The sequence below is a fragment of the Micrasema longulum genome, unplaced genomic scaffold (assembly GCF_059751315.1).
Source record: "Micrasema longulum isolate JH-2025_06_02 unplaced genomic scaffold, ASM5975131v1 h1tg000879l, whole genome shotgun sequence".
Lineage (NCBI taxonomy): Eukaryota > Metazoa > Arthropoda > Insecta > Trichoptera > Brachycentridae > Micrasema > Micrasema longulum.
Window position 1 is genome coordinate 165252 of NW_028278071.1, and position 144179 is coordinate 309430.

General features: G+C 31.6%; 4 protein-coding genes and 1 long non-coding RNA gene across 5 annotated transcripts; 4 read left to right on the plus strand and 1 right to left on the minus strand.

Moving 5' to 3' along the window:
* The first annotated feature begins 14320 nt into the window (after positions 1–14320).
* On the plus strand, positions 14321–47669 carry LOC148278453 (uncharacterized). Its single transcript, XM_088231385.1, has 7 exons — positions 14321–15475; positions 22699–22856; positions 34998–35106; positions 37402–37616; positions 38703–38817; positions 44464–44616; positions 46799–47669. The coding sequence occupies exons 1-7, from the start codon at positions 14569–14571 to the stop codon at positions 46903–46905; spliced, it is 1764 nt and encodes a 587-aa protein (XP_088087511.1). The 5' UTR covers positions 14321–14568; the 3' UTR covers positions 46906–47669.
* Positions 47670–48126: 457 nt separating this feature from the next.
* LOC148278454 (uncharacterized) lies at positions 48127–51437 on the minus strand. The gene is made up of 3 exons (XR_015823199.1): positions 51390–51437; positions 51165–51301; positions 48127–48358 (listed from the first exon to the last, which is right to left on the minus strand). It is a non-coding gene; the product is annotated as an uncharacterized LOC148278454 (long non-coding RNA).
* Positions 51438–51736: 299 nt separating this feature from the next.
* On the plus strand, positions 51737–57953 carry LOC148278455 (cytochrome P450 6a2-like). The gene is made up of 4 exons (XM_088231386.1): positions 51737–52792; positions 53280–53507; positions 55496–55747; positions 57739–57953. Exons 1-4 carry the CDS (start codon positions 51925–51927, stop codon positions 57924–57926), a joined length of 1536 nt encoding a protein of 511 aa, XP_088087512.1. The 5' UTR covers positions 51737–51924; the 3' UTR covers positions 57927–57953.
* Positions 57954–64732: 6779 nt separating this feature from the next.
* On the plus strand, positions 64733–95096 carry LOC148278456 (uncharacterized). The gene is made up of 9 exons (XM_088231381.1): positions 64733–65689; positions 69764–69991; positions 72570–72821; positions 75956–76133; positions 80106–80169; positions 83825–84713; positions 87302–87532; positions 91643–91894; positions 93187–95096. Exons 1-9 carry the CDS (start codon positions 64822–64824, stop codon positions 93366–93368), a joined length of 3144 nt encoding a protein of 1047 aa, XP_088087507.1. The 5' UTR covers positions 64733–64821; the 3' UTR covers positions 93369–95096.
* Positions 95097–138080: 42984 nt separating this feature from the next.
* LOC148278457 (uncharacterized) lies at positions 138081–139356 on the plus strand. Its single transcript, XM_088231374.1, has 2 exons — positions 138081–138121; positions 138480–139356. The coding sequence occupies exons 1-2, from the start codon at positions 138110–138112 to the stop codon at positions 139113–139115; spliced, it is 648 nt and encodes a 215-aa protein (XP_088087500.1). The 5' UTR covers positions 138081–138109; the 3' UTR covers positions 139116–139356.
* Positions 139357–144179: the final 4823 nt, after the last annotated feature.

The following is a 144179-nucleotide window of genomic DNA, read 5'->3' on the forward strand; positions in this document are numbered from 1 at the left end:
ACAGACCCGGTTTAATCCTCGAATGAGTAATTATAAGGACAAAATACCAGTCTTGAAAATCCCAGCTAAGTATTCACTAAGCTAATCTTCCTCTTACATTCCACTTATAACATTGTTCCATTAAGGTTTGCCTTGAAACAGTAACCGAATAAACATTAATAATTTTTGTTTGTCTGTTAAATATTTCATATTATGTACATTATTACTAAAAAAAATATCTTTCAGCCAACCAAAAACTGACTAAAAAAGACTAGTGTAAGTTCGTGAACGTTTATAGGAACTTAACGTTTTTTGCTTTTTTTTAGTAGGCAAATAGTGCTTGTACGTTTTTCAATTTATTTCATTTGGAAAACTAACAGTTTTACATATTTACTTATTGATTTTACAGGGAAATATCTCATTCCACGAATACCAATAAAAATATATAAAATGGATTTAGAATAATTAATTGTATTTTCAAAATCAGTATGGGTATTGTAGAGAAATGTTTTCATGCATAAATGTAAAAATGAAATTTAATAAAATACGTTCCTAGAAAAACGCAATATGTTTGGCCTTGGCAGTTGTGACGTGAAGATTCGTGACAACGTTCCATACAAATTTGAATGAGAGGAACAAATAAACATGATACGTGACGTATTAGGGGCGTAGCCAATGGAATGACCGTTTTTTTTAGTAATTCAAAATTACAAATTTAAAAATACTTTTTATGCTACTAATAATTTACCGGACAGTATTTCATATACCGTTATTACATCATAAATATGAAAAAAGTGATATTTTCCTACTGTAGTCTGCATTACTTTACGTGTTGTTTAGTTTTAAACGTTTTTTGTTTTTTTTTATAGTTTTAACATGTAAGGAATATTCTTCTTCTTTTTTTATCAGCTTGTTTCTTTCTACTGTTGAATAAAGGCTACAAATTTTCCATATTTTTCTATCCTGGGCACTCTGTTTCTATCCATGCCCTACGAGTTCGACGATATCATTTTTATTCCTTCTTATTTTTTATTATTTTTTCAGGTTCTTCACAGTAATAACATTACAGTATGTAGAAATGTGTTAACATTACTATGTGTGCGACGTTTTGATTCATGTGTGAGTATGTGAATATGTGTGTATGTGCGTTTGGGGGTGAGAGGGTGAGAGGGTGAGGGTGTGTGTGTATGGGGGCGTGAGCAAAATGGTACTAATTTGTAAACATGTATTTGTAACGAAGAGGGTATAGAAATGAGCTTGGTATGAGGTTTGATTTTTTAAATATAATAAATAAAATTTATACCTACTTTCAAAACCTTTAAAAAAATATGTATTTGTTAAGTAATGTTATGATGCTTTGATTATACTTTTAAAACGTATGGTAAATATCAAAACCTTACTCTGAATAAAGTATTTTATTTTTTAGTTTAAAATGTACGAGTTCCACATTATAATACGGTAGATTACTACAAAATGCAGTGCATTCGATTTATTGTCAACAATAAACAAGGTAGGTATGGCAATATGCGTACGTCGGTACAAAATGAACATACACACATGTATTATATGCACCTGCATTTTTTATTTATGAAAATACATGATCAGAAAATATAATAGGAAAAATAATGAAATTCACTAAACCGCGAAACCGGCTTGTCGACAGCTTTTTTTTCCATTACCAAGAAAAAAGCTAAAGAAATTGTATAAAATTAAAAAGTTAAATAAATTTATTTAGAAGTAAAGGATAATCATACGTATTTTTCACACAATGTATTTACAAAAAAAAAATAGTATAACGTTTATATAATCAATAATAAATCAAATAATAAAATTATAATTGAAAGGAGGGTGAGTGCCGGGAACAGGGTGAACGGTGCACTAAAATCTACTTTGGCAAACAAATGTTTATCGCAGGAGGCTAAACTAGCAGTTCACGACGGAGTTCTAGTTCCAACTCTAAAATATGGGAGCGAAGTATGGAATTGGAAAAATGATGATGAAAGTAGGTTGAATGCTGTCGAAATGCGATCCCTCAGGCGAATGTGTGGTAAAACGATGTATGATAGGTGAACAAATGTCGAGATCCGTGAAGTGTGTAAGGCTGAGACATGCATTATTGACAGAATCAAGAAAGGGGTGCTGCGTTGGTTTGGACATGTAGAGCGAATGGACAGCGAAAGGATCTACGATGCAAATGTTGATGGATGCAGAAAACGAGGAAGACCGAGAAAGACATGGCACGATCAATTCCATCAAATACTTGAAGATGGACATGTCAAAAGTAGGAATAATCGGCGTGCGTGCATAAGAAGATGTATGAATGTAGAGGAAGCGAGGTCTGTATGCCAAGATATAGTGTTATGGCGTTCTATCCTCTCTGCCTACCCCTACGGGGAAACGGCGTGATGGTTTGTTGTTGTTATAATCCATATAAAGCCTTGTTATATATTATACATTGAGTCATTTTTTTCTTAAATGTTTTATCCAAATTTTCTTTTAAGATCTACTTAGGAATCATATTGAAAAATTTTCTTGGTTCTTTGGCCATACTTGTTTAAAATCCTCGGTACGAACAAGCCTTCACGTTGCGCTAGCCTTGTATTATGTACATGTGTATACCATTTCTTGTAGGTACTGTCAAACCGATACCTAGAAACAAATTTGAGCCACAGAATAGCATTTACGGACAGGCACCCTTTCTTTTTAAAAGGTTCAGGTACCTTTTCCTTATTAATTCTAGCTGATCTATTGATTAATTTAAGAGCCGACTTTTGTATAAATTGTTTTTTTTTTAATATTGGTTTTATAAGAAAGGCCCCAACTGGTAATACCAGACCTAATAATTGATTCTGTTAATGATTGATAAATAAGTCTTTATGTTTTTATTGGGACAAAATGCATAAATTTATATATATAGTATAGTATATACATATATATAATATATATAAATATATATATATATATACATAAATATACCTATATATATATAGATGTATTTTTTTATAGTAAAGTATTTGTAAATAACTGTTGGTATTTGTTAATTTTTAAATGCAGTACTATATTTTACTAATAACTTAACTTTACTTACGCGCATGCATATTAAAAAAAGACGCATGGTTGCTCGGATTGCAGAGAGGTAATTTTTCTAATTTTTAAAAAAAGCAATCTCTCAATCTGAGGAAAATAGGTGTTATGCAGGTGTTATGTATGATTTTTTTTTTGAAAGCTGCCATTTTCTGTAACATTACAACATAAAATTTTGCAGTTACCATGACAATTCCATCACCCTCTTTTGCTCTCATTTATATAGGAAGCAGCTATTATTAAAAAAGGCAGACAGATATCTGTCACTCCTCATTAATTTTGTATTTAGCTCTTGAGAACTGAAGATCTTTTGTTTTACGTCATTTTAAGCAGAATCTCATAAAACGCTAAGCCTCGACAATTCCAGCCGATTTTACGGAAGATGGCGAACATTTTACGGTCGAAAGGAGATAAGTATTAGGTGAGTCTACAGCTGTGGGGAAGGGTAATTATCGGGACTCGTAATCATTTCCTGGCGACATTTTGAAATAATTGCTCGTATTAAATGTCTTTGAAGCCCTACGCAATAATTTTAATTGGGTTTTTTCCATCCTTCGGAGAAACACAATCTCTAATTAATATGAATGAGAATAATATATGTAAGTTTTTCGAGGTAGGAACAGACATTTTTTATGATGGAATCTTAAAAAGCGTGGTACTAACACTGTGTGCCAAATCTAAATATTAACTAATTCAAAGTGCTCCGTGATATTGTAAAGCAAGTTCTCTAGAACGGGGATCAAAAAATATTTTGTTACAAAAGTGTTTCGTTGTTTTAAAATATTATATTCACCTTTTTTATCATTTATCATTAGATCCTCTATTCAATGAAGGAAAAATATTGTTTTGTTTATTTGTTATATAACTATAATAATGTAAATTTTCTTTGTTTTGATTTACACATTTTATTTGAAATGAAATCTTCAATGTGACAGTTTTCTTAATATAAATTCTTAACATTTTATTACATTGTTTAACATTATATTTCGTATTTCGAAATTAATATATGAGGGTTTAAAAGCAAACTTTGAAATCTCCATTGAAAGAGTTACTAAAATATTTGCCAAAAACTTGAAAAAAAAAAATTGTATGATTTCTAATTATGCATCACCAACTCAATAGAGAATGCTTAGTTAACGGTGTCAAGTGGTATAATTAAAATCTACCTTTGCAAGATTTAGAGACGGTTTTGAATTACACTATTATTTAAGTAGGTAGGCTTTTATGTATTGTTTATTTTGGCATCAATAACTAATTTTCCGTTTCTGGTGGGAATTTCTAAGTTTTCTTCTAATACTTTCATACCTCTTACCTTTCCTAGCGAGTTTTTAATTTCTAATGTTGTAATTTAACAAAAATTATCCCAGCGTTCTGGACGTCTACTTCTGAATTTACAAGGGACAAAAGTTTCAACTGAATAAATGTCAAAAGTCATACATTAAAATACTTGACACGCGTTCTCTTGTTTATTTGACGAATTAGCGCTTTTGCCCTCTAAAACCTGGGTGTTCTGTGCTGTAATTCACCACTGTAATTGGGTTTCCTGGTCTGGAGTTTTCCAATCATCTCGTAAAAATTAAAAAAATACGCACATCCAGTTAAAATATTTCACAAATATAATGAGAGAACATATTCGACAGTAAAGAGAAAAAATGAACGGAGCACTGAGCACAGTAATTGTTAATAAGAATATGTCAATCGAAGCTAAACTGGCAGTGTACAACGGAGTTTTAGTCCCAACACTTGTGTACGGAAGTGAAACATGGAACTGGCAGAGTAAGGATGAAAGCCGAGTGAACGCGGTTGAAATGCGATATTTTAGACGAATGTGTGGGAAATCAATGTATGACAGGGTTACGAATGATAAAATCAGGCGAGAGTTAAAATCTGAGTTGATTATAATTGATAAGATTGATTAACAACGAAACATGTGACTTACCTAGGACTCACAATAGACAAACAATTAAAATGGACAAAACACATAGACGGACTCACTAAAGTAATGGCATCACTACATAGCCTCTTCTACAAAATTAAAGATTTTATACCAAGAAAGGAAAAAATTATGATGTACGAAGCCTATGTCAAAAGTAAATTGAGTTACATGATCCCCTTCTGGGGAACTGGTAACAAGACAGACATAACAAGAATACAAAGACAACAAAATAAAATTCTTAAACTAACATACAACCTACCCTACCTGACCTCTACGACTGAACTGTACAAAAAAACACACCAGTTTGACATAAACTACTTAACTAAAATTGAGCCCTTAAAAATTGTGCACAAAATAACACTGGGAAACATACAAGACGACGACATAATATTAGTCAAAAATGCTGACATACACAAATATAACACCAGACAACAACAACACCATCATATTGAAAAAGCAAAGACAAACACAGGACAGTCAAAAATACTAAATAATGGACTTAAACACTTCAACGACCTACCTTACTACTTGAAAACTTTTACTGGAGACAAATTTAAAATCAATCTGAAAAAGCACATGATGACTGAACTAACTAGACTAGACGAGATATAAAATGACTAGACCGTATTAAATTTCTAATGTAACCCTAACGGGTTTTTTAAATTTGTAAATAAATAAAATAAAAAAAATAAGAAGACAAGAAAGGGTCTCTGAGATGGTTTGATCACGAAGAACGAATGGATAACGAAAGAATGGTAAAACAAGTAAATATGGCAAAAATTAACGGTAACGTGAGACGAAGACGACCAAGGAAGACGTGGCATGATCAGATAAACCAAAACCTTAAATCTGGTCATGTCAAAAGCAGATAAAACCGAAGGGCATGTATGACAAGATGTATGAATGTGGAAGAAGCTAGGAATGTATGCCAGGATAGACGTGTGTGGCAGTCCATTCTTGCTGCCTACCCCTACGGGGAAATGGCGTGATGGTAGTAGTAGTAGTAGTAGTAGAAGAGAAAAAATAATATATTATAATAGAAAAAAAAGGAAGAGTGGGTATTTTGGTAATAGATTTTTAACTCACCTGTAAATAGAAGTAAGTTATACTTACTATTTATATCGGTTTGATTTTTTGTAAATAATGTTTCGGGGGTAACTAATTACATTTATAAACTCTTTAAAAAAATAAATTATTTATGTTTATCTAAATAAGGGTGTACGTACAAAACAAGGTATTATGCATTCAGAAATATTTCGTTTATTATCTCTTTATACTTAGGAAGTGACATATTCCAGATATCGATATGGTCTGCAAATTCTTTGCCGAGATTTTGCATTCGATGTAAAGGAGTATTGTATTCGTATCAATATAAGAACTGAATAGTATCGAGTTATTCTAAGTTAGTTCAAATCCTAGTGATAAGAAAAAACCTCGAAACCGGTCAACGCACTCGTATAATTCAAAGGTGGTTTATTCAAATTTATAAACCAATAGACAAGTCCTGGTGCATTAAAATAATATTAAGGTGATTTGAATGCACTATTATCTATTTGTGGCATTCATGAAAGAGGATACAAAATATGTTTTTTGCTAGGAATAAAAATGCGCTACAGTTATAAAGACGCCGTTTTGCTCTGTTGTATAGAACAAAAGCACTGCAAATTTTTGGTTTGGATTTTGGTTTGACAACAGAAGAGTAACGGACGAGGTAATTCGTGTAAATAGATTCACATTAGAAATTTACTCACACCAGAGAAAATCAGCATGTAATAACACATTCTAACCTGGTGTAGAGTTCTCTTCCTTGTCAGCGATCAGCTCACGCTATCAAGGAAATTGGTGATCAGGAACACTGTAGGCACACAATTTGGTCTGGAGGCAGCGAATGATGATGAACGGCGATGGATGATGATAAATTTGCGGCGTTGTGCGAGTTAAAGCGAAATTATAACAACTTACACGGCGAATAGCGAACAATACTTTTATTCATTCAAAAAGCGTGCGAACACAAAAAGTTGAAAAAGCAAAAAGTAAAGCGCGCGGGCCAAAACAGTGTAGCCAAACCGAAAAATGTCCCGTCAGGCGTAGCAACCTTACATAACCAAAATGAGTCAGTATCTACTTACATATGATTCTTCTGGATAAAAAACATCGAAACAAACTATCAGCTCAACCAGGACGGTTTCGTTGCTGTGCTTGCGATTCTCGATCTGAGTACCTACGGTCCATTATTTTGCTATGAACCATGGTTAACTTTGTGAGTGATAATCCTAGAATTAGTTTTATCCCTATGAGTGGCTCTAGAGCATTATTACTCTGAGATTTTTGGGTTTAACTGAAAAGTACTGATTTTGAAGTGACCTAATTGTAGTTATTTCACCACGACATTACAACAGGGACGGAGATCTATATTCAGGACTGCAATAACAAAATACAGCTGGATTATTTTATTTTTCAAAATTTTAAATCAGTAAAAAACTAAAAATATAATATATTAATAATTCAAGTTTTTTAAATTTGAATTGTTAATACCATTATATTTTTAGTTTTTTACTAGTTTAATTTTTTAAGATCCTCATGACTTTTTAATTTATTTTTACCATGTTTGTTTTATTTTTAAAAAACATGTTTGTTTACTATATACATACTAACTTTTTTTATTACATCTTTTACTTTGTATTTTACTATGTATTTTTTTCTTTTTCTTCTCGGTATTTTGCAATGTTTTTTTAAATATGCTTTTTGCTAAACACACACATTTTTTCACTATGACTTTAAATATGTTTCTTAATATGTATTCTTTTTTTACTTTGCGTTTTACAGGGTTTTTTTTTTTTCTCTCCATATAATACATTTAAAAAATGTTTTTTACTATGTTTTTTCTACATTTTTAACTTTTGTCCACTATCTTTATTATAGTTTCTGTATATTGATTACTGTTTTTATATATTTTTTACTGTCTTAGAACGGGGTAAATAACCCTACAGTCAAAAAATATATATAAAAAAAATAATAAAAATATAATTTATATAACTAGAGTTAGTTAGGCAGTCAAAGCAACTTTGTATAAATTATAACTTTGTGTATGTAATGTAATATGATAATAAAAAAAACAATAAAAATAATACAAATAAGGGAGATATATTAATTCTATGTGGTCATGTGACATCAGAACAGCGCAAGAGTTAAATAAATATGTTAAAATGTGTTCATCATTTCGGTTGTGGAAAAACAATATTCCAAGAAAAACAAGTTCCTGGGTAAATTTTCTGGTTCGCAAGTAGGCTCCTAATCTCCTGTCTTATTACTCCCCTCGCAAATTCTTCCCAACGTGTATCTCACCCCCGCCGCACAGAGCCTACACTTGCTTTCGTTTCCAGTTTATTACCCTGTTATTCTGCCCTTAAACATTTCGAAACAAATGAACAATTCTCCATTTAGGTGGAGTTACGTATACAAGCCAAAATCGGATTACTTTCCCATAGCCGTTTGTCCAGAATTACAACCCGGTTTATGGGTTATTTCGAATGAAGGTGAAATGCGTCATTTTCTTCGATTACTAACCCTCTTTAACCCTCATTAACTAAGATTTTTCACTACTATCATTTAATATGTAATCATCTGTATTGGTGACATATTACTTTTGTTGCCGATGTATTATTAAAGATGTATGGGACTCACCCGGAAATAAATACCTACTATCGCCTGACCTTCTATCGTCTTAAGGACAGTAAATCATCAACGTCAACAACAAACAATCAAAACATCCGAAATACAGTTTACCTAGCACGAATGTCAAATTCCTAACAATATTACCTCAATTCACAATAATAAATCGGTGTAAGCCATAAAACTTTTACTACAAGCAGTCAGTAATAGATCAATATGCACCTTTAAGACGAAAACGACTCAACTCAAAATATAAACTTTTTTGAGAAACTGCAAAAGACGAATGTAAATTGTGACATCTTTGTATTCTATCGTCGGTTGTTTCGTATTTTTTTTTAAATCACCAAATTTTGAGTTAAAAACCGTATCTCGAAGGCAATCAGCTATGAAATAATGAAAACAAGCGTAATAAAAATAAATTATTATAAGTTTAAATAAGACATTTATTTAATTAGTCATTTTTCGATTGAAAAAAAACAAACAAACAAATGTACTTTGATAAATAAGATAATGACGTAATTTTTATAAGGTCAGATTAGGTTACCGAATATATGTTTTTATTTATTCACGAAATGACAAAAAAATAAATAAGTCACTAAGATTATCGGTAAGTCGGAACGAAACAATCACAAAGCTAAATTGGTCATTTTCATATTTAAAAAAAAATAAAAATACGATATAAAATCGACTCAACCGGCTTTCGGTCATTGTTTGTCTACGTTGCGTCCTTCACACAGCAATATAAATACAACAGTAATAGCATTGCTTCCGTACTGACACGGAACTTCCGTACTGAATCACATCGAAACATAACGTCGTTTTTTTCTCTCATTTCCAACTGGAGTAGGAGCTCCTTATGCGTAATAATCTGCACTAATACTAAAACGATAGTACTACTTTAATATCATTCCCTTTTTGCACCTAATTCACACCAATCGCAGAGTATCTTGATCTTTTTTGTTACATAAAGATAATATTATTAGTCTTACGCTTCAGGTACCAGTCCAGGGACTATGAAATATATTAGTGTTAAACACCCTTTTGAATAAATATTTCATATCAACCATGCCGAGAATCGAACCCGAGACCACTTGCTTGGTAGGCAAACGCGCTGACCATTACGACACGAAGCCGACAAAAATACACAGACAAAACATTTTCGAACGAGTTAAGGGTTAATAATGTTTTTTTTTTTAAAAAGCATAATGTTTTATTAGACAGTCTTTGTTTTTCTAAAACATTATTATTTGTGTATGATTTCATGTTGCGTAAGTATAACATTTTTTGTACAGTAAATATTAAACGAATTGGATTTTTGTAATATTTTCCGCAAGGTAAAAAACATAAAAATAAGCTAAATTAATATATATATTCTTGGGACTGTCTATTCTCACTAGATATATTAAATCCCTGTTTTAAGGTAGACAGCATTTTCTCCTTTTTTATATATGTAAAATACAGCATATTTTTTATTAGAGATGTTTAAAGATAATCTTTCAAAATTTATGGAACTAAAAAAATGTAGTTTGATGAGTTATCGACTTTTTTAGGTAGTCAACGTGGTTTTAATACCAACTGCAGTGATCAGTTATAGAGGAAATAGGAAACTGGATTGCTGAAAATAGACTAACACTTAACTCATCCGAAACGGAACAACTGTAGATGGCTTCAGCCAGACGACAGAATTTGATTCAGGATACGGTTTTACCCGATGTAAGGAGGACCTCTTTACTTGCCGTTAAACTACTAGGAGTCATCCTTAATTCCAACCTTTCTTTTGACAATCAAATTAGTAGAACGATAAGTTCATGCTTATACCAGTTGAGACAGATTAATGCTTATTCAAAAAATTGCCAGTTGATGCCGTCTGTCAATTAATAAATGCGTTTGTAGTGTCTAGAGTTGATTATTGTAATGGTATCTACGCAGGTCTACCAATGAATAAAATGACTCGCCAACAGTCTGTATCGAATGCCGCAGCAAGACTTATTTTTGGAATCTCTAAGTTCAGTCATATCACTACACTACTTCGGGAATTACACTGGCTACGTTTTCCACAGAGGGTGGAATACAAACTCTGTTGGCTTATGTATGAGTCACTGCACAACTCTGTTCCAGAATATCTAAGGGAACTTTGCATTCCAGATGAACTAGCAGACAGACGTCTTACGCTTAGATCAGTTACATCTACTCGAAAGGAAAAGTTAGTATACCTCTACGCAAACAGCGCACTAAATTCGACGAACGCGCATTTGCGGTCGCAGGCCCTACGGCATGGAATGCTCTCCTAGCAGAGCGCGGTGGTCCCCCGTAGGTCACAACCCTCCAATATTGATGTCTGAATTATGATGAGTCACTGCAGTTAATTAGTGACTAATAGCCAAATTAACTGAAAGTAAAAAAACTACCTAGGATTCCTAAAGGGTTCATTTGTATTTCGGCATCGAAAGTGAGTTCATCCAAGAAAGTGCTTATTACTGTAATCAGTGCGTTTATTAGTCACCGTGTTAACTGTTCTATATATCTCATAATTAGTAATCGGTGTGTGTTTTTTTGTAATGGAAATTCAAGTTAAAGGTATGTTTGATTATATGTATATGCTTTGAAGCGTAAATGAATAGTTGTTTTTGAAAAGTGTCCCTGCTCATAATGCACAAATTTAGTTTAAATTTTAATTTTTTTTTTTTTAGACCTTCTCTGCCCCCAATTTCATCTACTACATAATGTTCATAAGAACATTTTATTTTTGATATATACATTTTTATCTGCACGACTTTGCTCTGGGGTTAAGTATGAGCCATACACGCTGTACATTGCACACGCATAAAAAAATTAGGGAAAATTACATGCCTGATTTCTTTGTATTTTTTTTTTTAGGGTCTTTTTACAAGTGTTTATTTACGCGGATGCACTTGTTTAACATTCGGCTAGCTAAAAATAGAAGTAATATGGAAAAAAACGGCACACTTTACATGTGTCGGCCGAACAATTACCCGATGTCGAAAATATCGACACAAATAACCTGAAAAATCGTATTTATTACTTTAGTTTAGAAATATCCATGGTACTACTTGCCATCTTTTGTCCACAAAATACTTAGTCATGGTTTTGAGGTGATTGAGCTTGGGTTTTTGTCTATTGTAGAGTTATCTGAGAAAGCATCGGAATCAGACAACAAAAATACTAAACTTTATAGGTGCAATAACAGACGAAAAATGTCACGCACTTTATCTAATACTGATCTCTTACATAGACATCTTCTTATATCAGATCCCTTAATTTCAAACCTTAGAAATTTCCCTCGGAAGAAGAAGTCTTTATTGTCAAAAGAGGTATTAGAATTGTTTTGTGATATTTTTTTTTTTTAAAGTGCCACTAATAGTTTTTAATAAGTTTTTTGAATATATAGATTTTTGTAAATATTATGTGCTGAAATTTTTATTTATGTAAAATGACTACACCCATGCTAGATTTTTAATAAACCGTTACTTTTTTGAACGTTTAGTTTTATACTTGTACTCTTTCACTATGTATTTTGGTATCGTTTTGTGTACCTACTAAATAAACCGATATTAAGTAATTATAAGGTTTTGATATGTTTATACTAAGCATAATTTTTTAAATATTTTTTTCCTATTAAATTTAACTAATAAACTATATATTTAAAAAAAAAAGAGTTTTTTTTCTGAAATTAGTCATTCTTATGAAAAAATATTTTTAAAAATACAGTAGCATATACTTTGAATGTTTATTACAACAGCAAAAGGCTATGACCGCCCCTCTATGGACGGGACCACCGTGCAGAGGTCTGAAACTGTGAGAGTGAAGTGATGTTTCGGAAGAAACTTAAAACCCACTTTTTTTTTTTTTTTTTTTATTATATAAATAAAACACGAGTGATACTTTAATCCACAAATTTGGAATATCCAGTGACCGGTTTTATCGCTTTCGCGACATCTTCGAGACTGGTATCTTTATTAAAAAGTTAAATGTATTTATACAGAACAGAGGTGAGGATACATAATTTAAAGTTATATGTAAGTAAATTAAATAAAGTTATTTTTATCTTAAGGATCATTATCGACAAATTTTCTATGGGTTAACTAATGAATGGATATAATGTTATTTTAATGAGTTTAAGTATTTTATTTTATTGTTGGTGTCCCATCCTTTATTTAATTTACTTACATATAACTTTGAAAATTTGTCGATAATGATCCTTAAGATAAAAATAACTTTATTTAATTTACTTACATATAACTTTGAATTATGTATCCTCACCTCTGTTCTGTATAAATACATTTAACTTTTTAATAAAGATACCAGTCTCGAAGATGTCGCGAAAGCGATGAAACCGGTCACTGGATATTCCAAATTTGTGGATTAAAGTATCACTCGTGTTTTATTTATATAATAAATTACAATGAACTTCCATCAAGAATTTTCACTTACAAACTTAAATGTTTTAAAACCCACTTGTTCTTTAAATTATTTGAATAAATTCTTAGCATGTGGTGACAAAGTACATTATTTTTCTCAAATTAAAAAGTTAAAATTACATTTATATTTTTATATAATCACTTTTTAAAGCGCCCTTGAGGTATAATATTACAAAAATGGCGCTATAATAAGTTATCCATAATAATAATAATAATAATAATAGAGATGCGAAGCACAGCGGATAGTGGGGTTAATTGTGATAGCAAAAACGCGGTCGATACAAGTTTCAGCCTCCTGTGTCACTCTTGGAGGAATATTAATTAATTACATAAATCCATGGTGCATGAAACGATCAGTGTATTCAACTTCATCAGATTTTCCACTTAGAATATTTGTGTTGATATCTTTGGCTAAAAAAATTTGTTTTGAATGTTTGTTTTCTTCTAGAATCTTCTCGAGAGATTGTAAAAAGGGTTCTTTGTTCGCATAGCAAGGTGGACTACATACTGATTGAATAGTTTTTTTCAGAATTTAGGGATATTTGTAAACAATTGGCTTCAACAATATTTACTTCAGTTACAGAGGCATTAAGTGATTTTTTAAGATAAAGAATAATTCCATCATTTCGATTTAAATATTTTGAAGACGTGATAGAGTCGTATCTCTGGATTTTTTTGTTTCTTTTACTTCACTAAAGTCGAAAAATTGAAAAAGTTAGGGAAATGTAGATGTTTGACCATATGCAGAATGGTGAATGTTACACAGTGTGTACAGTGGACACTTAAACCAGCCATTGACAGGTCATAAGCCCTGTAGATGCCTAGACTTTTATATTACCTTCTCTCAAATGTTCTTTGTCTCTGTTGTAATAGGTAAATAACCATGTTTGAAAATGGTAAACAAGTTGTGGTAGGGCGGCATTCGAATCTCTGACCTCCTGCTCCGGAGTCCACGACACTACCCACGGAAATACAACCCGTTTTAAACGTAAATTATAACAACTTAGTGGAATAAACGATGCGTTCTATAGCCATGTACCTATTACCTATGTATGTCTCCATTTAGGTACCTTGGTTCGGATTTATAATGTGACATTAAATAAGATATAATCACGTTTGCCGCATCACCATTTCGACTAGAACATTCCTTCAATGTTCACTCTAGCGTACTACACTTGGAGAAATTGCTATTCCCATTACTCTGCTTGCCACATGAGAATCAGTTTAGGTAATGAATAGATCTATCTTAAGATCAGTCAGCCAAACAGTGAAGACGTCCTTACTTAATCTTAACTTAAAGCATTATCAAATCAAGTGGAAAATTCACGTTAAAAAGATAAAAAATTAAGCTAAAATTTCGGCTGTCAGAAAGTATAATAAAAGTGAGTGCTTTTTCATAAAAATTAATCAGATTTACAAGTATTGATCGCTAATCGTATTTTCTCTCGACAAATTAATATGACAGCGGTACGATTTATAGCGACTTTATCTTTCATATTACTAGTGCCTACTGGACATTCTACCTACGAAATCGACCGGACATATTTGATTGGAAATCACGGATATAATTCACTCGTAGATTACGACACATTAACGTCTAATTTTACGATTCCGTTAAATCACGAAACTCCTCAATCAAACGTTGCTACCCGCCCTAGATTTCAGTCTAATTCGAAAAGAAATAAAGTGAGATTTTACAAAATAAATACTGCTAAGCAATTAGACTCCGGAGGGAATTACTATGCAAACGAGGGCTCTGGGAAAGTAAATCGAGAAGCTTACACAAGGGTGACATTGAAAGAAAAAAAGGACCAGATTAACGGACCGAAGGAGTTTGTCAATACACTACAAGGCGCCGAGACGGAGGAAGCCAAAATTGAAAGAATCGAGAAGAGCGAATCTAATAAAAGTGGAGAGCAAAATAAATTTGCGGAGATGATTCGTTATTTTGAATCTTTAAAAGATCAGCAATCTAAATACTACCCGCTGTTTTACGAAGTACCGGTTATTGAAAGACCTGAAATATCTGTTGTTAAAATAAAGCAAAAGGTTCCAAATTTCAGAAGAAAGTTCAAAACGTCCGACAGTGAACTCGCAAATGATATATTCAAAAACATAACAACTAATAAAACCATTGACAATCGTGAATTGAAAGGCGAGAAGAAAATTATCGAAAGCTCAGTACTGGAACCAGATACATCATCAGGAAGGTTTTTAAGTCTTTTTGAAGTGGTGCAGTTCAATAATGTGGAATGTCTGTCAAGTAGTGGCATAAGAGGGACATGTCTCCACGCTCTGGAATGCTCTGCAGCGTCCGGAAAAGAATCTGGAGAATGCGCAAGTGGATTTGGGATATGTTGCATTTGTAAGTCTACTTGAAATATTTTCCTATTTTAAAAATCGTATTATTGTACTGAGAGTTCCCCAACGGATAACACATTTTCATGTGTATGCAAAGGGATAGTCGGAGAGATGAGAAGTGAAAAAGATTACTTTATCAATTCATTTATTATCTTCAAATTATCAGAATAAATTTTATTTAATTTAACTCTGGTACTCTTTACATTAGTACCAATATACCACCTATGTTTGGTTTAAATTTCTAGAGGTATAATCTGCCGGTCGAAAAGTAATTCAAAGTTAAATATTTTTTTTACTTCAAACTTTACGAATATTTTATAAATCTGAAACACATAAACCTTAAGTAGGCATTTTAAGACTGGTGAAACTTTAACAATATTTTCAAAAAACTCTTTCACACCTTAATTAACTAAACTCATATAGATACAAAATATATTTTTTTTCTGTTTATATCAATAGATTTTTCTCCCTATTGTCAATACTTTTAAACAATACTTTAGACATTATTTAACGTACCTATATTTTTTTACAAACAATGGGACTTGAACCAACGGACAAAATTATTAAAAATATTTTATCATCTACATTATATGTTTATTCAATAAATTTTATTTTATAAATATCATTTATACCTTAGGTACATATTATTTACCTTACATATAATTTGTAAGGAAGACAGGAGTTCGCTCCGAAAAAACAAACCAGCTAGAAGCCAGCTGTCAAAGTTTGAAACGATACTTTTTGAGTAATGCTAATAACAGAAGTATACGAAAAAAATTGAGACATATTTAGAGGTTCCAGAAATAAAAAAATAAATTCTTCGCTTTTGAGTTTCTGGAGGCACGAGAGTAAAAAAATAAAAAAATTCGTGCGTTATTTTTTATTGTTTTATGTATTTTATGTATATTTGAATGAACACCCAGAATGAAAGAGTTAAATATTTTTTTTTGAAAGTTTAAGGAAATAAGTAAGACACCCAGTAGGTATAATCACTTTTGTTGAAATAAGTCGCGTTTTTAAACATTTCGTTCATTTTCCCAAAGTTTTTTTCTATGTAACAGTTTCCATTCTAAGAAATGTGTTGTACGAGATTTACAAGAATTTTCTTTTTAAACCTATTACAAAGCACAAAAACTAGAAAGCCGAATATTACCAAACGCAAGATAGAAGTTTTCGCAGGGTTAAATGTTTTTTGAAACACTTTATAATTTTTAAAAGGTTTAACAAAAAATCTGGCTTTTTTGGGATTCATACTATATATGTATTATTTTTATAATATGTTTTATGCCTGCGTCCGGGAAGATAAGAATACGGTTATTCGTGTGAAACTCGATGGTTACTCACAGATAAAATTCTTGAAATAGAAAATCGAGTAGAGAAAACTCCGCCTAGCAGTGTAATGGTTGGCGCGTTTGCCAGCATGCTTGAAATCTTAAATTCAATTCCTGGGATCTGGAATATTTGTTTGTAAGACGTTTTGTTTTATTTTTGTGTGTTTTTTGTATTTATAATTTTCCAAACTCTTTAATGTTATATAAACATATTATATAATCAAGTCATATTATGTCTCATCTGGTTAGTGTAGCCATTATGTGCTTTTGAATGTTGATTTTAAATTCTCTGTTCATTACTATAATTTAATACTTTTTTTTTTAATCAATGAATAATAAAGTATGCATAATAATAGTAAATATATTATGTTTTCTTTGTGGATATTTTTTTAACCGAGATGAATCTGTTGATAATTCGGAAGTCTAGACATTTACAGAGCTAATAGTCTGTCGACGGCTAGATTAAGTGATGACTTAACACTTCATTTTAATTCGTAATGTCAAATAAAGCAAGCTTTACTTATAAACCTGGTATAAAGTTACATCTAGGTATCGTGGTAGAATAAGGATAGGAATACAATTCTTACTTTACCACAATAAAAGGGTAGTATTTCCATTTTCATTTTACCCCAATGCCTCGGCGTAACTTTATACCAGGTTTATAAGTAAGGCCCTATGTTCAATGTTAAACTTAAAGACAAAGAACTGGATCTTGTAGATACTACCATATTTTTTAACATAAAAAAAGATTCAAAATTTCAGTGGGTTCACATATAGCTGGTTTATCGAACAGACTTAGTTCTGCAGCCTACGCTGATCAAAATATTCCTTCCTGATGTGGAAGCAGCTGGGTTGGTCTATTTTAGTTACTTCCACAGCGTTATGACTTACGGTATACTGCTGTGGGGAAGTGCTGCAGATATTGATTCAGTTTTTGTGCTGCAGAAGAGCAATTTGAGCAATGTACAATATGAATCCCAGAGAATCGCTGAGAGATTAGCTTAAAGAAACCAATATATTGACTATCACTCCCTCTCACTTCTGTTCAATGTACTTCATAGTCCTAACGCTCCTATATACCTGCGTGAAAAATTTCAACGCTTATCAGTTCATAGTTTACCTCTTCGTTCTAATTCTCAAGGCACTCTCTTAATACCCATCCACAATTCCTCTTTTTTCTCTAACTCATATAGTGTCCATGCGGCTCGACTGCGGAATCATCTCCCACCTACCATCAAAGATGTTACTACATTATCTCTATTTAAATCACGTCTGAAAAAACATCTCCCTTCTCTTCCTTAATCTCTCCTCCTTTCCTTTTTCCTCTTTTTTCCTTTTTCCCATTGAGTAATAGTTTTGATTTAAGGTAATTTATAAACAAATACGTTTATTTCTATTTTTATATACTTTTAGCTTTTTAATATTTTTTTTTCTATTGAATATGTTCTGTAACTTGAATTATAAAAATAAAACTTTTATTTTAAAGGTTGGTTGGAAGAAATTGCCATCCGGCAATAAGCCCGCCAATGTACAAATAACATTATGTACAAAAAGTTAAATAAATATACTGACAGTCACATGGCAATATATTGATATACACTTGGTACACAAAAATATCGATAATTTTTAGAGGAAATGAGATTTCTATAGGTTAAACACGAAATAAAGAAATGCTTGTTGTGCCCACTACTAGACTGCAAAATATTGATAATTCTTTTGCTTCAAACTGAATAGGATTCTACAACAAGGTACCTGAATTCAGGCTTTGCCAAAAATTTTTTTTAAAGATTTTGTCGAGCACAGGCTGTTAGAAAAGAGCTACTATAGAGTTAAAGAATATTTGCATGACAAAACAGCTTGACATTAGATTTGTGTTTATTGATTTTAGTTTGTTGATTAAAATTTATTCGTTTGTTAGGTTTCATTTAGAAATAGTTGAATTTATTATATAGTTATAATTTATTGACGTTTATAAATGATTCAATGAATCCATGGTAAAGAATATACTAAACTAAACTCTTCTTCTTACTGGCCCGTACACATTTTAAAATGAAATTGTTAAAAAATGCGACATGTTTGGCCTTGACAATTGTAGCGTCAAGATTGGTGACGGTGTTCTATTTAAATTTTAACAGTCACAAACAAAGTTCAAAATTTAACCAAATCTTGAGGTATTAGGGGTGTTGCCAATGCAATAAGCCGTTTTCGCGGGAATTAAAAAATATTTTTTGTTCTACTAATATGTCCAAGTATTCTTTTTTTACTCGACAGTATTTTATTTGTATACGTTATATCTTTGATCTTCGCAAATTTGACTACATAACCGAGTATCGCACGCAATTACACTGGCTCAGTATCAGGCATAGAAGAAACATTCACATTATATCACTTCTTCACAATATTTTTAATAATCCCACTTCGCCTGTTTACCTGAGTGTGGAATAATCTACCCACTAATGTTAGAGACGCCCCTTTTTTATTTAAATTTAAGTCAAGATTGAATTGTCACTATTTAAATATAAAATAAATTAGACATTAAAACCTCTCTGCTGATATTTAAAAGTATCATCGTTCCCCACATTGATTATTGCTCCAGTATTTTATATTTAAGTAATGAAGGAGATCTAAAGAGACTCCAAATAATACAAAACAAAGCGATGAGGATAATATTAAGATGTGGGAGACGAACAAATGTTCAGAAAATGATTCAAATTCTAGATATTATGACAATTGATCAAAGAATCAAATTCAATGTTGCCAATGAAATAAACAAAATTATTAAAGGAATAGTTCCGAGATATTTTCAAAATAAACTAAAAAATAATGAGTTCTTTCATAACTATGCAACAAGAGGATCTAAAAATATAAGACTAGAAAAGAAATCAAAAGCAATGTCCCAGAACTGCCTTATGTACAAGGGAATAAAACTATTTGAAGAAATGCCAGAAAGCATAAAAAATGAAATTAATGTAAATATATTTAAAATTAAATGTAAAAAGTATATATGTGAAAAATATTAGGTAGTAAATAGTGTAAATAGTGAATATAATTAATGTAAATGTACATATGAAACAGTTAATATTATAAATTAGGATATTAAGTGTATAATAGTGATAAATAATGTTAGAATACGTATAGATGTAAATATTGTGTTGTAAATATATATTAGACTATGTAATACATAGAACTAAATAAATAAATAATAAAAAAATAAAATAAAAAAAAAGTGTTGTCCATTGTCTAACGTTTGTCTTTGCTTTATAACTGTGGTAATGTTGTTTTTTTCTAGTATTATATTTGTGTACGTCAGCATTTTCGGTTAATATTATATCTTGCGTGTTTTCCAGTGCAATTTTGTCTACAATTTTTATTGTCTCAACTCTCGGCAAGTATTTTATATCAAACTGGTATCTTTTTTCGTACAGTTCAGTCAACGAGGTGAGTTTTACCTTCACATCATGCGAAATTAATATAATTAAACTAATCATCGTACCTATAAATATAATTGATAAACAATATACGTGAATATATATCTCAACTACCTATAGGCAGAATGGTGAATGTTACAGTTATAAGGTGTTCACTTGACCCAGCCGATGATATAATCGTATTACAAGCCATGTAAATACCTAGACTTTTATTTTCAATATTCTCAACCGCTTCAACCCCGTCGAAAATAAGTCTAGATTATTTTTTGTTTATTCTAGTTAAAATCTCAATAATTCCATTGTATAACATGACCTTTTACCTTATTAAGGGCTTACGAAATTCAATAAAAAAGATATAAAAATAATCTTTCAAAACGTGTTTCTTTTCTGATCGATTTTTATTCAAAAACAATATTTACAGCTTGTTCAAATTTTCGAAGGCAAGAACTAGATTCAACCACCTTGGGAGTCAATAATAATTATACATTACAACAAAGATGAAGAACATTTTATAGAAGGGAATATAAAGGTCTGGGCATTTCCAGGGCTTAATACCTCGCATTAGCTGATTTACGTGTCCACTTTACACACTGTGTTCACATACTGCCTATGTTTGAACGTCTGTACTCCTTAAACTATTCCATCTGTTAAAATTTGTTAAGTGCCGAAACCTTTATTGATGCGGGTGAGATTCTGACCGATTTGTTTTACATTTCCATACTATGCTATATTTACTTTTATAAAATGTTCTTCGTCTGTAACTTCCAAGAGGGTATAACCCAATTTTTTACTACAAAAATTTGGACAAATTCAATACATTGTTAATGAAATTAGCTGGTCCAATAAGAAGTATTAAAATTTAAAAGTATTATCAGACGTTGCCTTTTATGCAGGGCAAAGAATTCTGTCAGAATCTCACCCGCATCAATAAAGGTTTAAGCTCCACAACTTCAGAAAGATCAACAGATGGATAAATTGAAGGATTATAGATGTTCAAACATGTTACACAGTGTGTAAAAAAGCCACTTAAATCAGGCAGCGACAGCTCATATGCCGTGTAAATGACTAGATTTATATATCCCCTTATATGAAATGTTCTTTATCGCTGTTGGAAGTAATATTTTTTTTATTTAATTGAATAAAAAATTCTCGAAATTGATGTGATCTGAAGCGATGAAATATTTTTACGGTTGGATACTCTCTGCTGAAAGCTAGATGCATTTTGCATTTTCTTAATTGGATAAACGTACGAGTAATAAGCAATACGCCGTGTGTGACAGATTGCGAGATATGTTTACAATGGTAAATATCAAAACGCTTTGGCCCATTTCGCACGTTTCGTCCAAATCTACACGGCACGGCAAAACCATCTGAGAAGCATGTCTGCTATCGAAAGACTGCGATCATGTTGACCAACATTACCAAATAATATCTTTCTCGCGACGAAAAAAACCTATAGAACTCAACTACAAACTAAAAAATATTTCCTTTTCAATGGTTTCGTCAAAAAGGATCTTGGCATTGCTTTAGAAAGTAAACTCTCCTATCGTGAACAAATTAATAATATTGTAAAAAAATCTCACAAATTTCTTACCTCACGCCGCCACCTCCAACAACACATAGCCTAAAATATGTCCGGGTGGCCTAGTTCGGGTTCTATTTTATTTATTTCTATTTATATTTTTTATTGGAAAGTCTACCGATTTATTCATATAATACTGTCTGAATATTTTGTCAATATATTTTTTTAAAGGTATATTGTAAAGTGTCCTTGGCACGCGTGACCCCAGTGAGGTGACATTATTTTTATTATTAAATATAATTTATAATAAGAAAAATATGAATAAATGAATTAATATTAAAAACAAATTCAAATCCAACAGTGTTTTGAGTATGTCCAAATGTTTACAGGCAGGCTGGATTTTCTCCCGAGGGAGTTATTCAGATCTTAATTTGATACATACAAATAATCGTATGGTACAGTATTAATCTTACGCTCCAGGTGCCAGTCCAGTAATAACAACCTTTATTAAATAGAATAGCAGTTTTAACAACTTTCCAAATCAATATTTCACGTACACTCTACCTGTCATTAAACCCAGGACCTCAAGAATAGTAGGCGAATGCGCCAACCACTGCTTTTCGAGACGGACGTATAGCTCCACTGAATTCTCTATTGCACGATTTTTACCCGAAAGATTCCATCAAGTCGAAAATACTGTGTACTTCATTCATCTGATTAATATTTATTTTATTAAATACTACACTGGAATACATTGATAATGACAAATTCATTTAATGGCCTCGTGTCATGAGTTTATTAAATAAAATAAAATTTAAATAAGTCGGAAATCGAACTCCAGACTATTTTTTGCAAACGCGCTGACCACAAAAAGCAGAAATATTATAATAATAATCGAAATGTTTCAAAATGTTATTTTTTGTTGTTTTTTTTACGTTTTTCTTAGTTCAAAGTACCTGTGGTGAGCAGACGTCATCCAATTGCTCCACATTTACTAACCCGGAATTCCCCCGCCCTTCTGACGGTCGGCTGTCCTGCACCCTCACAATTAACAAGATGAACTCTGACGTCACTCAACTCAAACTGGACATCATTCAAATGGAGGTAATTAATTGTTTCTTCCTTAATTTATTTTATTTTTTTGTTAACTTATATATACGCCCAATGGGCATTTTAAGAGACATATGTGTTCATGGAAAATTATTTTAATAGAAAGAAGAAAAACACAATGGTATTATAGCAGACTTGGTGGGAGTAGAAGCGGGAGAGGGGTGTTTATAATTAAATTTGATTCAGTAATTTTATGAAAGAAAACCATTTGTTTTAAAAGAAATCAAGATTGGTATGTTTGTTGGGAGACCTAAGAATTCTGAGCATAGAGGATTTACTTTTTTTTTATTTATGTTTAAATCTAACTTTTTATTTATTTTTTCATAAATAGCATAAATTGCATTTAACATTTAAATTGATCATAGACCTGAAGAAAACAAATATATTTGTACTTATATATACATACATAAATATATGATAAAATAATAAAAATGATAAAATTGCATAACTCTAACAATAGGCTCTGTGGAGCCTAGGGATAGGCGAGTGTATGTGATAGTTGGTCCTAGAACTTGCAGAACAAAAATGAGATCTGTGGCGGGTTTGTCGACCAGGTACACTGAAACACACCAACTCCAGCAAATCTGGACAGAAAGTAATATTAGGTCTGTTAGAATTCTCTATCGGAGAGTTTAATTTTTGTCGGAACGATTTTCCAAACATAACAATTGATTATAACTAAATAAAGCACTTGGAATACATAATTTACAATACGTTTATTTTAGAAATTTCTTTTGGACGCGCTCGAGTGAATCAGAACGTACATTATAATGGGGTGACCAGACTGGAGAAATATGTTCTTAACGACTTCTAGCCAGGGAGCAATAACCAATATTTTACCCGCAGCTTCCCTCGCGTGGAATTAAAGAGAAATTAGTTCATTAATTAGTTTTATCGTTTGAATTTGCCCGATAGAATTAAATATATTTTTGGGATAAAAGTAGCCTGTATCAATTTCCGGCCCTTTAACAATCACTATGCAAAAACAACGATCCGCTTGTCTATTGAGACGTAGCATCGTTATTCTGTTAATTTCTTTTTTCCAAAAAAAATTCCTGAAGGAAAAATATTTTTTCTGGGAATAAAAGTAATTCGAGAAGTATCTCAGTCAGTTTTCCGGCTATCTTTATTCAGAAAATCACATCAATCAGTCAGTCCGTTACGACGTGAAAAAACAATTTATTTTTCCACTAAGAATAAAAGGGATTACCATTTTTTTCGTGATGAAAATTAGCCTATGACACATCTCAGCTCTTCGACTATCCCTATGCAATGAATCACGTATCGGTTGCTTTGTTGCGACATGGACGAAAAACAAGCTAACAGAGAAACACACTTTCGCTTTTATAATATTAGTTAGGATCTATAATTGGAAAATTTGAATTTTTAAAAATAAATTATAAATATTAGTGACATCCGTGGTGTCTGACACATGACTCCCACACGGAAGGTTCTGGGTATGATTCCCGCTCAAAATACAGAATAAAAAAATTATCTCTGTGTTATTTTTTTACATTTAATTATGAAATAACAAAGGTTTGCATTTACAAACGCATTCAACAGTAGTAAAATAAGGGTTATTTTGCCGTGGAATAACATTCAATGAGGAAGTTTAGTACTACGGGAAATCTGATATATTTTTAAAAAATCATCAGCGATACTGAAGTACTAATGGATTTTTTTAACAGAGAAACCTAAAAGCGATTTGTTAATGTTACCTGGGATTTTAATCAAGCGAATATACTGGGCTATACACGCTGGTGTATTATAAAAACTCTCATTATTTAGTGTAAAAATATTAATAATCATTAAAAAAAGAAAAAGAAAAAAAAAGTTTTTGTTTTCAAATAAAAAAATGTCAAACAAAAACGGTATTTGTAATTACAAACAAAACTATAGCACTGTTATGTTGTGTGGCAAACATGGGTGTTGATGGTTGCAACCGGCAACAAATTTCCGGTTTCCGAGGTAGCCATGTTTTTTGACGTTTTATGTATTTTGGAGTTTAGCGGCTACAAATCATAATTGTACTGAGTTTAATATTAAATCTAAGAAAAAAAATTGTCGTTCCTACAAACTTGTCATATCAAACGATGTCTTAAAACGCCTGCATGTCAGCGGTTCGTACAATAAACGTAAGTTGAATCTATGTTTGTGTGCATCTGTGCTTCTTGTCAGTTATGTTTCTTCGTTCAGATGCATATTTTGATCACTCGCCGATCAGAACTCCTGATCGAACAGAACTACACAAACACATTTTCAAGGCACAAAATATTGATTTTTAAAACCTTAATAAAAAAATTAAGTCATATGTGCTATGTATCAAGAAAATGACAAATATTTATTTTATAACGCGTCGCTCTCAAAAAATAAAAATGTACTTGTGTAAAACTAATTCAATGTATTAAATTTTCTTAACCAATTGTATTTTTTTTTCACTAACACAACCCTCTAATCCAACACGGATATTTTTAAAGATACCACATTTGGTTAAAATTTAATAAAAATCTTTTTAAAATCAATATTCTGTAGATTTTAAATGCGGTTGTGTAAGTTTTGCGAAAGCGCCAGCTCCAGTTAATCAACCAATATACTGCTGTCCTAAGGAAAAAGGCTTCTTTTTGACAAAAATCACAAAAAAAAATAAATATGAGGTAATTTTTCATAAAAAAAATTTAACCTTTGATATACAGTAATAAAATTATTTCAGTGCGAAAACCCATATGACGTTTTTATCGTTTTTTTAAGCAATAATATGATACCTAGAGATTCATAAGCGACAACTCAGTATAGATATGACACACACAGGTTTTATGCTTAAAAAATAATTTATATTCTGTGTTTTACTTATGATTAATTACAGTTTTTTTTTTTCATTTGCACAAAGTTGATAATTACTCAAAAGTGTCATAACTCAAAAAATGACTTTGCAAATAACTGCCTTTCTGCTAATGATATGTATCGGTCTTTTTAAAATACCATAAATTTACTGCATAGTAAGTTTAGAAACAAAATAATTTCAAGAAATGGTCCCGTTAATTAGCTTTCATGTTCCTGCAATCTGATTGTTTCCTATGCGGTTAAGTTAAGTCCATAGTCCATTTAAATAAACCAAATTTGCTGAAAAAATGGTATTAAACATCACCGACAGAATTCAATACTTAATTGCTACTCAATATATATCTTATTTACATTTAAAGCAATAATTTTGTGATCATACATAAAAATAATAGTAAGATTGTTTTTTTTTTAATTTAAAACGAGAAATACTTGAGTTTTTATTATTTATTCAAACATTTAAATTTTCTGACGATTTACTAAATGTCGTATATAACTTGTGCTGATAGGAAATCGAGTTGTGGTAGAGTGGGATTTAAGCCTTGGACCCTTGGCCCGTGAGTCCACAATACTACCACGGGACTACAACCCGGTTAATTATATAATGTTAAATAATAATTATGATAAAAAAAATTAATAAAACATCGTTTACATCAAAAATGCTTTTTTTTATGGATCCAAAAACAACAAGTCACCGTTTGAAAAACGTTTGAATACCTTTATTTCGAAAATCGTTGCCTGCGTTGATCATTAATATCATTGAAGTATTAAATAACCTTGGAATTCCATAACAAATATTGGGAATTTGAATTTTACAGCAGGTAAAATCTTAATCCACGGATCGAATTGTTTTTTATTCAATTTTCCTAGCTTGGTTGAAATTTTAACGGTGTATTAACCGAGAATAATTAATTATTCTTGAAGGTTCGGCCATTTGAAAATGGGAAGATTCCGGATTATTCCGCTTCCGTTGATCATTTTTAATAAAGACTTTTTTGGTTGTAAGAAAATAGATTAATTAATAAATATTGGTTGAGCAACATTTACTAAGAAGGTATTTTTTACGGAATAACTCGCTAGGTGAAATTTTAATTTACTGCCTGAATTCGGATGAAAATATAATCTCTACATAGGTATCAATATTTCTCTTCTAAGTCAATCTGGTACTGACCAAATGTAATGTGGCGCGTATACAAGCGTGACCACTGATAAGTGATAAGTTATTTGAGTGATTGTCATTGTAATTTTTTTATTCTTGCACTGCGCAATTGTCTATTTATAAACGCCCATCATGTCGTCACGCGCGACTATTCAAGTCAAGTTCCTTGTTCCACCCAGCATCTGATAGAGCTTGCTTGCGGAGAGAAGTCGGAATAATAAGGTAAAGAACCCCAGTATAAGGTGAGTGCTAGTAATCATTTTGCATTTAAATTCAGAATTAAATAATTAAATTTGCAACAGAATATAACTGCGATCTAGCAACCTGTCAATTTGTGCGCTTACCTTTCAACTGTGGAGACCTCTGACAACACCAGAAATAGAATGTCCACAATCACCAACGTAACAAACTACCAAACGCTAAACAACAAAACGATATATGCGAGATATTCTCCGATTAGCCATGGTAGTAGACGTGAAACGCAACGACGCAATCGGCACTCGACACGTTCGCAAATTCTACTAATGTTACTGCAACGGCTCAATTCGCTCTGTAGCCTCTTTATTTTATATACCACAACCCGGTTCATTTGTTTGCTACTACAAATGATTACCTTTTTCCTGAAAAACATTTTTTTCGAGGACTTTTTCACAGCACACTGTACAGTGCGTTCGAATATTTCATAAGCCTATGTTAAAAACTTACTGCCTGTCGGTAAACTAAGTAAACACGCAAATTTTATTTGCGTAATTAGGCACACTAGACTAATTCACATAATTTATCCGTCTGTATTAATATTCGTTTTTTTCTTAAATAAGGCAAAACCTTGCAGTTTATATTTTTCACGATCTATTTACTTTGCGGGCAATTTTCATCGATCTATTTGCAAAAATAATAGCAATCTTGATGTTAAATTGATTTAATAATTTATCTTCTTGCGCTTATTGCGTTCTATCATACCAAACTACATTACAGTAAATCCAGATTGCTATAGGATAAGGTATGTTAAAACAGCAGTTTTACTCTTTGGGGGGGTGTACGATGTTACCTCACATCATTCAATTCATTTATTTAAATATAACATATACTGATCGCGCCACTTGCCCGTTAGCAGTTGCACGCTCGAAAATTGCTGATTCGCGGGATGCGCTATCCTTTGTTCACTTTGCTACAGAACCCTAAATACAATGATTGCAATGTTTACCTTATTCTGGGTTCTGGCACCTCTATTGCTGGTACTTTTGTCGCAGCAGTCAAGATCAGATCCAACCTTGCTGTCAGGAAGGGGTACTTGACGAATTATACTCACAGTAGATAAAATACGTATTGATAACAAAATATATATTTGCGATCGCGGTGAGAATATGATAAATCACATGTGCGCACGCTCGGTTTAGTTGTTGTTCTGGCGCTGGAACAAAATAGGTACCCACGAACGGAAAAATGCAACATCTTAATCAGGGTCCCGTAGGTAGTAAACAAATCCAAACGCCTCATCCTAGAAAATGTGCTAGATATGTAATATATATCAATGTGTGCACATGTGGCGTAACCATATACATTACAAACATATATTCAATACGTACAAGTTATAAACAAGAAAAAAAATACATGAAAGAGACTCGTGTCAAAGTAGTAGGAGAATAAGTCCTTATTATCACTTATTACTGTTACGATATTAATACAGTTTGTTTGTTTGTCCGTCCGTAAAATTTGGACACTTTATTTTAAACTCTTTTTCTAGATCAACTATTCTAGCCAAATTTTCTGAGGCTTATTTGGGTAAAAAATATTTTTTTTTACTGTAAGACGCAGCACTATGAAATTTATGTAAGAACGAATTGAAGGAATATAGATGTTCAAATATGGGCAGAATGGTGAATGTTACACAGTGTGTAAAGTGGCCATTGAAACCAGCCAGTGACAGGTCATAAGCCCTGTAGATGCCTAGACTTCTATATAGCCTTCATTGAAATATTCTTAATCTCTGATGTAATATATTTGAATATATTTGAACATCTTTATTCCAACAATTCTTTCATCTGTTGATGTTTGTGAAGTTAAAGAGCTAAAACCTTTATTTCTATATTACTTTCTCTTAAATGTTCTTCCTCTCTGTTGTAATATGTTAATATAAACAGCTCCCTAGGGAGTTGAGTCCAGTCCTTGTCTACAAAAATTTGGACAAACTACAAATCAAAATATTGTCGGAATTATATGTCTTTAAGCAGAATACAGGAAAGATGGAATATCAAAATTGAATATCATTAAAATAAGTTATTATGTGCCATTGTTCTTAGACTTTCCAACGTTGGTGATTGGACATAAAGTAATTAAGAGGAAACGCGGTCTGACTTTTCTTCATATAAACGTATTCCCCTATTTTCTCCCAGGGTTATAGCTTTGATTTTTTAACACACTATAGATATTTATCATTAGAGAGTCATAATTGTTTCGTTTTTTAGATAAATAGTTTATATGGGTAATTGGAACTAGGACCATCCAAATAAGCGCATAGTTTTAACGGCGGCTTTGGACATACGGCTTACAAATTTAATAATTTTGAAAAACGCAATAAATACCAACACAAATAAAAACATTTTAATATTTTTTTAAAAATAAAAATCGGTTCCGTTTTGTGGTGCGGAAAGCGGAACAGAGAAACGTCGATTTTCTCGATTTTAGCAACATCAGGGGAGCATTTGCCAAAAAGTGACAGAGAAACAGTGATCAAATACATATTCATCAAAATTATCAGCCTTCACATATCCTTTTAACCAAGATTTATGATCAATTTTCCCATTTTCAATATAATAATTTAGCGAAATTTTTGAGCACCATATCTTCACACATGACATCTAAGGCTACTAACTTAGCAAAACGGAAGGCCTGTTTACCACTGTCAACAGGCCGGCTTCTCCTGAGGAATTTTGAGTAGTTTCCTCCCCACACAAACAAATCGTGAGAAGTTCTTAATTGACCTACTTTAGTATATCCTTCCTGATCCCAACAGTTCAGCTTAATTTAAAGTAAAACAATTGCAGAAAAATACACTTTTTAAAATATATACCTTGTATATTATAAACAAGGTAAATAATAAAGGAACTCCCATATTTAAAAATATTTTTAAAAAGGCTACTTACTACCGGCGTCAAAATAATATTTAAAAAAAATAGCAAACACCAATACGTAGTTGCCCCAAGTATTGAATTTGGACCACTGATGTCTGATGCGATTATGCAAATCATTGTTTTTGAGTGTACACAAATAGGTAGCTAGTATCAACGATTATTCGCTATTTTTTTAAATAGATTTGTCATTCCAGATGTTTTGAGAAATAAATGGAATAGTCATACTTGTTTCGAGCAGAGATTATAACATAAACGTATAAACAGATAAGATATCTCGTATCACGGGATGCTAATTTCAGAGTCAGCCTAACTTGCCAGATATGAGTGGCAACGGCTATAAAGGCAAATCTGCCAAAAGTGGTGGCCAACTAGGAACTAGATCAGAACCGAGGTCTTTTTTTTAGTGTTTAGTGTCCGGGCGATCTACCAATCACCGTACCTCTTTTCGCACCCAAAGGTGCACAGATAACTGCATTGGAATATAAAATGCAATAAATCTCAGTCATATGTTATGTGAAAGTATGGTGATCGGTGATCAGCGCTTCAGGTACCAGTCCAGGAACTATGAAATAATGCGGTGTTAAAACAAATGTTTCCAATCGACCCAGCTAGGATTCGAACGGCGCACCTTAGTCGAAAATACTCGTTTTGTCGACTGGTTCTATTTCGTCGGACCATGGAAAAAAAAGCTGATTTAAATTGATTCTTTTTTTATGTGTGGCATATCTCTTTCTTTAGCCTGTGGCCGTTCACTCTTGAACGTAGGCCTCATTCATTCCTCTCAATGTTAAACAGTATTGGGCTGTTTGCATCCATGCTGTTTTCAAAAGCTTCACAACATCGTCTCTTTAGCGAAACTGAGGTCGTCCGGGGTTTCTTAAAGTAGTCCGAAGACGCCAGCACAGAAGGCGTTTTGACCATCTATCGTCTGAGCTGCGTTCAACATAGCCAGCAGCCAGGCCCCATTTCAACGTAGAAACTCTTTCAATAATATCCAGCTCCCCTGTCTTGATTTTTATGATTTCATTTTGCTCGCTCTTTGGGTCTCTGTGTGAATCAGTTCAAATACACTTTTGTTGGATAGTGTGATGGTCTAAAACCCATATGTGAGTACAGGCTATAGCCTGAATATAATAGAATTAAGCCCTTTTTATGTAGCATATACTCGTTTTACATTTTTTTAAAGAAACATTTTTATGTTTTAACATTAGCATTTTTTTATATATTTTGAGGTCCATCGTATTCTTTTTTTTATTTTAATTTTAATAATTTGGTCTTAAAATAGTACATACATAATACATGAATGTTCTAATATTAACTTATTATTAACATTTCTAAACAATATACGTACACTTAAAAAAAAAAAGTAGCCATAAATGATTTTTTTAATGTATACCCACCCTAATCTACCACATGTAAAATACTTACCGTGAAAATAAATAATCCATTCTTATAATATAAACGCGAAAGTGCATTTATCTGTTTGTTTGTGTTTCTTTCACGTCACAGCGGAGAAACCGATCGACGTGATTTTTTACATAGAGATACCGGAAGAGCTGATAAGTGTCACATGCTACTTTTTACCTAAAAAAACATCTCACTCTCTCGATAAAGATTATACAAAGCCAAGAGGGCCGATTACATGAGGCCCGAAGTGCCGAATTTTTTAACAAGCCACAGTCGGCGACTAGTAATAAATAAACAATAAAAATATTTTGAAATATCAAAAAACTCTTTTAACAATTTAGATTTTACGCAATTACCAGGACTGATGGCCTGTCATTGACTGTCTTAAATTATGTTAAAACTGAGAATACTGAATATCACGGACATGGCATGTAAATTAATGACCTAAACCGACCAATGACAACATGATTATACCCGAAAATTTCATATTTACAATATTTTAGAGATCAATATTTTGATGATAATAATCGCTAATGCCGTATTTATGTAATGGTTTACCAGAAATAACGCTGACTCTATATATATAAATATATAATTATTAAGACTTTCATTATTTTAATCTAATAATCTTGTTAAAATACCTATCTCAAATGTAAATTATACACTGGGTATATTTAAAAGATTACCAAATTTAAACTTTTTCAGAATTTTAAATACTTATTTTTCTGTTTGACATTATTTGAGTCTTTTATTTTCTTTTTCTCATTTATATTTTCTCCTGCTCTTTTCAGTATATGATGTTAACAGAGTTAAAACTTTTTTTTTTCGAAGCAAAAATGTAAGTACTTGTATCAAAAAAAGTGAAACATCTTATTTAACGTGTTTTTTAACTTCTTCTTCTTGCGGTGCCTTATCAGTTCCCCCCGACGTTGGCGATCACTACAGCGAAAACATCTCGGTCCTGCGCTACTCCGAGGCCAGGACAACTACTTATTGCATGTACTCGCCATAGTGATTCCTGGGAAAAGATCACCAGAGTGGTTTCTCGTTGCCTTCTCTGGTGAATTTTTCTGTCGGTGTTACTTTCTCTTATCCTGTTGGTTCTGGTTTGGAGGCGCCAGAAACTCGCCTTTTATCCTCTCGTTATCTGCTGTGATCATACCGTTATGAGTGTGATCCCATTGCCCGGGGTTCGCGACGTGGACGCTAACTAGTTGCACTAGTCAGTAGTGTTGCCGGTGGAATCCAACTGGGCATTTGCAGTTTTTTCCTTTGAATCACATCCTTCAGCAAGATGGGACTCACTGTGACTCTACTGACGGTTCTTACCCCGTGTTTTATAAAAAAAAACCTTTTTTGGAAAAACAATCGTTTTCCTTTATGGACAATTGAATATAACTCTGTTAACTTCCCATTGTAATACGGGCCCAGGTATCGTTCTCGATAACATCTCTCGAAGAATTAGATCTATAAGTTATCTTTCAGAATTTTACTTAATTCGTATATTTTATTATTGAAATAAAAGACAAGTGGTTATTATTATTATTTCCACAAATTTTGAATAACTAGTGGCAGGCTTAATTGTTTTTGAGACATATTCGAGATTCTGCTTTAAAATTTAATCTTTTAATACAAAATTAACAAGGATAATGATTAAATGATTTTTCTAAGAACCATCTTTTTACAAAATGGTACTGGGTAAATAAATTAGTTTGTTTTAACCAGTTTAAATTAGGGCCGTAGCCAGACAATATAATCAAGGCCGGCTATTTTTTTTCAAGGCAGGCTGAAATTTTACACATTTCATGAATATAAGGGGTCATAGTCTATGATCGATGACACACAAACGTCCTGAATCATTTCACCTGAAATATAGAGCAACGATTGATGAAGCATTTTATACTAAATACAATCTAACATTTTCTGCAAGACTAACAGTATTGCCCATAAAACGTCCGTTATCATAATAGCAACATAATTTAGTACATTAACTTCGTTTCTACTAGAAGACTTGAAGAACAAAGAAACGCGTCCTACAAAGAGACCACAGAATTGTTTTTGTATTATCCATTTACATTGACATATAAATACATAGACGCGCCATATTGAGTAAAAATTTTTTTAAAGTACTGACACGAAAACGTACCCATAGTAACTGACTTCGTTTATTTAAATCAGGACTGCATTCAACGATCATGCACATGCTACCAAAATTGAAGGATCCTGATTTTTGTTACATAAAAAAGTTTGTATTTTAACGGTAACAGTAAAAATTACTTTTTATGGATCCCAATCAAATTCTTTCCTTAAATTCCTTATAATTTGTGTAAAGAAATATATATTCACATAAATCCACTGTGTAAATATCCAAGAAGATCTTGATCGTCTAGTTGATTACTGTAATAAAAATCAATTGTACATTAATACCTCAAAATGTCATTCAATGACATTTACTAAAAATAGCGATTAAAGATTCCATATCACGGTGGAATTTCCATATCACGAACACTGTTTGGGTCTCACTTAAATTCTATTGTTGAAAAAGCTTACCAAATGTTGGGCTACATTTTAAGAAATTTCAAACCCTTTAAAAAACCAAGCACATAGAAAACTTTATACAACACTTCTGTACGCACTAACTTGGAGTTTGCATCCATTGTGTGGAACCCACAATACATAACAAACATAGAGGGGATTGAAAATGTTCAACGAAAATTTTTAAATATCTAGATTATAAAAATAAAAAAAACGCTTTGGATTTACAGCCAATCTGCTAAACAAAATGGATTTTTTACCCTTTAAAATAGACGCACTAAATCTGAATAATGCTATTTATATAAATTATTGAATAATAAAGTAGACTTTTAACCTACTCTTAAAAATTAATCTTAACGTCTTCTTTCGCGTGACAAGAAATAAGTATTTATACCATCTGCCAGTCTGTTTTACTAACTATCCACAACACTCCTTCTTCTATCGTTCTTGCTCTAACTATAATGCTTTTTTTTCATCTTTTGATATATTTAACACGCCCCTTAATTTATTTAAAAATAAATTAAGACTGATTCTTTCTGGCTGCGATACGATCCCACTTGCTATTTTCAGATGATCGAACTTACACACACCTGAACACTTACTCCGACATACACACAAACACACCTATACGCTTATTCTCATACAAATACACATAAACACACCCTTGTGTTGTACCATAATTTAATATGTATGATTTTTATTTAGAAACTTCGCTGGTCTGTCCTTAAACCGTATTTTTTAATGTTATTATATCATTGACGACTTTTTGTTTCTGTTAAATAAATAAATAAATAAATAAATAATAAATAAATAATTCCGACCCATTTATTTATTTTTTCTTGATTTTGAATGCCAGTAATAACTCGTATTTATTATATTTTAAAGGCGGATTTAAATATTTCTTTACAGTGTTTGTTCTATAAAAACACGAATAAAACAATGAAATTGCTGTACGCGTTGTGCTCAACCTACTTGTTTACAAGTCACATATTTCATTAAACCAAAACGTCACATAAGGGATACTGGTTTCATTTGATTCTCTGATTTAGTACTGTGACATTTTAGCTCCAGCCTCCAACTAACGGCACATGTGTAGAGGATCAATTTGTCATTACCGGACACAATGTCAACAGCGTTATTCCCATACTGTGTGGCATCAACAACGGGCAACATCGTAAGTTATATGTTTACTTTTATGTATGCAACTATTTGCTTTTAATAAATATACAGTTACATATGTCCAGTGATGTTCTGTAATTAAAATGATCTACCGCTCCTAATTACGCTACCGCTCCTATTCCCATACTGTGTGGCATCAACAACGGGCAACATTGTAGGTTATATGTTTAGTTTTATATATGCAACTATTTGCTATAAATAAATATACAATTACATATATTCAGTAATGTTCTGTAATTTAAATCTACCGCTCCTAATTTAATAAACTGCCCGACGAACTTAAACACGAAAAGTCAAGATTTTTCAAAGTTAATTTTTTTATGATTTATTTATTTATGACAAAATACAAGGTTTATAAACTTTACGTATTACATTACATATTTTATTTGTACGAAATATTCCTAATCAGCAAAATTGCTGGTATGAGGGGATATTATATATAATAACACAATAGTTTAAATAAAAAGTCGATGAAATAACACCACATATAAGTCGTCACACGGGCTGTAAGGACTGTTTTCTTTAGGTATTTTTTATGTACGTATATATTTAGTATCTTTTTTAGGTCATTAGAAAGTGAAATGTAAAAATTTATTGCTGTATTCAAAAAACTGTTCCTTTTTCTCCTGGTCCTAGGTTGTTCGCAAGTTAAATTATTTGATGTTCTTGTATTTATTTTATGTTTGTTGGAGTTAAAATTTAATTTGATATTTGTCCTTATTTTATTCTTTTTCATTTTAAATTTCATTTTTATTTTTTCTGTGTAGATTAATTCCTCTAGATTAAAGTTTTGTTTGAAAATGTCCTAACAAGACGAAACGCGTCACAATGTACCCTTTGTATAATTTATAAAAAATAAAGTAGAATTATAATCCAATAAACTTGTTTTATTTTGGATACATTACCAAATTAAGAATTTTGGTTATTCTGTATAAATCTCTGGTTCTAGTATATTTATTAAAATTAAATGTTACTTTAAGTGCTTTATTCGTTGCTCTTTGTATTGAATCTAGCATTTGTTTACTACATTACGACCATATTATTAATCCATATACAAAGTGTGGAAGTATAAAAGCATTGTATATCATTAGTTTTGTACTTCTGTTCTTCTCATTATTCCAATAATTGGACCCAGTTTTTTTATAACTGCATTGATATGTTTTGTCCACGCTAATTTTTCATCCACTTCCAAACCCAAGTACTTAACATTGGCTGTTCGTTTAATTTGCTCATCTTTAATTATTAGGTTAAGTTTTATGGGGCGTTTGTGTTTTTGTTTAATTAATTATCATATACTTAGTCTTATTTGTATTTATTGTTAATGAGTTATTATCTAACCAGTACATAAACTTATTCAGATCCTCATTGATGTTGTTTTGCAGTTGGGTTTTCACATAAAACTTGGGAGAAAGGGAAAAAATTGGGTTGTGGTCCCGTGGCTAGTGTCACGAACTCGTGGATCAAAGATCCGAGGTTCGCATCCCTGCTATATAACAGCGTGATTCCCATTTTTTAATAGTGAGACAACTCCTTGAAAATGGCCCCTAAAATTTAAATGACGCAAATGTTTATTTTTCCATTAAAAAAATAAAATGTTTGCGTTCTTACGATCTAAGCAAATATTTCATTTTGAAGTCCACAACGAGTTGTAATTAACTCACTATTGGAAAATGGGAATTAAGTTGGGGTAGAGTTGGATTCGAACCACGCACCTTTGAGCCGCGAGTCCGAGACACGAGCCACGAGACCACAACCCGATGAGTTCTTTTATATAGTAACTGTTTTTAGTAAAGTTTTATAATTATTGTGTTTTAATGTTTAAAGTATGTTTTTTTACCAACTTTATTAGATTGTGTTCAAATGATATCGATGCTGGAAAGTAAAAGTTACCAAGCAACATGAAACAACTTTACAGAAAAGCTTATTTAGTTATACATTTTTTTTATTATGATTAAGGAATCTCGTACTTAATTTTTTTATTTAAATTGTGTAGGAATAAGGCTGAAATAATAAGTATGTATGAGATTTTTTAAAAAACAAAAAACTTTTATTGGCTCTTCTGTAAAATTGCAACATGTCGCTTGAAAATGTTTTCCTTTACAGCTTCGATATTATGTAATGTAATAAAAACAATTTCTCTAATGTACCGTATGAGTTTTTTTTAGTCTGAGAGTATAATATCAATAACATTTTATTATATGTTATATTAACAAACAATAAAATGAGAAGGCAAACAAAAATGTACTACATACTTTTATCAAAGTTTTTTTATTGATTTATTACTCAACAGTTTACGTAGAGGTAGGAGATTCTCCCGGCCCGTTTTATATATCGGCTCTGTCAACCCAACCTGCCTCTAGACTGTTACAAGTCAGGATCTGTCAGCTGACGAGGGAAGCCCCTTCAGGATGTCTCCAGTTTATCAGAGGAGGAGAAGGGATGATAGAATCCTTCAACTATAGAGGGAGTGGAACTCTGCCAGGATTCAGAGCCCCAGGATACTTTGTAAGAGCTTGATTATTTCGTTTTCTAAATATATCGTACCTTAATGAAAATAGTGACACTATTTTTGCATCTTTTTTGCATGAGCAAATAAATGTTAAATTAATTAACGTCATTACTAGGCATCACGTCCATTGATTGGATGGATCCAATGCTTCCCCATACATTTTACTTCTATACAATCGATTAAAAATTTTATTTGGTTTTATAAAATCAGCCATAGATAACTAGGTAACTAATATTTTTAGTAACTTCATCAAATATTTTTCAATTAGTTTGTCTTTAATCCTAGCGATCTGAAATGGGTTCGGTGTTCACTCATTAATAACTTTTAAAAAATTACGGCGGGCCTACAAGCAACCTTCGGACTGCGCAGTTATGCGCGATTTGAAGTAAAATACACTTGGGCTTCATTTAATTCTGGAATATGAAACTGCGTTTGTCTTTGGTTCCTTTAAGATGGTCACCCAGTTCTAAATTTACAAGCGCGCATGCGCAAATTGAGATCTTTAGTATCTCTATGGAAGCAATTTCAACTCCACGTCCAATCCACGTTTATTTTTTATGTGTTGTGACGGTTTTACAACAAATGTAGCACTCAAATCGGTTGATACGATGGTTTTATAATACTGAACTATGAAATATGACTCTTTCGATAAAATTTTGGCATAAAATTGCTTTTTAGTTTATTTTAAAGCACTGAACTTGAATTACAAAACTTAAAAACCTCACTACTTGCCCATGCTAGGCTTGATTAACTGTTTTTTTTTTCAAATATATCCTATTTTTGTAAAAAAAAGTAAATTATAGGTAATCGTATTAAAATAAAATGAATTTAAAAACTAAAAAACGTTAGAAAATAAGAAATTAGAAAAAAATCAAAAAAAGTATTTATGTATTATACACATAAAATATAAAAAATAAAAAAGTGAAGGTAAAAACGTTATTATTTACTATGTATGTACCAACTATTTTGCATTTACTTATATACTTATTTCGTCAAGGATATTTTTTTTTATTAGAAAAAAAAATCAATATGATAAATAAATGTCGCCAATAAAAAAAAATATTTGAATTTATTTTTTTCAGAATAACCTAAATTATGCTATTTGCATCGATCGCTTATATGAAGCATGCAGTATCACATACATAAACGCGGATGAGAACGGAGAATTTGAATTTCAACTTTCAAATTATGATTCTGGTAAGCACATCAACATTATACGATAAATGCTAATTTCGTACACAAAATCTCGAATTAAAATGTTTTTAACGGGTGCATTTTTGACATCTCGCTGCTAGACTAGAATGTATCATTAGCGAGATAGTCATTAGCCGTAAGCTACATAAAAACGCTGTAATTATGATTCCAAATAGAATCTCCAAAAACAACCTAATGAGGACGCGCAGTCTGACTTTTATTCACACAAACGTATTTCCTTATTTTCTCCCTGGATTATGCCACAAAGGTTTAATATATAGAGATAACACTCCATACAAATCCGAGCTAAAAAGTCGTCCCCAAGGGAAAGGGAACGATCAGCGGAGGGAGCGAGTGTCGTCACATCATATCACATCGACTTTGGCAAGCAAAACAAGTTGTATAGTAAAAAGTACGGACTGTTTACATCGGTCTACTGTAAGTTATATTCAGTATGTTGCTCTTTTCCGCATACGCGTCACTTTTGTTTGTCGTTTCACTATTCGCCCGATTAATCAGTTAACTGAGTTTTTTTTTTTTAAAATCAGTTCAGTTTTAAGGTGCGGATAACGGGAATGCGAGGTGTTGATTTCGACGATTTTGGCTAGACATAATCAGTCCGACGTGCAGTTGTCTTTTTCGCACAGTATTAGGGAAGGCATCATGTTTATCAAACCGCTCTACCCCACATATACATTATACTTAACATACTCAGGTATAAAGATTACGCAGTAAATTAAAAATGCCAAAAGTCATAAATTATTAATTTGATAGTATTGTTGAAATGTATATTGAATGCTCTAAGTATATCACAAACTTTCTCGTGCTAAGAGCGCAGAGGTTTACAACAATTTTAAAAATAAAATAAAATAAAAACTAAAAATTATATCTAAACCTTTTATAAGTATAAAAATATAAAAAAACTATATAAATAAAACATCTAGTCGTACGTATAACTGTGTATATATTTAACATCTACTTATTAATACATTTCTTTTTCTCTTTTTACAAATTGACTTTTATTTAAACCAAACTATTTATTTAATAGCAAGTTTTAGCTTGGTTTGGCTAGTGTGAAAAATGTCAATACAACTGATCTGTTCCCTAGACTGTGCAATCTTGGAATATGTGAATTAATGGCATAATTATTAGCGGCAATATCTTTATGAAATGGGACATTATGTATAGTAGTCCTCACGGGTTTTTTTATTAGTCAGTTAGAATAATTATAATCTGCAAGTCAGGAGAGAAACATTAAATGACTCTTCCGTCTTCTGGATAACCATTCCAAATCAAGTGCATTCATTTAAATGTCATTTAAAAATTCAATAGGAATAGACAGCTTGTAATTGATAAAGCGCAAAAATTTCCTCTGCACTCTCTCAAGTTTTAACGAATTAACTCCGTAAAATGGGCTCCGGATACATTAATTGTATTTAAGTGCGCTCCTGACAAGTGATACACACAAAGTTTTTTTTTTAAATACTGATTTAAAATTTTTGACCGTTCTCAAAATATATTCAACGCTCATTGCTCTATTCATAATCTCATTAATATGAGGTATAAATGAAAATATTTGATCAAATAGATTCTTGACTTTTCGGATACTCTTTGTAAAACAAGTTGGTTTATAACTCAAATAACAAAAGTGTTTTTTTCTTGCAAAAAGTTATATTTTGACTATTGCTAATATTTAAAACAATTCAACACCATTTAAATAATTAATTTAGGTTTTTTTTTTCATTTGTTCATTTTTCCATACAAATATTTATTTGAATTGCTTTAATTATATATACAGGGTGTTCTTGAAACCCTGTCACATCCGAAACCACGATGATCAGTTTGGATGAGAGGACATACATATTAGCATATTTAAAAAAATATTTAAAACAATTTATTTTTTTTAAAATAAAATATTTTTTTAAAATAATGGTTGCCTACTTCTGCAGGGGAGAAGTGAGGGGAGCGCGGCGCAGTATCAGACTCCCCCCCTCCTCCTCCTCGTTTCTCCTCTGCAGAAGTAATCAACCATTTGCTTTTTTTGGTATTTTATTTTTTTAAATTTTATTCGTTAAAAAATATTTTGATGTGCCAATTCTTGCTCATATTGATCATCGTGGTTTCGGATGTGACAGAGTTTAATGAACACCCTTATAGTGGGCTTAAATCAATTAATTCAGGCTTAGAATTATAAGGTCGATAAACACGTGGGCAATACAATATTGTTGTGTCCCAGAACTCGACCATTGTCCATGTGTAAACAGCAATTTGTAGGAAAAAACATTTTTCCGAGACATTTTCACCGAGATAGATAGGCAGGCTATTTCCGCAGAACAATGATTACCCCCACCGCCACGCGCGGCCGCAGTGTCCCCATATGAACGCGCGTGGACAGGTCCTTATGATGCCCTGTTAGAGGTTAAAAGCACCTCATATATGGCAATTAAATGTCTTTACTCAAAATATTTACGTTTTCAAATTACTATAATATATATGGCGGTGTTTAATTATTATTTTCATTTTTATCCACAATATAAACAATGATTAATAATAAAAATAATGTGACCTCACTGGGGTTATTCGTGCCGAGGACACTTAACAATTGACTTTTTTTATATTTTTACATGTGAGAATATACAAAGAAGACTTAATATACAGAGATTATAACAAAATGTTCAGCCAGTTTTAAACACTACGTATTTATGTTTATTAATCAAAGAATAGAAAATACTCCTAGGAAATTTGTTTTGTAATTGTGTAAGTATTTATGCGCAATTATTGTGTTATGTCATTGATATACATATGTTTATACAATATATACATACCTTAGTGTTTTATATACATATATATAAATATATATATTTTAATCAATTAGAGACAGAAATAAAATTAAGAAACATTTGTTAAACATGGTACATAATATTATAACGAAAATGACCCATATAAAATTTATTCATTTAACTTTTTGTACATAATGTTATTTGTACATTGGTGGCGGGCTTAGCAATTTTTTCCGACCAACCAATAAAATAATACTTTTATTTTTATAATTCAAGTTACCGAACATATTCAATAGAAAATAAAGATTATAAAGCTAAAGATATATAAAAATAGAAATAAACGTATTTGTTTATAAATTACCTGAAATCAAAAATATTACTCAATAGGAAAAAGAAAAAAAGAGGTAAAAAGAAAGGAGAGATTAAGGAAGAGAAAAGAGATGTTTCTTTAGACGTGATTGAAACAGAGATAATGTAGTAACATCTTTGATGGTGGATGGGAGATGATTCCACAGTCGAGCAGCACGGACACTATATGAGTTAGAGAAGAAAGAGGAATTGTGGATGGGTATTAAGAGAGTGCCTTGAGAATAAGAACGAAGAGGTAAATTATTAACTAATAAGCGTTGAAATTTTTCAAGCAGGTATAAAGGAGCGTTAGGACTATGAAGTATGGTAAATGAATTCATATAAGACAAAACAAATAAACTCATCATTTTCTTAATTGAATAAAATACACGTACTTACAAAACAAGGTTGCAATTAAGTTATTATAGATAGAAAATCTCGCAATGTGCAAAACAGACGTAAAACGGAAAAACTGAAACTCGTACAGATCATACAAAACTCGGCTTGCGTTGACTTTGACGTTTGACGTCTGGCGTTTGACCACGTGACCACGATAGACTAATCCTCTTCCACGGTGGTCGGTCAAGTTGGTAATGACTTTTTGCCACGTGATAAACATCTGTGATTGAGCTTCTGAAGTGTAGGACTCATCACTTCTATCATCATCATTCCCTTTCCGCACAATAGTGCATAGAACACTGGTATTGGTACGCCAATCGCAGCGTATTTTGATAATTTTTGTTACATGAAAATGTGATGATCAGTCTTACGCTTCAGGTTCCAGTCCAAGGTCTATGATATTCTAGTATAAAAACACCTTTTAAAATAAATATTTCATGTCAACCATGTCAATAATTAATTCCGAGACCTCTTGCATGGTAGACAAGACGCGCTGTGACCGCTGCACCACGAGGCCGACAAGTTACCATGGCACTGATCACATTACTTTAATTTAACAGATTTACTGTTATTTTAATATTAATATTAATATTGTGTTAAAAGTGTTTCCAATAAATAAATTCTTTCATAGTATTACGAGCTACGGAGTTTAATCGAGAAATGTCTATAAGAACGTTGATATTGTAAAAATACGATTTTTGGAGCAAAACCAATATAATTTTCACATATTTTCATTAAGTCATAAGGCCCCTAAGGAAAACTGAGCTTTTCCAGACTGCCTGTGTAATATTTGGCCTCCATTGTCTTTTTACTGTGCACGTCAGTACTTTGAACGCTTTTATAGTATATTGAATACGTGATTTTGTAGGAATGGAATAATTATTCCCTAAAAACGAAGTTTTTCCCTTTATGAGGTACGTTTAACGCTTCATAATCTTTTAGGGCACGTGTACAAAGGAAACATGTTTCCTGAGTAACGCTGATTAGTATTAAACATCAAATTTCGTCTTGCTTTAGCTTAATATTACTGCGGTAAATATTTTATGGTGTGAATATTAGATTTTTCTAACAGAGATGGAGCCGTTGAGAATATGGAGGTCTAAGTATTTACAGAGCTTTTGATCTGTCATCGACTGGGCTAAGTAATCTCGAGTCTTAAAGATGTCGCTAAAACGATAAGACCGGTCACTGGTAATTACAAATTCGAGCATTAAATAATATCACATGTCTTTGCCGAATCCTCTAGCATTTAAAAATCGGCAACAATAGCCGACTGTTGCCTGCTCGTTGTAGTAATCACCCCACATATATAAGTAAACAGAGAAAAAAGAAACTCTGGATATTACTGTTTTGATATTTTGTGATTTTCAGTCTTCTTACTTATTTATTCATTTATTCGTCAACGGTTCAAAGAACCTTTTTCAAAAAAAAAATTACAGAAATAATCACATCAGTGCACAATAATCATGTAGTACATGTATGAAATAATATAATAATCAAAACTAAAAAAATTAGTGAACACATAATTCAAAAAACAAAAAAGTAAAAAAGAAACATAACATTTATTTCTAAAAGATAACAATAACCATGAGAAAACCTTATGTTCTAAATAAAAATAAAAAGTACAGTAAAGTTGAGTTTAACTAGATAATAATAATAATAAAAATTAATATAACATTAGTACTTAAAAAGTAATAAGTTTTTTGAGCAATATAATAAAAAAATAAAAAATTGACTAAATAATACCTTTATTTGGTAAAATCATCATCATCAGTTGGTTGAAATGAGTTGCCATTTGGCAATAAACCCACCAATGTACAATTTAAATTATGTCTAACATGTCAAAATACAGAAATAAAAAATCACGTATTCCAGGAAACAAAGTTAAATTTAATAATATATTTGAAAATAAATCCATTACTTTTCCAAAAAATAACGAGTGAGAATACGTTTTAATTCATGAACAGAATTTGTATTGAAAATATCAAATATATTATGTATTTTCTATGTGTGTTCACACAGTGAGGACTCATTATTTTTAATATTTTTAATGTTTTATGATGTAAAAATGAAAATATAATCAATCAAATAAATATTGATTTTTTTTTTTTAATAATTTCAGATGGAGTACCTATTCTTCCCCCTAGTCAAGCTGGAGCAGAAATCTTCAACTGCCCAAATGACTTTATCGTACTTAATGGGATTAGACTTTGTGGAGAAAAGCTTAATGATGCCAGCATTACCGAAGATTTTACAAAAAGTGCACCTGTAACCGGTAAATCCGTTAATCAAATAAATATGTTTTATATAAATAAAGATCGCACCTGACTTTTAATTATGACACTAGTCTAAAATTGATATTTTTAATTTTGTAAATTTCTTCAATATATTTTTTTTGCCATAAAAGCAAAAATAATAGTATTGTACTTTAAATATTTACTTAAATTCAAGAAATAATAAATGTTGCTACATATCCCATTGTTATTTTTGAAAACATTTAAAAGTAGATGGCACAAGTCGCTTTAAACTGCTCGAGTTACTAATAGCATGGGTATATGTATGCGTGTAACTCCTCTCCTGATAAAATTAGTTTTTGAATTATGCCATTATTATTTCCGGGATGCGAAACAATGTTCGCTAAAAAACTTGCTTAAAGACAGCCATTTATCAAAATTTCTTTAAAGACGTTTCACTTTTGATAATTATGTACACAAACAGAATGAAAATTGCAATCATCATGTCCTTCTCTGCACCAGCTAGTGCAAAGGACACTACATCGTACACTTTACCGCTGCCAGTCCCTCTGCCTGAAACCAATTGCCTTCACACTTGAGAATCATCGGCAGTCCCAGCCAGTTCAGATCTCAACTTAAATCTCACATCTTTCGTTCATAATACCCTCAATTTTGAAATCAGAAAATGCAAAACAGTTATTTTGAGTTTTATTTTTAACTCCTGGGAGTATAATACGTTATTCATGTATTTTATGTTTTATGTTAAAAAAATAAAAAAAGAATAATGTTAGCTTAGTTAGAATGTATGTTTACATATAAAATTGTACAGCGATCGAGATGCTATGTGGCCATAAAGTTGGCAATGACCGTATCTCAAGTAATCTACCCAGTCTCTGACTTTGCGTAATTCCCAATCAAAGGCCAACTTGGAGAATAAAATTAAGGAATGTCGCCCAGAGGGAGGAACTCTGAATATAAATGTACACGTCCCAGTTCGAGGGCTAGATTTATGGGACATTATGACTTGTTTCTTTAGATCTTCGAGCGGTATACCTGTCTTATCGTGAGTCTGCAGATGTATCACACTTATGACGTCATCGGGTGAGGTGTTTTGTTCCAATCCATGGATGGCAAATGGCAATGCGTGGGAGCCTATGAGTCGCCACCGTTGCTTTAAATCCAGCACTGGATATTTCAGGGTTATTAGCAAGCCTTAAAGCTTCTCCGTGAGAACTTGGGTGAATGACTATTTCCCCACTTTTAATTTGCTTCACTCCTGTTATTTTAATACCTATTTCAGCAGGGTTTAATGAGCTCTTAATTTTTTGAGAGTTTATTTTGATGTTTATGATGTAGATTTATCTTCCGGAAAAACAAATACAGCAGGCCGCGCTGGGAATGCTGGCGCTTTGTTGATTGTTATCGGAGGCATCGCATATTTTTATTTTATTGTAAGTTCGTTGATGTTATACAACTCCAAGTACGTTCAGATAACTTATTTGATATTTGATCTTACTAAATAGATAAATTTTCTGAATATGTTATTATTTCAATGGTTTAATGTAATGATCATTGTGACACTATTATTTCGTGAATTTGAATAAAAAAATGGTTTTAAAACATAACAGTATTTTTACTTTACAGGGCATATAAATGTTTTTTTTATGAATTATACCTCTAATTTTCTCAGTCTTCGAACTTTCTCAATGGTTTAAAAAAATAAGACACTATCAAACCAAGCGTTTTTTTATTTATTTTTTATGCATCGTATTATCATCGTTTTTTTTAAAAGTTTTGTTATTTTGAAATTACTCCGCCCGTGACGTCACTAGTTGTCGTTTGTGAGTTGTCTTGACTAGTGAATTGACTTCCCGGAAACCGGAAATCTATCCAACGCTGTGGTTGATAGGTTAATTATCAAGAACTTATGAAGTAGTTCAAAGCAGTTTTTTTAATACAGTTTCATGAAACTTTGCGTACAATTAAATGCTTTAACTTTTACCGCGTGTAAGGAAAAAAAGAAAATAACATTTTATTATTCTGTTTCCCATAGCGCAGAATTTCCTCATTGTGCTGATATATTCAGGAACATTTCTGCATACATAACTTAAAATCGTCAATTTGGGACTTGTGCCATTATTATTGTCCAGGTGCGCTTTGTATGGTGTTTTATATTGACATCAATTTTACATTACTTATGTACTATCCTATTATATGTTTCAGAATTTGGGGCTGGTCCTATAATATTTATATTCAGGACAAATGGAAATGTCACAGGAAGAGGTTTTCGATTATTCTACAAACAAAACCCTTGCGCAACTAAGAATTGACGTAATCGCGATCAACATTAATTAATTGTATTAAACAATAATTATTAATGACAATATTCAACTATTTATTTTCACATCGAATGGTTTTTAAAAAGAAAAAAACATTTAAACATTAACATTGTGATCAAAGATTTCAACAAATGTAATTAAATACTTGAAATAATCCAGATAAATTACCGCCTTTTCTACGTCTACCGGTTTTATGACGTAACCGTCTTTCTTATCAGTACATTAATTACATTAACATGCTAATCCCACTATACACAATCGAAATAATATTTTAAATAAATTTTTAATGCCTACGAATGGCCGATGTGTTGTCTTTTTATGGTTTTATTTTATAAATATACTTTTTTATAGTTTAAGGTATTTAAACTTGTATTTTGAAAAACAGGAACAATTATATTCATTAAATATCATTTTAAAACTGTAAATTGTAGTAAAGTTATTTCAAAGTACTTTCCATTATGATTACCAGTAATAAATTATATTATCATATGGATTTTTAATATAAGCATGTTAATAAACAAGAAATTGAAATATAACTTATACATATTCGATGATAAGAATTTTACAGATCTTAATAAAACTATAAAATGAATGAAAGCGTCAAAATTTTATTTTAATTCAATAAAAATCTCATGTACAAAACTTTAAAATGAATCATTTATATACATAATTTAATATGTTGTGTTAACTTTGTGAACTTTGTATAGTATTTTTAAAAAAACATTATTTCAATCAATAAAATGTGAATTCAGCCTTAATTTCTAAAATTATTTTTAATTTTGATTATTTCCAGCATACTCTTTCCACTAATATTTATCATATTATTTATTTATTTATACTTTTTTAAGTTAGTTCATAACAACAAACACGAAGGTATTATTTTGATATCTATTTGTACCATTTAGTTGTGTATGTAAATAGCGTGTGGGTTAATAAACTGCCTATGGCAGTGATGGGTAACCTTTTTAGTTTAGCGCGTCACAATTCCAAAGAAACCTGGATTGGCCAGAGCCGCAATTTCAAACGCAATCGTCATCGTTACATACCGAGATATTATACTTAACTTTCCTGCTATATTTATCAGGCGCGTGCGGTGACTTTTATCAGTAAGGATGCTGACAAAAAACCACCATGTTTCTTATTTTAGTAGATTTATTCAGAATTATTTAATACGCTATATAAGTTGTCCATTAGAGTCATAATAATCAATAGTTGACAAGCAATAAATTGACGGAGCACAGGCGCGTCTAGAGGTGAAGCTGTGAATTTTCTTATTTTCTTCTTCTTTTTCCACTCCTAAGTGGAGCATGTGGACATCATCAGACGCCTCCGGGAGACCTTATCATTAGCCAGACCCCTCGCCTCTTCCAACGTCAATTCCGCGTCCCTTAAATTCACTGAACAAAGCTGAAAGAATGCCATCGATGGTCATCCAGGACGGTCCCTGTAGGTGTGATAAGGAAATAAACAACATAAACATCAAAAAACCTAAAACAAGACCCGAGACAATCGTTCTTAAATTTGGGCCAAGTGTAAATAATGCGCTACTTCAAACTTTATGATAAACGTTATTAAAGTCTTTTTTTCTTTGCATTATTCAAGTTCGATGCTTTTTATCTCTCCGAGTCTCAAAAAACAAATCTTAAACCTTATGGACCTAAAGCGCGTGCGCGAAAATTTGGACAATTGCTATGGGAACTAGACGCAACTCGACAAGCAGCATCCCGCGTATACAACAAATACTATCAAGAACAAGATACCTAGATATTCAGTATGTACACGTTGATATAGGAAATACGCATATGTAGCTAGGTTTGCATACTGAAGGTATTGTTTAAATCGCGTGCACCCGAAAATTCTCGGGGAGAATTTTAGGAATACATATTTGAAGGTTTTATTTCGTATTTATAATGTTTTTTTTTTAAAAATTCATATTATTTTTAAATTTTCAAGGGATGCACCGCATCCGCAGTATCTATGGACGGAACGCGCCTAATATATATCTACCTCGGTATACTCTATCGACCTGTCGACAGGTGTTTTTATTACGTCGTCTCATTTTATTCATTTTAAGTTACTTTATATTGTTTTGTGTTTATTATTATGGCTTAACACAGGCACAGTCTGAAAAGACATTATAAGTTGGTGAATATGAATGTTTTTATAATGAATTAATAAATAAAAGTCTTTCTTTAAATATCGATATTCAACAGAAAAATGTATAATTTCTAATAAACTCAAGCGTACAAACTAATCTCTTGTTTACATTTGAGGGCATAATGAAATGTGAATACGTAATGTTTACATTTTAACGTAAATAATAATTCATAAAATAGCATTTTTATCGTGACATTTCATAATTAGTGTGAATTGAGTTTCAAGTGCTTTTACAAGTCGAAACCGACACGGCGCGGCGCGCGGTCGATAAGGAAAGAACAAAGCAGCCAGTCTAGGCATTTAGGTAGCTACTATAATTACAGAGCATATATGTAGGTACCTAATCTACCTACTAATCACAGAGATAAGGACACAATCTCGTTCAATGAATGAGCGAAATGAGATAGAGATCCAAAAGACACGAAGACATGAAAGATCCGAATGGTACATTTAGTTCAGCGCTCTTTTCGTTCGCGAACTAACTGACCGAGATGAAAGAAACATATCTCTAGTTCAATGCTTCCGACCTTTGCAGTATGACAGGGTCATTCGCGAACTACACACCTCTAGTTCTCAGTGAACGATGAAACTAGCCGATTACCTCAGCTTATGTCTCCATACAAAAAAGTACACTTTATTTTACATCTTTAACCCAAGTCAGCTTTTTTAGTACTAAAACAAGTTTGCAGATTACAAATATTATTTGAAGATTCTCTATTTAGAAAATAGTACTTCGAACATTATTTCCTAGGGACTATTTTTCTTTTCTTTGATAAGATACCGTTGTCCTATTATTATGCCCATTTTTGTCATTTTTAATTTTAAGAGCAATCGGCCAGTGCTCAGTGTTGACATTTCAATAATAATGGGAATAAATGCTGATATCATTGTGATATTTTTTAATATATTTTTTACAAGCGTTGCATTAAAATACTGTAGAATAAAGTTACATATATTCCAAAGTTAATAATAATTGTTGTAAGAGTTGGTTTTCACAGAATCACAAAAAAAATATCCATTTATAATTATATTACTAAAATATATTTTGTACGTATATGTAGGTACAAATGAATTTTTTTTTTTTTAGATTACCTGTAAAATAAATTCCTGCTCGCTATTGGTGCTATATTATTTCTTATTCGTATTTTAAATAAGCTTGTGTGATAAAAGCAGGTACTTTTTAACGATTCAAAATTAAAATGAATTACTATTAAAGACAAAAGTCCTCGCTCGAACATGATTTTTATACGACATTTGACAGTTTCTAAGGAGGGGTATGGTTAACTTTCCGTCGTACCTATACATCTACCTACGTATTACAAAGCCGGTTTTATCGATAAGTCGATACGTGCTCTTGGAAAGATTGGAAAAAATGTGGAATTTCTTTACAATAATTATATTTGTCTTTCATACTGGCAATATTTCTACCAAAACTCAAAGGTCATTTGTCTTACCTACATGCTTTAATTATCATATGTTTTCAAACCAAACGACTAGGTGCTTTAATTTCTTAAAATAACAGCATCTAGTCGTTCAGTTTGAAAACTGTACGATAAAATAAATTTGGCTTTAGAAATTTACTTATTTCTTTTTCGTATTTTAAATTGGCCTTTAAGAACAAAATTGGCCATCTCAGAACAATCAAAATTTTAAATCAATAGTAATTGAATAAAAAAATGATCGGCAAAACACAGTTTTTTACACTTTTGCCATTTTTGCGCAGATATGTGTACCGTGTGGTACTCGAACCCTTGATATGTGCTTACTTTAAGCTTGAAGATAAAGGGTGGGTAGTGTATCTTCGTGTGCGTTTGGGAGAGTTTATCTTCAACTTTTTAATATAAAACCGCATTTTTCGATATTATTATTGAAGAACATCCTCATCGCATCAAATGTCCATTTCCGTGCTCCTTTCCTTTATTCAAATATTCCAACTTTGTATTAGATCAAATGATATTAGTTTTTTCATTATAAAGTCCGCTTTTTGTTAGCATCAACTATGACGCTACAATTATAATATGTAACTTTAGTGAGAAGATTTTTGTACCGTGGCGTGGCGTACGCGTCCTTTTGGTACATATCGATGTACCTACCCAAAACTTGAAGATAGAGAGTTGGTAGTGTATCCTCGTAATCGCTTGGGAAAATTTATCTTCTACTTTTCCATCATGGTGAAGATATGACGTCCTAACTTCCGGTGATAATCGCGGCCCAGGGTGGCGTGTCACATCTAGGAATAATAAAAAAATGCATCTCTATGAAATTAATGAGTTGTATTCTCGAACCATAAAGTTATTATGAAAAGAAAAGACAAATACCTGTTTATTTACATTAGTGACTTTTCCTCCTGAATTGCAGCTGTTTAATCTTTAATAATTGAACGTTAGTTTTACTAACACAAGCAAGCATTCAAAATTTTATCAGTCTTCAAATAACTTTATCAGGTTATTTTTATTTTTTGAATATTATTCAACGCCAAGAACCGGGTTTCACAAAATACTTTGAGGGATATACTGTGAGAAAAGCCGTTTGCTAGATTTTTAGTAAATGATGCGTGTTATATAAAATATCTTGGCTTGTCACCTCTGACTCGCGTGTCATAGGTTACTCATCTCTGGCCTACGGCATACCTACTTACTATTCAAACAACAGTCATTTTTATTAGTACCTACTGGGAGTTGACGTTAATAAAGACTGCAGTAAGATAAAATCATCTTGAAACTAAACATGTCTTTCTGTTTATTCAAAGGAATTTTAATATAATAGCAGTGTTAGAATAATGCGATAACCTTAGCAATTTCGCGTACGTACTAAGATTTCAAATATAATTAGTTTGTTTGTTGGTGATTAAAAATGGGTATTTTTGCTTGTGATGTTTTGATATTCGGTGTACTGTTTCTCACTGTATCTCTCTGTGTATTTTACGTGCGTATGAAATATGTTTATTCTTCTTATTGGCAAAAACGCGGAGTCTACAGCCCTCAGGCATGTTTTCCAATCGGGCATCTTGGCAAGGTTGGTATCAAATTTTCTCTCGGAGAAAGACTTATGCATTTATATCAACAAACCAAGCAGTATCCGTACGTAGGATTGGTCCTAGCATTAAAAAAAACTTTGTTGGTGAATGATACAGAAGTTGTAAAGATGATCCTTTCAAAACACTTCGAATACTTTCAAGGCCATGGAACTACTGTAGATGAAAAATCGGACCCTTTATCCGGACATCTTTTCAATCTAGAAGGAGAGGAGTGGAAAAACATGAGAGTGAAATTAACACCTACATTTACATCCAGCAAAATGAAGTATATGTTTGATACTATGCTATCATGTTCTAAAGAAATGCTTTCGTATATTGAAGAAAAAGTGGAATCTGGTCAATTCGTTGATTTAAAAGAAGTTTTAGCCAAGTTTGGAACTGATGTCATAGGATCTTGCGCGTTTGGTATACAAACGAATAGTTTCAAATACCCTGACGCTGAATTTAGGAAGATGGGTAAAAAGATCTTCACTTCGAGTGTCACAAAGATTTTGATTAATATCTGGAGATTATTGTCACCTAACACAGTACCGAAGCAAATATTAAAGTGGCGAGCTCAAAAAATTTCACATTTTTTCAAGAACATCATTCGAGATACTATTGAACAGAGAGAAAGCAGTAATATAACAAGAAATGACTTTTTACAGTTACTTATCAATATGAAAAATTCGGACGTCAATTCGGGTGAGTTAAAGACATTTTTAATTATAGAATGTAACGAAAAATATAATAAAAGAAGAATATGGAAATTCGTCCATTTAGAGGACTTATGACCTGTCTTTGGCTGATTATAACCACTTTACGAAGTATTTTTGAAGTAAATTACTAACAATGGATAATATACTGTAAAATTGGGTAATGAGGATAAACTGCTGGCAAACTAGCCGTGGCAACTATTTAACTGAAATTATGAAAGATGTGTTCTCTTTAAAATAATACAACGCTCATTGAAAAACATTTAGAATGAACAGTTAGCCCACCTTTTATATTTTTATTCTTCGTATCTTATCTTCGAGTTCATTATTTTTTCTCGAAGGCTCTTGCCAGATATGGTCCTGGGAGTCTTCCTCTCTGATACTTTTTATAGAGTAATGTATTTGGTTATAAGAAACATGAAAGGAAATAGTTCGTCTATGGCAATTAAGTCATGATATTTTTAACATATTTTCAGGTAACCACCTCACGTATGAAGAGATTGTGCCTCAGGTGTTTATATTCTTTATCGCTGGTTTCGAGACATCGTCGACGGTCGCTACTTACGCCTTTCTGGAGCTGGCCAGGAACCCTCATCTACAAGAGGAGCTCCACAAACAAATAGATAATGTTATGGAGGAAACTGGCGGTGAACTTACATATGACGCTCTAAATAAGATGACTTACCTCTCACAGATTGTTCAAGGTAAGTGTCGAGATTTTTCTTTGATTTTATGCGTTACAGATCACACAAAAAAAAATATTTTGTATTGTTCAGTATGTTTTACATAGTGCTTCTTTATTAGAAAATCATTAAAACAAAGTTGCTGTATCTTTATAGTTTCAATTTAAAACAAGAATTTATAATTCGATTCATAAGTTAGCATAGGTAACGCAGCTTTAGTTGAGGCGAACACAGTACTCACAGATATAATAAATTAGTCAAATTATCTTACGAATTTCGTTCACGCCCCATAATTTATTTATTTTATTTCTTCTCTATAATTTATATTCTTTTCTCTTTGCTCTTGGCAGATTTAAAATAAATGCCTCTTGTTTTTGGTAGCGAAAAAAACATTTTAAAACAAGAAAAAAAAAAATTATACACAACTAACTTCCATGACCTCTATATCAACAAGAACATGATTTAATCAGTTCTAAAGTATACTACTCATGTAGAATTTTAAATACGAATATAATAAATAAAATAACCTTTCATGAATATGTAAATTCAAAATATTATTAAAATAAACCCGCCCTCTTCTTTATTTTCAATAAGCAAAATAAGATGATCAATTTTATAAAGGGTTAAACTTGAGAATGGAAAGAAAAAGACTTGCAGTCTAACCAATACCATCATGGCCTCGATTGAATGGGAAGTTAACAGACTTCAGTTAATCTTTGACTCTCTATAAAGAAAAATCGATATTTTTGTACGAAAATGAGGATATTTGCAGGAACATTTCAAGTAACTTCATCGGTAACCTATAATTGAACATGTTTAAAAGAAAAAAATATATTCGTATTCTGCCTTCCATACAGAAAACTTAATTTTACTCTGTTAAAAATGATTAAGATAAATTTCAACTTCCTATTGTAATCGAAATCAATGAAACGAATAACCGATTCTGCATAATAATTGAAAGAATTAATTGAATACATGGATAAAATCAGAAATATTTTAGACTTCGGAAGCCAGGCACACAAATCAAATACGCGCCTGTTCGTGTGTGTTCGTTGGCTTCAACTTATGCTGCGTATCTGTGAGTGAAATGAATTTTTTTTTTATCATTTAAAAACTGAAATTGAATCTTTAAAATCTATCTTTTACCTTTTATCTTTATCTTCTTTATCTTGAGAATGTTGAAAGCATAAAATATCTAGGAGTTTGGATTGACTCTAAATTATCTTTTTCAAAAAATGCAGACTATACGAGTAAGAAAATCGCAAAGAAGGTATCCCTGTTAGGAAGGATAAGGAATAAATTAGACATTAAAACCTCTCTGCTGATATTTAAAAGTATTATCGTTTCCCACATTGATTATTGCTCCAGTATTTTATATTTAAGTAATGAAGGAGATCTAAAGAGACTCCAAATAATACAAAACAAAGCGATGAGGATAATATTAAGATGTGGGAGACGAACAAATGTTGAGAAAATGATTCAACTTCTAGATATCATGACAATTGATCAAAGAATCAAATTCAATGTTGCCAATGAAATAAACAAAATTATTAAAGGAATAGTTCCGAGATATTTTCAGAATAAACTAAAAAATAATAAGTTCTTTCATAACTATGCAACAAGAGGATCTAAAAATATAAGACTGGAAAAGAAATCAAAATGTCCCAAAACTGCCTTATGTACAAGGGAATACAACTATTTGAAGAAATGCCAGAAAGCATAAAAAATGAAATTAATGTAAATATATTAAAAATTATATGTAAAAAGTATATATGTGAAAAATATTAGGTAGTAAATAGTGTAAATAGTGAATATAATTAATGAAAATGTACATATGAAACAGTTAATATTATAAATTAGGATATTAAGTGTATAATAGTGATAAATAATGTTAGAATACGTATAGATGTAAATAGTGTGTTGTAAATATATATTAGACTATGTTACATAGAACTAAATAAATAAATAAATAATAAAATGTTTGTAAATTTGATTTTATTTCTTTTCAGAATCAATGAGAATGTATCCGCCTTTACCAATGATTTTCAGAATATGCAACAAAGATTTTAACATTCCCGGCACGGAAACAGTAATAGAAAAAGGCACTCTAGTATTTATACCAGCTCTGGGAATCCACCGAGATCCCGATATATATCCTGATCCACTCAAGTTTGATCCCGACAGGTTTAATCCGGATAAAACGTCAATTATGAATCCGTACGCCAATATTCCATTTGGAGAGGGACCAAGGATTTGTATAGGTAATTTTGACTTATTAAATAGCAATTTCCAGTATATGTATTTATCAAAAAAAATCTAAAATATTTTATTAACAATAAAGTGGGTGGGTACTTAATTTAATAATACTGTAGTACCTAAAGAAATTATAAATGTTGAAATTTTACAATTAATTTTGGATTTATTATATTTGTATACTTTACGTAAGTACAAAAATGGATTTTTTCAATAGAACTTTCGTTCTTAAGAATGAAATAATTGCAATGTCCTACATGGTCGAAAATACATAACTGTTTTTGTTGAAACTGTGAATCATAAAACGGTTGAGCGGTATTCGAATCCTGGACCATTCCGCTTTTCCACCGGTGCGCGAGTCTTTGACATCATATTGTGTTAAAATATTATATTATTGCAATGACGTTTGATTAAATAGACACGTAACAATATAGCTTTCCTTGCGTCTTTTTCTCATGTAAATATTCGCACTTTTTTTTTAAACTTAAAAAAATATTTTTCAAGATAATATCTTAATCCAAGGCTTCTGCAGGTTAGAGTTAATATATATATATATATATATAATTTCGAACAACACTCAGCATCGTTCTGTCCCCATAATCATTTTACAGCCTGGGTACGCTACTGAGCCGAAACTTGCTGAATCACCATTTGCCTCCTGTTTATAACTGTTATCTAGTAAGCGATCAGTCATTATTTTGAACTGACACAGCTTTTTAATGGGCAAGTCATTGATATAATCATTTAAAATTCTGTTATTGTATGTTGCTTCTTCTTTTATGTGTTTCGGTATCGTACATTTTAATTTTCTAATTTGTAAATTCATGACCCTGTCAGTGTACGACTTGAAACTTAAGGCCCATACTCTTAACCCATATAATATTATAGTCGGCTCAATTAGCTCAAAGTAAACCAGCCTCGGCACTGCGTACGGTATGTAGGTACGATTTTAGGTATCACGTATTTAATAGGCATACCGTTAGCCCGTTACAGACCGTCTTAATGTGTTCCTTCCAGTAAAATAAAGAAATGTCAGAGTGCTCGCAAATCTAACGCCCAGATCCTTAACATTCGATGTTCGTATCAGATTCTGGTCATTCATTTTGTGACGAAAAAAAAGAGTTTTTTGGAATGTTTTAGCTAATAAGCCAATATTTTTGATGCTTTCCTCTGATCTCAGCATCATCCTAGCTTTCTACCAGGTGGACATGATCCAGGGTGTCAAACGCTCTTACGTACTCTATAAATATACAATCACGTGTTTTTCGTTATTGTTATGTATTTACTGATTTGCCATATCTTTTTTTCAAATTGTATAGGTCAACGTATTATTTACTATACCCGATATTCATTTAGTAAGAAAATAACGTGTCCATTTATTATTCGTCAATGATACAGTGCTTTTTGCCTATACATATTATGTTTTTGGTAGAATCTTTTTTTTTTATCTTAAGCTGTTTTTCTTTTGCCGTAAACTAAAAACAGTTTTTACAGTTACCAAAAAATAAACAAATTACAACAGGGGGGGAGAATACCTTAAATAAGGGAATGTGGAAGCCTAGGCATTTTCAGGGCTTATGATCTGTCATTGGCTGGTTTAAGTGGCCACTTTATGCACTGTATAAAATTCACCATTCTGCCTATGTTTGAACAACCATATTTATTCAACTCTTCAATTTGTTGAGTTTAGTGAAGTTAAAGAGCTGAAATCTTTATTGTAGTAAAGAGATTCATCTGGCCGAATTATTTCACATACTAGGTAACGCCTGAAAACAATTTTCCAATTTTTAAACTTCTTGGACCAGTTGGTTTCATTACAAATATTGTAACCAAAAATAAGTTTAAAAGACTTTGAAAAATCAAGAGCACAACATGTAATATGGTTACTATCATTCTCAAATCATTGTTGAAAAAAAATTGTTACTTACATAAAGTTATTTTTTTTCTCTTAAATAAATTTACACAAATAACCAAAAATGTTTTTAAATATCTGTTACAGGAAGCCGCTTCGGACTTATGCAAGTCAAATTGGGGCTGTTTATGGTCCTTAGTAGATTCAAAGTTGAGATTTGTGAGAAGACTGCATTGCCTATTGTATTTGACCCCGCAGCCTTTTTACTTCATACGAAAGGAGACATGATGCTTAAACTGAGCCCAAGAAAATCCTTACAAAAATCAACAAACTAAAATATTTTGATATAAAATCTGTATATATACATATTTTTTTTTTAAATTTATTTCTTAAGTTAGCTTATATTAAAACTAATATAAACTATTACGTACATTTACATCATCTATATATATTTACATTTCTTTATATATATAACTTATACATTTATTTTTAAATTCTTTCAGACACTTTTCATTCTTCATACATTCAGGCATCTCATCATACATTTTTAAACCCTTATACATCAAACAATTTTGCGACTCAGCTCTTTTCAATAATGGTAGTCTTATTTTATCATTTTGTATAGTAGCATATTCATTACAATTTTTGTTTAAGACAACTTTATCCTTAAAATATTTTGGTAATTTATCGTGAAAAAATTTATGTATAAATATCAACATATTAAATTTAAGTCTCCTTCTTACAGATAACCATTTTAGTTCATCTCTCATTTTTTTTACATTGCTATATTTATTTTTCTTAAGAACTATTCTCATCGCTTTATTTTGTAAAATTTCTAGTTTATTTAAATTTCCTTCGTTTGCTAAAAAAAATATTGTTGAGCAGTAATCTATATGTGGAAGAATGATAGTTTTGTAAATTAGTTCTGCAGTATCTTTATTTAATTTATTTCTCAATCTACTAAGGAAAAATATTTTTTTTGATATTTTTTTATTAAAGTGTTCAAAATTTGCATTTAGTGTCAATTTTGAATCAAGTATTATCCCCAAATATTTCATTTCATTAACCTTTTCTATGGTTTCATTATCAATGAGTACATTCATCCTTGGGTTTGGCTTTTTCCTTCCTAACTCCATGTATTGATGTAAAAGACGATAAAAATTTTAATGTCTTCTGTAAATTATATCTCTGAGATCTCTCAAATTACATTTCTAATCCTGAGTCCGCATACTACCCACACGAGGAAGTTCAGTGCTACGGAAAATTAGACTTTTAAAATGTTTTCTTACACGCCGTACATTCAGAGCATTTAAATTGTGCGGCAAAGTTTCTCAAAAATGTATTGAAAAAAACTGCTTAAAAACGTCACAGGGTCATGCAAACAATAACGAATCAATTATGTATACTGTTGTTTATGTATTGTGATAGATTCCAGGAAGCCATGGTTATTAACGTTTAGTGTTTTTCGACATGGTCTTCCTTTTGAATGTCAGGAAAACTCACCGGCTTGAATTCGTGACGTCATAGGTAGAGAAATTTCAAAAACACAAAACATAAAAAAAATCAAAACGATGATAATACGACAAACAAAAAAAATTTTGTCGGCATCTTTGATGGTATATTAACAAATAAAAAAATTAAAACAACTGAACTTCCTCATTTTACGGATTCGTCATCGACGTGTTATTGACACAAGAGTAATAATAAAATGCATTTTAAATTTAGAAAAATAAGGGTAATAAATCGTGCAAAATATTTTAAACTAAAAACTAGTCTAATAAAAAAACTTGTTAACAAAAACATTTTTAATACCCACTGTATTAACTCTCAACACTATTTATACCTATCCATATTCGTCCCACTTCCCATTTCCTAGCGCACCTACGCGTGAGTGCTGGAAAAACCATTAAATTTTCAGTACCAAACGAACATCCAACAAGTAAAGTGCCCTCACCAAATTGTTAACAACGAGCTGTGCCAACCTAGACCGCCATCCCCGCACAAGCTATGCCAGTCGCGAAACCGCCAGCTTCTTCGCCAGGTTCTAGCATCGCAGCACGTCACATCATCAGCAGGTTAGTGGAGTGGCGCAACCTCCATTCCCCAACAATACAGTCCTCTCTAAATTTTTCTCCTCGGGGCGAGGTATTTCTTCACACCTCGTTCACTTTTCAACACCCTCCCTTCCAAACAAACAAATTATAATATTTCACACATTTGTTTTATTATTTTATTTATTGAACATTTTTTACAAAATGTTAATTGTACATCGGCTTATTGCCAAATGACAATTTCTTCCAACCAACCAATAAAATAAAGGTTTTATTTTTATAATTCAAGTTACAAAACATATTCAATGGAAAATAAAAACTAAAAGCTAAAAAAATATCAAAATATAAATTAATGTATTTGTGTATAAATTATTTTTAATTTATACCTTTACTCAATGGGAAAAGGAAAAAAAAAACAGGAAAGGAGGAGAGATTAAGGAAGGGAAAGGAGATGTTTCTTCAGACGTGATTTAAACAATGATACTGTAGTAACATCTTTGATGGTGGATGAGAGATGATTCCACAGTCAAGCGATTCCACAGTCGAGTCAATATCTCCTGATCATAACGTAATTACATTTGAAAAAGGATTGTTAAAACTGCTGATATGTTTAGTATTTATAGTGTTTACTGTTTCCATTTTAATTCTTATTCCTAAAATCGAAGAGCCCTTGTTAAAGCTACGGTTTCCTAAGAAAGCGATACTGTCATCTGGTGGCCTTCGTGTGGCAGTAAATCATGTCATCTACAAACCAATGGTACTGGTTTCCTAGAGAGCGTTGCTTGTGATCAGAACGTCAAACAACAATGCTCTGCTTGCAGGACGGCCGTCATAGCTGTGCAAACAGACTTCTAACGGTTTTTCTCGTGTAGTGGTGAACATTTTTGCCTCTCAAAGCTGGAAAAAAGGGGACAAACGTGATGTGGACCATTGAAATTGACGAAAATTTGATTGATTTTGTAGAAAATAATTCAGTTTTATACCATGTGAAGGGCAAAAACTATAACAAAGTCCAGTTACACAAAATTTGTGGAGAAATATCGGGATCAGATTACAATATTATAATGTAAAAAAACGATTATAAGAATTATAAACAACGTTTATTTGCTACCAGATTTTTTTTATCATAATATACTACAGGGTGTTAAACAGTCGACTGTCCAAATGGAATAGGGGGCAGGAAAGGCCATTGCTGACTCGACCAGCCCCAATAACCTGAATTTGGCGATACTGTAAAGGGAGTTTTTTTTGCTCTCGCAGTTTTTACAAAAAAAAATCCAATGTTAATAACTTGAACTGAAATAATTAAAAATATCGTGGGCACAACCGCCAAAACGATATTTTGTTTTATAAGCTATCTAAATTTGTAAAAGAGGTAAAAAAACTTATCGAAACTCGATAGCTCGTAATTATGTTTTAAGTTGATACCTGCACCAAATATTAATTTTACTAGAACATGGCAACACTTTATATAAAATCAAATTATTATTTTAGGATTTGTGTCCACGAATTTCAAATATCGGACTTTTTCTAAAAACTAAAATAAACCCTTCACAGTTGAGGTTATTAGGGCTGATCGGTTATTAGGGCTGTCGGCAATGGCCTTTCCTGGCCTACTCCATTTGGACAACCGTCTGCCTAATACCCTATATATATCATGACAGTACGTTAGCTTATATATTTTAATATTTTGTATTTTGATCAGATTGTTTTTATTAGATTATTAACGGATGTTCCTCAAACGAGTAGATTAAAATTATTTTTTCTGATCAATGTGAACACGAATATGAAGCCAAAAACAAAAATAAAATAAGGCTGCTATTTCGCAAGAAGAGAAAGATTCAGAACTTCTGTTTGGTCTCCACAATATGTCACACATAAAGAAAAGTTCGAGAAAATTCAATGGACATTTCTTAGACATCTTAACTGGAGATGCAGGTATACCGATCTCAATTATATGTCTTCCTGCAAAAAACACCACTAGCTTACTTTAGAAGATCACCGTCTACTGTTGGACATGGAGGTGTTTCATGACATACTTAGTGGACGCCTTGATAGTCCGGCTCTTTTGTCGGAGTTATCATTAAATGTCCCCGGCTACCGCACCCGTCACACGTCGAGCTCTCTATTTCATGTGCCAGCAGTTGGTACGAACTATGCCCAGAACTCTCCACTTATACGTTTTGCTAATGAATATAATTTGAACTTTCCCCTTATTGATCCATTTGATTGTAGAAAATAACATTTAAAATGCGCGTCTTAAAACATACTTTTTTGTCTTATACTTAGTTTCAAAAATTAAGTCTTATTTTATTATATTTTATCTCTAATTCTTAATATTTTATATATATTTATATTTTCGACACTTGACACTTGACACTTGTGCAATATTTATACACATGTCCACCATCATTCCAATATAACACCCACTCACCCACCCTCTCACTCACTACACTCACACAAACACACTAGTATGTATTGTACGTGTATTTAATGTATTTCTGTGGATATCTGTCATTGGTTTTATTCTCTGTATATTTTATTTGTTATATTTTTGTTCTAAGGAAATACCATAAGAGATTTTTTTAAATATTGTTTTCATATTTTTTTTTTATTATTTACATACATTTTTATTATTTTTTAAAAACATTTTTTGAATTATTTTTTTTACAGGACTCACCAAGCCAATGAATATGGCTTGTCGGTAAAGATCCTTTACATTCAATCAAATGATAACACTACATAGTTGTATAATAATAATTATTACTAACTTAAATATAAGGAGCGAAAAACAGTACATATAATTTATGTTTTCAAATAATAAGTAAATGATTTCGCAATTATAAAATAATAAATAAATACAAATTCATATACGGGTTTAAAAAACATGTCTGTAACAGGTAAGTTAGCTCTTAAAACTTTAAGAGCTAGCTTTTAAAAACAGCTCTTGCGTTCTTCTCAAATTTATGATTTTTTATTCAATCTTTTTCTTTTCCATATTAGTGTTTTGATGAAGTGTAAATTTGAAATGTGTATAGTTTATAAATATTGATGATTAGTACTTATATAGTTTAATAATAATTAGAACTAAGATAATATTAGGACTTCGTTTATAATGTTTCTACTATTTAAAAATCAAATACACAAATTTAGTTTTTCTTTTAAACAACGTTTTTCAAAATATTATTGTTGCGTAATCGATGTCTACATTATGATCGCGGGCGCCTATTCCAGCGTAAATTTTCGACATATAAGTTGTCACGGCCGCCAGATAACGACCTGTTTTCTTTCAATTCACATCTCTGGACACCGTTAAGACGGGCATCTTATTACGCTCACGCATCGTGGCATTTTACGGCCGCTAGAGTATGGCACCGCTTTTCTAGGGAACCATAACTTTAGTGACATCTGTGGATTTTCATCTCACCCGCTAGATATTTGTATAAATTGAAACAGACCTTGTTCGGTGATCTGATAAGATTTGGCTCAGGGTACTTGATATTTAGTCGATTTCGAAGATCCCGGTGCATTTGACCGACATTATCTTTAAAACATCAAATATTATGTAACATGATATAAAAATATCCGTTTTATGTAAAATAAAATTTGTTTTATTATCAAATCTTCTAAGAGCAACTTAAAAAAAAACAAAGCCACCCAAGCCAATTTTTTTTTAAAGGAATAACCCGCTAAGCCTCTATTTTGAGGCTTGTCAGCAGGTGGGATAGAGGGGATATGGAAGAAGGTAATGAAAAATACACCACAACACCCAGACCAATTGAGAAAAAAAAATTTTTTGGATTTTTTTCTTGCAACTGGCGGGAATCGAACCCGCGACGCCAGTTTCACAGATAGCCGTCTAACCAACTGCGCCACGGCGCCTGTCTTTAAAAATATATTTATCTTTGCTCTGCCTCTTCTTGAAAAATAAAAGATTAAAGTATGAAAAATAATCCATTTGTCTCTCCTGAAAAGTTGGGTTTTTGGACTAAGACATCGGATTTCAACCGCGTTCACTCGGCTTTCCTCTTTTCTCTGCCAGGAATTGAATACAAAACACTGATACTGATACGATCAATTTAATTTGACAGTATTTATTATTAGAAATTATAAAATTTGAGATCCTAGCAGTATTTCTACACTTTAAAAGGACACAACACGGCATAGTTGAATTCAAATTAGGAGTTGCGTACTGAGCGACGTCTACAAAGAAACTAATGAGTGCCATGGAGGGACCGTCTGAGACCACGGGTACAGCGCTTGAACAGCTTGACCTTGTCAACGTCTGTTGACAGCTGTCTCTGGAACTCTTTCTCTGGCTTCCTAATGTTAGATTAAGTTTATTGAAAGCTCTTTACTTATTTGGCGAATATTGTAATGATTACAGAACTAACGCCTAGTTGCAGTAAGCGAAAAAAAGATTAAGTGCGCCTCGATGGCAAACGCACGCGTCTGTTTCGACCGACAATAATCCATGGCAAATAAAAAATCCGCAGCACCGGCAACTTCAAGGCACAACTCCAACTCTCTCTGGCTACTTCCGTTCAAAATTGTGTATGTTTAAAATGCGACATTTGACACCGGACACCTTGTATTTTTAGTGTGCATTATAAATACTGGTGGGAACTATGAGTAGGAAAATTGCTTTAAAATGTGAATAAGTGATATCTATGCAATTTTTTTAATGTAATGAAGACCATACAATATTGTTTTGTCTTCCGATTTCAAATCACAAGACATTGATTTTATCTTGACAAGTTTAAACATGCCATAGTTTAGTTTCTAACTGCTTAAAAACCCCTGTTTTACTAACTGAAAGCGCATCAATATAATAAAACATTATAATTTAAAAACAAAACCAAAAACACCTTAGTCATCACTAGTCTCCATGAAAAAGTTGCATTATACATAGAGATATTATAATATATTACTGATTTAATATTAAAATATATGTAATGTAGTATAACATGATACATTAAATATAATATAATCTATTACTGGTATTATAAGAAAATCATAAAAGATAAGAGAGGTACATATTTTTAAATAGGTAAGCATGAAAATTATATACTATAAATATTGACGACAAGTATTATTTTTAAACAGTTGCTCATGAGACTTCGTGTGAATTGCAATAAAAAAAGTTTATATTTTTTATCAAATAATTGATTTTGTGAAAATGGGTCTTTTTTCATGGGATGTTTTTAAAAGCGGTGTTTTTGTTTTATTTATTATTTTAGCCATATTTTATGTGTGGATGAAATATGTTTATTCTACATATTGGAAAAGGCGAGGAGTCTACTGTCCTCCGGCTTCTTTTCCTTTGGGACATCTTGGCAAGTTGGGATTTGAGGAATCTTTCGGAGAGAATATAATGCGTCTTTATTTTCAAACTAAAAAATATCCGATCGCCGGATTATTCTTGGCGTTTAGAAAAACTCTGTTGGTGAATGATACAGAAGTTATAAAGATGGTTCTGTCAAAACACTTCGATCATTTCCAAAACCACGGAACGACAGTCCACAAAGATGCAGATATTCTATCAGCCCACCTCTTCAATTTAGAAGGAGAAGAGTGGAAAAAAATGAGAGTGAAGTTGACACCTACGTTTACATCCAGCAAAATAAGATTCATGTTTGATAGTATGCTATCATGTTCTAAAGAAATGCTGGCGTATATCAATGCACATGTTGAAAGCGGCAAATACTTGGACATGAAAGAAGTTGTCGCCAAATTTGGTACTGATGTTATTGGATCTTGCGCGTTTGGGATACAAACGAACAGCTTCAAATACCCCGATGCCGAGTTTAGGAACATGGGCAAAAAAATTTTTGCCCCTGGCTTTTTAAAAATCATTCAAGACATGTGGACATTTTTGTCACCCAAGACGGTTCCGAAAATATTCTTGCAGTGGCAAACGAAGGAGTTTTCAGATTTCTTTATTAAAACCATTTCCCAAACAATTGAACAGAGAGAAAGCTGTAACGATACTAGAAATGACTTTTTACAACTGCTAATTGACATGAAGAACTCGGACGTCAAATCAGGTATAAGATAATATATTATTTAAACAAATAAAAATTTCTGCTCTTGTAAAGCAAAATGTATTTTTTTTTTTAAATCTTGATTTTATAATCGTGTCAACAATTTTTAAAAATCTATGAAATATAATTACTAGTATCAATTTTTAATTCAACTCTTTACTGAGGGGTGATTGCTGTAAGCGTTAATTGGCTTAAAGTAGACAAGCCTCGTTTAAGCCATCTATTATTTATAAATTATTATTTTTCTGAAAGATGAATAAAATGACTTTATTTTATAAACCACTTTATTCATTGATACAACCTATTCATCGTAAGATGTCCCAACAAAACCCAATTTTTGGAATTCGTTGTCCATATTTTGACAAATAACCACTTCTTTAATGTTGAAGGCAGAATCGGAATACTGCATTAAAATAATAAAACTAATCCACTAAAGACTTTGTAAATTCTAGAAATAAAAAAGCCGTCAAACAAAATGTAAATATTAGAAATATGAAATGAATCGAATCTTATCGATACCTACTAATCTGTTAACTGCTACTTTTATATATTATTTATGTTTAGTTGTTGAATGACCCTGAAAAGGGCAACCGAAAACCTTGCCGAAACTTATCTGTTGCGTCAATAAATAAAGTGGTTCATAAAACAAGGTCAATTTATTTATCTCTCAAAAATGTAGCAATGATTGACAAAGTTAGTGCTACAAATATCCAAAATATTTTTTTTAATATTCAAGCTCGTTTGTGACAATGGGGAAGTTCAGTGTCTTTTTTTTTATTTGTTAATAGACTAAATACTAAACTGAGTCAATTATTTTTTTTATATATCGTACAGCGCTGTGATTTTTTAAAGTTTTGTATTTCTGAAAAAACTCCGCGTATGAGGTCAGAGGCTATTATTTCTTTCGATTGGTTCGTTTACGGTAAGCCAACCGGATATCCTTCACAGCTCTCATATCATTGCTTGGTTCATATGAACCAGTAACGTTGATCAAAGTAGTGCGTTTTTATTAAAATATTGACTGTTATTTTTTCGTACATTTTCAATAAACTTTGCAGTACAATTAAATGCTCTAATTTTTACCGCGCGCAAGATAACATTTTTTGTATCCAATTTCCCGTAGGGCTGAAGTTCCTCATTCTTGGTGCAATTGCAATTTGTTACAGGAATAAAAGACAATTTAAACCCAAAATTTAGAGTGACCAGTAACCGGTTTCATCGCTTTCAATAAAATCAGTCACTGATTATTCAGTCGATTTAAGTCTCAGTTGTCCTTTATTTTTTCAATAATTCATAAATTATATTTGTATAAAACCAGAATGACGCTAGTAAATTTAATGTGGTAAAATGATATTTTTTATCAAATAAACAAGTTGAGCAATTGTTTATCAGCAAAATACTATTTCATTCTTATGTATGAATATGATAATAAAAACATTGATAATTTGTTTACAATTGATAAAAATTTTCATGTAATAATGATTTATTAAAATGCTAAATTCTTGTATTGATATTATATTAAAACCGTACATTAATAAAATAAGATACATTATATAAGTAAAACTTTAAATCTGGCTCTAAAAAAGCAAATTAATTATATGTAGGGGTAGATCAGGAAACACCTATACACATTCTATGTAAATGTGATGCTTTACATCATAAAAAGAGGCTCACCCTCGAGGGACCGGTGGTCAAACCTGAGGATGTTAAAGAGTTCGCTCCCAACCTAATATCCCGAGATTTATCAAAATGTAAACTCTCGCCTTCCACACCGTGACCAGGCTCTTTATAGACCAGGGCCCTGATTACAATGGGATGTTAATATTAATCTTTAATTTTATCTCCAAAGTAAAATTAAGTTTTCTGTATAAAAAACAGAATATGCATACATTTTTTTCTTCTAATCGTGTTTAATTATAGGTTACTGACGAAGATACTTGAAATTGTCAACAAATATACTCATTTTCGTACACAAATATAGGTTTTTCTTTATAGACAGTCGAAGATAACTCTGTTAACTTCCCATTGTAATCGGGGCCCTGGGCTGATATTCCAAACGCATCGCGGCCGTATTATTATTATTATTATTAAAATTTGTTTTCTCGTACTGCGAGAGTGGTTTAGAATAGCACTCCAGGGCTTGGAGGGCGAGAACTATTCACGGGGACCCGTCACAATAGATTTTCACAGCTGTAGTGACGTCAGGAGCTTGCATAGCGCTGACCTCTACATCTAAGAATAAGAATGAAGAAAATTTCGGGGTAGAAATCAATGTCACAAAACATAATAAAGTACGTTTCGATCATCAAAAAATTCTAAAAATCACTGTCATCCCATAATATTAGTGGTAAAACGTGTATTTTTAATGTTCTTTGTGTATCAACTATGGTGGCTCCTCTTGTTGGATTTTTTTAAAATTAATAAAATAGGAATATTTTCGTTTTTATGATTCACCCAAATATTTTAATTTTGGGGGCATTTTCAACAAGTTATAAATAATTCACTCTTAAAAATAAACTATTAAGTCGGGATAGAGTGGAATTCGAACCTCGGACCTCTGATCCGTAAGTCCGCTATAGGGGCCCAATTAATTATTAAAATACCGGCGCCATAAAATTTCTTACTGATAAGTGTAGGTTAGACTTTTAATCGACTTGATAAATATTTTATGATTAAACACTCTAAAGTATAATGTATTCTCTCAATACGGGTCACTCCAGTGGAGGAATAAAATTGATGATTAATTAAAACTGTTATGACTTAAGTAATCTAATTGAAGAATTTTATAAACCTATTTTCATTCCGTTTATATGTATTTTTAATTTTTTAGTTTTGTTCATTCAGAAAAATAATAGCAATACAAAAAAATATACACAACATTGTAAAAAAAAAACTTAAGCTAAATCAGTTTTCCACATAAATACAATTATAAAAATCCAGTTCAGTTAGATATTAATTCATAGAAGTGCATGTGTGCGGGTTTTTTTGTGTGAGGGTGCGTATGTAAGTGGGTAGAGTGTAGTTTTGGTAGGTATGTGAATATGTGTGTGAGTGTATATGGGTGTGAGGGTGAGTTTATGGACAGGGTGAGTGTGTGTTTGATATTAGTGAATAGAAACAACTTAAATTTATAAGAATACTTTTTTTTCATATAATAGTTTTTTAATTTTTGTTTTAAAAGTGAGTTTACTGCAGTAAAATATGTCTATGTTATTGAAAAATACATTATGATTACGCGCCAAGCGTATCAGAGGAGAGTTCTGTGCTTAGTTGGTGCGAACTGTAGGTACATGGAAAAGAGATAGATTCGTGTGACGGGTGCGGTAGCCAGGTACATTAAGGGCCAACTCTGTATTGTAATAGATTAAATATTTATAAAATAAAATATTCAATACGGAAAAAAAACTGGTCAGCAGTCGAACGATGTCACAAGAGCGATGAAATCGGTTATTGGTCTATCAAACTAAGTGGATTAAAGTGTCAACCTAACATCCTGTCCCAAAACCTGTCATTAAATAATTTGAATTGTTCTGTTTATTTAATGTTTTAAGTCAAGGTTTTTTTAATTTATTTAAACGTTGTTTGAATTACCAGTCTTATTAAGTTATCATATCTTATTTAAGGGCAGGAATTTCGTAAATTTTCAATTAATATTTTTTTATCAGTAATAATATTTACACTAACCGTTTTTTTTAATCTTATCTTTAATACGTGCATATTTCCGTGTCTGGCGGATAAATCAAACGCTTCTTTGTGTAAAATAAAACAAGGAAATAAATGGAAATCGAGTAGAACACACTTAATGAGACGAGGTAGACGGTCTCGTCTATGGTTCGTTACGGTTCTATTTCACAAACATATCTGTTTCGTGTAAGGCAGTCATGTTCAGTGATCTGTTGATTCCACATGATCTTTTTTAAATATAATATCTACATACCTACTCGTGTTGATTATTTTTTTATAGTGTGCCTAGGCAAATAAACAAAATTTAAGGAAATACATCGTTTCTCGTATGGAACATATATGTGTCAGAAAAATAATTTTCAAATCCCGATTATTTTTTGTGTTGATTCGCAGGTAATCATATAACGATGGAAGAGTTAATGCCTCAGGTGTTTATATTCTTTGTCGCTGGTTTCGAGACATCGGCAACGGTTGCCACTTACGCCTTTCTGGAGCTGGCCAGGAACCCCCAAATACAGGAGGAACTCCACAAGCAGATAGATGAGGTTATGGAGAAAACAGAAGGAGACATAACCTACGATACTCTAAACAAAATGCCGTATCTCACACAAGTCGTTCAAGGTAAATGTCTAAATTTCTCTGTGTTCCATGAACAGATTTTGTATCCTGTTTTGAATATTTGTTTCTACAATTTTTTGAGTTCATCCAAATTTTTGTAGACAAGGACTGAATTCAACCCCCTAGGGAGCTGTAAATATGAACAGATTACAACAGAAATGGAGAACATTTTAGAGAAGAGAATATAGAAGTCTAGGCATCCACAGGGCTGTGTTCACCATTCTGCCTATATTCAAACATCTATATTCCTTCGATTCCCATTTGTTGACTTCTTGAAGTTAAAGATCTCAGCTCTGTGCCTATCTAGATTTCCAATTTGATCAATAACAACTCCCAAATATTGTATGTTTTCTGCCTACTTTATCTGTGGACAAGAACAAATACCACGTTATTGCTATTACTGTATGATTTTTTTTTTAATTTTCTCAAAAAATCAAAAAATAGGATTTTTATGGGTTTGCAACTACAGTTAAACTCCAAGTATCCGGATTAATGAGTGCCAGATTTTATTGCTTTTGAAATAATCCAACGACTTTTAATCACATTCAAAACTTCCTTTAACATGTCCAGCATAGTTAATTGCACAATTAAATTAAAATTAAACACATCTCCTTCATTTTTTATTTCCTAATTACGATCTCGATATTTGGCAATCCGGATGACGAGCACTACTGTAAAGCACATTCACGGAGACTGGACCGCTGTGCACGTGCAAACCACAAGCCCACTGCGTGATATCGCATGATTGGGCCATTTCACAGCACGGCGCGGCATGATAAAATATAAAACGTTGAATCGATATTTATTGTTTTACAATTACTTATACATTTAATGCCTGACAAGCGCAATAACCAGTAAACCATGAGACCGACTAATATCCAGTCGATTTCTTTTTGCAGGATTTTTGCCTGAGAGTCTCGCTAAATTTAAAGATTGATTTTGATAAAATTATCATTCAAATCTCTATCGTTAGGTTTTACTAGATTATATGAATCGGGTTGTGGTCTCGTGACTAGTGTTGCGGACTCACGGATCAGAGGTCCTAGGTTCGAACTCCACTCTACTTCATCTTGATTTCCATTTTCTGAAAATTAGTTATTTACAACTCGTTGAAAATGGTCACCAATATTGAAATATTTAGTTAAATTATAAAAACGCTAATATATAAATATATTTTTAAAATTAAAATATATTGACCGAGGTATTTTTATTGATATTTTCATTAAAATCATTAACTATGGAGTTTTATAAAAAAAATATACATGGAAATATTATCAAGTTTAAATAGGTACAACGATTCCAATAAATGTCAATCCACTATAATTTTACCGTGCCGTTTACATTAAGATGGTATGTGTGAAATAAGCTATTCTCTGTCGGATATCACGCGGCTGGTTTGTTTATTCTAGTTATAATGATAAAACGGTAGTACCCTCATATTCTATAAAGAGCTGAAATATTTTTAATACTTGTACGTCAGACCCTTCACAGAAATAAAAACATTTGGTTCACTTTCACTTATTTATTTGACCAACTGGCTCTTTTACCCTCTTTCGGGCATCTACAAACTGCTAAACATTAGACAGAGCTGAAAGCATTCATACGAAAAATATATTCTTTAGAAGGTTAATTCTAAATTATTACGTACTCTTTGTAATAATTCCATTCAATTCTATAAGACATGTAATTTTCATTTATTCATTTTTATCGGTTTGATAAAGATTGAATTATAAATGCATTGAAGATTTGTTCTGCGTACTGCCAGGGCTTTCGAAAATACCCGTGTACTGAGAACTCTTTACAACTCCTTGGCGCGAAGTAGATCGAGAGTGGCTCGATTTAGGGGCCCCATGACATGAAGTACTCTCTTATGATAGAGAAAATCCAAAATAAGTTTCTGAGATATCTCTACATGAGAGAGTGCGGGTATTATCCTTGGCTCTACCCGACCGAGCTTCTCCAGGGTATGCTTGGCTACAACAGTTTAGAGACTAGAAGGAATGTGTATTTGACTACATATTATCGATTGTTGCGCGGTATGATCGATAATTCTGAGATAATGATGAGCATTGGTTTATATGTTCCTGATAATTACCTAAGACAGCGTCAGCATAGATTGTTTCATATTCCGATATTCAGGACCAACCTGCCTATGGTTATGCCTGTTGGAAGGGCTACCGCTATGCAGAACAACATCGCTCTGGATATTGATCTGTTCCATGTATCCGAAGGGGTTTTCCGGAGCAGGATTCTCCTACTACTTTGACATGAGTCTCTTTCGTGTATTTTTATTTTATTTTTTATAATATGTACGAATTGAATATATGTTTGTATTGTACATATATGTTATATTTAAAATAAATGAGTAGAATTGAATCGAATTGAAAATTCAATAAAGATTCATTATCACTCGAATATACCACGAAAGCGATGAAACCGTTCGCTGATTATTCCAAATTTGTTGATTTCAGTATCACTCTTCTTTTATTTCCATAATAAATGACAATGAACTTGAAACTGAGAATTCTCACTTACCAACTTAAATGTGTAAACAAATTAATTTTAAAATTATTTTTTCCAGAGTCAATGAGATTGTATCCTCCTATTCCGTTGATCTTCAGATCATGTAATAAGGACTTTAAAATTCCCGGAACGGAGACTGTTATAGAAAAAGGGACAAGTGTTGTAATACCGGCACTGGGAATCCACCGAGATCCTGATATTTACAATGATCCACTGAAGTTTGATCCTGACAGGTTCAATGCAGAAAAAAGTTCAAAAATAAATCCTTTTTCTAACATTCCATTTGGGGAAGGACCGCGGATTTGCATAGGTTTGTATTAATAAATTAACAGTAAGCAATGATTGAAGAGGAATGGCGCAAAATGGTTTTTAAATGCTGTGTTTATTTTTGCCAATTCCATCGTAAAAGGTTGAAGTCAAATTTCCTTGCGCTATATTTTTTTTTCCTTGCACCGTAATTTTTTTCTTATTATTTGAAAATTTATTTATTTTACCCTTACATTCATTTTGAAAATAAAACGTATAATTTTTATTCATAATCTATGGTTGATTATAATATTTTTTACATCTTTTGAAAAATTTGTCCGAGTCTTTCGTTTAGTTTTGTCTGGTAGTTTATTGTATAATTTCATTCCCTGGTTTATTAGTCTCGATTGTCCTTGTCTCGTTTTGGAATGTTGTCTGTGATATTGTTCAGATATTCTTGTATTATATCCATGTTTATAACAATTTTTTTCAAGTTTTAGTTCTTTGTCTACGATGATATCAAAGGCTAACTTATGAATTATTTTTTAAGATTCTTGTTGATAAAGTGCATTAACATTTAATTGTTTAGTTTTTTTAAATAGTTCTTTAGTTGGTGTTAGATAAGGAAGGTCATATGCTAGCTTCAATATTTTATTTTGTTGTCGTTGTAGTCTGTTTAATAAAGGTGAAGTTGGTTTGTAATAACATACCCGATGAAATGAAAGCGTAAATATACTAAAAGTTTATCACTCAAATATTTTTTCTTCAGTGAATTTTTCAGTAGTACTTTTATAATTTTATAGAAATATTCCGTATTATGTATATTCATTTGTTCTTGTTTTTTATAATGTACTGGTATAAATAATTATTGTGTCCCAAATTGACTGAATGCTCATGGAAAACTATGATTTTTCAATTCACAATTTTCCTTTCCGCAACCGTGATGCATAGGGCACTACATTGGCGCAAAAAATGCACCGTATTTTTATAATTTGCTACATGGAGGCAAGGTGATCAGTATTACGCTACGCTTCAGATACAAGTCAAAGGAGAGTGGAACACTGCAGTTTTTTTACGTTTACACTGCCAGAAATCGAAGCCGGGACCTCAAGCTTGATTGGCGAAAGCGCCAACTATTACGCTACGAGGCGGACATATATCTCTACTCGATTTCTTTTTTTAGGATTTCTACTTCCGTGGTGTAATGGTTGACGATTGACTCATGCGCGGAAAATGCACATTCCAGGTTCGATTCCCGGTGAAAACGCAAAAGTTAAATGAAGCAATTCGTTGGACGGCCAACTGGGAAATCGGCGTCACGAGTTCGATTCTCGCCAGTTGCAAGAGAAAAATTCTTGAAATATATTTTTTTAATTAATCTGGGTGTTGTGGTGTATTTTCCAAAACTTTCTTCCGTGTCCTCTCTTTTCCACCTGCTGACAAGTTTTTAAAACAAAAGATTAGCGGAATTTCTTTTTATATAAAAAAACTTGACCTTTTGATAAATATCGATTGATTGCATGTTTGTCACAGTACGGTGTAGAAACTGAAGATAAAGAATTTAATTTGATAGGAAACAGTCAAACAGGTATAATTTAATGAAGGTGAGGAACATTTTGAGAAAACATATATTTGTCTCTATTTCCAAATTTGTGCGTTTTATCAATTTTAAACCAAATATACCAATTAAATATATAAATTGTACATTTTAAAAATATTATTTCAAAATAGAAACGTTAGAAAATAGATGGGGAAATTAAACTAACTACTTTTTTGATTAAAAATATTGATTGTTATCAACTCGTAAATTTTTATTGAGTGAGTACCTGGTAGAGTAATCCGATTTAATACACTATTCTACTGCGGCCAAATGTCGACAAATTATGGAGCAAATTCACGAATAGTACGGATGCATGTTTGCCAACCGATATTTATTTATTAAGGAAATCATAGTCTTCATATAAATACAAGGTATAAAAGAACAATTAAAAAAAGTAAGACCAATTACAGATTTCACATTTATTTATTACGAATGCAGGGGGAGAAGGGAAAAATAATGAAATCCAAAAAAAAAAAAATATTAATTCTTAATAAAAAGTACATAAAAGGGAGAAAACATTATAAAGATCCAACTCTATTTTCCTCCCTCCTCTCTCTGATCCCATGAACATTTATTTTTCTTAGTAAAAATTCACGACTAACAATAATTAATTAAATGCAGGTATTAGATGAACATATGAATAAGTATAAATTAAGAGTGGAAATTAAAAGTTAAAATTAAAAATTAAAATTAAAATCAAAAGTTAAAATTAAAAGTTAAAATTAAAAGTCAAAATTAAAAGTTGAAAGTTAAACAAGAGATAAATTTTAAATGTCTTTTACAGATCTGATAAAAATATGGTATTTACAGTGTAATATGTCGATGTCACTAAAACTGTCATTACAGGTAATCTGTATTCTTCAAAGAGTGCTATTTTTCATAAAATTAGTCATTCAGTTAGGAATGTCGAAGAGTACAGATTGACGAGTTCTACGGACAGGGACTCGATATGAAATGCTGCTAACAATATGCTAGCAACATAGATGTCTTTAACATGAGCATTTGAGCATTGATTGTAAATTTTTTTTAATGTATTTGTTCCATATCAAATGAGAATTAAAATTATGTTCAATTTTATTTTTAGGATTCGTTATTATCATTTTCAAACTGTTGCAACTGTGTTTTTTAAAATAACATATCTTTAAATTTTATTTTCTTTCATCTAACTTTTTATATTTTATATTTGATACAGCGTTTTCTTTATATATTCCATTATTTATTTTTATTTTTCTATACCTCCTATATTTCAAAATACTGAAAATTCTTTTTTTTTATCATAGTATATGTCGTTTAAAATGCCTAATGGGCGTAAAAAGTAAATAAAATCTAAATAAAGATATCTTCCACCTGTTGGTTTTGGGAAAGTCTTTTCCACAAACTCGCGGTAAAAGGGGCAATTAAAGTAGTAGAGTTCGATTAAAATATCAAGATCTGTGAAATAGTACCCCCAGTTTTTTCGGTTTCGATTGGAAATGAAGCTTGGTTAATTGATTTTTATTTTTGAAATAAATAGAACATCTGTTTAAAAATCTTTGTTTTTAATACTTACGGCTGTATATTTTCTGAAAAAATAAAATACAAATATATTTCTGTTTCAGGGAGCCGCTTTGGACTCACGCAAGTAAAATTGGGGTTGTTTGTGGTGCTTCGTAAATACAAAGTAGAAATATGTGAGAAGACTGAGCTACCTGTCGTCTTTAATCCAACATCCTTCATGCTACACACGAAAGGAGATATGATTCTGAAACTGACTCCTAGAATACCTATAAAAAAATAGTCGTGTCTTATTTATCTATTTTACGTAAATAAAAGAAAATTAAGATAAATAGGGATTTTTAAATATAGCTTTTTGAGTAACATAATCATCATTGAAATACGCTGCAAATGGTTAACCAAATGCAGCGTATTTCAATAATCTGTCACATAAATATAAAGTGATCATTCGCACCCTTCTGGTGCATTCTTCAGGAACAATATACCTCTCACTTCTGTTCAATGAACTTCATAGTCCTAACGCTCCTATATACCTGCGTGAAACATTTCAACGCTTATCAGTTCATGGTTTACCTCTTCGTTCCAATTCTCAAGGCACTCTCTTAATACCCATCCACAATTTCACTTTCTCCTCTAACTCATATAGTGTCCATGCGGCTTGACTGTGGAATCATCTCCCATCCACCATTAAAGATGTTACTACATTATCTCTGTTTAAATCACGTCTGAATAAACATCTCCTTTCTCTGCCTTAACCTTTCCTCCTTTCTTCCTTTCCTCTTTCCTCTTTTTTTCCTTTTTCCCATTGAGTAATAGTTTTGATTTAAGGTAATTTAAAAACAAATACGTTTATTTCCATTTTTATATATCTTTAGCTTTTTAATCTTTTTTTTTCTATTGAATATGTTCTGTAACTTGAATTATAAAAATAAAACTTTTATTTTACTGGTTGGTTGGAAAAAATTGCCGTTTGGCAATAAGCCCGCCAATGTAAAAATAACATTATGTACAAAAAGTTAAATAAATAATTTTAAAAATATATTATTTCAGTTTAAACAAACTTTAAAATCAATGTGTCATGTCAACCCTGCAAATAACCGAACCCAGGACCTCAAGTGTGGTAGGCGAACACGCCGACCGCTACCCAACGAGGCCGGCTTTTCTCTATTATGTTTCCTTTTGCAGGGATTTTATCTGAGAGACCCATCGAGTAGAAAACACTCGTCGAGGATTCTGGTTCTATTCTACTTACAGAAATATATATTATAGTTATTTTATTGAAATCTACACTCATATACAATAATACGGTTATTATATAATAGATACTCAATACTAGACTAAAAATGATTTCAAACTTATAATGAACAATAAACGTAACGTGTCATAAATGAAGTTATATTATACAATAATAGAATTCGGAAAACCATAAATGAAATGTTTGTAAAATGAAAAAATAATATTGTATTTACTCATCTCTACTCACCTACGATGATGCCGTCGCTGATTTCCCTTTTGAATTTATTATTTTTGAAAATTGAATATATACGAAATTCGCAACCAGTATTATATTCTATTTATACACTTAATTTGAAATCTCCGTATTACTTTTACCAGTGTAAAATGTTGGATATTTATTTTATATAGTATATGTTTATTCATCTGTTGCACAGTGTGTAAAGTGGCCACTTAAACCAGCCAATGACAGGTCATAAGCCCTGTAAATGCCTAGACTTCCATATTCCCTTATTTAAGGTATTCTCCATCCCTGTTGTAATTTGTTAACTATAATAAATGTTTTTTATTCCCGATTATTCTTTTTTTGCACCATAAGCTAGGGCCCATTGCAGTGATAAATAGCACAGAGGACTCAGGCTTGAAAAAAATCATATTATATTTTTCGTGTTCTCACTGGGAATCGCTTAGCCACTTAACCACGGAGGCTGTTGATGTATTGGCAGAAACGACAATTTTCACAAGTTTATTTTGTCTTTCGGCGATGTTTATTTTGAAAGCATCCTGCTTCAATTTTTTTCTCAGTCTTCTCATCTTTCGGCTCCCATTAGCGGCATGATGCTATAAAATCATTTGTAGTTCGAAAAATAGTAAAATTGTAAAGGGCGAAAACTATAATAATATCACAAGACTTCTTCTTACTATATGTAATGTCAGTGACTCGGTAACGCACGTCACAGATTTTATTAGCTTACAATTCGAGATATTTTAATAAAATTGACAAAAAAAAGTTTACCATAAAAATACGAATGCAAGAAATACATATGGATTAACTTTATATCAATAGAATTGACATAAGTAAATGAATTATTGTGTATTTTGAAAACTCTCCTAACATTATTTTCAGGTTAGTTTTCTTTGTTATTTTTCTAATATTAACTTATATTATAGGAATACGTTTCAGCAGTATTTAATCTACAGAAAATATTTAACTAATTAAAACATAAACTGTAAATTATTTTATTTTATTTGGGAAATCAACAGTTCTACACACATATTTATAGTAAAAAAACAGATACAGTGTATAAACTCAGAACTAATAACAGATTTCCACAAAGTATAAAAAGTTAGTAAGAAAAATATATTACATATTAAATAAATACATATAAGTTTATACATATAAACATGTTATTTTCATATACTCGTAAATATTTTTCGAAAATCATTTTTTTTTTTAAGAACAGTAAGTTATTGTTAATTGGGTGGGATTAGGACGGATGCTTTAAGAGAGGATAAGAAGGGGAAGGGAAATGTACATATTTTTTATTATAATATCTACGAAGTTACATAATGCATTTTTAGTGTTAACTAAGTTATATAATAAACAGAAAGGAAATTGCACTTACATAGATTATATATTTTGGTGAAATTCAACAAATACTCACAGAGAATTGAATTCAATTCATTTATTTAATTCAATTCATTTATTGAAATATAAAATATACATTACAAACATATATTCAATTCGTACATATTATAAAAAAGAAAAAAATACATGAAAGAGACTCATGTCAAAGTAGTAGGAGAATCCTGCTCCCGAAAACCCCTTCGGATACATAGAACATATCAATATCCAGAGCGATGTTGTTCAGCATGGCGGTAGCCCTTCCACCAAGCAAAAACATTGGCAGGTTGGTCCTGTTTATTGGAATATGAAACAATCTATGCTGACGCTGTCTTAAGTAATTATCAGGAACAAACAAACCAATGCTCATCATAATCTCAGAATTATCGCGTAATTACCGCACAAAAATCGATAAAAATGAGTAGTCAAATGCATTCTTCTAGTCTCTAAATTGTTGTAGCTAAGCATACCTTGGAGAAACTCAGTCGGGTAGATCCAAGGATAATACCCGCACTCTCTCATGTAGAAATATCTCAGAAACTTATTTTGGATTTTCTCTATCATAAGAGAGTACTTCAGTTCATGTGGCCCCCAAATCATCGAGCCACTCTTGAGTCTACTTCGCACCAAGGAGTTGTAAAGAGTTCTCAGTACGCGAGTATTTTCGAAAACCCCGGCAGTACGCAGAACAAATCCTAACATCTTCAATGCCACCATAATACCACTGATTATATGTGTTCATGAAATTTCAGGGTGCTCACAAATCTAACGTCCAGATCCTTAACATTCGATGTTCGTATCAGATTCTGGTCATTCTTTTTGTAGCGAAAAAATAATTTTTTGGGCCCTAGTGAAGGATGTGACCGAACACTTGGAAACATTAAACCTAAGTTTGTTTCGCCTTCTCCATTCATATATATTAGATATATCCGCTTGGAGAAGACGAAAATCGTCAGAAGTTGTCACCTTTAAGAATAATTTTAAGTCATCCGCAAACAATAGAAAACGCGAGTTCAAAATTACATTTTTAATATTATTATTGAAAATTGAGAACAACAAAGGACCCAGGTTAGAGCCTTGCGGGACACCCGAGAAAGTATGGAAACACTCTGACGCGAATAGACCGTAGGAGACGTATTGTTTTCTATGTTGGAGGTAACTCGCCATTAATTTTTACATACCATTTTAGAAACCGATCTCATACAGCTTATTTAATAAAACATCATGGTCGACAGTATGAAAGGCCTTGGCGAAATCATTATATGAACAGTCTACCTGATGTCCTGCATCTAGAGCTTCCGTGACGTAGTTCGTAAAAACCATAAGATTGGTTTTAACCGAGCGGCCTTTCCTGAACCCATGTTGTTCATAAATTATAAATGGCTCCACTCGGGAAGTGACGATTCTACATATGATAATTACAAATACCTTCGCTGGTTCAGAAAGAACAGCTACAGATCTGTAATTTTCTACTGATGACTTAGATTCACTCTTATGTATAGGTGTTACTTTTGACGTCTTCCATGTTTCTGGGAAGAACCCCGTATTAAAAGAAAGACCATACAAAAAACAGTGGTTTTTTTATAAGTTCCACACTACCTTTTAGGAAGAATGTCGGAATAAAATCTGCTCCGAGAGAATTAGCATTACTTAATTTTTTAATAGCGTCGGCCACATCTTTTGAACACATGTTGAACGTTACATCTATATGAGCCTCACTTATAAACCTGGTCTAAAGTTACACCTAAGCATAGAAGTAGAATAATAAGGATAGGAATACCATTATTATCTCTATGATAAGAATTGTATTCCCATCCTTGTTCTCCGACTATGCCTAGGCGTAACTTTATACCAGGTTTATAAGTAAGGTCCTAAATGTATTTTATAGACGGAAAAGTGGTATGATTTTTTTACCACTAAGAAAAATTAGTTTCTTTTAGGTGTGCATGAAGTTTTAAAAATTTTCTTTCTTTTTAAAATTGTTATTGCATTTTTATGGAAACGCTGTAATGGTTTTTTCTGGGTGCTCTGTTCATTAGAGCCTCAAATTTTTATTATACATAACTTCACATTTATTTAACTAATCTTAATGACTTCGATATTTTTGAACAGAAAAACCCTATGGATCGATAGTATTTATGTATTTTGTTTTATTTTATTGAAATAAACGGCACTTAGTGCTTTTTACATATCAGGTAAAAAATACATTACGAAATGTACATACAGGCAAGCAAAGTTAAATTATAAATAAATAGCATTTAAATATAAACTAATACTAACAGTTACTCAACAGTTATTCAGAATAGATAAATAGTAATTAAATAATGTGACTCATTTAAAAATAAAAAAGCAACAACAATTAAGAATAATATTTAATAAAATAAATACATTAGTACTAGTCACTCTCACCTATGAAATAAATGAGGTAGGTATTAAACTACAAATTATACACATTACACTATTTGTACATTCTTAATTTTTTTACTTTAATATTTTTTGGTATTTTGTTTTCTTTCATTTTTTTTTATTACAGTATTTTTTATTTGTTTTTGGTCAGACTGTAAGATTTTGCTCGTAGCAATAAGTCCGCCATTTAACTGTGTATACCTTTTGTTTTATTAAAGACTAAATATTTATTTATTTTTGTAAATTTCACATTGTATATATTAGGTTTAGTAAAGATTTTTGATTATTTTTTATTATTATTACCGATTTCTTGGAACATATTACCCAGAGTTTGATGTCTATTGACGATTGCATTTTTACCCTATAAAGTTGAAGTATTGTTGCCACAGTATTGTTAGGTTTAAATATGAACACAACCACCCCATCCTATCATCCCATAAATATGTTGCCATTGATTGAAATAGTGCAAAGTATGCCAAACGGAAAGTGCTATGTTCTAATACGTTTCTTTTATTGGAGAATACATAATATATCATATATTAATTTTCTTATTCTAAATTTTATCCTCCGTATTTTTACAATTCTTCCATTTGTTGATTTTCGTGAAATTACTGAACAAAAATCTTTCAATCATAGGCAGACAGCTGAATGTTACACTGACTGTAAATTGGTGACAAACCAGCCAATAAAAGATCATTTGCTTTGTAAATGCCTAGATTTCTCTATTCCTTTTCTGAAAAGTTCTCTATATAAGTATTTTATCTTAAATTGACGTGTTTTTTCGTACAGTACAATTAGAATTTATCATTTATTGGTAAGTGGTCTTTAATTTTGTAAAAGAGGCTATGTAATGATGGCTATATTTTGGTGAGTCCGTCTATGTGTTTTGTCCATTTCATTTGGCCGTCCATTGTAAGTCAGACGGATATCAAATACCAAATAGAATGGTGAATGTTACACAGCGTGTAAAGTGAACACTTAAAACCCAGCCGATGACTGATCATAGCTTTTGTATTCTAGGAATTTGCCTATACCTACATATTTTCAACAAATTTTTTTCTGTTGGAAAAATATCCTATATTATTCTGTTAAAATTATTTTGTTCAAACATATAAACTTTTAAATTTTATTTATTTACACTACAAAAACTACAGTCTCGATAATTTGTATGATTACCCCTTATTCACACCTAACGGTGCGTATTTGGCTACATTGGTACGTGCAATATTTATAATATATTAATAATAAGTTATACATATTTGTAATAAATCGTATTTGTCTTAATCCCAAATTTATTTTTATCAAATTGTATCTCATATTCCCATGAGGATTTAACTCAATTCTGATAGTACATAATATTATTAAATACATACATATTATTACATTCATACATATTATGACACACATATTAGTGAAAAATGATAAGCGGTATCTCATTGTGATAAAAATGCTTTTCAGATTTTGTCATTTGAATAGATGAAATAATTAAAGCACTTATTTTACTTACGATTATTTTTTTTTACTTTAAAAGAAGGATCATCATTATTTCCTATTCCATACCCAGTGGTGCATTAGGCACGGCATTCGTACAGCAATGCAGCGTATTTTGATCATCTGTTCAATTAAATTATGATGATCAGTCCTACGCTTCGGGTGCCAGTCCATGGATAGTTAAATATTTCAGTGATTCACGTTAACATTGCACGTTGACCCTACCAGAAATCGAACCTGGGTCTTCAAGCATGGTTGGTGAATGCAACAACCACTACACTACGAGGTGGACTTATCTCCATTTGATTTTCTTATTAAGGATTTGAATAGACAACGAAGATAACTCTGTTGACAATTGAAAACAACTCGTTGAAAATGACCCCAAAATTTAAATATTTGGGTAAATCATAACAACGCAAATAATTCCTTTATAAAAAAATATTCCTAAGCGTATTGACCTTTGTTACTTGAGGTCTTAGGGTCCTAGGGTCCTAGGGTCCCGATTACAATAATTGAAGATAAATAAATATTTACGTTCTTATAACACCAGCTACGGGACCACGACCCGACAATTAATACTATAATATAATTTTAATTTTAATTGTGTAACAATAGGAATCCCATAAATGTTATGTTAATTTGTAAAAAAATATGAATGTTAGTTTTAAAAATTGCCAACAGATGGCTGGCTACTAACGATGCTTGCCTATGTGGGTCACCTTGAAATGGCCAACTACCAAACAAGCCAAACAGTACTTTTATATCGGATCAGTAGTGATCGTCAGGTATTGCGTAATTTGAGCCACTCCTTCTCTTTCTGTCAAAGTAACGTGAAATTGTTATGTGTTTACCTTTGTGCATTATTTAAACGACCCGTTTCTGCTTTATGAAAATTATCCACGTACCTGACATAAGAATCATGTTTTAAAATTAAATTAACAGAAAAATCAGTTGAATATTTAAGTTTCGTAAATCTGTAACTTTTTGCGTGCATTCATTTGTTTAAAATGGGTCTTTTTGCAAACAATATGATTTAAATACTCGTGTTTGATTTTTGGCTAGGACGCAGTTAAAATTATGTGAGAGCGTATTGTAATATAATCGAACCATGAGTTTTTGGTACAAGTTCATTGCGAAAAGTCTTTTTTTATACAAAAAAGCAACCTGTGATAAAAAATGTCAGAGTTTTATGTTTATATTCTTGTATAGTATAGACTGACAAGTTACTTGTAAATTATTCAATATGGAATTAAAGTCATGTGACTGTTTGACTCACTGTTTTGTGATTGTGTTAACTGCAGTAGGGGTGTTTTATTTATGGATGAAATATCAATACGGGTATTGGAGGCGGAGAGGAGTGTACAGTCCCCCCAGTACTTTTCCGTTTGGACATATAGGAAAATCTGGATATAAAGAATCGATCGGCCAATATTTTCGCTCTGTATACGAAAAAACAAAGATGCACCCGTACGTGGGTCTAGTAATGATCTTCAGAAAAACCCTAGTTATCAACAATCTAGACATGGCCAAGGTAGTTTTATTGAAGAATTTTGATCACTTTCAAGGGCATGGACTAATGTCTAAATCAGAATCAGATCCATTAGCTGGACACCTGTTTAATTTAGATGGAGAAGAATGGAAAAGGCTCCGAGTAAAACTAACCCCTACTTTTACCTCCAGCAAAATGAGATTTATGTTTGATACGATGCTCTCTTGCTCCAAAGAAATGATTTCACACATCGATAACACTGTCCAATCTGGTGAATACATCGATATCAAAGAAGTGATCGCCAAATTTGGAACGGACGTCATAGGATCATGCGCTTTTGGGATACAAATGAACAGTTTCAAATACCCTGACACGGAATTCAGGAGAATGGGGAAGAGAATGGTCATGACTGGCCGCTTCAAGTTTTTGGTAGATCTCTGGTTTTTTTTGGCCCCAAAAACTATACCAAAAGGAATATTTACAATTTTGATGAAAAGCACGGCACATTTTTTCACGAATATAATCACAGAAACGATTGATCAAAGAGAAAAAAGCAATGGAAGAAGAAATGATTTTTTGCAGTTATTAATTGATATGAAAAATGCCGATGAAAAATCAGGTAAGGTTTAACTCTTGTGTGGCTGTTATGTCACACCAGTCTTAGTTGGGTTGTGATCCCGTGGTAGAATTGCGGACTCACGGACCAAATGTCCCAGGTTCAAATTCCTCTCTACCACAACTCAATTTTCATTTTTCCAGCATAAGTTATTAACTACTTTTAGGAAATGGTCTGAAAATTGAAATATTTGAGTTAATAATAAGCACTTAAATATTTCTCTTTTATAAAAAAAAAAAATACGATGCAAGCATGATATGTCGCTCTTAGTTTTTTAAATGGTGAAGTTATATTTTTGTAATCTTTAAATGCACATTTCCACGCCGGATTTTGAAAGTAAAATTTGTACAAATATGCAAGATTTTAATACAAAATTATTCATTCTTGCCATGCGAAGAATGAATATGACGCAAATACAGCAATTAATCAGTATAAGAGAGAGTACGACGATAGAATCAAAACAAGGAAGACAGAGCCGCTGTTCTGTGGCCGGTGTTAATGAATTTAGTCGGTTATTGGCAGTGAGCTGGGATGTATGCATGTAAAATGACCAGCGTATTTATGATTTTTTTATTTATTTTGCTAAAACAGGGATAATTTTATTTTTAATTGTTTTTAATTTTATTTAATTTTATTTTATTAGGGAAATCAACAGTTCTACATACATATTTTTAATAAACAAACAGATATAGTGTATAAACTCAGAACTAATAACAGATTTCCACATAGTATACAAAGTTAGTAAAGAAAATATATTACATATCAAATAAATACATACAATTTCTACATATAAAAATGTTATTTTTATGTACTCAATAATCGAAGATTTTTTAAATATTTATTTTAAGAACATTAAGTTACTGTAAATTGGGCGGGATAAATGCATGCATGTAAAATGACCAGTGTATTTATGATTTTTTATTTATTTTGCTAAAACAGGGATAATTTTATTTTTAATTGTTTTTAATTTTGGACTTTTAAAAAATCTTTATAACAGTATGTTTTTAAATATCTGAACATCAGAATATTCCATCTTTTGCTAAGGGTAACGCGATGTTACATCACCGCACGCAAAGTATTTTTTACGAGTTAATACAAAATAATTTTAAACAAAACAAATACTTGAAAATACATAATAATTACCATACCTCATACCGAAATAAAAAGGTCAAAATAACGTTTACATTAATAATAAAAAAAAAATATTATTCCGATCATCCATTTTTTTTAAACATCTCCAAATTACAAATTTGGCCATAATGAGCAAATGAATATTTCAATGGATACCTAAAATGTAATACAATGGAATTTCTTTTTACACGGGCTATACGTTACACACAGTATTATATTTAAAAAACGGGTAAAAAAAATGTCTATGAGAAGATTTAAAAAAATATTGTTTCCTTTTTATAGTTCGACGTTTTTTTGCGCATAATCGCTTCTATACACGGTTCGCCCTTGTAATATACAGGTAACTCACGTTAATCGCGACCCAAGCGAGTGCGGATTTGTTATAACGCGATATTTTTTGCAATGTAGTGACGTTCTTATTCTTCCTATTCTTAGAGGTGTGGGTCAGTGCTATGCAAGCTCTTAATGTCACTGCAACCTGTGAAGATCTATTGAGACGAAAATAAACTAAAACTAATCTAAATGATAGAAAATGGTGGTAAAATTGCAGTTGTAGGTAGGAATTTTAAATTACCTGAGTCAACAGCTCGATCAATTGAAAAAAAAGGCATGCGTGGCACGTGTCCAAGCCAGGTCAACCACCGCATCCTCAAGACGCTCGTTATAGGAGGCTCCTGCGTCCGTTCTCGGACTTCAATGTTAGTTATAAAATCAACCCATCTTATGCCTAATATTCTCCTCAAGCACTTACTCTTAAAACTCAGAAGTTTGATGTTCTGAGCTTTGGTAAGGTGCCAAAATTCGCACCCATGTGGAAGTACTGGTTTTATACAAGAGTTGAATGAAAATATTTCTGGAAAAAAAATAAATAATTAAAAATGTCAAGCAGACGAAATTAAGTATTTTTGACACCTCTTTTCGTTCGCGTTCAATCTAGGGAATAAAGCTGCCAAAGCTTCTCGCGATATTTGACAGCAAATTAGTCAATAATTTAAAGCATTTTTTTCGCACACTGCGCAAACATAATATCTTTAAGAGCAGAAAAATTTATTTCGTATGACTTATAACTTTTACCATTTTTTTTTATTTTTGGTGCTCATTTTTAAACATGGAAAAAAACGACTACAACATATTTATATGTACTCAATATTTTTTTTACCAATATTTAGTAAATGGGTCCATTGGTATTTAAAAAATGGCCGGAGCAATATCACCATTTAGTTCTGTAGAAGATTTCGAAATATGTACTTACGTATGTATTTATTTTTAGGAGTTATTTTTGCTACTTGCTTTATCAAAATGTTGAACCAAATCCGTTTCATGTCAATTTTTAGTTTTATCGAAATTTGATCTGTTGACATCAAAACCTATGTGAAACAGTTCATAGAAGGTGTGAAGTTAAAGTTTTTTATGATCCCATTACAGTTTCTCACGTTTATTTCATCTCCTGAATTTCGCAGATTATCGCCTGACAATAGAGGAGATAATACCTCAAGTGTTTATATTCTTCATTGCTGGCTTCGAGACGTCATCAACAGTTGCAACATACGCCTTTTTGGAGCTGGCCAAAAATCGTCACATCCAGGATAAGGTTCAAGCTCAAATAGACGAAGTTATGAAGAATAATAAAGGACAAGACATTTCCTATGAAATCCTGAACCAAATGACTTATCTCACACAAATAGCTGAAGGTAAGTGATATCACTTAAATTTATGTAGTTACGTTTGTATATCTATAGTAAATTTCAACGTGCTTCAACCAAGAATTTTCTCAAACAAACTTGAAGGTATAAATTTATTAGCATAATACCAATGTTTTTTGTAGATATTTCTAGGTAAAACTTAAAAGTGATTAATTTGATTTCCACTATCTATTTTTTTTTTCTGTGGGGCTACGTTAAATCTCTGGTATATATGTGTCGGTAAACATCAAAAGTGGAAATATCCAGACTAAGCATTTTTTCACAAAGAACACTTTTCTGAAACTGATTTTTGCCATTCGACTAAATTGTTATTTAAACTATATGTAGGTCTGACATAGGTAATAAAAGTATTCTACGTTATTTGATTTGATCGATTAGACTTAGTTTCCGTGTAAAACTTTTATATAAATGCCAAGATCTTTTCTAACACTCGGATTATGAGGACATTGTATAATTCCTTGGTAAGAAGTCGTTTGGAGTTTAGTTCCATTATTTGGTCGCCACATGAGACTCGATACTCTTTGATGGTGGAGAGAGTGCAGAAAAATTTCTGCGCTATTATTATTTTAATAACATAACTAACTACTGTAATTTGTGATCTATTATTGTACTTTGAATGAATTGGGTCTTTTATCGGTAATGTTCTGAATATCTGAATAAATAAATATGTAAATGAATGAAAATATAATTTGGATGTAACTCATTTTGATATATCGGAATGGATTTAACTAGTTTTGATAAAATTAATTCGTGGATTTAACCAGTTTTGATCTAATCTGTCATTGAATGTCTGTGTCAAAGTTGTCACTTTTACGAAGTAAAAAATAAATAGAACTAATCGTTTTGAGTGTTATTGTGTTATTTGAGTGTTATTGAGTGTTATTGAGTGGATGTTGCCGATTTTGATATAAAATCAAAATTCTGACAACAATTATTATGGTATAATATTGGATTTTCCCATTTTTGAAATAAGTATTCTATGTAAAACTAAACTTTTAATTGTGTTTCCACAAAAAATGTTTTTTTACCAATTTTGGATTTAACCAATTTTGATATCCACCGACACATATGAATAAACAATAGACGATTAATGCCTTAAAAGTCAACATAAACAATGCCATGAACGATATGTGGTCGTGCTCGAACCTCTCGGACACGCGCCCGCGCCGTCCAGTAAAGCCACGGCAGCCATTCGGTCGATAGCCTGTTCCATTAATAATTTAATCAAATACTCTTTCAAATAAAATATGGAATCTCATACACAACTTGTTTTATTTCAATTGAAAGTTCGGGCGCCTTTCATGGAAAACTGAATGTTATTATTAGTCGTTTCTAGCCCAAAAACATATTTTTAGAGTCAATTCAACGTATTTATGCAGAAAGCAGCCAGCCATAGAAAAGTGAAAATATTGAATAATGAAATCTACACAACCGTTGGACTGTTTTTTACTCTGAAAAATGATACATAATGCATTCAGTCGTTTTATTTATAATAAAAATATGTTTTTAATAAGTTTGAATTATTTTAAACATCTAGCTGACCACACAACCTAAGATGTGCATTTTGCAGAAAACAGCCAGCCCTGAGGCTCTGGTGCTCTAAAGCTCTGATGTATGTTCTGTCATCACGTATTGAACGTATTATTTCATATTTATATTACAATAACTTTTTGAATACTTGAATTTTGGTGATTTAAAAAAAAGGGGATTTTTTAACCTACAATGTGCATTTTGCAGAAAACAGCCAGTCTGAATATTGAATTTCTTATTCAAATTTTGAATGTACGAACATGAGGTGACATTCTGTATTAAAAAATATTTTTTTTATAACAGGTATTTTAAATAAATTAATTCGTAAAATTAAAATACTTATGTTTTTATCCACCATAAGATTTTTCTAGTGCTGTGGGTGTTTTCTGCGAATTGAGAAATGCCGTTTCTGCGATCAGCACTATTTTCAGATGGTGATTATTACAGTTTTTTTGTATAAAAGCGGCATAGCTGTAAACAGAACATTGAATTGACCTTTGGGCACCCAATATCAGTAAATTGTGAACTGGCTGCATTCTGCATAGCTTCGTTCAATTTTTAAATTTACTTCAACAGAGAGGGAAAACGTTTTTGAGAAGGGAATATGGAAGTCTAGGCATTTACAGGGCTTATGACCTGTCATTGGCTGGTTTAAGTGGCCACTTTACACACTGTGTAACATTGTTGAGTTACTACCTGGTAAAAGAAGAAGTATAAAAATTGAAAAATTGTTTTCAGGCGTTGCCTAGTAGGTGATTTGGTTCAGCCGGATGAATCTCACCAACATCATAAAGGTTTCAGCTCCTTTACTTCACAAAAGTCAGCAGATGGAAGAGTTGAGGAAATGTGGATGTTCAAACATGGGCAGAATGGTGAATGTTACACAGTGTGTAAAGTGGCCACTTAAACCAGCCAATGACAGGTCATAAACCCTGTAAATGCCTAGACTTCCATATTCCCTTCTCAAAAACGTTTTCTCTCTCTGTTGAAGTAAATTTAAATATGAACAACTCCCTAGGGAGAGAATCCAGCCAGTCTGCAAGCATTTGGACATACTCAAACATTGTCGTTCAATTTTGGCAGTGTAAAACCACATTTTAAATAAAATTAAATGAAAAACTCAATATATTAATTTCAAAAACACAAATTCATCAATGGAGAAATATCACATACTAAGAATACCAATAAAAATATATGAAATGGATTTGGAATAATTTATTGTTTATTCAAAATCAATATGGATATTGTGGAGAAATGTTTTCATAAATAAATGTAAAAAAATTTCAATAAAAGTACGTTCTTAGAAAAACGGGACTTATTTGGCCTTGGTTGTTGTGACGTTAAGATTCGTGATATTGTTCTACACAAATTTATATGGCCACGAACAAATAAATATGAATCGTAACGTATTAGAGGCGTGGCCAGTGGAATCGCCGTTTTTGCGGGAATTCAAAATTATAAATTTAAAAGTATTTTTTATGCTACTAATAATTAGCATTCAAAATATTTTTTGACTGAACATTATTTTATAGACCTTTATTACTTTAAAATTGTAAAAATTGTCTTGTATAACTTTTTAATTTCAATTTCAATTTTTCAATTTTATACGTTTATGTACATTGCAAAAATATATTTAAGGCATACATAACACGAGAAAAAAATACTCAGTAATTAGAGTAAAAAAAAGCTACCCTCTCTGAACTTTTTTTCGGTAACACGAAAAGTGTCGATACCGAATAGATACGGTTTTTAAGGACATTGCTCTTCCCACTGGCATGACCATTGGCAGGCTGGTTCAGCAAGTAGAAAGATAAAACAGCTATACCATAACGATGCGAATTGGTGAAAGAGGCAAAGTGGTGTAGTAAGTATAAGTATTAAGTGTTTCTTCATGGGGTCGATTATTTGGGATAGTTGCTGAATGTGCATCTTGAATGGTTTATGCTATGTATATGTGCCGCATGTAATGTATATGTTTGTGTATGTTTTATATGTGCGTTCATGTGTGTGCGTGGATGGCTCGGAGTGTACATTCGGTATTTTTATTTATTTTTATTTATTACCTCCATGGAAAACGCAAATGTCATCAATTATTCTTTTTTCACTTGAAATTCTTATTTATTTATTTTTTTGTCACATTTAATGTTATTTTGCATAATTTATGAAAACTTAATTGGTCTTTTTATGTTAAAAAAATGTTGTTTTTCATACTTATTATGTATGACTGTATGTTTTCTGAATAAAATAAAATAAAAAATAAAATAACAAAAATAAAAAATTAGAAACAAAACTAAAATAACATTAATGTGAAAGATACTCTTAGGAACAAAATAATCATTTGACACTCTGACTGACACTGGATATTTTTTGGCGTAATATGCCGAGGCTGCCAGATTACACAGAGCTCCTTCAAGTAACTTTTTTCGTTCGTCAACGAGCAATTTTTTTCCCGTATGTGGCCACAACTAAGAAGACTTAAGTCTTCGGATGCAGTATGTGATGGGCAAGCTGTTGGAATTATTGAAATTAAAAAAATATACCCATATCATTTAATTAAATTCATTTCAGAGTCTATGAGAATGTATCCACCTCTCCCGGTAGTATTCAGGGAATGTACAAAAGAATTTCGTATTCCCGATACTGATACTATTATAGAGAAGGGAACAAGGGTCATAATCCCGGCTTTGGGAATACATCATGACCCTGAATTATATCCAGATCCTTCGAAGTTTGATCCTGATAGATTCAGCCCGGAAAACTCAGCAGGAAGGAATCAGTTCTCTCAACTATACTTTGGAGAAGGACCAAGGATATGCATAGGTGATTATATATCTTTAATTATTTTTTTCACATTTAAACGCATTGGAGAGATTTAAAAGGCCCACAGCCAAATTTATATTGTATTGTACTGCTTCTTTACTTTATTATTTGAAATATAATAATCCATTACACGTATTAGCCTATTTTAGACGATCGTAAAAATCCACAAGGCACAATAAAGTTATATGTGGATTGGTTTTTATTGCATTATACCTAAAAATATATTTTTATATTTATTTAAATGGGAGGCAAACGCACTAACCATAACCAGTATGCTATGATGCCGACTTGTCTCTAACAATTTATTTTTGGTGAGAGCAGCCACTATCTACTTAATTATTTTTTATCAATCAACCCTAATTTAACTGTGTAGTGTGGGTTTGTACGAGCGGTCTGTGAAATTGGACCAGAATCTTGGATGGGTGCTTTTGACTAGATGGGTACTGTCTGGTAAAAATTCTAAATAAGAAAATCGAGTAAATATAAGCCCACCTCGTAGTGATGTGGTTGACGCGTTGGTCTACTATGATTCCTGGCAAGGTTGACATAAAATAGTTGTTTAAATGGTGTTTTTAAACAGCAATATTTTATTGTCTCTAAACTGATATCAGAAACCCTAACTTCATGTAAGAGATACCCCGCATTTGGTATACCAATGCAGTGCCCTTTACGCCATCAGGTTCGAACGATCTAATATATGCAGAATTATAAATGTTACGTGGTATTTAAAGTAATTAATCAAACGGCGGCCTCCGTGGTGTAGTGGTCAAGACGCTTGACTCAAACACGGAAGGTTCCGGGTTCGATTCCCGGTGAGAACAAAAAAATTAAATCTGATTTTTATCTGATGTAATTCACCATTGTAATTGGTCCTATTGGTCTGTTGTGGTGCAAAAAAAACAAATCAGAAAAGTCACAAGCCTTGTTAATATATAAACATGCGTGCTTCTTTGTTGTTGACAAATTTATATGTAAATCTATTTTAAGATAAATTGTCGTGAAAAACAATGTTTTTTAAAGAAAAATCATGTTTTAATATTTTTTTATTTGAAAACAGTATCTTCAAGTTTTTTAAAAGAATGTAATGATTTATAAGTTTTTAATTGAAAATAGTGTTTTTAATACAAAATATTTTTAGCATATTTTTTTTTTTAATGTTTTTTGTGAAAAATAATGGTGTGATACTTTTCATTGAAAAATAATATGTTTTTGTCCTTAATCGAATCTACTGATAATTAATTATTATTTTACTATAATATTAGAAAATAACTTGACATAACTTTATTTTTCAGGGAGCCGATTCGGTGTCATGCAGGTTAAATTAGCGATGTTTATGATTTTACGACATTTCAATGTAGTGCTTTGTGAAGAAACAGCTGTTCCTGTGTGTTTTGATGTTTCTTCTGTATTCATTCTTCTTACCAAAGGTGGAATGAAGCTGAAATTTACGCGAAGAACTGAACAAATGAAATAATGTCTGACTAAAATCAAAAAAATTAAAACTTCAAGAGAATTTCTTAATTTGCGCGCTAAGGTGCATTCTAGAAAGAATTTGTTTTAAGAAATGTGTGCAAAAACCAGTATTTGTCTGTGTTATAAACAAAAGCATAATAATAATAAACCATAAAATGGTAGATATTAGAAGACGTCAAAATAACTTTTGAAATACAGGGGAAAAAAGATCTCTAGTTGACGTGAACACTACCTAATTTTGATATTTATGAATGAGTTCTTTATATTCAAATTCTTTATATTTCTCTAGGTTTTTATCGACTAAGGTATTTTATAATGTTTTTATATTATTTACTGCACGTTCAAAATTGTATAACAGTTTTCTTTTTTTAAATTTTATATTAATTTTGTATTTTATTATAGAAATAAAACACGGGTGATACTTAAAATCCACAAATTTTGGATAACCAGTTACCAGTTTTATCGCTTTCGTGACATTTTTTAGACTGGTATTTTTATTTTAAAAGTCAATATATTCATATAAAATAAATAAGTTATGAGTTATGTTTGTCTGAAAGACCTTTTTGAAAAGTGTAAATGAGTAAATAGAAGAGTTTATAGAATATTATTTAATAAATTTACTGGACCAGGTGACAAAGGAGTCTGAGTCGTTTTCAAAATTTAAATCTGGTTTGAGTAATTGGTTTGCTCAAACGGGAATGGATCACTTGCGATAGAATGTGGAATAACTGGTGAACGACCAATATTATGTGTATATAAATGTAAAAGGTAATAAATGGTAAAATGTATATGGTATAAAGCATTTATGAAATAAAAAAACTAAATATATATGTATGTATTAAATTTAATATGAATATGTATATGCGAATATACTCATACATGTATGGCATGGAATGCTCTCCCAGCAGAGGTGCGAGGCTGTGAAAGTGAAGTGATGTTTCGGAAAAAACTTAAAACCCACTTGTTCTCTAAATCATTTGAATAAATCCGTGGCACGTGACAACAAAATAAATTATTTTAATCAAATTACAAATTTAAAGCTTCAATTAAATTAACTTAACAGTAGAATCACCATGTAAAGCGCCCTTGAGGTATTTTATTACGAAAATGGCGCTATATAAGTTATCCACAATAAATAAAATGTATATATGTGTGTATATATGGTATGAATGCATTACAAGTGCCCCGACTCAACACGGATTTTCTAGCGAGTTAGGGCAGTGTCAGTTCACAGGCATTGGTCGTTCCTGATTGTATCGCTATATACTGTGTCTCAGTCCTTAATAAATGTATGTACAATGTTATGAATATATACATTTTTAAAAAATATATATACATTCAAAAAATAGCAAAAAAAGGGTCACTTTAGTCTCGAAAACGTCGCGAAACGATATTTTTTTTCGATATTAATAATGTAAATATGTAACAGAAAGGAGACCACGTGAATATAAATGGCGAATTTAATATCGTACCGCGTATGTTAATTTTTTACTTAAGTATAAAATAAATGTCTAACAAATCTTACGTCGAAAGACGAAAAACTGTTATTCACATACAATAATATAAATTAAATGCCGCTTAAAATAATTAAGTCAATTATAAACATTGCATGTTAAAAAGAAGCAAACAAAATCACACGTAATGTAGCATTTACGTATAATATTATGACTGTATGTGCCTACTTGTATATTAATAATGTTTAATTAAAAGCATTAAATTTTCCAGCAAATTTTTGTTTGTTTTAAAGAATACTTTTTTATTTTTTTCTTTATATTTTAAATAAAATAATAATAATTATTGGGAATAGAAATATTATATATTAAAAATTGTGGTAGTTTTGGGGTCGCGCCTAATCCGGAGAAACTGAAAGAGACTAGACTCTGACAGTACGGACTAGTTAACAGAAACAATGACGATCACTTGGTCAGACTTGCGCCCAACATCCCCAGCAAAAACGAGAGCTTGATTTCGTCCACAAGCCACCTGAAGGAAAAATATTTAGAGAGACCTGAGAGATGAGCAGCAGACCAGTGGGATGACGCAAGTCAGAAAGACTCAGAGACTGCGTACGAGAAGGGCCGACCCTAGGTGAACTGGGAAGAGGATAGGAAAAAGAGGAAGATTATGAGTTAGAGCTCGGGTTTGATGTCAGAATCAGTTCTTAGAATCTATCAATACATTCATTTACACTCCTTCTTATACCCAAGGAATATCTAAGTTCGTTATGATCCCCTAAATTTGTGTCCCGACAGGTAAAGTGAAGGAAACTCATTGAAAAGACATGAGTTCGGCGAAGGGCCACGAATTATGCATATTCTGTGCTAGATAATTTATTCAAAGAGTCATAAGCTCGATTAATTACGACCCTTCGGGGAAATCTCCCTTAAAGCTTCGTATATTATTTTAATATCAGCCTTGTCGCATGGTATCATAGTCAAATATTAGTATTTTTAATCCAAATCTTCGAAAACTGTTCAACCTAAACATACTATCATAAAATAAATTACATGTGTAATATTTTCAGAAGGGGCCTCAAAGTTTAATTCAATAATGGGAAGTTTTTGTTTAATAGCTCTACGTATCTTACCTTTAAATATTGTCTAAATGTAGACCACTTTTAAAAATATTTTGCAAACTTTTTACACGTGTTTCTTGATGAAAATGGTGGTTTTCAGATATCAGATGATTCGCGAATTTCGAGAAGCTAAGACATTTGTATATACGAGTATGTACCAATATACAAATTTGAACATTTTAACGAGTTCATTTTTTTAATAAAAGTGGTAGGTACTCGTATATAATCCATAGACTCTCGAAATATTAGAAAATAAGTAAAGCTTTTAACCAAAAACTTCCCGTAATAAATAATCAATGAAATTTAACTTCCGAGACTTCTTTTTAAAATATTCCCCTTTCGATTCATATTAATTTCTTTTTCTCTCTGTCTTTCATTCTTCTTTTCATTTCTTCTAATATAAAATAACACAAATAGTAACGCGAGTGATTCTTAGGTTATATAAGTTGATGATAAGGTAAGTAAGGTACTTTGAAACCGGTCGACGTAAAACTAAAAAATAAAGTGATTTATTCAACAATATCTGGAGTATTTCCAAATGTTTGTAGGCGGCTGGATTTTCCCCCTAGGGAGTTATATATATCTAAATTTATTTCAACAGAACGGGATTTTTTTCCTCACCGATGCAGTTCCTTAAGAACCATTTTAACCGTTATTAAATTATCAAAAGTATCATTAAATGAACTAAAATTATTAAAGATAGTAAGAACCTAAGATGTAGAATAGTTTCGCATTTAACACTTTGTATCCCGGAGCCGTTTAAACGCGTAATTATATAACCAATCGTTTATTTTTTTTAAATTTATTTGACACTTTATATACATATACCATATATATACATATAAGGGCGGGCATATTGCCTTAAGGCAATTTCTTCCTACCTACCCAAACCGTTCAGTTTGAGAAAATTATAAATACGTGGACATATTGCATCTTACAATTTTATACAAAAATTCAAAACAACGATAAACAAAAAAATATTTAAAAAATAACACTAAACTATGAAGAGAGGAGAGGGGATGGGAAGGAAAGAAGAAGGTTAAAGGAACAATTTAAATATTTTGATAGTGACATTTCAATCTTGGCTTAAATGTAAATAAATAAGGGGCCGTGCCGTGTAAACATGTAATTATAATAACCATGCGTTGTGTCCCGGTCCCGTGTTTTCACGTGGTTTACCAGCTGTCTAAAATCTAGTGATTTTTATTAGTACTTTTTGCTACTGGTAAACCACGTTAAAACACGGGACCGGGACACAACGTATGGTTATTATAATTACATGTTTACACGGCTCCGGGATACAAAGCACAAAAAAGGAGTGAGGCCCTGTATATGTGCGAACATTGCAATACGTAATGTGGCTCTCCATAAAAGCCAATGGTGGCAAAACTATCATACAAAAATGACTTATTTAATTATTTTAAATAAACAATTGATTGAATCTAGTATTTTTATGATTATGACACTTTTAAGAAACCCTTTACAAAGCATGAAATTTCACAAAAATGGGCCAGGCACAGGGTAAATTCTATGTGTATTCGGCCGGTACTTAAAGTGTAAAGTAGTCTTTTTATGCTTGGAAGACTCCTTTTTAGTCCCACTTTTTTAAGGGATATATGTTATTATGTAGGTACTATTTACCTCCATTGTAATACATTTTCATTAGGATCGAATTGGGCAGGTGGATATTGAAATGTGCTGGTACCCACATTCCATCAAGATATTTCAGATTTATTACAGGGTGTAACGCGTTGGACCGGGGGCACGGAGAACTCAAGAGAAGTTGCTAAGGAGATCCTCCTAGATCCCCGTCACAATGTGTCCGTCACAAATTACTCGATAAAAATATATTTCAAATGACAGCACTCACAGATTTTCCACGGGTGATCTGACGAACATTAAATGAAAGATGTCCGAATGGTGTATTACAAAGTGTATTACGAGACAAAAGGGTAAAGAATATATAAATATATATGAATAAATCTCAGAGTAATAATGCGTAACCTAAAGAGAAGCCCTATAACTTTGTTTCATAGAACGCAAATTATGTTGGTTTGTTGCTTAGCAACCAATTGGTAGCCATTTCGTTTTATTTGACAACATATACATAACGGTTTGATCGGATTATTGTTCTTTTGTACTTTGTTTTATATAAAGACTGTATGATTTCATTAATAAATAAATACAATCTGAAGTTCTATTTTTAAATCTACAATAAACGCTCGGTTTGTATTACAACTAAAAAAGTATATCTAAGTAGGTAAATATAATTAGAATATAATTTTCTCTGTGTTTCAGTCATTTACTTGAGAACATCGATAATGAAGTCCATCCAATGGTCATCTTCTTCGTGAATTATTCCTCTTGATTTTTCGAACTGCCAAAGATTCCTTCTGAAGTGGGAATTTTCTACTTTTTTGTTTTTTTTTTTTTTTTTACAATAAACAATAATTAAAAGATCATTACAATGAAATACATTTAAGTAGAAAAATAGTAAACAAAAAAATCCCACAAAGGCATGGCCTGTTCGTGAGTATACAAGAAAATGTTAATGAATTTTTGCTGCTATAATAAATAATGGACAGTCATAATATTTTTGTGTAACATAAGAAAGAAAAATAAAATATTCTGTAGAAGATATTATGGTTTTTTTTATAGTAATTAAAAAAGGAATTAAAAAATATTTTTAAAAAACACAAAAATATTTCTTAAAGGGCAACAAAATAAATCATAGAAAAAAAGAGTTCATATCTTTCGTTTAAATCCAGGATGTTTTTTAAACTTTGCAACTATCTCTCGTTTTATACTTCTATAAAAGTAAAATATGTTTTTATGACAGGGTAATCGCTTATATAATATAAATGAGAAGTGGATTCCTCATCCGAAAGCTTGAATATTACATTTTATTTTCAAGACGCAATAGAAAAATGGATTCTAAACTTATTCAGACTAATAGGAACAATTAATATTAGGACATTCATTTATTATGTTTGTACTATTTAAAGACAAAATAAAAAAAAAAGAGTATGAACATGACATTATAAGGGCTATGAAGGTGGGGCCTTATCAAAATTTTATCAGATTAGAACCTTGTTCAGTTCTACATTGATTAAATCAAATATGGGGTTTTAACTTTTTGACCCCGATCCTTCTGGTTTAAGGTGACATCTTGTTTTCTGTGTGATTCACCTTCTCGAGCAAAAATTGAATACGCTTCCTTGTTAGCGCCATCGCGCCAAGAGAGTAACGCGTTCCAGTGGCGACCTGTTTTATCGACTCTGCGCGGGTTGCCACGTTTCAAAGTGAATCATGGGAATATTTTATTATTCTTTTTTAGGATATGTTACCCAATTAGTCGGTAACATGACAAGGGATATCGAATGACGTAGGTAATGTTGATGTACAAAAAATTACAGCGACAGTAAATAGTGTACATACTATAGCAATTTTTATATGGCCTACTCCGTAGAAATTCTTTTGACATTTTATACTTAAGATATTTTTTTTCCAAATTTATCATTGATTTAATTGTTTTTAAGAAAAATCTGATTCTTAGTTTATTGACTAGCTATACAGTGCCTTAGGATAATTCAAAGTTCTGTACATTAACACGTAAAGCCTAATGATTGAAAAAATAACACAGGTGGCGAAGTGTGACTTACAGACCCAGTTTAAAAAGTCGCTTTTTGGGCCTGTTCTGTGGTTATTTATACATTTTTTTAAAATTAAATGTACACTAAGGCATTGAGATGACCTGCCATAAGTTTTCTTGTGAGATTTCTTACGTTTTTTTCTAATTATAATGAAAAATGGCGGAGTGACGCAAATAGCCTTTAATAGAAGCAGAATTTTTCTTGTCGTTTAGTTAAAAGTTTTGTAGAGTCTAAAATAAAACATTTTAACACAAACAACAACAATTTAACAAAAACATTAAAATAAAACTAAAAACCAGTGACAAATAAGATTTTTCTTTCGATTAATTCTATTTGCCCGAAAAAAACGCAAATAATAATGAGCTTCTTATAAAATTTAAAATAAGCTAATATTAGCAAAATGTTATTAAATATTTCTTTACAACCACAAATCTACTATTTTTTGTCTTCTGGTTTCGAGACGTCTCTTCCGTCTCTTCGTCAGGACACCAATTAAACCAACATGTAAAACCCCATATACACCATCACCATAGTTGTTGCATAAAGCGATGCATTTAAATAAGTAACCCTTACATGCACTAATTAGGTGATGAAATTTTTTTATATTTTGAGACGCAAAGAGAATGTAGATATTCAATTAATTTTATAATTATGTCAATTTTTTTCATTTCTTTTATTTTCTTTTACATTTGTTATATTTAACATAATTTGAATTATTGTCTTTAGTGTAAACAACTTTTTTGGTGTGTGCGTGGGTGTCCTACACTAATATACAAAGAAATTGTCAATATATTTTGTACATACTGTTTGTTTATCTAATAAAATAAATAAATCCTCGTAGTATTCTCGGGAAGGGCGCCCCTTGCAATTTGTTCCCTCAAACATCCCCTCTGTTACCTCGTGTAGGAGACCCTCGTGATGCGCCATGTGTCCAATTCATCTAGCGCGTCTTTAGAAGATGGTCTTAGGCAGATGTCTTCCTCCTTCGATTCTACTAAAAGCCTCGCCATCCGTTATGCGGTCTTTCCAACAAATTCTCAGAATTTTTCAATGTGACCTGTATAGGACATAGCCAACTATACAGAAAAAGGGGGCGAAATGCGGCCCACAGCGCTGCAACGCGCGCTAAATATTACAAATTAATAATTAACCTAGCGGCCACTTGTTCGGGCTCATAGACGCGAGAGCTCCGGAGATGTTAGCTGCACTAGAAAAAATCCCACGACTGAGCGTTGAGAAATTATCGCACTCCCGGCGGCAGCTGAAGCCTCGCGAATTAGTCGCTAGGCCGGGCTAACGGCGCCCTAACATAAAGAACCATACGAGTTTTTTTGTAATAATTTATATGTTGGTTTTTCTTGTTTATTTCGGCTATAAGTCCCAATTTTGTTATTTCATGAGCTGCCCCTTTGATAAAGACAGTTAATTTTCTCACATGCGGAGGCTGAATATCGAGACTCTAGCCACAAATATGTATGGGATTGTGAGATACTAGGCCGTTCAAAATTCCACTCAAATTTGTGTTACCCTTTTGACAAGTATGTGGGCTCTTTCCCCGTGTTATCTATGCGTCAATGACACGGGGATGATGCCTACATACTCAATTTATATGTAAACTCTGTACTTGGAGAGTTATTCAGTTTCAAAATTAAAATGAAGAAACAAAATGTAAAAATGTAAAATGGAAATAATCTAATGGCGTCAAATTCCAGGATCTCAGAATAGAAGTGGATTAACTGTCAATAGCGCACGAGACAAGACTTAGCGCCCTTCCTCCCGCCCCCCGCATATGATCAAGAAAAAAAAAATGAAAAAAAAATACTTTTTTATCATTATGAGCGCACAATTATGTGTTTTTCAATATTCAGTTTGAAAATATTTGACATGACAGTAGCTAACCAACTTATTAACAACAACTGCCGATTCACGGCTTGCGACGTCATACGTCGTTTATTGTTTTTTTTTTTTAACTTCATACAACTTTAAAATGCAATTTAACAATCCAAATCTCATTCAAATTGGATTTAACTGAGATATTAAGCAAATATAATTTATTATAATTCAGCCATTGAAACTAAATTCTGGGTAGGTTGCACATTTCCTATTGAGGAGTAGGCTGCAGTAAGGGCAATTTTGTAAAAATATCGAGCTTTCAAGTAAGTTTTCAAGTTCATGCCAAGTTTATCTAAATATTTTTTTTCCGTCTTCTTGCAAAGTCTGTATCTCAGTCGGTAATGCATGGAAAATTATGCTGTCATCTTTTAAAGGTTCAAGAAACCAAAAAAGTGATTATCCAGGATAAACCAATCTGGTTTATTGTCCCTCTCTTTCTAGTTATTTTTTTTAAGTGCTAGCACAGCGCCCCCTCTCTTAAATTCTTTGAATTTGTTAATCGAGCTATACCTGATTTTGAAAACATATTATCTCTAAAAACACTTAACTGCCCATCAGTTCGCCCCGTTCTTGAATACGCCTCCGTAATATGGTCTCCTTCATATGTTACTCATATAGTTCGCACCAAATCAGTTCAGCATAAATTAATAAGAAAAATTGCGTCCAAACTAGGAATCACAAGAGATAACTTTAATTATACTGACATGAAACTTTTCATTAATATATCCAGTCTCCCACAACTTCGATTTAATGCTAATTTAATTTGCATGTTTAAAATACATAATAGTTTATTTGATATCCCGACTATTCTCCAACAAATATCTCTTAATGTTCCTTCACGTAGACTCAGAAATAATGAATTTCTGTTCTTCGGTCATCATAAGACTAATTATAGTTTCAATGCGCCTCTACCCAGGATGATTAGATTTGTAAATTAAAATCAAGATCTTAATTATTTTGATTGTAAATTGATTTTTTTAACAAATAGACTGAAAAAATATTCCTAATCAATTTACTGAATATTTGGAGAATTAACCTGGATTCCATAATGTCTATCTAATGATTTAACTTGTCTTTGCTTTTCTTTGTTGCTTTGCTTCTATTATTTGTTACTGAATTATGATATTTATTGAGTTTTTCTACTGACAGTTCTTGGTGTAACTGCATTTTTAATTATAATAATAAAAATACACATATAGTTTTATTCCATATTTATTTGTAAATTTTTACCAGTTACCGGGTTTTGGTTGACCAGTCTGACGATGTCGGTCACGACAAAACCCGGTCACTGGTAAATATTTATAAATAAAAGTTGAATAAAACTATATACGTATTTTTATTATTATAATTATGAATTATTATCAATATATTGAGTTTTTCTACTGAAATATTTTGATGGAACTCAATTTTTAATTATAATAATAAAAATACGTAGGTATATAGTTTTACTTTAAAGTAAAATACGTATAGTATCGTTCTGTATACAGCCTGACAATGTTAGTCACGACGAAACTCGGTCACTGGTAAAAATTTAACAATGAGGAAGTTCAGTGGTTTTTTAAAAAAAAAATATTTGTTAATAGACTGTTAAACTAAATCAATTTTTTTTTTTTTAATTTTTACATATCGAATTATCGGCGCTACGATTTTTTAAAGTTTTGTATTTCTGAAATAACTCCACGTGTGACGTCAGAGGTTCATTTCCGCTTATTCTCATTCAGTTCTTCCTATTGGTCCTACAGCGACAAGCAGACCGGAAATCTTCCATAGCTCTCAGATCATAGGTTGATTCACATGAACCAGTGACGTCATTTAAAGTAGTGCGTTTTTATCAAAATATTTTTTATTATTTTTTCTGTACATTTTCAAGAAACTTTGATCTACAATTTAATGCTCTAATTTTTACCCCGCGTAAGAAAACATTTTTTGTATCCAATTTCCCGTAGGGCTGAAGTTCCTCATTAAAGGGGAATAAAGTTTTTTTTTTTTTTAAAAACAATAATAAATCAATTATAGTAATAAAAAATCGTATATAGTTATATACGAATTTTTATTACTATAATTGAATTATTATTGTTTTTTTTTCGTTTTATGATTTGTTTATAAACATATAAACGTTAAATAAACAAATAAACAAATAAACAAAAAAAATAAAGTTAAAAAATAAATAAATAAATCTGGCGCCCCTGGGCAGCTGCCTAGTCTGCCTAAAGAATAATCCGCCTCTGTCTTAGAGGTCAATCAACAGGACTGTTTCTGGAAATAATTTTGTCGCTCGAAAAGTCATATGCGTTTGGCAAATTTACCACTAATTATTAATTGAATTTCCACAATTTTCAAGGTTTGTCCGAGTGCGAGGCGTTCCATTTTTAGGCGGTTATGGCATCTTATGTGACCTATCTAAACACTTTGATTGTGTTGAACACAAAACACCGTTGATAAAATTAAGACATTACGGAATTGGCGATGAAGCTCTCAATTTGATCAACTTTTATCAAGAGGATAGAATACAAAAAGTTGAGATAAATAAGGTTACATCTTCGGGATCAAGAGTGGAAATGGGCGTTCTTCAAGGTTCTATATTGAGACCATTTCTTTATTTAGTTTATATCAACAATCTATTATTCATGGTACAGAATTTATCAAACATAGATCTATTTGCAGATAATACGTCTCTAATATTTAAAATTAAAAGAAAAGCTTATAATTTTATAGAAGTAAATGACACTCTTTGGAAAATTCTTGAATGGTTTAATTCAAATAATTTACTACGAGTATTAAATGCAAAAAAAAACTAAATGTATTAAATTTGCTTTACCTTATGTAAGAAATGTTGACATAAATATATTTCTATATAACAATGGGCTAGATTTTGTTAAAAGCACAGTTATCCTAGGTTTGACGATAGATTCTACCCTACAGTGGGCCCCTCATAAAAAAGCTTTGGCGGCAAGACTTAGCGCAGCAGCATACGCCGTCAGGAAGATCCGACTAATAACGGGTGTAGCTACAGCAAGAATAGTCTATTTTAGCTACTTTCACACTATTATGTCTTATGGCATTTTAGTGTGAGGTCGGACTGTCGATATTTCCGCAGTTTTTGTTTTACAAAAGAGTGCAGTGAGAGGTATTTACAACCGAAATTTTCGAGACTCTTTAAGAAATATTTTTAATGAAATAAAAATTATGACGGTATATAGTCAGTTGATTTATGATAATATTATGTATGTGCGTAATAATAATAATTATCTCTCTTTCAAAAGAATAGCAACAATCATAATCATAATGCTAGAAATAAAGACAAATTGGTAATCCCGAAATTGAAGCTAAGTAAGGTAAGCGCATCGTTTGTGGGGCACTGCGTACGCTTCTACAATAGAATACCCGATAATGTCTTAATTATGAAGGACAATAAATTCAAAAATTTCATAAAAGCGTACTTTAAAGAAAGGCCTATTATGGACTTAATGAGTACATGGAAGATAGCAGTATATGGAATCAATAGTTTTATTTTATTTGTGTTAGTTTATTTGATGACATTTGGAATGTGTGGTCATTTATAGAAACTTGACTATCTCTTTGTGATGTTTTCTTTATTTATTTATATATTGACTTTCAATAAACGTATAAATTTTACCTAAATAAATAAATAAAATAAAAACTTAAACTAAAACTAAATTAAAACTAATCCATTAGAGTAGTGTTACAGAGAACAAATAACTGTAAAGGAAACAGTCATCATTAGTTTGACAAGAGACAGTATTACCAATCAAAAGTAATATCATGACAAAATAATACCCATTACATTCGACAAAAAGCTTTCACATTTTACTTTAGTAAATATTTGATTCTTATTTGCCATGATTTTCGAAAAGAAGTGCGATTCTAAAAGTATTCGCAAAATGTGGGAAAATATTTTTGATGAGGGTTTTTTCAAAGCTTTAAACCACCTCTGCGTCTATTACTCTGTTAAAATGTCTGGTACCCATATCACCTTACTTCAATCAATCATATTATTTTATATATTTAGAATAAGTGTGATTGGTCAAACCCGAATCCTAACAAAATGAATTCATTGTCATATTTATCATCATCATCATCATTCCCTTTCCGCACCTAGTGGTGCATAGGGCACTGCATTGGTACACCAATCGCAGTGTATCTTGATCATTTTTATTACATGAAGGTAAGATGATCAGTTTTACGCTTCAGGTACCAGTCCAGGGACTATGAAATATTCTAGTGTAAAAACACCCTTTAAAATAAATATTTCATGTCAACCATGTCGGGAATCGAACCCGAGACTTCTTGCATGGTAGGCAAACGCGCTGACCATTACACCATAAGGCCGACAATATATATATATATATATACCTATTACATATATGTATACATATGTATACATATATGTAATAGGTGGTATATGTTGTACACACTAGTACTCGTATGTACGTACATGGTTAAAAATTATTTTATTATAAAGTCCTTTCTTCCAACAAACCAAAATAATAAACATGAAATATGTACAAAAATATTTTCAGTCAAGGATAAGAAACGAATCTTCTTCTTCTCTAGTGCCCTGTCAGGTATCCTCAACTTTGGCAATCACTGGCAAAAGTCTCTTTGTCCTGTGCTGCCCGGAAAATCTTCTCCACAGTTCTGAAGCCAGTCCCGTCTCGTATATTTCGCAGCCAGGACATCTGTCTTCTTCCAGCCCCTCGGTGACTCTCATTCTTGCCCTTCAGAATTAAATTATGCAATTGGTACTTTTTTTCATGCATAATATGCCCGGATACGAAATTTTACGCACTTTTATGGTGGATAAGAGTTCTCAGTTCGTTCTAGCTCGACTTAAGACTTCTGAGTTCGTTTTCAGGTCCATCCAAGATATCTAAAGCATTCTACGATGCAACCACATCTCAAAAGCCTCCAGCCTGTTTATAGTGTTCACTTTCTTGGTAATAGGGGAGGAATATAGAAAACATTTATTTGCCTCCATTAATTTGTATTTTCATGTTTATGGTGTTTGAAATATCTTAATCAAGCTCTTTTATTTGCTATTTGATGGCATATCGCACCTTTATAAGACTAACCTTTATCCATTCTGGTCAAAAAATAAGGACAGGTCTCAGCAAAATTTCCGTAGGAGGTTTTCCCAGAGCACGAATTATGTCATACCCAAAACCCGTACGACTTTTGCTCAGAGACATCTCTCATTTGTCGCACCGAGAGTTTTCAATATTTTAGAAGAGCGTATTTAGCTCTCAAGGACAAAAACAATTTTCAAGAGAGGAGTTAAGAACTGGATTTTCCTTAGTGGGAGAGATTTGAGTGGTAAACTCCTTGATAATTTTCCGAATGTTTGAGTTTACTTTCTTCCATATTGATGAGCCATATATTTGTTTTTATGAATTATTGAGTATTAACTGTTATTAACTATATTATGATAATATACTCATGTACTCGTATCTGTCTTAACTAATTGCTCTTCCCATCTCAACACAGGACTTTTAGTCCCATGGAGTTAGGACTAATGTCTCAAATAACATGTATGTAAATAAAAAAATAAATTAATTAATAGCGACTCTAAATATAATTTGTTGATTTTAAGTAGTGTCACTTGTATTATTTTCACAATATATTACAAAATTCTTATTGGCAGTCTGAGCCAAGGATTCTTACTTTAAAAAATCGTATTATTTTAGCTACAAAAAAATGGATAAAAAATGTATTTTACTACACGCGGTAAAAATTAGAGCTTTTAATTGTACGGCGAAGTATCTCGAAATTGTATCAAAAAAATTATAAACATGAACTACTTTAAACTACGTCACAAGTTCTTGCGAATCAACAAATGATTGATCGTTGTAGTAGATGTCTGGTTGCAAGGAAGCCAACTCACTAATTAGAAGAACTCATCGACTAGAACTTGGAACGTCACGGAGGAGTAATTTCAAAATAACAAAACTTTAAAAAATCAAAGCCCTAATAATGCGATGTATAATAATATATTAAAAAAACTATTTTTAGCTCAGTTAAGTAGTATATAAACAATATTTTTAAAATTATAAAAAACCATAAAACGTCTTCATTTAAATCACAGTTCACGAATTAGAAATTTGAAAAAGCAACTCGGAAACCGAATAAAGGGAGTACTTTTACTGTTTTATTTTTAAATAAAAGAGTTGTATTCTTAATTGACTTATAATCAAATAATCATTTTATTTAATAACAGATTGTAATTTTCATAAATTCAGTTTGAAAGACCATAACTGGTTTATTTTTGCTGTTATTGTGTAAAAATGTTTATTTTTAAGTTATAAGGATTTTTTTATTAAGTAAGTAATTTACCAACAAGTCACAAATATATGGAACTTACGGAAAAGAGAACTGCTTTTTTTTACTTTTCAAATACCTTTATAATACTCGTATCCAAGTTTTGGAAACTTTTCTCTCCAAATAATAAAAATGTAAGTGGTGTACTTTGCAAAGTATGATGACATTTGAGAATATTGAGATGAAAGGAAAGCAAATTTCCTCGAAAGGAAAGCGGAGCGAAAACGGAAAAGTGAAAGGATTTTCTATGATAAGGAAGGATTTTACAGTTTTATGGTAGATTTTAAACACTTAAGATATGAAATATTTCTCATTTAATTTTATACATCTTTTGTAATTTATCCCGTCTTAAAATTTATTTTAAAACTATTACGGTAAAACTTCAATTATATGGATTAATGAGTGCCAGACGTTACCTGGATATACAGAAATCCGAATAGTTGGATTAACCATGAAATTACCGCAATGTTTTGAAGGAAAAAGCAAAACTTGCTCCAAGATTACTTCTCCATCGCTTTTGAAATAACTCAGTGAATTGGAATTACATAATGGGCACTAGCACCGAGTAACAAGTCCACCAATAAACCAACCTAACAAGGCACCAACTGCGGCGAAACGGAAACGTTAACCAGACTCTCTCCGTTCAACGCTGATAACGATTGATACGACATAGCTAATAACTATAGGGAAATATCACTTTTTTGACATTTTAAAGTAGTAAAAGTCTGTGAAATACTGTCCAGTAAAAAAACATTTTTTGCTAATTATTAATAGCATTAAAAAATATTTTTAAATTTGTAATTTTGAATTCCCTCAAAAACGGTCATTTCATTAGCCACGCCCCTAATACGTCACGGTCCATGTTTATTAGTTTTTGACCATTCAAATTTGTTTAGAACATTGTCACAAATCTTTACCAAGGCTAAACATGTCGCGTTTTTCCAACAATGTATTTTTATTAAATTTATTTCTTTTATATATATTAAAACGTTTCTCCACAATATCCAAATTGATTTTGAAAATACAATTAATTATTCTAAATCGATTTCATAAATTTTTATCGGTATTCGTAGGATAGAATATATTTCATTCAGTATTATATACTTCATTATAATCGAATTTTTGTCATAGTAAATAAAAATAAATCGGGTTGTGGTCCCGTGGCTAGTGTCTCGGACTCACGGTTCAAAGGTCCGTGGTTTGAATCCCACTCTACCCCAACTTGATTTCCATTTTCTAATGATGAGTTATTTACAACTCGTTGAAAATTGCCCTCTATATTAAATATTTGACTTAATCATAAGAACGCAAATATTTATTTTTAAAAAAAATAATTAAAAATTTATAAATAAAACTCTATATTATAAATACGTAAGTGGATCTTTTATTTTAATAAACGCAACCTTGTAACAAAACTTCTGATCAATCCAATTCAATCATTCTTTAACGAAACTAGAATCAGTAAAACATTAAAAACTTACTTTTAACATGTTAAGCAAAAAGCGGCTGGCTGTCACGCTGGCCACCAGAATCTTCTTTTATTTGTTATCATAACATCTCCTTTATTTTTCATTTTCTGATAACTATCAGGATATCCGGCAATTTAGATTACTGAAATTTGGACAAACGGGGGTTCTACTGAGCTTAAATTAATTTATTTATTCTAATCGTGAAATAGAACCGAAACCCTGGATGAGGATTTTTGACTCGATGGCTACTCTCAGGTAAAAGTCCTGAATAAAGAAATCAATGAAGATATATCCACCTCTTTGTGTTGTGGTTGACTTATTTGTCTACCATTCTTGAGGTTCGGGATTTTTTTAATGCAATATTTCATTATTCCTCCAGTGGCGCCTGAAGCGTACGACTGTTATTCAATAACCTTTTAAAAAATGGTTAGACTGAAAGTGTTGTTGATGAAACAAGCTGGACCAAGAAGAAGTATTAAAATTGAATATTTTCATGTGTTGCCTTACTACATACTTACTTGTAGGTAAAATAGTCGATCAGAATGTCACTCACATCAGCTCTTTGACTACACAAAGATCAATAAATTTGACACCTTTGTAGACAAAACCATTTTTGGAATTTGGTGATTTCATTATTATTTTGTCTTTACAAAAGTTAGCAGATGGAAGAATTAAAGGACTGTAGATGTGCAAACATAGGCAGAATCGTGAATGTTACACAGTGTGTAAAGTGGCCACTTAAACCAGCCATTGACAGGTCATAATTATTTCTATTTTGAAATAGAGCACTATCTTAATATGTCTTTATTGGAGAAACGCAGAACTGAGATGGACCTTATACGCATTATCAAAATACTTAATGCTATGATAGATGGTTCGTCTCTGTTGCAATCAATTTATATTTACGTTGCCAACCGTGTCACCAGAGGTCTAAATCTGATATTTATCAAATCTTCTAAGAGCAACTTTTGTTTTTATTCCCAAGTGTCCAGAATGTATAGAATAGTCTATTTGTTATACAACTTGGAATTCTTAGGGATACATCTTCCGGCTTTCGTAGATCTCTTCGCCACTAAAACAGTGGAATGAAGATGGATTGGCATGGTATAACTCGAAGTTTTATGTGTTTATCCTGTTTATGAATATATTGTTATATTAGAAACCATATCTCATTGATCATTTCCATTACGTTTTTTACAAACTCTTTTTTTATTGATTTCAATGATACTATTATTTAGCTTTTTTTCAATACTACTATATTTATTTATTTTTATTATATACATACGGCCTAAGCCAATTACAACAGTTACATGAAGAAACATAAATGCAAGAAACTGAACAAAAAGAACATTAAACTATTTAGCAAAGACAAACAAGGGCAAAACAATAATAGTATACAATATATTCAAAAAAACGAAAGGCCAAAAACTTTGAGCTAAACCATGCCAATCCAACTTCATCCCACACTATTTAGTCGCGAAGAGATCTACGAAAAGCCAGAAGATCTATCCCAAAAAATTCCAAGTCGTGTGATTCTGGACTTGGGGCATAAAAACCAAAGTTGCTCTTAGGAGATTTTATAAATAGCAGATTTTGACTTTTGGTGACACGGTTGGGAACATGAAAATAAATTTAATGCAACGGAGATGGGACATCACTAAAAGCATTAAGTATTTTGAAAATGCATATAAGGTCTATCTCATATTTTACTAATATACTATTATTTTGTTGATTTCAATGATACTATTATTTTGTTTATTTAAATATATATAAATCTAAATTTGTGTTATTTATATTTTAATATTTATATCTGATTACCTTTTTCACATTTTATTCTTTGGAATTTCACGATTTATTATTTATACCTCGTTTTTCTGGATTGTTATTATATTGCATCACATGTCATTATAATTTAATTTCATTCATTTTACTGTTTTTTTTATTGTTAATTATTATGGCATGACACAGGCACAGACTAAAAAACCTTAATAAGTTCATTAATATTTAAACGAGTGTAATTTTGAATGAATAAATATATCAGCAAATAATATTAATAATAATATCTTTGCTACATAGCTTTATGTTCTTTTAGTTTAGTTTATTCTACATATTATTAGGTTTCTTTATGTAACTGTTGTAATTGGCTTAGGCCTTATGTATTATAAACAAATAATCCCAGACTTCTTTGAAATATTCTTCATCTCTGTTGTAATATATTTTTTTTTACCTGATCAAATTTTGTATATATATTTATTTTGAAATTACTTAGTTGTTTTTCATTATTTAGTTGTTTTTCAGTGGGTGTGCAAATCAATAAAAATACTTATGTTGTCTACATTACGAGTATATGCTGACGAATGTAGGATCAATTAGAGACAGCAAGAGAATATTTAGAGAACTCAGGAAAGAAAAGAAATAAAAAATAAATAATTAAGGGAGGTTTGGGTACTAAGGATATGAATATAATAATTTTTTAGGCATTTTTAAAAGCGGCCCACGAAGGAATTATTTCTACGGTCATGGAATGTTGAAGACCATAAAACATGTAATGGCCAAATACAAGTTAAATGCTCTCTTGCCACTAAATAATGTTCACTAGCGTAAATGAAACGTATTCCGAAGCTTAGACTTCTCAGAAACAAAAAAAAATAAGCCTGAAATATCGATACTCTTAGGGGAATTAAAAAAGTTCACGTAGGTACTATTTCCAATACTCACTGCACTCTTAAGCCATTCGTTTGAAAAGTTCTCTAGCCAGTTGTTAAAAGTTTGTTCCTACCGAGACAATTCAACCAGAAATCTTATGTCGCTATTTATCAACTATAAACGATTAAATAGAATTCTGAATCAACTCAAACTTTGAACATAGAATAAATTATTAAATATACATTTTAATATACGTATTTTCTTGTCATCCCAAAACCGCTAATATTTTAATGCAAAAACATTACTTATATTACTGCGGTTTGAAGTTAAGGAGAGGGACTATATACGAATCACAAATACACGTGTTTCGTAGGTAGATGTATCCACAATACCTCAAGCGACGCGACGTCTATCCGGCGTTTTATATCAGGCTATATTTTTATACAAATTTATATAAAAATCGCGCACGGCTAAATCAACGAAAATTATGAATGGTTCAGTAAAAGAAAGATCAAATAATAAGACTTTATATTCCAGGTTTAAAAAAATAAATATATTTATAACTCACCCAAGTGTTAAAGGATTTACTTTTGTGCTTATCAAGTTACGCCATAAAGTGTCAGATTAAAAATTAAACCGCTGTCATGTAAAGTTGAAAATGTAAAAAATCGCATGCGTCGTTGTTCGCGCCAGATGCACCCCTACCCCGGGCAGCAGCCCACCCCCCCCCCTCCTCCTGTCAACCGCAGTGGGCCACGGACCCCTCCCAAGCCCTCTTCCCTCATCCACAGCAGCACCCTGATTAACTTCAACTTGAGCACTATATTTCCCGAGATAAATAAGGTTTTAACTGAGTTATATATGCGTTAATTGACTTCTAAATATTTTAAGGTCACGGAATCAAAAAAATACAATTGAAGATTCTTCAACGAAATACTTTTTGATAAAAATATTTATTTTGACGCACCTCAAAATTTGTGTCTTTTTTTACAAAAAAAATAAAATATTTTGGATTACATGACGCGTCGGACCATAAGACGCATCATTGGTTGAATTATCAGAGTAAAAAAGTGAAAAATAGGGTTTGTATTTATTAGTTTGTCTTATGGTGAACACATTTATATTATAGATTAATATTTTTCTAAAATATATATTGTTTTTTAAAATCGTGACGAAATGGATATGGTAAATTTTATAAATGTAAGATAAAATTAAAGAAATCAAAAGTAATGCTTAATATTTGAAAAATGGGAAAACGAAGAGTTTATAAAGACGTTTAGTGAAATATTTTTTCTATGGGGCAAAAGCTTACTCTGAATCAACAAGTATTAATCCTTCAGGTATATTTAAATAATGATGTAATATTAACTAACTTAAGTAAATAAATAAATAATAAAAAAATAGGTATTAGCTATTACGTATAGGGGTATGTCAAAAATAAGTGTGATGCCAATTACACAATGCAAAAATAGCCGTTAGTACATTTTAAAACGTAATTTAAAAGCTTATTATTATTAGCAGATTTAATATGTTTTCTTGTTGATACATCAGAACTCTGTTTCAGGCAGAATTTCACGGGTCACGTAACTGTTACATGGACTGTTTACTCTGAAGGAAAATTCATGTCGTAAATTTTCCGGATTAGCATTCTTTATTTTCGATGGAAAGTAGAGCTTAATAAAGCTCCTTCTAGGAACTATCACCCTTTAGATTAGTAATGAAATAGTGATTTGGCTATAAACCCTCACTCAAAACCGTAAAAAGAACCTTTGCATAATAACGAACACTTGTACCCTGTAAACATGGAATTTACAAAAGCTCAAGAATTTATTTCACTTTTGTTTATAACAAAAGGGTTACCTGAATCGTAATTATTTTTAGTAGTAGGTTCTTTCAAATATATTTATTGACATAAATCAAATCAAATGAATTGCGAAATTTAATCTTTTTTATTTATTTTACTTCTTGTACATACGAGTACATATTAGTACATTGGCGAGCTAATTGTAAAATAGCTATTTCTACCAACCAATAAAAAAAAAGGTGCTATTAATATCATGAAAGTATAAAAGCGTGTGGGATAAAAAGTAAAATAATCAAACAAAATACATCCATAAATAGAACAAGCGATATGTGTGTATAAATTAATTCATAGCGATCCTAGTCTTTAAGACAAAACGGAATAAAGAAAGGGGAAAATAAGAGAGATTAAAGAAGAAAAAGGAGATGTTTCTTCAGGCGTGATTTTAACAGAGCTATGGTAGAAACATTTTTGATAGTGGATGAGAAATGATTCCACAATTGAGTTACAGAAGGAACAATTGTGGATCGGAGTTAAGAGTGTGCTATGAGAATGAGGTAGTATTTGACCATCTCTTTGTAAAACCTGATGAGCTTAAATGTCCTGCTAAATAGCATTTAAGTTTGAAAATCTATTTCACAATCTCTGATTATCGCAAAATAAATGTTAATGTCATTTAAATCGTCGATAAAGTTATCCAAAGGTATTTCCTCTGTTTAAATCACATTTAAAAAAGGCGTCGGTTGCGTTATCGTCATGACAGCTCTGCTCAAATTTTTATCGCCGTGAAAACCGTCTATAATCAAAGTAGTTATTTGAGAAAAAATATTATATGTTATATAAGGTCGGTGTTCTATCAACAAAATATAATTAAACTAGAATAAAGCTTGTATATGGAAACCTTATTTCCACGCGATTTCGTAACCTAGCTGAATTGTATTTCGAGTTTTGACAGTTAACAACGGTCAGTAATCAACTTATAACATTCATCCCTGGTAAAATTTATTCCTTTCTTTGTTATTCCATGTTATTCCTTTCTCTGCGTTCTGACATATTTAACTAAAATAAACCAAAGTTAAGAAAAACTATGATCATAATTATATTTGATATAAAGATACTGAAAAAGCTAAAGAGAAAATACTAAAATAGAAAAATAATAACCATAACTAAAACGAGCTACGAAGGAAATACTATAGATACATTAACAAACGCCATAAAAAGTAACTTTAATTATTTATTATAATTTTCAATTCCATATAAAATACTGCGATATATCTAAAACTTATGAAACCAACTAAATTAAACGTAATAACTGAGCAATGACGGAGTTGTTAGGTGTGCGTGGAAATGTGGAATATGAAATTTGAAAGATGCGTGATTTTTTTACTGCAAATGCATAGATTTTTAGTCATGGCTTTCAGCGAATGTGTTGCCATACAAATGTCTTGATTAACTGGTCAAAAAGTTGATTTAGCATTATTTCAATGGCGAAATAGGTTGGTTGGAAATATCATTTAAATCGGGTATCTAATTTTAACTTACGTTTTGTTAATCAGGATTTACAAGGGGGTGGTGAAATACCCCCAAGAATGAAGATGATGATTTATATATTTAATATTTTGTATCAAAGTATTTGTATTGACTTTTATTGGTTAAATTTTGCATTCACTATGTCGTTCGTGTAATATCATAAAAACTATAATTTTGCTTTAAGTTAAAATCACATCTTCCCAGAGTCTTCGTATTAGCATTTTAGAGCCCTTCGTCTTCCGTTTTCGCCACCTCTCCGTATAATGTACACTGTACAATGTAATAAATCCAGGGCTTTAAAAACAACACCGGCATTTCGTTATTTATGTGCATCATGTTATACGTTATACGTACACGTAACGGCCGACATTACAACAATAACGTGTTCTTAGTATTCCTACCCCATAAAGAAAGTTCACACGGTTCGAGTTACCGACGCGACGTAAGCCGAACTGGCAAAACTCTAAACTATTATAGCTTTGTTTTTTTATCACAGTAAATTTGTTTTAGCGATAGCAAGATCCTTTATTTTTGTTTATTACTAAATATATTTATCGCTATGGTTTGTTTTAAAATAAATATTACGAATTGCACTATTCGTTTTCGTAGCTAAAATGAATTAGCGATAAAACACGTACCTGTTTCGATCGAGATCAAAGCGGACACAGACTTCAGGTGACAAATAAAAGTATCAATTTGATTTTTGGAATCTTCATGTAGGTGTGAAAGGGACAGGATTGAATTTAGCGAGAGAAAAGGAGATAGATATGGGAGTTTATATACGCTGTGATACATTATCAAAAACGGCCTAATAATTCATAGTTTTTATTTTTTAATAATATGTGTGCCCTCCTTCAAGATTCAATTTAAAATAAATTAGAAACATGGATTATTCTATTATACAATACATATACCTTAAATTTCTGTTTTCAATTTTTTCTTGCATCATATTTAGTTTTTTATACTAGTATCTGGTTTTTACAGGAAGATGAAAACAGGACCCTCATGGCGCGTCTTTATTGAAAAAAGTTCGCCACTAGACAGTTCTGCAAAAGAGCCCTTAGTCGCCATGTCGTTATAACGCTGCTTACCCAAAATCTCGTGTTAATTTTAAGCATTCTATTTTATATTTTTTGTGACTACTTACTGACTACTGACTACGGATTGCGCCGTGAGCTTAAATGAATTTTATGTAAAATATTAGTGAAAAGTTAACGGAGATTAAAAATAATCGCAGGAATTTTACGCCTGATTTGTTTGCAAAGCTCCAAAGGCCGTGGGAAAATGTTTAAATGACTCAAAAGATAAAGTTATTTTCAGGTTTGGAAAACTCATTATTTTGTTTGAACACCAAGTATAAGGACACAATAAAAAAGCAGAGTTTTGTTGACGATAATGGCATGTGAATTTCAAGACCTTTTTTTCTTTCAATTTCAATTTTTCACCTTGCCCACTCGACCGTTTACTGATTCCAGTGGTATTAGAATCCAATAAATATTATTTAATTCATTAATATTTGAAGCATTTCCTTTGTGGTCATACATATGCAGGGTGTTCTTTAAACCCTGTTACATCCGAAACCACGATGAAATCCTACAAAAACTACTCTTATTACAAATATACGGACCATGAAATGTCAATAATTTATTAAGTTATTCTTATTGATGCCTAAATTAAGTTCTGTTATTGTAAAAACGAAGGTTGGGACAGCAAAATACTATTTTTTTCTTCTCTTTGTATACATATACAAGGTGTTCTTTTAAACCTGTCACATCCGAAAACACGATGATCAGTTAAGGCAAGAAGACATATTGGCATATTTAAAAAAATATTTAGAACGAATAAAATTTGTAAAAATAAAATATTAAAAAGAACAAATGTTACTTCTGCAGGGGAGAAGCGAGGGGGGGTTGGCCGCGTGGTAACGGTGTGGCAGACTCCCCCCTTCCCCCTCCTTGTCTCTCCCCTGCAGAAGTTAGCAGCCATTTGTTTTTTTTAAATATTTTATTTTTTAAATTTTATTCGTTCTAAAAATGTATTTTAATGTGCCAATATGTATTCTTGCTCATACTGATCATCGTGGTTTCGGATGTGACAGGGCTTAAAGAACACCCTGGGTATGCAAGTACAATAAATATTTATTAGTTTTTAGTTAATATTAAATGATTTAGAAAAATCAGGCATAATGTAAACGTCAAACATTTAATAAATTCGTCAAATTATTTTTCATCGTCAAATAGTGTACCATTTTAAAACAGAAGAAAGGGGTCATTTTGGTATGATATAATAGAATTAATTTCGCATTGAAACTAAAAATCAATTTTTATAAGATTTCATGAATGCGGACTTTTTTTGTCGCCGTCTGTTTATACAATTTATAAACGGTATAATGTGCCGTAAATTTTATGAAATGAAATGCCTTACATTACTTTTTTTATAAGGGTCTAAGCCTCTAAACGTAATTTTATTTATACCAAGTGTAATGTATTTTCTGTGTATCTTTTGAGCTGAAATTCCAACTACCAGCTGTCACAAAAAGGTGAATACGTGAGAATTCGGACAAAGCTGTACATTTCTAGTTTAATTATAGAAGCCATTAAGAAATAAATGCTACCTTTGAGCTTTTGATCATTTGGAAAACTTGGATACGGTCTAATTTCTTCTAATTGGTCTTCTCACAATATAAATTACGCAGTCATGACCTTTAAGTAATGACTAATCCCACATCAAAATACAAATAATACACATGAAACACTTGATATAGTTTTAGGAAAACTTTATTATAGACAATCCTTATTATTCTTAATTACGTAATACTGGTATTTGATTTGATTAGGTTTATTTTATTATTAAATTATTTATATTACTGTAGGTTTATTTATTCAAATAATCATCAACGTTTCCTTATTCGCACCCTCCAAACAATCAATCGTAGCGTATCTGGATCATTTTTGTCACATGAAAGGTAAGGTGATAAATCTCACCCTTCGAGTGCCCGTCCAAGAATAATTAAAAATTGCCTTATAGAACCACCTTTAATACCAATATTTCACGTCTAGCCTGCCGGTAATTGAATCTAGGACATCTAACATAATTATTAACAATAGACAGTATACGGGTCATTAATATTTTATCTATAAAATTTTATCATATCGATGACAGCTGCGTAAACTATCGTATGTTAAAAACATGAACTTTTCAGGGGGGTTGTATAAAATGTTTTTATTCACATAAGTTACAATTCTTAAGCTATCAATTTGAATTTTATATTATACTTATTCTGTGTTTTCAAATCACATTTAAAAATAATGTTTACAATCAATACTTTTTGATGTTCGGTGAAACATTTTTTTAACATGGAATCCTTATCGGTTCAAATGACCATATATTATGTACTTACGATTTTTTTACTTGGAATCTGTATTCATGCAAATGAGCGTATGTATAACTTACGATATATTGGTTTATTTTTTAATTGAATTTAATGACCGTATGTGTTACATAACCCACTTTATTCTATTAAAAAACAACGTACATAGTCGTATGTATTTCATGCAATAGTTTTAAAGTTTTAATAATTATCATTTGAGTCGTATTATTCTCCAGGTCGAGAACTTAAATTTGGATACTTTTTTATATCACATACAAAAAAATGACATCTTGACTCCTTTTTTTTGGACGATCAATACATTTTTATCAAAACACTATATGATTTAATGTATTTATTTTAGATAGCTGTTAAAATAAAATTTGAACACCTAGTAATACCTTAACTTATAAACAATATACAAAAAATAATTTTAAAAAAAAACATTGTTACAAAATCCAGACGCTTTCCGATGACGCTCTATCTACCTATATGGATGATTGTTTTTAACAAAAATCATCTCCATCCCACGAAACGATGCGATAGACCTAACATACCTAATATTCTCGATAATAGACAATATTCAGACTAATAGACAACTCACTAAACATCTTAAGTCCTTTATGCTATAGACTGTTTTGAGTTTTACGGATTCGTATTTTGGGGAGTCTGAAACCTTCACCTCCCCTTGTAGGGTAGCGATTAATTTCGTTATTACGCTGAACATCACAAAATACGTATTCGGGCAATAATATATTTACTTATTTAAATATTACCACCTTAGTATTTAAAATTACTCTTTGCTTTTATTATAACATTTGTATGTGTGTAACGCAAACGATACAACGTGCACTCTGACAGCGTAATAAATTGTAAGTGATACATACGATACACGACGCCACGTTCGCCTTTACACAATATAGTCGTTTGTTGTTATACGTTTACGGCGCATGTTTTTTGTTTGTTTTTGGAGATATAAACATTTTGAATAAAGGGATTTAAGGTAAATTTAATTGTCTACACAATAGTGTTAAAAAACGATATTTGACATTTTGTAGGATACGGTAGTATACGTAGCTGCCATTGACATATTATTATATACATACATCAAAACATTTTTTTTACACGGTTCAAAAAAAATTTTTTCATTTGTTCAAATCCAGTTAAACCCGAAAATTTGGATGGAAATATTACACAAGCTCTGAACATCTCAGGCGATGAAAGTAATGTCATACCAAATGAGCGTAAATGGGTACGTCCACCTGGACTGATTTCTAAATCGTAAGACTGATCACCTGTAAGACATGATTGAGATACACTGCATTTACTTCACCAATGCGGTGCCCTCTGCATCACCAGATGTAGATTAGGGCTTGACGATGATGATGATATAAACTCTTGATTTTGTTGCAACTCTTATATTTTGACCTTATCACTTTTGGCTGTTCCGCTTCTATGATAACTATGTTTTTCCTTTGATGGATAATCGTGTTATTTTCATAAGAAGGAAATATAAGTGATTCCATACACGATGAGGTAATAAATTAATAAGATTGATTGGGAAATATGAGCTTTATGAGAAAGCTCATAATGAATTGCTTCTGGGAGCTTAGCACATATTTTTTATAGAAAGGATGTGACGTTAAGTAAAGATGCTCTTTTATTTGAACAGATGATTAATGAGAAAGTCGGACCACTCCGAGAAACATGATATTATGTTTATATAGACAAGTGATGCGTATAAACGGTTGAAAGCGAATAATTTTATTTTCGTTTCCAAATAAATCATGAAGTCAACAATGTTTTGAGTATATCCAAATGTTGAAAAAGCATTGTATTACTAAATTATGTCTCAATCGAATATAAAAAAAATAACTTTCAATGCTCTTTTTAATGCTTGGCAATCGCGATGGGAATCTTCCCCTTCAGGGAGGGTTACCTTTATTTTTTCCTTCAATCCGTCAGCGCTTAGAATCTTCTTGGGTTATCCCCGATCACTGGACTACGCAGTTTTTATCAGGTCATGGTAAATTTAATCAAAAATTATGTGTTTTTAATATTGTCGACTCCCCTTCGTGCTGCTGCGGATATCCTAACCAATCTTCTGAACACATCATGTGGTCTTGTCCCTTTCCTCTTCTCTATGATTACTGAATGGAGCTTCTCGCTACTATCCGTGGCCCTGTTATAGGTCCTGTCGGATATACAGATCTGGTGGCTTCTAAAAAGAATTTCAAGGCTTTTCAAAAGTTTTGTAATCATTTTGGCGAATTGATCATGTCCAATCAATTTAATTCCAGTCAGTGAAGAATTCACTTCCTTCTCTTTTCAATTAAATGAAGTACATATTATGTACTTCTGGATTACTTTCTTTCAGCACAAAGATGCTAAGGCTACCGGATTTCAGAGAGCTCCTTCGGGCAGCTTTTCTCGTTTGACAACGAGCAAATTTTCCGTGTATGGGGCATCGCCAAGAAGACTTATGTCCTCAGATGCGGTGTGCGGTATGCGGTGGGTGAGCTGTATTACTGAATTAACCAACCAGTGAAAAAAAAAGTTTTTTTTTCATGCATTGCCTAGTATTGGTCCAACCGGGTGAATCTCACCCACATGCTAAAGATTTCAGCTCTTTTACCTTAAAAAAAACAACATGGAAAGCCCTGCCCCACCAACTTACCCGGATCTGTTTAAAAAATTTGTGGCTTCTTTTCAGATCCGCACATTTCAAAAATATTTTTTTAGCTGTAATGAATGGTAAATTCATTATTTTTCAAAAAAATAATTGTTTTTATTTTTTTAATTTACATTTACTGCTTTCAATGCAGTCAATTTGTCTGTCACCCTCAATCTGATTTTCCCAATTCTGACGGCGATAGGGTATGTTAGTTCATTAGCTTGTTAGTAAACCGGAAGAAACAAGTCCGATCTCCCGATACCAGAACTTATACCACCCCTCGACTGGCCAAATGATTCAAACCTATTAATTCAAAAAAATTGAAAACCAACAATAGTATTTAAATGATTAGGATAATCTAATTTCATGAGATAGAAATAATTAATTTGCCAAGTAAGAATCTATGTGACTCTTGGTGCAATGTGAAACAGTGTGTGTTCAAAAATTGCAATTGTATGCGTTAGTAGTCTGGACAATTTTTACGAAAAAAAAATTCCCACGCGCGGGTGATGTGCCCTTAACAGATGAAAGAGGAAAGGAATGTGAATGTTTAAACATATGCAGGATGGTTACACAATGTGTAAAGTGGTGACTTAAACCAGCCAACGACAGGTCATAAGCTCTGAAGATACCTAGACTTCTTTGTCTCCGTTGGAATAAATTTAGATCTAGTAATAAATAATTATTATTATTGGCGTCAATCATTCAAAGATACTTTATCATAAATTAAATGTATTTGTGATTGATGAATTTGGATAGGTTTGAACGTACCTTAGTACGTAAACGTACTAATTTATTCAATTTTTTAATCGTTTTGATTCTGGAACTTTTTTTCTTAAAAGCCTATTAAAAATATGAGAGAGATATTAGTAAATTTTGAAGTCGAAATGAATTCTGACATAACTTTCAGTTTTTAAAACAAACGCCTTGATGCGCAGATAATGTGGCTAGATTCTGCCCTAATAACATTTAAGAGCATCTGGGTGTAAAATATTGCCCCTTTCAAAAATAAATTAAGTTATTATATTTTTTCCATCTGTTTTTACTATCTTCTTGAGTGTACATATCGAGACGTTAGGAGAACAGGCTTTGTAATCGCTCAGTAGGTAAATACAGACAATCGCTAAGCATTCCGTCTTGGTCATTCAAGCACGCATTTTTTGCTTGAATTGGGATTCATTAGAGTTTAAAATCGCTTTGAAGTGGGCACTTTATATCACAGAAGACTATTCAAAATATAAATTAGAACTTTTTGAAATTTTCTTTAAGTATGGAACGCGGACTAAATTTTCAGATAGTACAGAAAAGTGTACCGTCTCGATATGTACAGATTAAGATAGCGTTCATAATCGCGGCGCTAACGTGATAAGGATAAAGGCAAAAAAATGGTTCATGTACAATACAAAACGGCCGTTGAAGGTAGACCTATAAAGACTGGACCACTTACCTACATTTAGTAAACTTCTGAGGTACTATACCTAGTTAGGTGTGCATTTTACTTTCTCTGTCTTTGGAAACTTTTACTGTGTACTAAATTTGTACTAAAGCAGAACATTACGCGTTTTGTATTATGACCGTGTGTAAGCCTAACCCACCCATTAAAAATAATTTTACCATTAATACTTTTTAGATGTTCAAATATTTGTAGACAGATTGAAACCCCCATATTGCCGTTGCCGCTATTGATATATCCATCAAACTGAATAAACTCTAGAATATTTTGAGTTTGTCCAAATTTTTGCAGACAAGAACTGGATTCAACTCCCTTGGGAGCTGTTAATATTAACATATACTCGTATGTCCACAGAGATAAAGAACATTTTAGAAAAGCATATAAAGTGGCCACTGACAGATTATAAGCCCTGTAGATGCCTAGACTTCTATATTCTCTACTCTTCTCTAAAATGTTCTTTATCTTATTAAATAAACTCTGTTTAAGCTTGAAGAGAGTATTTATATATTTTTTTAAATTAAAATTTGTTTATAATAAACTCTTTTTAAAACAATAAAATTTATTATCAAGCCACCATCTCTTATCTTATTATTGTTTTTTTGTTCATTGCCAGTAGTATGGATAGTATATTTCTACTTTTTCCACTAATAGCTGAACAAATCTCTAATAAAATAAAATAAGAATTTGGACACAATATACCCAAAGTACTAGTGTCTTGAAATACAATAATGTGTATAATAGATATTTGAAATAATCTCACTTAGCCTGTTTATCTGAGAGAGCTCTTTTAACGTCTATCACAACATGGGCTATTTATTCGCTCTAGTATCGAGAGAACCCTTTCAATACCTATTCACCGCTCTAATTTTTTTGCCCCCTTTTTCACAGTAGTAACTACTCGATTATGGAATAATCTACCCACTAATGTCAGAGACCCCTTCTTTACTAAGATTCAAATCAAAAATAAAATGTTACTTCCTGAATATTTCAGTTTTTCCTTTTCTCCTCCCATTTTTCTTCCCTCTTTATCCTCTCCTCTCTTCATATTATACTGTAGATATTTAGCCAATTTTTAGTTCATAAAAAATATAGATGTTTATTAATGGTTTGTTTCATAGTGAAAATATTATAAAATACCCGCCCTTATGTATTTAAACTGTAAATTTAGACTAAAAATGCATTATGTAACTTAGTAGACATTATAATAATAAATATGTACATCTCCCCTCCCCTCTTTATCCTCTCTTCAAGCATTCTTGTCCTAATCCCTCCCAATTTACAGTAACTTTATGTTCTTAAAATTAATATTAAAAAAATCTTTGATTATTGAGTACATGAAAAGAACATTTTTATATGTATAAATTGTATGTATTTATTTGATATGTAATATATTTTCTTTACTAACTTTGTATACTATGTGGAAATCTGTTATTAGTTCTGAGTTTATACACTATATCTGTTTGTTTACTTAAAATATGTATGTAGAACTGTTGATTTCCTGAATAAAATAAAATTAAAATAAAAATATGCATATAAAATGTTTAAATAAATAATCTGAGAGGATAGAACGCCACATAAGTCTGTCTTTGCTTACATACCTTGCTTCCTCGTACATCTTCTCATGCACGCTCGATGATTATTTCGACTTTTGACATGTCCATCTTAAAATAGTTGTTAAATTTAGTCATGCTATGTCTTTTTCGGTCTTCTACGTTTTTTGCATCCATCAACATTTGCACTGTGAATTCTTTTTCCGTTCATTCGCTGTCAATGTGCTATGCATTGCCAAACCAACGCAATACTCCTTTCTTGATTTTGTCGATATTAAGCCGTAGCCTTATATAATGCACAGATCTCGACATAATTTGTGCACCGATCATACATAATTTTTCCACCCATTCACCTTAGAGATAGCAGTTTGATAGCATTTAATTTACTTTCAATCTTGTTTTTCCGATTCCCACTGAAGGTGTGTAGTTGGATTTGAATGTAGTGTAATTAGTTTCCTGACAATGAGACAGGTTCGTTCCGAAACCGGTAGACATATAAAAGTAGGTAAGTGGTTATGTACAATTGTTTACTCACATTTATTGAAATGTTAAACTACAAAATTCATGTTATAAATATCAAAAAAAATCATGAAATTAAGTAAGCCCGTGGGCTATGCTTATTCTATGTAAAGCTCTTAATTTACTTTTTTTATTCCATGTTCTGCCTTCTTTAATCTTTAACCTTCTAATACTTTCTTTTGTATTTCATTTATCTTATTTTCTTAGTTGTTTAAATTGTCTTGCTCAGAGTATAACTTTGTAGCCCCATTTTTATTTATTTACACCAACTGAAATGCAAGAAGCTTGTAAAATGTAACCAAAATAAATGATAAAATATGTTGATATTGTTATACCTAGCAGCTTAATAAATGTATATTAAAAAGTTAATATATTTATCTCTTTTGATCACATAAGCAAAGAGTAATTTTAAATACTTTAGTTTTAATATTTAAATTTAAAAATACGTTATTGCCTGAATACAATATGTCATATTTAGTCATATTCAGCATGATAACGAAATTCATCGCTATTCTACAAATAAAGGTGAAGGTTTTTGACTCCCCAAAACAAGAATCCACGCAACTCAAAACAATATGTATCATAAAAGACTAAATATGTTTAATGAGTTTCTAAAAAAGATAAGGGATGCTGGGTCTATCGCATCGTTTCGTGGGATGTCCATGATTTTTCGTCGACGAAACAAACATACATGTAAGTAGATATAGTGTCATCGGAAAGCGTCTGGATTTTATGACAATGTTTTGTTTTTGGAATTATTTTTGTAAATATATTGTTTATCAGTTAAAGTATAACTAGGTGTTAAAATTTTATTTGTACAACTGTCTAAAATAAAAAACATTAAAAAAACGTGTAACTATAAAGCAAAATATATTATACATGTATTTGCATATAAAAAAAAATATTTTTAAACAATTTTTTTTATTTTTTGTTTAAGCAGTAAAATCTCAAAATACAGTATTGTACTTTCTTTACAAAACTTTTTATTTTTTGTATGTTTGTTGTCTAACGGTCATATTTAAAAAAAACATTAGGTATTTACCGTATTTATTTGACTTTATAATAAAGATAGAAAATATATGCTTAGTTTATTTTTAAATAAAACAAAAAAAAAGGACTTTACCCTATCTACAAGTACTTAATTATTTTACTTATTTATGTTTATTTGCTTTGATAACTATAAATAAATTATTTATCTCGGGTTGTAACCCTGTGGCTAGTGTTGCTGACTTACGAATCAGATGTCCGAGGTTCGAACCCCCGTGTACCCCAACTCTTGGGGTACAGGGGGGTTCGAACAATTCCATCCCAATTTCCATTTTCTAATAGTGAGTTATCTACGACTCTTTAAAAATGGCCACCAAAATTTAAATTTTTGGGTAAATTATAAAAATGCTAATATTACTGCTTAAAAAAAAACTTTTACACTCGTATCTTGAGCCCTTTTTTTCAATTCAAAAATGTAAACAGGATTAATAGATATTTTTTTTTATTCATATTTTTGAGAAACAAATATGGAAATCAAGAAATAATTTACTTGGATTATTATCTATTATTAGCTCGTTTCTCGTGTTTCGTACCGTGAACAATTCAATATCATGCCTTATGTTTGAACATAAAAAAATATTCAATGGTTTTATTTGTTGTTTTTTAAAGTAAAATAGCTAAAACCCTTATCGATGTGAGTGCTGAAAATACTTTAAGATTGTTATACTTAAAACACAAGGGCGCCGATTACAATCAAGTTAACAGAGTTATCTTCAATTATTGCCAGTAATGCAAAATCAAATTTTATCTACGAAACTGTGTATATTTAAATAAAAATTATAAGTCTCCATATCCGCATTTGATTATTGAACATGTTTAAATAAACAAAAAGACTAATTAAATCATACAGAAAATTCGATTTTACTTTATAGACAATTGAAGATAATTCTGTAAACTTCCCTTTGTAATACGGGCCTTGGTCTATGGGAATGTTGAAGGATGTAGAAATAGAGTAAGACCAAGAAAGACATGGCATGACCAAATCCAACACATACTTGAAGACAGACATGTCAAAAGTCGGAAAAATCGGCGCACGTGCATGAGAAGAGGTGTAGAGGAAGCGAGATATGTATGCAAAGATAGAGTGACGTGGCATTCTATCCTCTCTGCCTACTCTTACTGGGAAACGGCGTGATGGTTTTTTGTTGGTCTAAATTTCAATGGATAGTTAGTAGAGTTATAAAATGTATTTTTTTGTTCAAAAAATTTAAGTATTTTCGCAGTTAACCTTTAATTGAACATGTTCCAAAAAAAATTTAAAGGAATATAATTTTTTTCATGGCGAAAATTCGATTATTATTTACAGAAAATTGAAGATTACTTCTCAGTGAAATTAGGGATGGGGGATGATTTAATCAACAGTATAAATAAGTCTAAATGTTTGCAAACAATTACCTGTATTTAATTTCGCATTTGCTGTCACGTGACAAAACGTGTTACTTTATCGATTATCGTAATGAATTAAAAATGCTCAAGGCGAGATTTTCAATTATCTTTCAATTATTGTTGTTATGTTAGGTAACGAGGTACATGTATAGGAAAGTAATTCCAATATAGCATGTGGCGTGCAGTTTAGAAGTTACATTGTTTAATTTACAAACGATTAATTAATATCCATAGTACTTACCTATATCAGTGTTTACAATAGGTAGATAGTAGCGACAATCTTGTCTGCTGTTATTGTTTAAATTTTTAATATTATTTAAGCGAAACTGTTTAAGGTTTTTTAGGTCACACGATGTAATTTCATGAAATATTTAAGTGCTATCAAAACTACAGAATGTTCATAAATTTTTTGTTATTTATTCTATATAGTTATATATTTGGTTGAGCCGATAATTTGTTTCAATGTATTTTAGCCAGAAGAATCGCATGTAAGTAGAAACTGGCTAATTTTGATTTGTGAGGTTGCCACGCCTGACCGGACATTTTGTTGGTTGGCAACACTGCTCGTCCTCCGCGCCGCTCTTCGCTTTTGCCGAGGGGTTTTTTGACGGGTCATTAGCCCTATAAATGCCTAGACTTCCATATTCCCTTCTTAAAAATGTTTTCCCTCTCTGTTGAAATAAATTTAAATCACATTCTTACTTAGAATTCAAAGCGCACCATTTTAATTTAGGGCTGTCATTATAAAGACCGTAAAGGTAAGTTGAATACCCATACATATATGTTTTTTCCATAGCAAACAACTGTGACAGAGATGGAAAGTGATGTATGTATGGAACACCGTGTAGGCAATTGTAACGGATCAAGACTATCAAGAGACATTTTGACGGCAGACAAAGAATATAATATGAGCCTAGGTATATAAACTCGTATATACCAACTAGTGACCGCTCTGGACAGTCTGGACCCTATCAACTTAATACTTTTTACCTTGATATGGCACCACAATGACCTTGCAGTGCTCACGTTGTATAATATTACATATGTACATGGTCACATATTATATGATGTATTTATTGTAAGTCTACTGAGACATTTATTACGTTAATCAACTTAATAATACCATACGATAACTCCACCCAATAAATTAACATGTATAATATTTACAAATGTTTATATTTTTTAAACATTTATTTTAATGCCCAAATATAGATTTTTGCCGGCCTCCTAGTCTAGTGATCGATAAATTTATTCTTTCCAATTGTCTCTACCGCAGGGGCGAATGCTCCTTATAATCGATTACATGCAGCTTACCATATTTTTTTGACATCGTAAGTAATGTTTTATAATACTGTAGTATTATTAGGAAAAAACACATCACCAAAAAAATATATTATTTTTCTTGGGTAAGTAAATTTATATAATATTCCTTTATTCCATACAGCGACCAATTGCGCCTCTATTGGCCAAAATTATTACTACTGGATTACACGAGATTACTCTGCTCACTTTAAAATCACTAATTCAAATACGTTTTTAACCTAAAGCGTTAGAATCTCGTTCGAAAAATTACACTTGCGATTACAGTAAAATCTTGCAGCTTTCATTTGTGCAATTTAGTATTTCAATACTTTTTCATAAGGGCTAGTATTCTTTAAAATACATCAATTTGACTTACGACAGTCTAAGGGAGGTAACAATATACGCACTCGTTATGTGTGAGAAAGAGATAACGAATACATTTTATATGTCTTAACACGGAAGTTACAATAATAAGTAAGTAATTGATCATACTTATGTTTCGGTGGTTTGAAAGTAAATTTGCTTTAAAATAAATAAATATTTTGATACTTTAATCGAAACGAATTGACATTTGAATCCATAATATAGTATAAATCCTTTGGTGGGTTTTAAAAAACAAAGATTCGCTAATTGTTTTTTTATTGTAATTCGTTTTTGTGCTTACGATGACAGTTGAATATTGTAGGTTATTCTTCAGTATCCGTTTAAACTTTAAAAACGCTACTAGTGTTAAGAATAAATATATATGAAGAATTATAATATGTATAACTAATGTCGTTTTGTGAATAATAATGTGATATAAAAGTCGATGAAACAATGATTCTTAAAACGTAATTTATGTTTTGTTTGGTGAACTATCGTACTCGGTAAGGAATACTTTTAAATTATTTAATTATTATCATTTATTAAGAAATAGTGTTTTATTTCAAGACAAGTTATAATAGTCTGACTTAACCAAAGATGCACCGGTGTGCTAATGAATTATCCAGTTTATTAATTATTTTTTCGACACTCAGCCCAAAACGCGAAATAGCTGCGCGGATGGGTCGTTGCTTTCTAATGACGTAGGCGGGGGTTCGAATCAATAGGGGTTCCAAATTTTTTTTTGCAATTATGTTTTTTTAAATCAAATGTTTGTGCTACATTACAAAATATTTTTTCTGAAACTTTTAGCCGCTGGAGCCATTTCTTAGGAATTATTTATTAAATATAAAATAGACTTGTTTTTTATATGCCATACTACCGCTATGGACATTTTATCAGAATTTTCATAGCTTACCAATTTAAAAACTCACCGCTCGCCACTGCTCTACCGCTACGGTAAGCCTTGAAGGCGATTGAAACATTAAGTTATCTGAGTTACCTTTAATTGTCTATAAAGTAAAATCAAATTTACTTAACGAAAATGTGTATATTTTTATCATTTTTATATAAATCATGTTTAATTACATGTTATCGACAAAGATGATTCAAATTCGTTTACTTACATGCACATTTTTTTTCTTTTGAGAAATAAATATTTGCGTTCTTATGATTTACCCAAATATTTCATTTTTTGGGCCATTTTCAACGAGTTGTAAATAACTCACTATTAGAAAATGGAATCAAGTTGGAGTAAAGTGGAATTCGAACCACGGAACTTTGGTCCGTGAGTCCGAGACACTAGCCACAGAACCACAACCCGATCTATTTTCGTTTTAAAACATCGATGTTACTTGAATTTGTTGTTAATTGAAGATAACTCTAATTACTTCCCACCGCAATCGCCCTCCTGGCGTATCTTAGCGGTAGAGACAATATGGAAGAACAAATTTACATGTATTTAATTTATAGTTAATTTGTCAAATGTATTGTATATTTTTTACAATTCATTGCCCTAAAAAAATATGTTTAAAATTATTTAAGTTTTACCTTATTCTATATTCTATGGAACATCTTTTCCGCAAAGGGGCATTTCAATATATTTTTTTTGCTCCATACAGAATCGATCCACCCTTATAAAATATATATATATATATATTAAAACCACTATGTACCACAAATCCGAACTGATGAGCACATGAATGCGAATCCTACTGCACCTACCTACTGAACGTCGAAGGCCCGAAACACTTTCCGAGCTTTAGAAAACTTCTCCATCTCTATAGATGTGTATCCGTCAAAAACAATCCAATTATCTTACGTTGACAATCAACTCTTAATGTTTTTTTAACGATTATTTTTGTAATCGCATGTAATTCCATTCACGCGAATCAAATTTAGGTCAATGAAAACCAGATCCTTTTAATTCATTAACAATAATATCTGATTTAAGATCTGTATCACACATTTACCGGTTTCTGCATGACATTACTTATATGATATTCTTTGATATACATTTAATATAGATCAAAAATAATTTATCATAAAATCTGCATAAAAATACAAACTAATGCGAACTTAGTACCTAGGTATTTCTTCCTGCAGATTGAATAGACACCTTACTAGAATTAAGAGGATATGCGGTAGTAAGAGTTTTGACGAACGTGTGTTTAAAAATTGTCTTTTTGTCCCTCACTCGCAAATGCCTCCCCGATGCAATGCGAAAAAGACATCTGCTCGACTGATTTTTGATTTTTCATAACTAAAATTGACAAGTCGGTCTCGCGGTGTAATGGTCAGCGTGTTTGCCTACCATGCAAGAGGTCTCGGGGTCGATTCCCGACATGGTTGACATGAAATATTTATTTAAAAGGGTGTTTTCACACTAGAATATTTCAAAGTCTCTGGACTGGTACTTAAAGCGTAAGACTGATCATACCAGCATGTAACAAAAATGATTAAGATAGGTTGTGATTGGTGTACCAATTCAGTGCCCGATGCACTATTAGGTGCGGAAAGGGTGTTTCACTGTCCCGTTTTCCGCATCTTAAAACTGAACTGATTTTCGTGTTTTTTTTTAGAAAAAGTTTAAAAATAAAATTTTCTGTGTTTGTACATTTTCCGTTTTTTTTTTTATTATTTATCATATTTGTACAGCGTACGTCCGAAAACGACAGTTAAAACTAAGAGCTTCTTAGGATTTTCGGATGGTCCTAGCTCCTGTAAGAAACAATTTACTAAAAAATAAAAAAGATAGTCACGTCAATGATAAATATTTATAGTGTTGAAAAAATCATTGCTGTAATGCCATAATCCAGAGAGCAAATTCAAGACTACGTTGTATGAAGAAAAATACGACCGCATTTTCTTTCAATCTATCGGAGACTACTAGATGTAGGTTCTGCAGTGAAGATGATAAAATACATTACACATGCTATGTAAATGTGGTGTTTTATATCACAAAAGAAGCTGCATCCTCGTTGGACCGTTAGCCAAACCTGAGGAAATTAAAGCACTCCTCCCTACCTAATAGCTGGGTTTCGGCTCAGAAGAGATTGAGCAATTAGTATGAAAGCACTCGCCTCGTATTCGAAAACTTAAGTTAGGAAGGCGAGAATTCATTTACGGGGACCCATCATAATAGATCTACATTGGTTGCAGTGACTTCAGGAGCTTGTTTGGCACTAACCCCCAATGGCAAGAAAATAATAGAAAAGAAATTGACAGGTCATAAACCCTGTAGATGCCTAGACATCTATATAACCTTCTCTTAAATGTTCTTCATCTCTGTTGTAATATGTTAATACACGGCCCTTCACCTGTATTTCATGGGTAGGAGAAGCTAGTACCTAATAGTTCTAGAGAACATTTTTTTTTATCAATTAGTATTCTTCAAAATTGTTTAAATTTCTTTATTAATCTTTTTTCTTTTACCCCAACTTGATTCCCAGTTTCTAATAGTGAGTTATTTACAACTCGTTGAAAATGGCCCTCAAAATTAAATATTTGGGTGAATCATAAGAACGCAAATATTTATTTTACGCACACAGCTCTATGCAAAACTGATCCCCAGGAGTGGATTTTTTGATTTTTTTTATTTTCTGATTTTTTTGAACTAATCACTTTAATATGTCCGAAACTATTCAAAAATTTCAAAATAAACACCGACAGCGATTGGTTACATTAAATGCATTATCATTTAACATGAGAGATGTATCAGCTATTTTTCACCCGGACAAATTTGTAACGTCAGGGTTGTGTAATATTTTTTTTTTTTCAATTTAAAAACATGTGTATGTGCCCAGTGCGTTTGAATGCTTAATAATTATATGTAAATGTGTTGAATTTATGTTTATGTAATAAATTAAACGCACAATTTTTGCTTCTGTAAGCGCGCACATTTGAATAATTTATATGAAAACTGATTGATATTCGCTCGATATTTTTATTTATTAATTTATTTTTTACATCAAAAACAAAAATAAAAATTACGTGGCCTAACTGGGCTTGCCTGTGCCAAGGACACTTGATAATATATTTTTTTTACATGTACATATTACAATTACTTCGTTTACCAAATTACAACAGAGACGAAGAACATTTTAGAGAATGAATATGGAACTCTAGGCATTTACAGGTAATGATATGTCATTGATTGGTTTAAGTGGCCACTTTACACACTGTGTAACATTCACCATTTCGCCTATCTTTGAATATTCATATTTCTTTAATCTGTTGGCTTTAGTAAAGTTAAAGAGCTGATATTTTTGTGAAGTGATTAATTTGATCGAATTATTGAACAAACTAAGCGACGTCTGAAAACAATTTTCAAATTTTGAAACTTTTAGGACCAGTTGGTTTTATTACAATATTTTGAGTCTGTCCAAATGTTTGTAGACAAGACTAAATTTCACTCCCTAGGGAGTCATTACGATTTAAAAATTACAACAGGGATGGTGAAAATTTTAGAGAAGGAAATATGGAAGTCTAGGCATTTACTGGGCTCATGACCTGTCATTATTTGTTTACGTGCAAACATAGGTAAGACGATTAATTTTACATGGCGTATAAACCAGCCGATGACAGGTCAAAAGCCCTGTAAATGTTTAGGCTTCCCATCCCTTTCTCAACATAAATACTTTCTCTGTAGCAATAAATTTCAATCTTTCTAGTGGGTCGATTCAGATGATGTCTACAAATATTTGGAAATACTCAAAATATTATTTAAATATTGTATTTATTTTACAAGAGTTTTGGTAATTTTAAATAAAAATAGCTAATAAATAAAGCTAAAAAACATGTTCTAATGAAATTAAGTAATAAGTGCATTGGTTACTCTAACATTAAACCGATGGTCCAGATGTCTAGAAGACAAACGTGCTAATTACGTAATTGCTATTTTTTAGGAGAGCACTTTAAAATTAAACAATTTGCTTTTTTATCTTTTTTTTCATGTCACTTATTATGAATGTGCAACTACGATTTGGGAAGAGATAAAAAAATAGTGTTTTAGTGAGTGCAAATGGTACGACAAGCTCATTTGATCCATTTGGCGTTAAAATGTACAAACTCATTTTTTTTGTACTTAGCACGTTAGTCTTCTAGACCATCGAAATAATGTATTTTATATCAAAAGTATTACAAATCGAAATCTATCTAGTATCCAGTCTGGAAGATTGATCGGTTTTTTGGGGGAATAAATCTTTAACCACTTAACCTGTCACTTTCCTCGATAAAAGGTAATCTGTCACACGTACATGACCTTAAAAATCTAGGCTCTTAAATGTTTAATGACCTTATTAGGTTCACTAAAAATATATCATTTTTGATTGCGAAAAATTGATGAGTGTACTTCATTACTTTTTTTATGTTGTTATGTTATTTAACTCTTGACATTTATTTTACATGGCATGGTATTTTAAAATAAGCATCTTTGGGCGATGTCTGATAATGGTAATGATAACTGGGCCGCGATTATGAACGCTATCTTCATTGGAATATAGAGATACTGAGACGGAATAAACTAATATCGATATTCATGTACGAAAGTGTGTATACATATTTGTACGAAAATTCAAAGTATCTTCGTCGATAACCGGTAATTGAACATGTTTAAAAACAATGTAAACATATATTTAACTTTATTTATTTTGTAGATAAAATTAAAATGATTAAGATAAATTTTAAGTTCTCATTACCCTGGGCCCCGATTACAATGGGAAGTTAACATTAATTTTCAATTTTATCTACAAGGTAAAATTAAGTTTTCTGCATGAAAAGCAGAATATGCACACAATTTTTTCTTCTAAACATGTTCAATAGGTTACTGGCGAAGATATTTTAAATATTCATGCAAATTTACTCATTTTTGTTCACAAATATCGGTTTTTTTTTTATAGACAGTCGAAGATAACTCTGTTAACTTCCCATTGCAATCGAGGCCATGATGGTATTGGTTAGACTGCGAGTCTTTTTCTTTCCATTCTCAAGTTTAACCCTTTATAAAATTGATAATCTTATTTCGCTATATAAAAATAAAGAAGAGGGCGGGGTTATTTAAAAAAAAAATTGTCTTTGCATATTTATGAATACTTATTTTATATATTATTTTAGTATTTAAAATTTTACATGAGTAGTATACTTAAGTACCGATTAAATCATGTTCTTGTTGAAATAAAGCTCATGGAAGTTCGTTGTTTATTTTTTGTTTTTTCTTCTTGTTTTAAAATGTTTTTTTCACTACCAAAAACAAGAGGCATTTATTTTTAATCTTCCGACAACAGAGAGTGAAAAATATAAATTATAGAGGGCGTACGGGGCGTATACGAAATTCGTAAGATAATTCGACTAATATATTATATATGTGAGTACTGTGTTCGCCTCAACTAAAGCTGCGTTACCTATGCTAACTTATGAATCGAATTATTAATCCTTGTTTTAAATTAAAACTATAAAGATACAGCATGTTTGTTTTAATAATTTTCCAGTAAAAAGCACTACAAAAAACAAACTGAACAATATACAATTTTGTGTGATTTATTTATGCATTGTAATCGGGCCCTGGTGCGCAAATATAAAAATTTAATATTTTTAAATGCACACATATCAAGGAAAAATATGAGACACACACATAATATTATTTATAAAAGCAAAAAAGTTGTAAAATCCTAAACAATGAAATCCACAGGAGAAAAGTCCGCCTCGTTGTGTAATGGTTGACGCGGTTGTCTACCATTCTTGAGGTTCTCCTAGGTTATATTTTTGCAGGGTGGGCGTGAAACATTAATTTTAAACACTTTTTAAACATTGCTGCTGAACTGGCACCTAAAGCGTAAGACTGATCGCCTTATCTTCATGTAACAGATAATCCGAAATACTCTGCATTCGGTCTACCAATGCACCGCTGGGTGAGGAAATTGTCACCTGATGTTGTAGCGTCCATATTATTAAATAAATATTCGCTTTAGTTTTACCCAAGTATTTCAATTTTAGTTGCCATTTTTAACAAGTTTTCAATAATTTTCTATTAGAAAGTGGAAAGGTGGAAAATTATTCGAACTTCGGACCTCGAACCCGTGAGTCCGCGACACTGCCCACTTAACTTCAACCCGATTCATTCTTATTTTTCACAAAACCGCTTTTTCGTTAAGGTGACTTTCCTTTTTTTAAATTCCGCAGTACTAAGAAATTCGCTTTTACTTTCCAAAAGCTGTACTTTTTAATTAAAAACTTACTAAAGTAGCAGTTTTTAAATAAAATATTTATCAAAAATTAATAACGTTCAAAAAGCATTCAAAAATAGAAATAAAAACCCCATAAACCACGAGACATTGTGAACGGTGTGACAGCAGGTTTTTTTTTTTTAACAAGGGTAAATGTATTTATTGGTAAATAGGTAGTTAAATAAATGCATTTTTTTTTTAATTCAGAAAAAAATATAAGTGTATAATATTGCTACTAAATACATTTTTTTATACAAATGTAATACATATATTTACCCATATATTAACGCTTCCCATAACGTAGTAGAAACAAACAATAATTCTTGTGTTCATAATGGGGAGTGACTTCTTACAATAATGTGTGTTATTTTATTTTTTATTTGTGAATATATTTTCATTGCAAAACATATTCTTCTTCATTTCCACGTCCGCTCCTAAGTAAAGCATGTGGACATCACCAGTTGCCTCTGGAGACCCTATCGCCAGCCAGCACTTCGCCTTCTCCCGCGTCGATCCAGCGCCTCATATAACGAGCGTCCTGAGGATGCGGCGGTGGACGTGGGTTGGTTTCCTCCTCTTTAAACCTGCGGGCTCACGCCGCGGCCGTCTTGGAAGGCCGTTTATGACGATCTTTGGACTTTATTCGGCGGAACTGAGGGGTGCTGTATAAAATGTAAATTACAAATAAAATTAAGTGTTTTCAATCCTGTGTATTCCTGATAAGTAATATATTTATAAATATATTTACAGATTTATATTTTTAAGATCCTCATGACTTTTTAATTTGTTTGAAGTATGTATTTTTTTTTTATTACATCATTTTTTAATTTTGTTTTTTTTCTCTTTCTACTCGGTATTTTGCTATGTTTTTTTTTAAATATGCTTTTTGCTATACACATACATTCATATTTTTACGTTGACCTTAAATATGTTTCTTACTATGTATTCTGTTTTTATTTCGCATTTTACTGAGTTTTAAAATATTTTTATTTACATATTTATAAATTTTTAATGTTTTTTACTATGTTTTCACTACATTTATTACTTTGTTTTTGCTTCGTTTTTTTACTACATTTTTACAATGTTTTTGATACATTTTTACTATGTTTTTACTCCATTTTTACTTTGTTTCCCACTTTGTCCTCTATCTTTATAACCGTTTCTATAGATTGATTACTGTTTTTTGTATATTTTTTTACTGTCTTAGAATGGGGTAAATAACCCTAGTTAGGAAGTCAAAGCAACTTTGTTCAATTATATATTTGTGTATGTAATATAATGATAATAAATAAATAAATTATATATATATATATATATATATATATATATATATATATATATATATATAAGTTGAATGCACAAATAAATTAAAAGTTTTAAAAAAAACAATTTGAAAGAAATATTTGTTTCTAAGCAGTTGATCGAATTTAAACAAAGCACAATATAACGCCATCAATTAATTTGTTTTATCATTGAATTTTTAACCAGCTATCTATCAAACTTTAGGTAGGTAGGTTCTCAATGTTAACGGTAGGTAACAATGATCACTCATATCGCAGAGAGTAGGGATTTGATCCTCGAATTCACCATTCATAATGTCATGTGAAAACCCGTTGTAAAACATTGCCGCCAAAAGAGCATTAAGTAATAAATTTATTTATATTTTTCGCAGTTGCATAAGTGACTTATATATGTGATATTATATTATCTCAAGGACCTTCAAATCTGCTTCGACAACTGGTTTGCATGTAGAGAGTACAATAGTGACACACACCCAGCCAACGCCTTTACTGGCACTTGCACACATGTAAAGTGCGTGTAGTTGTAGGTACCCTGAGGGCCCACTTTTGGTCCAAGTTTGCCCCCATGTGGCGGGTGGGTATAAATTGGCCCGAGATCTTGTATTTTGCATCATTTAGTTTGATCTTAGCAAACCGAACGTTCTATTCAAACCTAAAATGGCTTTCAACGTGAGTAGCCATTTCTATATCAGTTTTCTTTATTTCCTTAAGTCATTTCTTTTTTACTTTCACAGTGAATAAAAATTATCTGCATTATAGTTCTGTTTTGTTTTTTAAAAGCTTTTCAAGCAACGTTTGTAAAAAAAATATAAAAAAGTTATTTACTGAATTAACCATCTTTTTATCTGCTTTTTAGTGCACTTAAGTTGAACGAATTTTCAAAAGACAGCGGTGTCTTACCTCCATATATTTTTTTGCACCAGATCAAATGTTATCTACTTCAATTTGTCTTTAGAAAAATATTTTGTTGTATTAATAGTCAAGCAGGTTATTGATTCTAGAAAACTTATTTGAATCTTTGTTTCAGCTGATCGTCCTGTCTTGTGTGTTGGCTGCGGCCAACGCTGGTCTCCTGGCCGCTCCCGCCTACACCACCCAGGACATGAACATCTACAGAAGCCACGGAAACCTCGGCCAGGTGTCCACCTACTCCAAGACCATTGACACTCCATTCTCCAGCGTGAGCAAGTCTGACGTGCGCATCAGCAACCCCGGTGTAGCCGTGGCTCACGGACCAGTGGCCTACGCTGCCCCAATTGCTCACGCACCTTTGGCCTACTCTGCTCCTGTTGCTCACACTTCTTTAGCCTACTCTTCTCCAGTTGCTCACGCTCCTTTGGCCTACTCTACTCCAGTTGCTCATGCTCCTCTGGCCTACTCTGCTCCAGTGGCTCACTCTTCTTTGGCCTACTCTTCTCCAGTTGCTCATGCTCCTCTGGCCTACTCTGCTCCAGTTGCTCATGCTCCTCTGGCCTACTCTGCTCCAGTGGGTCACTCCCCTTTGGCCTACTCTTCCCCAGTTGCTCACGCTCCTTTGGCCTACTCTGCTCCTGTAGCTAAAGTGGCTGCTGGCCATGCTCTCCTCGGAGTTGCTTACTCCGCCGCCCCTGCCGTCTCCCACATGTCTTATTCCAACGGAGTTGGACTAACTTACTCCTGGTAATCACTTAACCTCAGTTCCTAATTGTATTTCATCCTAAAACAGTAATGATGTGTGATGATACCTATAGAATCCGCATTAGACTGTTGATTTCACGACTTCTTCTTCTACTGTTTCCACCTTTACTCATTCTCTGTTTCCAACATTTCTTTTCTGATAATCTATATTTATTTAAGGTTGTTGATTCGTTGCATTTATTTATTTATTTTTAAGTTTATTGTGTAATAAAAAAATCTATTGAAAATTTACGCTCTTTAATTTTTATAACACAACAACTTTTAGTCTTTTTGAATTTATTCATGTTCAAAATGTGATGATTAAAATGATAAAAAAACACTCCTATTATTAACAAATTACAACGGGGATGGAAAATACCTTAAATAAGGGAATATGGAAGTCTAGGCATTTACAGGGCTTATGACCTATCATTGGCTGGTTTAAGTGGCCACTTTACACACTGTGTAACATTCACCATTTTGCCTATGTTTGAACATCCATATTTCTTCAATTCTTCCATTTGTTGATTTAAGTGAAGTTAAAAAGCTGAAACTTTTATTGTTGTGAAGAGATTTTTAAGAAACTAAGAAAGAAATTCGTCGTATAATAGTGAATTGTCACTCATGAATTTTTTTAAGTCCATTTAAAATACAAACACACTTATATTTATAAAAGTAATTAAATGTATATAAATTTTATACTTCTTCGTTATATTATTCATGTCCTTTGGTGTAGCATATGGTACCCGCAAACTCTTAACAGGCCTAAATATACAAAAAGTGCTGTTTTTTCTCATAATGCAAGTCAAGTAAAGATTGCGTTAAAAAACACAATAGAATCAGACAATACCCATACAATACCTGACTTTTTAGATATATTTTTTTAGAATAGCATTTGAAAAAATTTCAACAAATTACCGATTTCTTAGTTATGATTACATAATAATATGATGGTTAGGAGAAAAAAAACGGATAGATACCCATAAAAAAAATTAAAAATACTTCTGCACATAATATAGTGTAAATAGTAAATACATAGAAACAGGAGGAGGGATCATCGTGTGTTCATGTTATGTACTATTTATGCATATATTCAACAAAATATTTGTATGAATATTTATTTATTATGCTGCACAAGTGCCTTAAAAAAATAATATAAACGAAAAAAATAATATAAACGAAAAATAAAAATATACATAAATCAGGATGTAAAAAAAAGTCCTATATACATTGTATGCAAAATACAAATTAACAGTAGTCCATTAACAAAAGTGACTTTTCCAATCATTAGTAAAGATCATCATAAAATATTTATATAGAAATGATTTGAATTCACAGAGACTCGTGTCAAAAATGACAATAAGAGAGGTACATTCATTCCCTAGTCTATAGCTCAATCACAAATGACTATCGACGTGCTAATAAGCGACATGACAACAATTTCTCACCATGGTTGTTAAAAAATATAATAAAATATTATTACACTTCTTATTATTCCACAACCTGATTCTTGGCAACACCTAATATTCAATGTTCAGGATATTTACGTTTTGAGACGCATAATCCTGAATTTTGAATTTCACCGGTGTAAATATATCCCAAATGTAAGTAAAATTAAATAATTTAGTTTTATAAAGTTTTGTTTGTTTGTTCACAATTTTTCATGCTTTTCGTTGCATTTAGCCGGCGGTCGGCAAGCCAAATGTCAAGAAAAACAGTCGCCATAGTAATTGTTTGTAATTTGTATTAGATTAGATGTTCACTTTTTTGTATTAGATACTATTTACTTTCTTGCAAATGCAATATATTTATTATTTTTTACAATCAACGCCGATTTTTCGGCAATTAACTGTATTTATTTTAGAGGAAAACAAAAAACAAACCGAAACGAGCTTTAACTTAGAGATTACACACGCGTTGACTTATGACCGCGATAACCTAAACATGTTCATTATTGTTCATTGTGATCGATCAAATGCTTAGCATGTTTTTAAGAACGTCAATAATCATTTGTGATTGCGCCGCTGGGGTGCTATTGTAAACCGCTCTCGCGGCACGAGAAAACAGTTCTCGTGTATTTTGCATGTAAATACGCGAAATTATACGGCCGTGAGAGCGTTTGGAATACCACCATGATGAGTGAGAAAGATAATTATATTGAGAAAGGTGACGATAATATAGAGCATTTTGTCTAGTTGTACGTATTGGTATGTTAATGTTTATTAAATCTGGGAGTCGCAACAATCGAATTTCGAATTAATTATCTCATATAAAAATGATTAATCTGTATTCTGCGATCCAGGGAAATATATATATTATATAAGGTCAGTGATCATATTGCCCGGGATTCGCGGGATCACAAACACCACTTCACGATCCCGTGGAGTCGGACTTCCAGGAAGTCTTGCAATCATACATGATGGCGTTTTACGGCATTTTATAGGTACGAGTACATACCTTCCATCTGGTTATATCTCATCGTGGCACTTCCAGTCATTCGAGTCCCTAATAACTGCCTAAAGGATGAAATCAAGTATTTGTCTACAAACATTTGGACAAACTTAAAATATTGCTTATTAACTCTTGTCGCTGTGATATACACGTGTAGATGACACGAGTGTACATGGATACAATACTTGATATATCCCTTTTTTTTTAATGATGAAGGTTTTTTTTGTAATCTTCAAATGAACATTTTTAAATCGGATTTGAAAAATAAAATTGAAAAATAGGATTTGGAAAGTAAAAAAAAAACTTTTATATTTATGAAAGTGATCCCAATACTACAATAAATATGTTTAATACTGTATACAGTTAAACATTTAAATTCTTATAAGAAAGAGCACGAGAATAGAACTTATCACAAGGAAGACAACAGCATCCAGATATCACGATAGGTACATGTACCATTCATAAGATAAGGAAAACATCAGTCGTGTGTGTATTTCACATTCTTTCAACGAATCGGTTATTGGCAGGGAGCGGGAGTGCACGCTATTTAAATAACTGTCGTAATTATGATTATAACTTAATTTGTAAATTTTTTTAGTACTTCCAAATGTTTGCAGACAGGCTGGATTTCCTCCTTTAGGAAGTCTTCAGAAATAAATTCAAAAATATTTTCCCTCTGTTGCAACAAATTTAGATCTGAATAACTTAATTTTGCTATAACAGGCCTAAATTATATTTTGTTTTTCTATGAATTATGGAAAATGAATTATGTCTCTCGAAAACAGTATGTCTCTGTTTTTTAATGTTTAAATTTCCGAATATTCCGTCTTTTACTTGATGTAACATGACGTTACAGTACCACACATAAAGATTTTTTAATACGGCCTTTTACGAGTTCACGAGTTACTTTCAGCCTCCTTACATATTCTCGTATTTATTATAACGATCTCAGCTCTCCAAATTCTGATTTGATTGTTTTGAGGGGGAGCCCAATAAAATTTATGAATTTACTTATGCATTAATCTGTCCACATAATTGTATTTAAAATAATGGGTAGATTCCCGCTGTAGGATGGTGCAAGTTTATTTATATGGACCAGTGTTGCAAGAATCAATTGTTCTCAAGTGCCTAATTATGTACGCTGCAAATTATGTATGCTACGACTGTATAACACAGGTCAGAACATTTATTACAATTTTAAGCTTTGTCGTGTATGATATATGATATTATAAACCTTAAACGTTGTTTAAAAATATCATAAACCCATCTTTTTTGCATGGCGTTAAGCTAGGGTTTCCTAGGACAGCGGTGCCCGTATCTTAACGGCCGTAGTGAACGGTGATGCGGTGGACAGCCGTCGTAGAGGTTGCTAGAGAGTGGTTTTATTTTTAAACGGTGTTATCAACACCGTTTTCTTAGGAAACAACTCTCTAGTCACCGTTACGTTACGGCATTTTCTATTTTTCATATACAAAACTTAATTTTACTTTGTAGGTAAAACTGAAGATAAATGTTAACTTTCCATACGTATATCTCTCATATTATGAGAACGCATTTAATATGTTTATATATACGTATTTTGACGTTATTGAGTATTTTCGGCTATTTTGAAATAAAAAATTCCAAAAAATGACTCCCGGAGATTAGTTTTAAGTAGATTTGTCTCCCTTTTGGTTAAATAAAATAACTACAACTTTACAAACTTCAATATTGTAATTATGATAGCAAGTAATTTCGTTTTATTCGGTATTTTTATTGTTTGATACTAATGTTGTTGTTTAAATATACAGTATTCAAAAAATATCATTTTTTATATTGTAACTCCCTGAAGGTTCAAATTTGTAGGATAATTTTTTAAAAAAATAAAAAAACAAGATAAATACGTAATTGTTTTCAAGCTTTGAATAACATATTTCCAAAATAAAAAGTTTGAAAACTCTACTGAATCTGTGTTCAGGGATCAAAATGTCAATGTAAAACAATGTTAAAGCGGGTTGTGGTCTCGTGGCTAGTGTCTCGGACTCACGGACTAAAGGTCCGTCGTTCGAATCCCACTCTACCCCAACTTGATTCCGTTTTCTAATAGTGAGTTATTTACAACTCGTTGAGAATGGCCCTCAAAATTAAATATTTGGGTAAATCATAAGAACGCAAATATTTCTTTTTCTTTAAAAAAAAAAAAAAGCACCGTTTGCAAAGAATTTTTTTAGCACAATATTTTTAAAAGTTTGTAATTCTTTTCAGATTTTTAACTCGTATCTTATTCAGTTCCTTGATTCGTGTGATACGGCCATTGTATATACATACACATATTGTACATTGTATTGATGTGTGATCAGATAGGCAAACTGGAACAACCTTGCGCAATTCTGTTTCGCGAATAATCGTTTAAGACACCAATAAAAAATACTTGGTAATGAATCCGAGTATTTATTGTTCGATAAATCGCAGCTTGAGTAATGCGTGTTTATATCTATGTATTAAAACATAATTTTTCGTTACATAGTCTTTGATTAAAATAATTGTTGTTTTTTAAAAGTGTTATGCTGTCTAAATGCTATTTTAAGGCTGAAGTCTGATAAAAAGTAAGGAAATTATACGACTTTGTCATATTAAATAC

Coding starts and splice junctions, on each gene's coding strand:
- LOC148278456 (XM_088231381.1), top strand. CDS start 64,822: ATGGGTCTTTTTTCATGGGATGTTTTTAAAAGCGGTGTTTTTGTTTTA. Junction 84,714..87,301: donor AAATGCCGATGAAAAATCAG/GTAAGGTTTAAC, acceptor TGAATTTCGCAG/ATTATCGCCTGACAATAGAG. Junction 87,533..91,642: donor TCTCACACAAATAGCTGAAG/GTAAGTGATATC, acceptor AATTCATTTCAG/AGTCTATGAGAATGTATCCA.
- LOC148278455 (XM_088231386.1), top strand. CDS start 51,925: ATGGGTATTTTTGCTTGTGATGTTTTGATATTCGGTGTACTGTTTCTC. Junction 52,793..53,279: donor AAATTCGGACGTCAATTCGG/GTGAGTTAAAGA, acceptor ACATATTTTCAG/GTAACCACCTCACGTATGAA. Junction 55,748..57,738: donor GGGACCAAGGATTTGTATAG/GTAATTTTGACT, acceptor TATCTGTTACAG/GAAGCCGCTTCGGACTTATG.
- LOC148278453 (XM_088231385.1), top strand. CDS start 14,569: ATGACAGCGGTACGATTTATAGCGACTTTATCTTTCATATTACTAGTG. Junction 15,476..22,698: donor ATTTGGGATATGTTGCATTT/GTAAGTCTACTT, acceptor CGTTTTTCTTAG/TTCAAAGTACCTGTGGTGAG. Junction 38,818..44,463: donor ACTTTCAAATTATGATTCTG/GTAAGCACATCA, acceptor TAATAATTTCAG/ATGGAGTACCTATTCTTCCC.